At 40.8% G+C, this 144179-nt stretch overlaps 1 protein-coding gene across 4 annotated transcripts; it reads left to right on the forward strand.

The window, feature by feature from the left end:
- Positions 1-23978: 23978 nt before the first annotated feature.
- On the forward strand, positions 23979-94917 carry Gabrg2 (gamma-aminobutyric acid type A receptor subunit gamma2). 4 transcript variants are annotated; one of them, XM_042699564.1, is made up of 10 exons: positions 23979-24014; positions 41234-41385; positions 43082-43149; positions 46335-46555; positions 49907-49989; positions 52088-52225; positions 79822-79974; positions 90601-90806; positions 93178-93201; positions 94575-94917. In XM_042699564.1, exons 3-10 carry the CDS (start codon positions 43108-43110, stop codon positions 94848-94850), a joined length of 1143 nt encoding a protein of 380 aa, XP_042555498.1. In that variant the 5' UTR covers positions 23979-24014; positions 41234-41385; positions 43082-43107; the 3' UTR covers positions 94851-94917. The 4 variants fall into 4 exon arrangements, with proteins under 4 accessions (XP_042555498.1, XP_042555499.1, XP_042555500.1 ...); XM_042699565.1 differs by lacking the exon at positions 23979-24014 and adding an exon at positions 34504-34517 and having other exon boundaries at positions 94575-94850; XM_042699566.1 differs by lacking the exon at positions 23979-24014 and having other exon boundaries at positions 41232-41385; positions 79825-79974; positions 94575-94850.
- Positions 94918-144179: the final 49262 nt, after the last annotated feature.

The following is a 144179-nucleotide window of genomic DNA, read 5'->3' on the forward strand; positions in this document are numbered from 1 at the left end:
AATACTACGGTTTCCTGGTGGGGCTAGTATTAATTAGATGACAGTATTTTAAACAGGATGCACCAACACTGGTAAACTCTGGTTAAAATACTACATAGGAAACAAGAATTAAAATGTTCTGAGCGCTGAGAACAGGAGGTCCTGAGGCGGCCAAATCTGACTCACTCACATACCCCACTAACACTGGCTCCGGGCCTCATGTCACCTTGAGACCATTCAGCTTGCCCTCAAGTTTTCTCTACTGCAAGTGATAAATACTGAAAAACCACTAAGCACAAGTCCATAGCTAGTATAATTCGACTCTGATCATACTTATTCTAGACTGAGAGATTTTCATTTAAAATATTAACTTTTTCATCTTTAAAATGAAGGGGCCATAAGCCAAGCGTGGTGGCTTACACCTGTAATCACAGCTACTGAGGAGGCAGCTGTTGGAAGGATCGAGGGTCAATGCACTACAGAAGTCAGCAAGACTTGCTCTCAGCCAAGAGAGCTGGTGTTTCGTGCTTCTCCACTTAGCTATGTGAAGATGTAAATAAGAGGACTACAGTCTCAGCCTATACCTGACCCTTTTGGAAAAATAACTAAAATGAAAAGGGCTGGAGTACGCAACAGACAAACCAACTCTTTGAGCTTAAGAAATAAATGAAGGCTACCACAGCTGAAAGGCTGTGTCCCCTCTGGTCTTTTCTCATAGCTTGCAATAAATCAAAGCTCAGTCACACTGCTGACAACCCTTCTTCAATTTCTCGCCATTCAAGACTCCAGCTAGAACTTCCTCAAGTGTGACTCCGACATTTATTAGTGGCAGAATCTTTTTGGCAGTCTTATTTAATCCTTATAGCTCAAAGTTTCCTCAATGTAAAATTGGAGACATAATATTGTCAGATTCTTTACTGTGTAGACCGAGAAAATAGTTCATAAAACTATTGACACATGGTTGGTACAAGGTACATATATAACAAAAATGTTGAGTTATTCTTATCATAATCTTTAATAAAATTAGGATTACTGTCTAAATCCCTGCAACGGTCTACCTGTGGGAAAGGTTTCAACTGGGGACTTATGAGTCAACGAGCTGAGGGTTTGCAAGAAAATACCAAACTTAATTCAAAAATAACATTTCATAAAAGAAACATTAAACTGCAGTGCAAATATTGAATTATTTATATTATGGTACAATAACATTCTTAATATATTTTGTAACTTTTTGAAAATGCATTAATAATTGACTCCATTTTGGAAGGACAGATAAAAAGGTCTTCTAAAAGACAGTATTTATGTAAAGAAGGAAAATACAACCTTAAATAGCAGCACTGGGGATATATACAAGGGGCATAAAGAAGTCTTTAAGCACTTTAACCACCTGACCATGGAAGTGAAGAACAGTGGCATATTATGAAGATGAATGTTCAGGACATGACCCTATTTATAGTGCACCGTTCACACCTGTGAGTCACATTTTTTTGTCTTAACACATTTTCTGTGACAAGTAAATGTAATTACACTTAACCTCTCCCATGCTTATTTAGACTCACACTGAACAATAAGCTTAATCAGGAAAATGTCATTCATAGTTTGAGCCTAAATCAGAAACACTGAAAAATAACATTTTTAAAGTTTTCAAATGTAGAACATTGGAACCACTCAGGAAGTTATTATTACATAATCCAAACAAAACAGTGTCAGATCAAGTGAAAATGGGGTGGGAAAGCACAAATAGTTCAAGTACGTATGGTAGGAAAATATTTTCTGAAGAAAGTGGAGTGGAGAGTTATTAAGAAATACCATTAAAGTGTATTTATCAGCAATTTATATAAAAGCCTGTGTCGTTTTCATGGAAAATTGGCAGCACAGTAATTACAGTTAAGCTTTAATCGATTTATTTTTAGGATGGTGGGTAGAAAAATGTTGAAGAGAGTCATTTAGAAATGATAACCCTGAATTTTCAATGCTCCCTTTGGGTGTAACCTTTAAAGCTGGATAACTGCAGAGGACATCAATGATACGCACAAGTCTCGTGAAAAGCACCTTTACTCCAAAGCACGACTCTAAACAGCTCACTGACCACTGATCTCTGATGGTGGAAGGTCAAAGGGATGGTTAAGAAAAAGGCAATGGTGGTCGAATCCTTCGTATCTTCCTAGCTACTGTCTTCGTAAGTAGTCAAGTGCTAGCTATCAGTGCTAACGACATTAAAGCGTGAATGGTCTATAACAGATTTAGTCCACTCAAGCCTCAGTATCTTCCACACAAAAAATAGTTTAACACGATTTTCACAGAATCTTAAAGCATATATTAGTTAATACAGCTGTTGACAGAGAAGTCTCAGGCTCTTCACTGTGCAGGGCTGTTGACTCTGAGTCCAGTGTAAAAATCAAAGTATTAAGTGTAGTTAGCCTGAGCAATGTCATCAGTCTTTTATATAATACCCTGGCATTACTCCAAAGAAGGGGTTTCTGACCCTAAATTTTCTCTCTGCACCCAGACACATTTTGAATAATATTTTCTGGTACGTGAACATATATATTGGTTTGCCCAGATGATTCTCTCTCTAGATAGACATCACATATAACTTAAGATCTAAAGGCATTTTCTCATTTCTTCAAACTGAGTTAGCTGTAACATCAGAATATCTTCCCTTTGACAAAAATATATACATTTTTGAGCATACCTGAAGTCACACAATGGGATCAAACTCACTAGCTATTTTTTTTTTTGCACTGCAAAGAAATTCTGAGAAACAGTTGTGAGTCATTAAGAATTTTCTAGGGGCTGGGAAGTTGGCTCAGTGGTAGAGCGCTTGCCTTGCATGCTCGAGGCCCTGGGTTCGATTCCTCAGTACCACATATGCAAAAAGAAAAAAGCCGGAAGTGGCGCTGTGGCTCAAGTGGTAGAGCGCTAGCCTTGAGCTGAAGAGCTGAGGGACAGCGCCCAGGCCCAGAGTTCAGGCCCCACGACTGGACCCAAAAAAAAAAAAAAAGAATTTTCTAAACATTTTGCAGATGAAAGCGTAAGTCGATATGGGTGGGCTGTGTGGGGCCTAAACTTGATACAAGTACATCCCCTACATGACTTGAGTTTTCCAATGAAGCCATGTGTATTGTGTGTGTGTGTGTGTGTGTGTGTGTGTGTGTGTGTGTGTGTCTTTGGGGAGCATTGTGGGTAATAACAAGACGTGGACACAAGGAAAATGGCACAGATCCAAAGGCAAAAAAAAAAAAGAGTTTTTTATCTCAGCTTAAAAGTGCTCCAGAAATCCCAAGTTGAGTGAAGACAGCTGTGGAGATCTGAACTAGACATCAAGAAACAGGCAATGATTAGACATAGAAGCACAGAGCGTGAAGGTGGTTTAACCAAATGAGAAGGGGGAGGAGTTAAGTTTCAGGGATTGCAGTCAGAGGCTCAGGTAAGATGGCTTCATCCCCAGGCTCCCCAAGCAAGCAAGGTGGCTGCCAGCTTCTATCGAGATTTGTAGCTTAAAGCCCACCACGGACAGAATGTCTAGCCCTCAAACACCCAAGAGCTGATGAGAATTTCCCTCTGACAGGCCCTTGGGTTTGTCTGGAGACTCACAGAATGCTCTGCTGTGGTTGCCCTGTATTGAATCCTAAGCTGCCTTTAAGACAGGAGTGTTATCAGACCTCCATAAGGGAGAAGGCGTGTCGATAATGTACAAACACACCCACAAAACAAAACAAGACATTCAATATACACTTAATACATAGTCATATCATACTTAATATTTGTCTTCAGAAGTTTACAGGATATACTGGCATAATTAAAGAATAATTAAGCCTTTTTTGGAGTTTACTACTAAGGTTGTGGCTATGTTGGTTCCGGCCGCTAATATTTTATCTAATATTTGCTTCATCAAAGAGATGTTCAGATCTTGACATCTATATTACTTGGTAAAAGTTAAATATGATGTCAGAGGCTGGTATTAAATTTGAATTCTAATTGTTAAATGTGTGATTCAGAGCTCTTATTTACTCTTGTATGAATACAGAATCGTGATTCTTAAATTCAATCTTGTCAAAATGTACTAAGAGAGAATTTAAGAAATACCATTGGAAGCTTTACTCCTGGCTGTTGAAACAAGATAGAAAAGTAGTTTAAAATCACAAAATATTGGAAGGAAAATGAATGTCTACCAATATAGAACTGCATAAATAAATCATGAGACTTCATTTTAATGAAAAATCATATAGTCATTAAAAACTGAAAATCTCTACAAGATTGTCAGTGGAAATACTCTCAAAGTTATGTTAAAAGTCATAAGCAAACTGCACAATATAAATTGGGTCAAATACACAGAAATCAATAAAGTATTACACTCAAACACTTGTAGAGAAACAGAATATAAATGGATGGTAAAAGAATTTCTCCAGGAAGAAAAAATTGATAGCCGCGAAATGAAGAACTATTTTTCACCCTGCATAATTCCTAACTCTGCAGTAAACTATCTCACATTTGTATTTATGTCCTTTGGGGAGCTATAATACCCACTGGCAAGAATTATTTAAAATAAAATACCTAATAGCAAAATTTATTCTGAAAACATATTCAGAGCAAAATTTCCAGCTGCCTTTCCTAAACACCTTCTACCAAAAAAGAGCCAACATATAGAGACTGAATAACCTACAAATGAAAAGAAGATGAAGTTGTCAAACTAGAAATGCTAGACAGAAAATACGACAATATGGCAGCTGTCTTATTGATCCTTTGATCATTTCCATTGCACAGTTACCATAAGCAATGCATATTCGGCACCAGGGCGCCAAGGATGGAGCCCAAGAACTCCAATAAGCTGACAGGACTCAACTGAGCCAAGGTCACTCAACTCATCTGTGTTAAAATCTGAAATGAACTACAGCTCATAATGGAGTCCTCATTTTACTATACCACAGTGTCTTATCCAAATGGGTGGCATTCATCATGGTGACATTCTCCTTCAGCTAGATCGCTGTGCTGTGACAGCCTTACTAGAAGAAAAGCAGCAGAAGAGACAGAAAGAAAATCCACTCATCAAGGGGATTCTCTTCTACACATACTCCAAATTTACCAGTATATCTATTTTATCCCATAAGCCTGATCCTCAACCACAGGGGTACAGTGTTTGTGAGAAATCAGCACTCGACCTTCACGTGGGTCATAGACAAATTCTACCCTGATTGCTGCCCAAACTGGATTTCTGGTGGACTCTAGCAAGTATTAAAAAGACGTTTCATTTGTCCACTTCCTATTTTTTCTTCATCATAAATAATGACAGTTTTAACGACAGAAATACACAAAAGGTATTCAAATAGGATTTGTCTTCCAAATATGGCTCATGCTTTCACTTATAACATTACCAACAAAAATCAAATGCAAGTATATTACAATGGATGCCTATTGTATAGCACAGAATATTTAAATTAGTTTGAATAATAATGATATTTCTCAACACTTTTGGGAGGAAATAAAATAGTTATTTTTTTCTGGCCTTCAACTGTCATAAAAATGACTTCATCATTACTTTTCTTTGTAATAGATTATCTCTGCAATCATTTACCTTGAAGCTATAAAATCTGAACCATTTTTACAAGGAAATAAAAAATATTTTCCTTCATGACTATCTTCATACAGAGTAAGTTTAGGCAAGGTACAAACACACATGTATACACACACACACATACAAACACACACATACACAGAAGGAACCAAAGTTAATTCAATTAAATATTCAGCCACTCTTTTCTTTTTCAGCAGTAAGTACACATTCCAAGAGAGCTTGATGACAGGGCACGTGGCTAGTACACATGAGACCCTGACTTCAGTCTCTAGTACCTCACTCCACAAACTAGAGAATGAAGGCGCCAAATCATCCTAGGGTCTTCAGTGTTTGACACTATGACACATCAAATGGAAAACTTAATACCAGTAGCAATCTTTCCTCTATTTTGCAACATCAGAAAACCCCTTTTCTGATATTGTGACTCTAATATTGGTGATTGCTTTTCTCACTGATCTATTCTTCAAAAACTGAAAATTAGAAATACAGCATCCCTAATCTGTGTCCAGTCTCTCATCTAGCTACTCATTTAACAAATCTCTATATAATACTTATATATCAGGGACAAGTTAGACACTAACAATACACAAAATAAGTGAATAATTTCCCTATTCTGGAAGAACAGGTTTATTTCATAATTATTAAATGTGGTAAATAATTGCTTCAACTAATATTCATAATTTAATATTAGCAATATTAAATATGTACTGACCAATTTCCAGTGAATTATTATTCTCTCATAAATGTAAAAAGAAGCACATTAAGATAAATTCATTGCCATTTTGTGGACATTGTTGCTCTTTAATTATTCAGGGAGTATTTTTGATAAAGTTCCTGAGATGAGAAGATGGATCATGTCGGTTTTTGTACAAGTAGATGCTCCTCCCTTAAGAAGAAGCCCTAATTCTCTATTAGAACCAATCAGATAAGTCCTTTCCACATTGAAGTTGAGCTAACTATGTGGCTTAGGACTGTACACCTATTAATAGAGTGCCGCCGAGATATTATAGTGTTCTTCAGTTTCTGTGTGGAGGCAAACAGCTAATAGGATGATTTTGGGGGTGAGATGAGTCATTTGTTATCATATATAATGTGAATGACTGCTGCTTTTTTAAACATGTGCTTCTCTGTTCATCTGACAGGAGTGGCCATTTAAGAATATATCTGAGGGTTATAAATAACTTTTCTGTTGCATTTTCTCAAAGCTAATTTTAGAATATATTGCAAGATGATTCTCTCAACAAAAACATCTCATGAGCCAGAGAGTGAAATAATCCCTCTTCACACCATTTCACTCACAGGAAATAATATTGCGGCTATTTTTTGGAAAGGAAATAGTTCTTCTTGATTGAATTCCATGCCTTCCTCTGTAACAAGATAGCAAGTAAAGACAAGAAGGCTCTAGTAGACCTGAAGGAAGGAAAACTCTGAAGTTTTATTTTAAGCTTGCACTGAATTTAGCAGGACAGTCTCTCCTGGTGCAAATGGAATGTGAATACGTTTGAAATACAGATGTTTTCTGACTTTGCAAAAGGAATGTTTTATTTATCAACTGCTATGGGGGCGATGCCCACGAGTATCTTAGATGACATTCAATTATGTCAGCGGTGCCCCTATTGAAGAAGAAACTGTGTTTCTTCCATATCCAATGAGATAATAGGGAATTTTTTTCTGATAGTGAGAAGTGTAAATGTTTTCTCAAAAGTTACAGAAGGAATGACTAATTCGCTCTAAACCAACCCCACGGCTGGAAAAGGGAAGGAGGGTGGTGCTTGCTATTCACTGCTCCTCTGGACATGAAGAGAGTGCTGAGCCAGCGTCTGCCTGCCCCAGTTACCTCCATTAGGGGGAGCTCTGACAGTACTCGGCCTCACTGGGCTTTAAAACAAACCACACCGTGCTTAGCTTAGCGGGGACAGTGCTGGGCAGGTCCAGAACCGGGACTGGGGACAAGGTAGAACATGGCAGCCCTCAGGGAACCCAGTAAAGCAGCAGCAGGAGAAGCATTTGCTCCAAGACGGTTTCATCCCTCATGTCTTCTTTTCCATACAGAGCAGCGACAACTCATTTTGAATTCTCGTCATGTATTGAGACCGTTCTAATAGTTTAACATACTCATTTTGAAGCTTTTTTGTGTGTGGCATAACTAAAGCATATAAATAGTTTGCCTGGATCATATAGCTGATGAGCAGGGACATCTAGCTTCTATCCAGCGGTGGTGTTCATTATTCAGATGTATTCACCAGTCTTTTTTTTTCTGGGCTGTTTGCCTGGTTCAGATGGTAGAGGGCCTTCCTAGGAAGGGCACAGCCCTAATACAACCAAGAAGCACTTTACTCTCATTCTTTTAATGTCCCTATTCTAGTAAGTGATAAAATAAAGGAACAGCCAGAGGAATCGGCTTCTTCCTACTGCCTTGACATTTTTTTCCCCAATAAGTCCATAATACTGTCTTTTCACTGATACCAGAAACTGCACACAAGAAGAATTTTTTTTGTCCTTCGGGTGAGGTATTAAAACATTAAATGTTCCTGCCTTTGGAAAGGAGGTAGATCTTCTTGTATTTTCTTTGTAAAGAAATAATTTTCTTTCCTATTCATAAACACCTACCCGAATTAGAAATACAGATGATGTGTAGTCATAATCCTTTTATCCAGAGCTTATACTCACTGGACTAATTTTCTTCTGGCATTTGCTTTGTGCCCTATAAAGGTTTAAAATGATATTTTAAAAGCCTCCTTTAATCAGATTTTTCCATCCCCTTTTTCCTTACTAAATGTTGACTGGTTTAAATATACAATTAAAGAATTCATACCAAATTTTGTGATTTGGTGTTCTAAAAGATAAGTCAATTTATGAAAACAAGTTATAAAGATGACATATCACTTTCCTCTAATATTTTACCGTGATTTTTTTTATTTGGATTCTAAACATAATTTTCATTATAAATAATTGCTGTAGAGGAAACTGTAAAAATATATATTTACTGTAATTAATTATAAAAGTTTAATGCCAGCATGGTCTTTGTATCTTCTGATATAAAACTAGAAATATAAAATAAAATGTTCTATCAAAGCATAGCTAAAAATAAGTATATGTGATCTTTAAAAATCAAAAGGATTGTAGCATATTTTTAATTTATCTGTTTCAAAAGCAAACTGTACTTTAAGAAATTGAAAGAAAATAAAACTTAAGTGTAGAAGTCTATCTATATTAACATTTACATTTTCCCATCTGAATTATTTCAAAATGTTTTTGATTTCTGTAGAGTCATTGTATCCTACATTTAGACTTCAATGTCAAGTAGCTGAAATACATAGTCAAAAATAAATTACATTTCCGTAGGAAAAAACGGTTTACTGATGCATGATTACAGTAAACAAAATACTTGTAAACAGGAAGATCACAGAGGCATAAATTAAACCTCACCTGAGGGGGAGAAGTGATTGGTGAATTTGGATAATACTGTAGGCCTTTTGCAGTCACTGTATCTTCATTCAGACTCAAGCACCTGTGTATCCAATATCTATACTGGGAACATATTGCTTGTATACTGAATATACACAGGTACTTATTTCTTTTAACTAAGCAATAGAACAAAACAAGCTTTGTTTTGTTTCATTTTGTTTTCTCCTGGCCCTAGGGCTTGAACTCAGGGTCTGGGTGCTGTCCCTTAGTCTTTGTGCTAAAGGCTAGTGCTCTACCACTTGAAGCACAGCACCACTTCTGGCTTTTTCTGAGTAGTTTACTGGAGATAAGAAGTTCATGGATTTTCCTTTCTTTCCTGGGCTGGCTTCAAACTGCGATTCTCAGATCTCAGCCTCCTGAGTGCCTAGGATGGCAGGCGTGAGCCTGTAATAATAACTTACTATGGCCCCCATTTCATAGACACGCATGATTAAAGCCTTTTTTGATGTTTTATATTGGTGGCAGAAACCTAGGTCAAATTAGTATTTGGTTAAGTGGGGTTATGTCCTTTAGATTTATATTCATATTGTAAGGGAAGAAGTAAGAATACGTGAGATTTGTGCATGTCTACGGGGTAAGTCAGGTGAGAAGCAGGAAAGAAAACAACCCTACTTAACCTATTTTAAGGGCACCATTGGTACATTCTCCTGACTTATATAAGTTATGAGACATAAATTCCATTGCCTGTAAGAGTGAGAAAAGTAATACAAATTAAGGGGTAAGCAGGACAGCATTGAACAAACCTATACATATGTAAGTTACTGTCATCTCCAAAGGGCTGTTTAGACTCAGTACCAGGAAGTTCTTTGCTATACACTAAAAGCAGGCCCGATACACTAGGCATTCTGCAAAGAAATTCGATGTTTGAATTCTATGTAAAATAATCTCAGATTTATATTCTGGGAACCTAAGTTATTTAATAAACGCAACAGATATGTGAGGGACACACAACCATTTCCCACCCTGCCCATGCATGTTCTGCTTTTTAAAAAACTTTTTTTTGTGTGGCCATACGACTTGAATTCATGGCCAGGGCGCTGTCTCTGAGCCTCTTTGTGCTCAAGGCTAGTGTTCTACCACTTGAGCCACAACACTACTTCTCACTTTTTCTGAAAAGTTTATTGGCGATAGGAGTTTCACGGACTTATCTGCCCAAGCTGGCTTCGAACTGTTGATTCTCAGATCTCAGCCTCCTGAGTAGCTAGGATTATAGGCATAAGCCGCCAGCACCTGGCTATCTCAAATATTTTTATGAAAAAAATAAATACAGATGACAGAGGTGAATCTCAAACAACCCAGACACCACCACGGCTTCCAGCTACCAGGCTGGCTTTTCACCCAAACCTCCCAACGGGTTTCTCTCTGTGTCTTTCTCTCTCTTACTTTCCTCCTTCCACCCCTTCCTCTCTCTCTCCCTCTCTCTCTCCTCTCTCTCTCTCTCTCACACACACACACACACACACACCTGCATGCTGTGGGTATGTGTGTGAGGTATTACACAGTGAGACATGTAGGAGAGATACTACCTGGTTTTTTTTTGAAGATTATTGAACTATATTAATATTAAAAGTAAAATATTGGGCATGAAGACAAAAGTACAATGAACAAAAAAACATATTCATTGTATTCTTCTTTAAGTAACCACACTCCATTCTTCCAAACTTGCAACATGTACTTCAGAGAAAACTCTGCTATGAATATGGAGTATCTATCTCCCTGTGCCTATTTGAATGGGACGATTTTGCTATGATTTTGATAAAAATTCGCCTACATTTTCTCGCCTCTCTCATTTCTTTCAGTTATAATAGATTGTTCATTCTTGGCAAGGGCCAAGACCATTTTCCAATGGTCTTCCTGCTTCGTGGGAGTAAGCTTTTAAAACAAAATTTCGAGCTATCTCCCCCTCTTCAGACCCCAACGCCATTGTCCAGCACTACCTGATCTGAGATCAACCCCCACGCCCATCAAGTACTCTGTCTCCTAATACTCATAACACAACCATCTCTTCCACCTCAAGCTAGCTGTTTGTTGTCTAGTCTTCCATGTGGTCGGAAGCTCACTGACACTCTTGTTTTGTGGCTGTGGTACAGTGTGTCCACAGAGTGGCTGACACAGGGCAGGGGACAAGAGCTCTGACAGCCACCTGTGCTCCAGTCCAAGAGAGCATGAATCAGAGGGCCTCGTCTGAGGGAGCGGCCACGGGGCCCGGTGGGAACCTCGGGGGCTAGCTCTGTCACTCTGAAATGAGGCTGATTTTTCTCCTGGTCTCAGGTATACAAGACAGAGTTGCCCAGTTACAGAAGCACATCGCCCGCAGGGTGAGAGGACTCCTGGATTAGAATGAAAACAAAGAAGCCCCCTTACACACACACACACACACACACACACACACACACACACGCACACGCACACGCACTCCCTCTGGACAGTTCCTTCTTCCCAGTTTGGCCGATTAGACAAGGGGGCCTTGTGAAGAGGCAGGGAGAAGCCAGGAAGGGCACTGACGGATCCCCGTTACCATGGCAGAGAAAAGCGATGCCCGCTACACTTGATAACCATTCTTTGAATGAATTATCTCTACCCCTAACCCCCTATGACGAAAATGGAGATATAATGGGGGAGAAAGCAAGAGTTCCTCTGTTTAAAGCAGGTGCCCCATTCTCTAGTCTAGTCATTTCCAGTCGGCATTTGGAGCATGCTGGTGAGGGGTGAGGGCCACAGGAGCCGTGGGATGGCGTGTGCGTGTGTGTGTGTGCGTGTGTGTGTGTGCGTGTGCGTGTGTGTGTGTGTGCGTGTGTGTGTGTGCGTGTGTGCGTGTGTGTGCGTGTGTGTGTGTGTGCGTGTGTGTGTGTGCGTGTGTGTGTGTGTGCGTGTGCGTGTGTGTGTGCGTGTGTGTGTGTGCGTGTGTGTGTGTGTGTGGAAAGAGAGATTTGTTCTGAGACGGCACCAGTGCTCGCCAGGGAAGGCCTGTTTCCTCCACTCAGCAACTCTTCCCCCCCAAAATATAAAAGACAAACCATCGGCGGAAACTAATCTATCCTCATTCAATTAAACGGCAAAGCAATTGCCACCCCACCCCCAAAAATGTGCAATTAGTTCCTTTTGAGAATGTATCCCAGTTTTGAGAGAAAACCGGAGCCTCTGAGAATGTATGTTCAGGATTTCTGTTTCCATCCCCCAAATATTCTTTCATAGGCCTAGGTCATAGTAAAGGAGAATGTTTACAATGTGGCAGCACACCAACTGCACATTTAGGAAAGTCAGGGAAGAAAATGCACACGAATGTTAAGAGAGGCACAGTAAGGCGCACATTATATTAGAGGAGATGGAATTATAGGTGTCGTTTTATGTCATTTTCCTATTGTCTATACAGCTTTTTTAATAAGAAAGGACCTCTTACATCACTGAAAGAAAAGAGACATTTTCCTAGTTAGCTATCTACCCTTCTCTTCCATTCCATATCAGAATTTAGAAAAAAAAATATGAACATGTTGCTGCAGGGAATAAGTGTCTAAATTTTCCATCTGCTGTACACTTAGGTATGGCCATATGATCCACTTATTGCCAACTAAATGTAAGAGGAAATAGTCTAGAAACTTGGCTCATTTTGAGCTAAACTCAACTGACAAAACGTGTTTTTTTCCCCCTCCATCTCCCAGCTTCCCTTTCCTTGCAAAGAATTTCTAGAATCACCGGAGACATTTGAGAGCTTTGAGCGAGCTTCAAAATGGAAGCCACATATCAGATCAATGGAAAACACAGTAGGCGACCAGGGTTCTGAATCACAGCACAGAACCTTCCCTCCTGACTTGCCGCCTACTCAGCAAACAATGAGGTGTAGGCCTCTCAGTTATCTCTGCCTTGTGGACACCAGTCTCTGGGATAGGCCTTGCATTTTGGAGTATGCCTGATTTTTCTCTTCTGCCCTCATGAATAATATGTTGAAGAACTCATCTAATATCACATCTTACACTGAGATGGAAGACTTTGATTCCTTCTCCCTTCCTCTATCTCCCTGGTCTTCCTCATTTTCCATCTGTTCCTCTGTCCTATTATCTTTCTCCTTCTTCTAAATCTCCTTTTCTTTCTCTCCCTTTCCCTCTCTCTTCCTCCCTTCTTCACCTTGGCTCACCCTTCCTGAGAAAAGCTAGCTGCCATTCCTTTGCTTACTTGTTCAGAGAAAGCCATCGGCGGTACGATGAGTCTCCCTGTTAGAGAGGCCAATAGTGTGTGGCTAGCATCTCTGGCTTTTAGTTCAGCAGCAAACAAAGAAAAAAAAATCCAACTTGAAAATTACCTGACTGTGCTTGGACGTGGAGTTAAGTCTAATGAAGAGCTCCGGCTGCAGCTCATTTTCAGTCTTAGCAAAGACCTGCAGTCACGGAGGCACGCTGGTCTCCCTGTGGCCGGCCTCCCCGAGAACCCTTAGGGAGACAGTTGTGTCACCGAGAACACCCGAGACAAAACTCTCTCAACTTACTGGGTGCTGTTCCTTACTTTAGGGGGTACACAGAATTCTCTGTCTTTGTTTTCTTCCAAACGTATTTTTATGATGCGAATTTCTCTTTCCAGGCTTGCCCTGTTGCATTCTAAATTACAAACACACCAAGGCCTTTGCTTCCAAGGTTAAGTTCTCTCCAAGAAATTGGTTTCTTTGTGCTTTTGTTCTTATTTTATTTCTCAGCTTGTGATTCAACTCTGTGATTTTTTTTTTTTTGTAACACTGAGGTTTAAACTCAGAGCCTCCTGCTTGCTAGGCAAGTGCTCTACCACCAAGCCACATGTTCAACCTTTTTATAATCTAGTTTTATGAACAAAGGTAGTGATAGATATCCTTGAGCCATTATATCTAAATATGGCTCCAGCTCAAATTTGATTATTTGAAAGCAATGAAAAAAAAAACCCCAAAACACTCAAGTGTCCTATCCCCCATGAAACCAAGACCATGTTACTATGGCACCTCTGGTTTCATATGATTTACAACCAAATTGTAATTGAGTGTTGATTCTATTCTCATTCACATATTCTGAAAGCCACTCCAAACAGTTCTATTTGTAGCTACCTAGACAATGTTCTAATGCATCCTTTCAACTTGCAACTCAAAAGATACACAATCTTTTCCTCAACTCAGCCCAACACCCTCTTCCCCTTCTCCTATCCTCCCGTCCATCTAGATTTTTCTAACAACAGAAACATTTACTCTTAAAACGGGAGTGATACACTCTGCTATGTTGGGTTTTGGGGGGGAGCGGGGAGAGATACGGCAGTTAAGATGGTAATTCTCTTCAGGTCCAGGCAGAAGGCATGGCCTGGCATATTGGAGCTCTACCAATAGGTGCTGAGAGCTGTGAGCATGCAGGGAAGGAAGATCTCCAACTCTACCTGAGCATGGGAGGGAGAAGAATGAGCCCAGAACTCCCACCTGGAGGTAATGGTGGAAAATGAACAGTTGGTCACTCTCTTATCTCACCCTTCCTACGCATCCAGAGCTTCATGTAATCTGTGCTAGCTGGTGTGTGCATGATCTCTCCAATTATATATTTCTTTGGGGGTAGAGTTATATATCATACTTATTTTCCTGAGAACTCTATAGTGTAGCATGAATATATAATAGACCCTAACTTGACTCTTACCTGGAAAAGTCTCCTTTCTCCATTAATCTAATCCTCACCTTCAAATCACATGCGGTCACATGGGGCCTTCAAAATCTCCAGTCGATGGAAGGCAGGGCAACTGAGACTCACAAGACTCCAGTTAAGTACATGCAGCCTGGAATAGAAGTCTGGAGGAGGGAAATCCCACAAAAGATCACAGATGTATTATTTGCAGATTAGCCGGCATATGGCATGTTTAATTGCAGCTCTGAAACAACTGTAAGACTAAAACTGATGGTTCGTTTAGAAAGTTCCAAGCTATAGAGACTTGAAAACATCATTTGAAAATGTCAGTGCTGTGGCTGACTCAATCCAAATCACCTAGGGTGTTTTCCACAGTCGAAAAAGTAAATTGCCTCCTTGAATGGATCAAGAAAATGTGGTATATACACACAACGGAATTGTAGGCTTCCATCAGAAAGAATGAAATTGCCCATTCGTAAGGAAATGGAAAGGCTTGGGGAAAATCATATTAAGTGAAGTAAGCCAGACCCAAAGAAACGTAGGCTCCACGGTGTCTGTCATTGGTAATAATTGGTATATGTCTAGGATAGTTCTAGCAGAGGATCACAATAGCTCACTAGCTATGTACATATGACCATATAAAATGATGCTCATTGACATGAACTCTAAGATACGGAAACAAGAGGGTTTTTTTTCTTTAATATACTGTATGATTCTACCCTCCCCCCCCCCCCATGTATCTCTTGTCACTGTTTGATTTTGGTACCCTGTGTCTTGTATATATGTGTATTTGATTGGGGGAAGGGAAGGGGAAAGACAAAATGGTGAGACAAAGGATAAAGGATGAACCAATGCAACAGTGATACTCACAAGACACTATGTTGGTAATGAACTTTACAACCTGGTGGGGATGGGGGAGAAGGAAGGTAAAGTGGGAGAAAATGAAGGAGAGGGTAGCACTGTTCAACAAGAAATGTACCTTACTTTGCGATTGTAATCACTCTGTACCTCCCCTTTCCAATAAAATAAAAGTAAACTAAAAAAATAAAAATAAATAAAAATAAATGAGAAATTCTAAAGTAGTTCAGAGTTGGGAAAGGAAAACAAGTTTCAAAGTGTACTGATTTTTCATTCTATGGTTGAGTCATAAACTTCTTTGCCCCATTCTCTTTCTTCCTCTCTAGAAAGACCAGGTTATTTCTGCTGAAATGTTCATTAGTTAAACCACAAATCCATCCAAAATATAAATACGATAACGGTCCTATGCTTTTATAGTACTTAAAAATGAAGCACATTTCTCATAGATGAAGACAATTCTTTTAACCAAAAGTGGATGGTATACTTATTCAACAGGGGAAAATGATTATAGCTACATGTATCAAAAGAAAGGTTGAAGAAGAATATACACTATAACTATCTTCATGTTTATTCCAATGTTAATACAAACTTGTACAGCTAAAGAACTGCCCATCGCAGGGAAAATCAGGACTACCAGACCCAATATAAAGAGCACCGAATCCACTCGAAGAGGTTTGCTTCTCAAATTACATGCCATCCCGCAAACGGAGCATGCATTACTTCTTTCATATTCCTTGTCCTGTCAATGCTGGAGACTGCACAACCATCAGTCACCCACACTCCTACGAAGTCAATGCCGCCTAATACCTACTTCTAACTTGTTTCCACCGCCAAACAGATTTGATGGATACACTGTCAAAGGTAATAAGCTTATTTATTGCAAAAAATTTCAGAGGATGAAAAACCCTAAACTGAACTCTGATTCTCCTCTAAGTGGGAATGTTGCATGCATGGGTTCTCAAATCTATTTAATGCCTCCCCGCCCCCGGCCCATGAGCTGTCTCAGAGAGTAATGACACTGAGAAATGCTTCCAGTTATTGTATTCTGTCTTGCATCATTTCCTACAAAGACACAATGATTAGAGAGTTTGGGATTTATCCATAGGGTATCATGATCTATGATGAGGTGACGGAACAGAGAAGCGGCCATGGTCTCAGTGTCTTCCCAGAAATGCCTGTGCTGGAACCCATCCGCAGGGAGACAACGCTGGGAAGTGTGGCCGCATGGGAAGCGCTTACTTCCCACGGCTCTGCCCCTGGGGGAAGATTAATGCAGTGATCAAAGCGCAAGTTCATCATTATCCTCCTCTTGCCCTTCTTCATTCTGGATTAAGCAGCAATCCTTGGTACATGCCAGCTGTTTAATCCTGGACTCCCCAGGCTCCAGCTAGCTTTTTGAGCCACTAAATTTATGTTTATTATAAATTACTCAATCTGAATATTCTCTTGTAGTTACACAACATAAACTAGGAAACAATATGGTGTGGAACTCAACATGTACACAAAGCATAAAATGTTATAAAAGTTATTTTTAGGAGTATTCCTTTCCCTTTGACCTTTTCAGATGAGTTTCGTATCATCAATGTTTTGTTGTGTTTTCCATCCCCCAACATAGACCTTATAAAATGAATCTTGGATCTAAAGGTTAAAAATATATAGTATCCTTTGGATAATTTCACCTTCTCTTTAATTAGGCTAAAGAACTGTCACTTTAAATATAGAAGAGTGTCTCATCCAAGTATCTCTACAGATATCATGTGACTGCACCCTTCTTCCTGGCTTTAGAGTCTAAGGTTCCCAGGAAGGGTAAGACCCAGAGGTGAGAAAAGTCAGGTGAATGTTCTGAATGGAAAGTAATTAAAAATAATTTAGCACCCCATATGGAACGAAATTTCCTTAAGTGTGAAACGGGGAGAAAAATAACCTATAGTGTTGTTGTTGCCTTATGGGTTTTGGGAACTTTCAGTGTTAACTCACAAACAACCAACTCCCTCCATGACTTTAGCAAGGCTGTATATATAGGGGGCTGTTACTTTTATTTCTATACAATGATGAGAAATGTGTAAGACAGAGGACATTTAGAGAACAAATGGAAAATGACAGGGAAAGCCCACAAAATGAAAGCATGAGACTAGATGATCACAGCAGATTACAAATCTACCTGGTTCTACTCTGATCACAAGTTCTTTGGTCTCAACTTTCTTCCAGTAAGTTCAAGCAAGTATAAGCAGCACCGAACATACCATAGCATACCATCTTTAGTAAATTCTACCTCTTTGGGTCCAGTGTGGTACCAAGCCGTGATAGGCCTGCAGTCTACCGCTGTGACCTCTTACTCTATGGTAATGGCAGGTAGAATCTGCTGTTAGTATACAAAACAAAACAAAATGACAAGCAGATGTTGGACGGATTAAACAAATAAAACACATATGTAAAACAAGTCATGGAATTCCTGCTTTGATAATTTCTGGTCTACCAGTCACATCAAATTTATGACAGAACTTAAATTTATACAGAACTTAAAAATTGAAATACTGGGGCTGGGAAGGTGGCTCAGTGGTAGAGCGCTTGCCTTGCATGCCTGCGGCCCTGGGTTCGATTCCTCAGCACCACATAAGCAAAAAGAAAAAAAGCTGGAAGTGGCGCTGTGGCTCAAGTGGTAGAGCGCTGGCCTTGAACTGAAGAGCTGAGGGACAGCGCCCAGGCCCAGAGTTCAGGCCCCAAAACTGACACACAAAAAAAAGAAAAAAAAATTGAAATACAAAAATTTCCCTCAACTGGAAGGGAAAAAACAAATTGTTTAAACAGGGATACAGGTGGACCCATTGCAACAATGAGATATACAAGATGTTATGTCGAAAAACAAACTTTACAACTTTGGCAAGGGGGAGTGCGGCGAGTGAGGTGGGGAGGATGGGAAGGGCTGGGAAGGGGAAACAAAGGAGGAGACAACAATGCTCGATAAGAAATGTACTCATTATCTTGCCCATGTAATTGTAACCCCTCTGTACGGTATTTTCACAATCAAAAAAAATTTCCCTCAACTACACATCCACTATCAACAAAATAAAGGGTCAGCTTTCTGATAAACCCCAGCTGACACTGTGTTTCTTAGCTTCCACATGGATTGTTTAAAATGAGTGCACACCAGAAAAATCAGGTGTAAGATTAAAAAAAAATTCTGAGGGAATAATACGTTTTTATCCCTTACCTTGTGCCAAGACCAACTGAAAATTGGAAGCAAATCTACTGTTAAAATCTCTTGTGGTGAATTTCACCACAACAAAAATAAAGGACAATAAATGGCAATATTTTCATGTTTGTATGTTTCTTAAGCCTTTGAAACTGTGTTTCAACAAAACTATTATCTCCACTATTTAGTATAGGAATCCATAACTCAAATAGGGTAAGTAAACTAACCAGCATGGACAAGTGAAGAGATTCTACTTGGAGTATTTCTGACTCCAGCCCTCCATGTCCTGAAGTTACGCTATGACCCCCTCCCCACCCCAACGTGGAAAGCTGGTTCCGTGTTATTCCTGTTTTCATCTCACCTTTCTGAACACCAGGGAAAAATACAAATGAATGCTGCTGTGAGGTCTGGGACAAGCCACCTGCCCCTTCCACCACCGGGTTTCTCTATGCCTTAAGAAGAAGACCACAGATAATGATCTTTAAGATCACATTCTAATTAAACACTGTAAAACTCTACCACTATTTTCCCTGCATAAGAATGTGATTTTAGAACTGTTCAAATTTGTGGATAAGTAAGTACAAGAGCAAATAGTTGACATGCAAAAAGAAACTATTCCACTTATGAAGGATTACAGGTCCAGTTCATCTATCTTAAACATCACATCATGCCCCATAGTAAACTGTTTATCTAGCTATATGTCTATAAAGGGAGATTTCTATCATTTCCAGTTCTTTTTTTATTTTGCTTGTACATGTAACACTGCCACACATATATGGCATGGCAGACAAGTAGATTATATGTAAGTAATACGTACACACCCATATATAAAGGATATCATGTGCATACACATGCATGCATGCATGCTTTCTTTAAACTGGCTATATCGATAGAATAACCTAATGTTGGTGGATGGGTGAAAGGAAATTAACATTTTAATATATCTGGTTGTTTGCAGATTACCACTGAAAGCATAGTGTCAGGCTAGCATCAGGCCGCAAGTAACAGAACGGTCCTTTGGAACAAAGAAGCAAAGAGAAACAGTCTTGCATAATTGGAAGTTGAGGGTGAAGTGCTCTCAGCCTCTTCTCCCTCTGGACTCCTGCTCTCATACGGATTCCCAAGGTGACTGCAAGCTGACCTCTGCTACTCTTCTATGTGGCCACCTGAGACCTGAAACCGTCTGAAGATAAAAACAGGCTTCTTGACCTGTTCTTCAAGGAAGCACAAATCCTCTACAGAATTTTCGTGCATATTTCTCCTGCTTCATTGAACTGAAGTATGTCAGAAATCAATGCTCCCCTAACAACTGGAAAAGAGAATGACTCACCAAGATCCGACCCTGGACTTAGCTCTGTGCCCTGCATATTCTAGAGTTTTGAGAGACACGCCCACCCCCCATGAGTTACTTTCAAAAGAAAAAAAACAATGAAGTAGTTAAAAATGTAATCCCACTAACCTTTCAGTATTTGGGTTGAAAGTCAGGATGCAATACTTATTACTCTTGATTATCATTAGTACTGTATTAAAGTATTTGAACTGTTTTTGCTAATAGTTATCTTTCTACAGCCTATTTATAGAATTTCTGGCAAATACATAAACTACTAAAATATAATTATCACATTAAAAACCTCTGCTTGATCTTATTACTTCAACTTACATAAGCATTGACTAAACCAGACCTCCCTCTGTTTCCAATTGACCAGAGGGAGGTGTGGGGCCTGGAGCTTTTTTCAGAGTCTAGCACTCACCACAAAGTGTGGGGGAGGGCAGAGGGAGAGGACCCTACTATACTTGATGATGATCTGAAATAACTTCTTTCAGTGGCATGGAGTAGTGATTGAGGACACAGCCTTGGTCAAGAAGAGTTTGTTTCCAGGCCAGGCTCTACAATTTACAGTCTACGGTATCTGGGCCGTACAACCTAATGTCTCTAAATGTCATCTTTCAATGCGTCGGCTTGTTATTTTCCCTCAGATATGTGAAAAGCAGCAGCAACAACGAAAAACTAGAAAAAAATCACATTAAATGCACAGCCTAGAAAGGATTATTTTGTTTCAAGAGGTAGACATATTTTTTTTCTTTTTGGAAGACTAGGGATTGAACTCATGGTGTCTATCTTGCTAGGAAAGTACTGCATTACTTGAGCCGCATTCCTCAATCCTCTGCTTCACATCCCTAGTCAGGATTATAATTATTCTGCAAACTTTAGGGTGGAACTGGGAGTTTATCTCATTGGTAAGGTACTTGTCAAGTGTGCATGAGACCCAAGGTTCAATCACTAACACTGGAGAGAGTGAGAGAGAGAGAGAGACAGACAGACAGACAGAGACAGGCAAGAAGGCCTCAATAATTCATTAATCAGGTTAGAACTCCCTGAAGAAAACATAGCAAGCATTGATTTATTACTGAGAATTATTCTCAATTTTCAAAATTCTTCAACTTTTATATTTTATGATAGATTTTGGAGTGTATCCATTACAATGAACTTTCAGAAATTTTAAATTTGTTGCTGCTCATTATTTTACTCTTCTTCTAAATGTAGTGTTATACAAATATAAAAAAAGGACATCCTTTAATATCTCTTAAGTGTACTTGAAGGATTTTTCTGTCATATATTCTGTCATTTCTTCCATATATTTTGAGGCTGTATTATCAGTTATATAAACATATAAACTTGTATGTCTTCTTGGTGAGCTGATTCTTTTAACATTATAAAAATAAAACCTTTCAGCCAGGCACCGGTGGCTCACACTTGTCATCCTAGCTACTCAGGAGGCTGAGATCTAAGGATCACAGTTCAAACCCAGCCTGGGCAGGAAACTCGGTGAGACTCATCTCCATTAAACACTAGAAAACCAGAAGTGGTGCTGTGGCTCAAGAGGTAGAGTGCTAGCCTTGAGCTGAAGAGCTGAGGGACAGCGCCCAGGCCCAGAGTTCAAGCCCACAACTGACAAAACAAAAAAACAACAACAATCCTTTGATAATATTCTTTATTTATACACCTATTTTCAGCCACCATTTAGACATTTGCCATTTCTTGTCCCATAATTTTTCTTCCTTGTTGTGTATTTTCTGCTGGCTTTGCATTTATCATTTCTTAGTGTTAGATTTTAATGTGATATGACTTTGACATGTCTTTAAAATATTGTTTTAATTATGCTTTAAGGGTTACTATGTTCATCTTTCAGTAGTATCAATTACTCTAAAACCATTTCATAAGATGTGCAAGAAACCTGACCTCCGGAGAAGTGCAATTTCATTTAGTTCCAACTCTGGGAGGCTTTGTGCTCTTGTTTGCTGATAGATAATTTTATATCCATGTGTATGGTAAACTCCAAACTCAGATGCCAAAATGAAAAGGAATAAACATGTCAAATTGGAGACGTCAGCATCATAGACACCCAGTTTTATGCTTCCTCTGATAGTAACGATGATATTCTGGTTCATCTCTGTGGGTGACATTCTCTCAGCCTCCACTTTCTTTTGCTTTCTTTCCTCGAGGATTCTAGGGTTTTGGTGTGCATCTCACTTTGGCACGCCACGCGGCCACGGTTCGCGGGGCACACACGCACGCACACACGTTTTGGCCTAGTTCCTGTCCTCTTTTCCAGAAGCAGAGTCGCGGTGGTCTGGGTGGCGGTGGAGGCCCGGCCGGCCCGGCGCGGCCCGGGAGCTCCTTCCCGAGTCCTGGGTTGGCGCTGGGGTTGGGCCGTAGCCTCGGCCTCTACCCGGATCTCCCGGACTCCGCTCAGCTCGGTTGCTGGACGGCTGTCTTCTCACGGAGATCCCTAGCGATGGCTCCCAGGCGCTTTCCGGAAGGTCCGCGCGGGCGGTGGCTCTGCGGCCGCGGCCTTGGCTTCCTCGCTCCGGGGCGACGTCTTCTGGAGCGGAGCCGGCGCGGAACGGGCTGGCCCCGCGTGTGGCCCACGAGACGCGGGAGGCACGAGGGCGGCGGCCGGCCCCGCCGGGGCTTCTGGCCGACCCGAGCCGCGCAGCTGGGTGAAGGCGGCGGGGGCTCTCCCTCATCGGCCCCGCGGCCCGCGAGGCTTGGGGTCCGTGGGCCACGCAGGTGGAGGCCGGGCGAGGCCGGGCGGGGCGGGCCGGGCCGGGGCACGGGCCCGCGGTCTCCCAGGGACGGCTGGCTCCCGCACGTGGGCCTCCTGCGGCCCGCTGGGCGAGGGGCCGGCCCCGGGGCTCACGCAGGGACCCCGGCCGGTGGGCCCGAGCCGCCCGCCCGCCGTCGGTCCCTCACGTCTGCGGGCGCGGGTTGGGTCCCGACGCCCGGCGGGGCGCCGCGCTCGCCAGCGTCCCGGCGCAGCCGGCGCCCCTTCCCCTTTGACCTCGCGGACAACCCGCGCGACCCTCGATCGCGCAAGGCCTGTAGTGGTTTCTGATGCTCGCAAGTGCACGCGCGTGCGCACACACAGTCACCCCCCTCCCCCGACCCATCTGAGGGGGGGAGAGGGAGAGACAGAGACAGACAGACAGACAGACAGAGGGGAGGGAGGGAGGAGGTAAAGCAAATAAAGAGAGCGAGCCGTTTCTCCGCTCCCCCCTCTCCCTCCCCGGTGTGCGGCTCTCTCTCCCCGCTACCCCCGCCCTCCCTCCCCGGCGTGCGGCTCGCTCTCCCCCCCCACCCTCCCCGGTGGTTGTGCGGCTCTCTCTTTCTCTCTCCCCGCCCTCCCCCCCCCGCCTTCCCTCCCCGGTGCGCGGCGCTCTCCCCCCGCCCTCCCTCCCCGGTGTGCGGCGCGCTCTCCCCCCCCCCCCCGCCCTCCCTCCCCGGTGCGCGGCGCTCTCCCCCCGCCCTCCCTCCCCGGTGTGCGGAGCGTCCTCCCCGCTCCCCCTCCCTCCCCGGTGTGCGGAGCGTCCTCCCCGCCCTCCCTCCCCGGTGCGCGGCGCTCTCCCCCCGCCCTCCCTCCCCGGTGTGCGGAGCGTCCTCCCCGCCCTCCCTCCCCGGTGCGCGGCGCTCTCCCCCCGCCCTCCCTCCCCGGTGTGCGGAGCGTCCTCCCCGCGCCTCCCCCTGCCTCGCCTCGGTCCCCTCCGCCCCGCCGGCGCTCGGACGCGGTCGGCCGGCGTCGGCGGCTCCGGCTTCGCTCTGCCCCGGAATCAGTTCCCGAGGCCGCGGCGGCGGCGCCGGGACCGGGCGGGCGGGCGGGCGGCGGGGGGCGCCGAGTCGGAGGCGCGCGGAGCGCGGCCCGGGGATGGCCGGGAGCCCGCCGGGCGCGCGGGGCGCGGGCCGCTCCGCCCGCCCGCCCCCGACGCCGGGACTCGCGCGGAGAATGACGGCGTGGGCGCTGCTCCTGCTGACCCTCTACCCGGGGTAGGTCGCGCGGCGGCGGGCGCGGCCCCCGCTCGGGGTCCGCGGTTCGGGCCCCCGAGGCCGAGCCGTTCCCCGCTTCGCCCCGCTCTGGGTCGGGGCTGCGGCCGCGGCCTCCCCGCGAGGCCGTGCGGAAGGCGCCGGGTGGGGTGGGGGCCGCGGGGGGAGGAACGGCGCGGGGGCCCCGAGCCCCCGGGTGCCGCGGGGCGGCGCCTCCCGGCCCCACGCCGGAGCGCCCCGGGCCCGGCTGGGCCCGCGCCGCGGTTCAGCACCACGGACAGAGGCCGCGGCCGGGGCTTCCGCCCACCGCGACGCCGGGCCCGGGCTTCTGCAGGGGGGCTCGGAGCCCGCGCCGCGGCCGGGGCCCGCGTGGACGCGAGTCTGCGGGGCGCGGGGCGGCCTCGCTGCGGCGCCCAGGCCGAGGTCAGCCCGGAGACCCTGCAGCGGCCGGGCCACACGCGCTTACACACGCGCTTACACACGCGCTTACACACGCACAGCACCCACCGGGGACACGTGCGTCCCCCCCCCCCCCGCCTCTCCCCAAAGAAGACCAGGAGCCCCAGGGACGGCGGCTGGGCCTGGCTGGTGCGAGCTCCTGGCAAGGGAGGGCCGGGCGGCCCGCGGAGGGGCGTGTGAGTGTGCGCGCGTGTGAGCGCGTGTGAGCGTGAGTGTGTGAGTGCGTGAGTGTGTGCATGTGTGAGTGTACCTGTGTGTGTGCTCGCGCGCCCCTCCTCTGGGGCGACCTGGGAAGGTCCCACGCCCACCCCGACACCCCTGAGGCGGCGGCGCAGATCCGTTCTCGTTGGGTCGCCCTGTGGGAGAAGGGTCTGTGTCCTGTGGCAGCACGGCACGCTTTGGGAGGTCTTCTTCGGCATCTTTGTGAAATGCAAGTCTTAGAGGGCGGCCTGAGGGGGGGGGGGACCCGGCCTTCCCACCTGGGCCTGGGTAGGACAGGCCGAGGGGAGGGAAGCTGCGGGGAGGGCGCGGGGCCGGCGCTGGAAAGGAGTGACAGCCCCCCCCCCCCCCCGTGAAACTGGTCCCCGGGACCCTGCGGAGGGGTGAAGAGCGGTAGCAGAACCCCCCCCCCCCAAAAAAAAAACAAAAAACAGAAACGCTTAACTGACTTTTTGGTTTCAAAACTCCAGACACTGAGCTCTTCTCCCCTCCTTAGGCCGCGTCCACTCAAAGGGAGAAGACAGGAGGAAACGGGGATGAAGCATGGGAATGGCCTAGTGGCAGCTAATGCCTTCTGGATAGGGAATAATGAAGTGCAAAGCACTCAAGCTTTGCCATTTACAATGCCGTGTTAAGAATCACCTAGGAATTTACTCAAATGGAGTTTCCTAAACAATACACTAGCTGCTTCTACACCATTTTGTTTGGAAGGAAGCTGAAAAATATTCATAGACTTTGAAGAAAGGGGCCTATATTTGGCAGATTTCCAAAAGTGTACTCTCCACCCTATTCAATACTTAGACATACTTTGAGTTCTGCAAACTTATTGTTCAGCTAAACACAAGGAATCAATCTCACAGTCCTAAGCTTTTCACTTATATGCAAATTATTAAGTACATTTTATAAGCCATAAGGGCACAAAATATAAAGAATCTTAATATGCTTATATCATAAGTGAAAAGGTAGTGGCTAAACAATCAAATATATTTGTAAGAATGTATATGTGAAATATATTCACATGCATATATTGATAAGTAGAAGTTTTAAAATAAAATTTGAAATTTTATATACCTTTCTAACCTAGAATAATAATAATGCATTTCAGTGATAGAAAATTCTTTTTTCAAAAATAGACAAAAGTCATTGGGTTGAATTTTTGATAACCTACATCGTTCATAAGTACTAGTATTAACTTTTGAAGAATGTTGAATTAAAGACATATTCTCTCTTCTTAGGTATTAGTGATACAAACGCCTCAGATGATAACCTTTTTGAGACTAACGTTTATTTTTATCCCATAATTACACTATGTATAGATTCTAACATTTTCATGCTGTGTCCACCCATATACATAAAGGAAATATTGTATTTTTTCCAATGTAACTGTTTACAGAATTAAGTTCTACAGTAACTGTTACTCCCTGTCTTTCTAAATGCTTCACTTCATTTTATCCAGAGAAACAAAATTTGCTCAACATACAATTGTTTTAGATGTCTACATTCAAAATAGTTATACCTAAAACATCTGAAAAGAAAAAGAAAAAAAACAGATGTATGACCCCGGAATCTCCCAGAATTCAGTTGTCGAGCTGCCTGTTCTGTAGACAAAGTAAGTGGACAGTATGTAGAAACTTGAAAACCTACATTGGAATGAAACTAGGGTCTTGCACAGCTCTCTCCCCTGAGCTACCTTCCAGCCCCTGAGTCCTGGGGCCTCTGTGTAGCTCAGGCTGGCCTTAAACTCACTACCCTCTCTTGCTTCTGCTTTCTGAGTGCTGGGATAACAGACATGTGCCCAGCTACAAACTAGATTCTAATTTTAATAATCAGCTACACCAATAATTAGCTCCAGAAATGTCTCTGTGATATCTTAGATGTGTTAACTCATTTCAAAATCAATGATTCCCAGAAAAATGTACTTTAATGTCAAAAGTCCCTTCTATACATTTGAAAAACTGTTTCATGCCAAGTATTTCCAAGTCTTTTGGGACTTTGTCACAGTTGCACCCATTATTTCTGCTACAACTCACTAGTCTTTTGAAGATACTTTAGGTGTAAATGCTTTATAGATAATGTAGTCAAGTTACTACACTTATAAGAGGAGACTGATGATTTGATACTGAAGAACATGGAGGATAATTAGTGATAGATCAAACACAGCCAGTGATTATAAGTTGCATATTTGTACATATGCATTCTCATCCATTCATATGTATACACTGTACCACGTTTGCTTATCATTATGGATGCATAACTCTATCACTCTGCCAGCATATTTATTCTGTTATGTTACTGATGTTTATCTGTGGCCTTAAAGCAAGGAATTTAAATATTGCCTATAATACTGCTTTCCTACTCTGTATAATGTGGGTGACATAGTATCCTAGCAAACATTAAGCACATACTTATAAATTTAAAAAGTATTACACATGCAGAGGATTTTGTGTGTGTGCAAATGCTGGTGATGGAACACTGAATACTGAGCCTTGCAGATGCTAAGCAGGCACTAGAGTTACTGGCTATCCCCAGTCACATTTCTTCTTCTTTTCCTATCTATCTGAATACTACTTCACATTTAGAGAATGCATCCAAGTTGAGATCCTGAATGCTTAAAGCACTTACATTGTAGATAGCCATAGCAGATAAACTTCTTAACTGCTTCAATTATAAATTTTTTTCAATCTGTGACCAATTTGGCAGAAGTATTTTGGAAAGGCACAAGTTAAGTGTCATTCAGTAAAGCCTAGCTGTTCTAGATCAGTTTTATTTTTTATTTTTTTCTGGGCCAGTTTTATTATTTATAATCACTTGATTCTATATTCAAAAGACAAATTCTAGAAAAGACAACTTAGATCCAAATGGAGTATTGCATAAATGTTCAGTAGATGTTCTTCCAAGGATCTGAATAATAATGAGACTCTGGTAATTTAGAATTCTGAGAATGGTTTGAGATGTCCACTCTCCACCACCACCAACATTATTAAATGTCACTGTGTTATTGAAAAGATCTAGAAAGAAATGCTTAGAAATCATTTAGTATTCAAGTGTATTATGAATTTAAGGGCAAATTAAATGATATCATTTAGAACCTGAATCAGAATTATATTTAGAAAACACATTTTCAAAATAGTGTATCTACATGATAAAGTATACTTTAATTTTCAACCCACTCATTACCCAGGAACTTAACTACTGTGTATCAACCCATTTAGAAAAATAAATAAATAAAAACAGAGATCTTACCCTCTACGGAGGGAATTTGCTCAACGTTGTCCTTCAGCTTTCTGACAAAAACTCACAGAGAAGTGAAAGCAAAACTGAGCCAACTCTACTGAATGTTAAGGTATGAAACAGTATAATCACCTCAAAATCAGCTGTGTGTTCGCCCAACAGAGATATTACAGAGTGCTGTATCTATCATACAACATGTAGAGCGCAAAGGATGATATGCTTTCCATCACTTCCGTCCGAAAAATCGCTTGTTTAGTCTCTAAAATTATAGGACACTGAAGCACTAAAGGAAAAAGAAAAACTAATGTCCTAGCATTGATTGGTGTTCTGTATTTTCTATATTTTATAAGAGTATTTACATTGTGATTTCTGTTCTCGCATCTGGCTTGTGGGCTAAATGAAGAGACAGAGTCTCTTTCTGAGAATCATGTAGTCACATGTGGCCAGGTGTTGGGCACATATCTATCATCTCAGGTCAAGGGATGCTGAAGGTCTGAGCACAGTACACTCCGGTCTCCTACATTAAAAGGCTGTTTGGTTTTTTTCCCATTCAATCAATGAAAAACTTTTTAAAAAAACAGATGAAGACAAATAGAAAGAGATGTGAAAATGTAAAGCCCTCTTTGGGTATCGGCTGTGGGCATGATGATGGCCTTGTTGCCTTCCTTACACAGGTCACTCTGCAGGTATCCATATTTTTCATTTGTCCCACACCCTACTGAATAAATGTCATTAAAAAAGAAATAAGCTTATTTTAAAGTTACATATTAGAGACTTAGTATAAAAAAGACAACTCCAAATCATATTAATCCCTATAGTATTGTAATGTAAAAGCACAAATAGTTGTAATTTTATGCCATTAGAAAACTCACTGGGTAACTGCATAAAGTACCACGTAAATGGTAAATTAGCAGCACTGATGTAATCTCCACTCATTGGTAAAGAAAACCCCATGAACAGCAAATAGCACAACACTGGAGGAAAGCAAAACAAAACAAAACAAGTGATGTTTTTAAATCCTTGTAGTAATTGATATCCTGTCATGAAGTCAAGTTCACTTGTATACCCAAAGTCTGTGCAGGAAGAGAAATACCCAGTGAGTTCTACAATATATTTACGTATATTTCCATGAAGTGGCCAAGACAAATGACATATGCCATACTGTATATATTTAGGGCAGAAAAAAAAGTAATGTTAGATGCTTTCCCCCCAGGGAAAGTCTTATTTAATATTCTCTTCCATTGGCAATGCATTTCTCCGTGAACTTGCAAAAGATCCTTGAAGTAACGTCTTCCTGTGTCTTTGCTTACATAATGCCTTGACCGTAAGACCTTCAGATCATTCAGCGCCACGCTCACCTCTCTCTCAGCATCTGTGTGTGATATGTTTCCTCAGTACTTAGTTACTGACATCAGTCATTTTTACTACATGCTTTACTGGTTTCTCACTTTTACTTCTCATTTTTTCTCTTTTCAGCTAGAAACCAAGATCCATGAGAACAGAGATGCTATTTATTTCCACAGATAAAACTTGCGGTTTTAGAGAAATGCTTAGCATGTAATAGATGCTCAATAATTGTTTTTTAATTCAATAATAATTTTTAAATCAATAATAAAAACTACCACTTTCTCAGAAATTTGTCTTCTCCTTAAAAAGGAATAAAGAACAATCTGTTCATCTTTTCCTGTTATCTCCAGTTAATCCACACACGGCTGCCCTTCCCCTCTTTGGTCAAGCAGCAACTAGGCTCGGGGCAGTTGTTAAGGACAGAAGGTGGTAAGACTCACTTGATTCCTTTGCTGTAACTCAAAATGAATACCAGGAATATGGAACTTTTAGCATCAGGAAGATGGGGTAGGGTCAAGAGACAAGGTCTAGACGAATGGAAAGAGACAGGATGGTGAGTGTACTCATGTTTAATGGATATATGTGAAAAGGAAGATGAATGGATGGGAGGTTGGGAGAGATGGGGGGACGATGAAAGAGGTGACACTGGTCTAGATCCATTGCACTCATAATCTGATGGTGAACTGAAACTCCTTTGTACAACTACTTATAGATAATAATAACTTCAAACTCAAATTCTTAGCCTTCCTTAGTGACCACTACTACTTAGTGACTTTTAGTAAACTTGCATTCACTTTGCCCAAATCTCCACACACAAAATCTTAGTACTGTGGTTCTTTGCAAGTTTACTTTCAATAGTAATCTCTATATTGCATGCAGATGAACTGGAACATTTTGAGCATTCCTATTAGACGTGCTGACTGGTGTTTTGTTACTACATGAGACCTTAACTTACTCAGACTGTCACATTGCTCAAACATCATCTACTTCATCAGACAAAGTAGTCTCCCCATGCCTTTTTAATTCTTAATGTGAGGAGCCTGCAGAAGATGAATTTCTTAATTTTCTCATTAAATTTATTTTCCAACTTGTCAGACCCTTCTCCTAACATGTGTAAGATGAGCAAGTTGAGGAGATGTCTCTGTTTCTAGAGTGTCTATGTTGTTCATTATAAGAAAATCATTTCGGACCCAGGGCCAGTGGCTCATGCCTGTAATCCTAGCTACTCACCAAGTTGATATACGGTGGATCATAATTCAAAGCCAGCCTGGACATAAAAGTCCTGGAGATCCCATCTCCAATGAACCAGCATGAAACTGTGATGGAGACATGAGTCATGGTGGCATGCTGGCCATGAGCAAGAAGCTGATCAAGAGTGCGAAACAGGGAGTTCAAGTTGCAGTACCAGCAAAGGGGGGAAAGGGAATATCATTTCTGTAAATTTGACGGACGTTATTCACAGTGTGGATCAGGACGCAATGAGAAGATACCTGCCTCTGGGAAGTTATCTGTTGCCAAAAGCTTGTATGGAAGGGTGCCATTCAGTTGCTAAGCTAAGCTACTCAGCTTACTTTTGAAGGGAAACTTGGGTTGTGCACCTTAATGGCCAAGTCTGTCATGGCCAGCAGAAGTGAAAGCAGTGGCTGGAGACGGTCTGAGGAGTCCTGAGGACAGACAGCATCCAAGCTGATAATCTGCTGTTCTGACCATGGCCAACCCTGATTTTCTCCATGGCTCATGGATCTGTTCATAGAAAGCCATCATCTGTCATCTTGGTCACTAGGTCACTCCAAATTCCCTTCGGACTCCAGCTGTCTTATCTTCCACTCACTCACTACAAAATTGTTCCAATAAATGAAGATAGGATTTAGATTCTAAAATCTGCTCAGCATTGCAGGTACAGTGAGATGACTTTCTCCTTACTTTACCTTGGTGGCCTCTCTTCTGATTCCTCGCACCACAGATATTGTTTCCCTGTTTGTAAACCTCATATTGGTAACTACAGGGTGTGTGATCTCTCATGCTTAGTCATTGTCCCATATGTGTTTTTTTCTGGTCCCAGGACTTGAACTTGGGGCCACAGGCTCACTCTCATTTCTTGCTGGAGCTCTACTGCTTGTGCAAGCCTTCAGTCCAGCCTTTTTAACGTGGGTACTATCTTTAAGTTGTACGGAGGAGTTGCCACTTAACAAAGCAGTGTGTGAACACAATTTATGTTGATCAATGCCCTCCCTTGAACAGTCTCACCATCCCTCTCCTCCCCACGCCTTCCCTCACTCTTCTTAATCGTGTAGAATATACATTCCTATCTGCATTTGCTCCTCTTCTTCATCTAACCCTCTGCCCTCGACCCCATCCTGCCCATTTCAAGTACCTGCTTCCTGGAGCATTATTTGCTCATTTTGCCTTTCTTGAGGTCTCCCTTGACTCCACTATATTGCAGTTAATACATTTGCATACACTTGCATACCACCAGACATATTTACTTATTGGTTTGTAGGCTAGCTCTAGCTTCCACATATGCTGATAATTTTGGATAGAGGACATTTTTGATCAGGCTGGATTCTAACTCTGATCCTCCAACTCTCAGTCTCCCCAGTGACTAGAATTACAGGCCTAAGTCGCTAGGCACCTGGCTAACATAACATTAGTGAGCTAGAATTACATTATACATATAAATATTTATGTTATAAGGTCTATTTTATTGCTATGAATTTGATGCTGAGAGTTACAATAAAATTACTCTTTCTTCTTTGTGATTCTAGTTTAAGGCTAACTGGCCTAATCTGCTACAGACATATTATACAAGAGTTTCAATTTTTTTCTGATGAAATTGCTGTGAAATAAAATAGTTCTGTTTTTAACATTTTAATGAACTACCAAAAGAGTTTCCCAATCTATAATAAAGTTGCTCTAAATGCTTAAAGCTTTATGTATCCTTGTAATCACCAGTTATTCTAAAAGTAGCAGTTTAAAATAAACACTATTTCTGGTCAAGTTTCTGAGTAGCAGAGCAGTTAGCTTTTCTGGGTAACTGTGATTCAGGATTTCTCATTAAGTTATAGTCACGTTGTGGAACAGAGTTCTCCAGACACCTCAGCGTGCAAGAGTTAGCTTCCTACAGGATGACCTTGTAGCCATGCTAGAGAATGTGAACTGCATCCCAGGTTCAGGGCTTACATGGAAAGAAACACTTCACACACTCACACCATTTGTACTGCGGAGGACAAGTGTGCCTAGATGGTGGTAAGCTTTGAAGTTTACCCAGTTTTCAGTTGTGTAACAGTTACACAACATAATTGGTTTATAATTCTTGCAGAATCCCAGTGCTGTCTTACATCCAAGCAAAACCAAGAACTAGTTATTAATTCTATTATGTTAATGACGCAAAAGATTTTAAAAATGATTTGTGGTTGCTTTGAAATTTTTGCACTATATTTAACTAATATGTCTATATAAATGGAGTTTTGTCGAGCTTAATAATTTTCATCTATTAAATGGCAATGACTGTCTCTAATTTCCAAATAAATTAAAGCAATTTTGGCACTAACTGATTGGTTTGGAATTTTAAGGGATTCTCATGGAATCTCTGATACTTATTTCTTATCTATAAAATGCATTACTTTTTAATTTGTTTATACAATTACCAGGAAGAGCAATATACCACCTGAGAGCTGAAAACAAATATAAAACGATGCCAAATTAACAAGAAACCACAGTGCTGTTTCATAAATATCATTTTCCCTCTCCCCAAGAGAAGAGTGTTTCCTAGACAAAATAGAAGTTTATTTTGTTTGCGCATATACAACCAATACAGAATCACCAAGTGTTTGTATTTATCATAAACTTTTCAGTCGATTGGCTTTGACACTATTGATGATTATACAGCTGATTATATATTTTAAAAAAAGAAAAGTTAGAGCACTAGTCTTGAGCTGAAGAGCTGAGGGACAGTGCCCAGGCCCAGAGTTCAGGCCCCACGACCGGACCCCCTCCCCAAAAAAAAAAAAAAAAAAGAAGAGAGAAACTGTGGCTGACAATATGAGAAGGAGCAAGATGGTTCTACAGGAGCCATGTTTTACAATTTGTGCACTAGCATTTTGAGCTTGGGAAGGAAGGAAGGATATGCTATTCAAAACAAAAGTAGTAAAACAGTATGTCCCCTACGTATTCCATTGGTACTATGATTTCATAATGATTTAAAGCTTCCTTGCCTTATTATAAATTTGCAAGATGACTAATGATGTGGAAGCTTTGTTCTAATGTACAAATATTCCATTTGCCTATAAATCCAACAAGATGGATTAAAATATACTTAAACTTAGATAAAGTTAGAATTATTTGAAATTCCATTGGGATCTGTTTGTTTGTTCATTTTTTCACATTGTTCCAGAATTATTTTGTACTCTCCAAATACATTTGTAACGCATGAGTTGGTGGTCTTTCTTCATAGTAAACTTGAAACTATAATAAATCCAAGTGGTGCTCACAGGAAAAGTCTGTCAGTACCACAAATGGGAGAATGAACACAAAATACTATCTGAAATATTTGTAATTCCTGTGTGTGCAAATTTAGGTTATATAGAGATAAAAAGGTACTGTAAGTAATAGAGGCTTTGAAATTTAATCAGTGACCTGAATCAATTAACTCCATGCTTCCTTACATCTGATTACAAACAAAAAATTATTTCCCATTACTATGGAGAAGACAATTTGGCTATATGAATTTTCTATGAAACGTGAATGTGTTTGAACTTGATACGTTTGACTGATTATGTGTAGATACTCGCATGAAACGGAGTGGACCTTTGTTTCCATACACGTGCTCTTGGTGACCTGAAAACGACCCTAATGCTGCAACAGCTCAATCTTTCGTTCACGCATCACTTGAAAGCACACAGATGCTGTCCATCTGTGGCACTCCTGCAAATACGGGAAAACCTGCGCATGTTTACACGCGTGACCTTTTCTTTTTCCTAAAGAAAACCACAAAAGTTGTCTTAGTTCTCGAACATAGTTTTTGTTCTAGAAGAACATCCTCTTTTTTTCCTCAGACACTGAGCCTGGAGAAGTAACAGTGAAGCACACTGGTAGATGGGACTGCAATGTCAACGTAGAGATGCTGACAGACAGACATGAGTCATGTTCAGATGCAAGACAACGCATTGTTATTTGGGAGTTGCCTTTTTCTAGTTGTGCAGGCATTGTTTGTCTCCCTAGCTAGACAGGAGTTGTTCTGATATTAACACTGTGTGCTACACATTTTTTTTTCACCTATGATTGTGGCTTACACAATGGTCTCTGATACACACACGTCCTTCAGCGAACAGATTCCATAAGGCACTATTTCCCCAAATTCGGCAATGACATCTGCTCGTTTATTTACTGAGCATTTTGTCATGAAGCCAAGGATCTATCTTGGAATATAATTATATCTTGGAATATAATTTAACCTAAGACAGGTAATGAAAATAATAAAACCTGGAAATTTAGTGTCATTTTTCATAACAGAAGACAATGCAAATGCAATAAAACTAGAACCATGTTATCAAGTTCTTTTCTCTGACCTCCTTTGGTCTATCTGACACACTGAGTAGATTAGCAGTTTGGAGAGAATGGCTACAGACAAATTACAAATACAGGGAGATTTTTGTCCTTAATATAATTATACATGCTGAAAGAAAATTTAAAAAGAATAAAAACTTTCTAGTTGTATGCTTTAATGACTTTTAAGGCTCTGCCTATGTGACACTTGCAATTGTCTTGTGTCCTAGGATCTGATATGTAAACCGGTCTTATTAGGACAAGCAGGGTACTCTTTTTGTTTTTTGTTGGCCATGGGCTTGAACTCTGGGCCTGGACGCTGTCCCTCAGCTCTTCGGCTCAAGGCAAGCCTTCTACCACGTGAGCCACAGCACCACTTCTAGTTTTCTGATGGTTTACTGGAGATGAGAGTCTCATGGACTTTCCTGCCTGGGCTGGCTTTGAACTGTGATCCTCAGATCTCAGCCTCCTGAGTAGCTAAGACAGGTGTGAGCCACTGGAGCTCTGCAATCTTAATAGATGTAAATTTTGTGGACAAGCTGTTTTGAATTTCCAGTGTACCTTGAACAAAAGGCACTTTCTTGCTTAAGATCTGTTACCAAAGTAATGACTTATTCTAAGGAAAGAAAAGTCCAAGTAACTCTACTGCATTTTGGGGAAGTAGCTCTTCTTTCTGCCCTTTAGACTTAGTTGAATTCCAATATTTAGTCCCATCCTAGAGCAATGAAATTAGTCTCTTAAGAGGGTGATCTCCAGCACTGGCATTTTCACAGCCTGTGAGTAACTTCACAAGCAGCCAGGGGTAGGAATGAGTGGTCACTCCATTGTGAACACTCAACTGTGTGATTGGCATATGTGCATTTATTTTATTTTATTTTTTTTGGGGGGGGGTCTGGTCGTGGGCCTGAACTCTGGGCCTGGGCGCTGTCCCTCAGCTCTTCACCTGAAGGCTAGCACTCTACCACTTGAGCCACAGCGCCACTTCTGGCTTCTCCCCCCTCCCCCCCCCCCCCAGCTTATGTGGTGCTGAGGAATCGAACCCAGGGCCTCATGCATGCAAGGCAAGTGCTCTACCACTGAGCCACCTTCCCAGCTCCGTATGCGCATTTTTAATGCATGGTAGTTCATCTTCTAAATGAAGAAATACCAATTATTTCCTCTTTGAACTAATTCTTGGTGGCAAATAATTACAGCCTTGCCTGACAATATCTTCTATAGTCTGTGTATCTTCTATGGCTAAAACCATTCTTAGATTGCCACAGTCAGAACACACACACAAAAATACGGAGTCCATGTACATTTCCTGAGAGGGGGACTACGGCTGGCTTATTCTCATGTGGCCAGAAAAGACCAATTTCACATGGAGTTTGTAAAATCTGTTTAGTAATTGAGAAAACAGAACTGAGCATTCTCATGAACCTAGTCACATTATTATCCTTAAAAAATAAATCCATATGAGAGGGTAGTATGCAAAATGACTTGTCCCATTTACCACTCAAGTGAATATCATATTACATGGAAGAAAGTCCCCATAACTCTTATTTTATTGCAAGATGAGATTATTTTTTTATAAATAACCACACTGTAATTCTTTATAAAGAGAGTAATCATTATCCTTTGATGTTTCTTTCTAACTAGAATTTAGAATCCTCACCTATTCTAATAGTCATATTCTCATATATTATTTGTTCATTCCACTGTAGATTTGGGCTACTGCCATTTCAATCACCAAGACTTCAATGTGACCATGATTTTTCTTACACATATCATTTAGTAAACATTACATAGCATTTTAGGATAAATCTAGGAATGGAATTTCTGGGCTATAGGATATACAGATCCTCATTAGTAGTAAACAACAGCATAGTATTTCTCTTCCAACAGTGTGAGTCCTAGACTCTTCATCTCCTACTTTTTGAGAGCGTATAAACAAATCACAAAACTTATTATATGATCATATGCACATAACTGTTGAGTCTTTTTGGCCTGCTCCTATGCGTTTTCTCCTTTGCCCTCCTGATTGACTGACTGTCTAGAGACCTGTACAATTTCTTTTTTTGGGGGGGGGGGGAGGTCCGGTTGTGGGGCCTGAACTCTGGGCCTGGGCATTGTTCCTCAGCTCTTTAGCTCAAGGCTTGAGCCTTGAGCTCAAGGCTCTACCACTTGAGCCAGAGCGCCACTTCCAGCTTTTTTCTTTTTGTTCATGTGGTGCAGAGGAATTGAACCCAGGGCCTCACACATGCAAGGCAAGTGCTCTACCACTGAGCCACCTTCCCAGCGCCTACAAAAGACTCCACATAGAGCTCCCCTATGACCTAGCAATCCCACTTTTGGGCATTTACCCAAATGTTCACAAACAAGACCACACTAAAGCTACCAGTATGACTGTGTTTATTGCAGCATTATTTACTATAGCTAAGATATGGAACCAACCCAGATGCCCCTCAGTAGATGAATGGATCAAGAAAATGTGGTATATGTACACAATGGAATTCTATGCCTCCATCAGAAAGAATGACATTGCCCCATTTGTTAGAAAATGGAAAGCCTTGGAAAAAATTATATTGCATGAAGTGAGCCAGGCCCAAAGAAACATAGGTCCCATGGCTTCCCTTATTTGCAATATCTAGTATATGTCTGAGTCAAGCAGAAGAGGTCAGATAAGTTGATGTTAGGGAAATGAACCCTTAGATATGTATTCAAATGTTTTTTTTTCTTTCATGCGATTGTTTCTAGCACATTATAATAAGATTATTTCTTTGTTGCTTTGTATGTCCCTCCCCCACAGTATAACCCCTGTTTCACTGTATTTGATGTTGGTATAATTTGTGGAAGGGAAGGGGAAAAACAAATCGTTTAAATAGGGATATAGGTGGACCCATTGCAACAATGAGATGTACAAGTTGTTATGTCCAAAACGAACTTTACAACTTTGGTGAGGGCAGGGAGGGTTGGGTGGGGGAGCAGGGGGAGGATGGGAAGGGATGGTAAGGGGAAGCAAAGGAGGAGGCTACAATGCTTGATAAGAAATGTACTCATTATCTTGCCCATGCAATTGTAACCCCTCTGTACAGTATTTTCACAATAAAAAAAAAGATGATGTTAAGCGAAATGTACCCCAAGATAGGGACAAAAAGAAATAGCTTACCATAAGGAGGCTAACACAGAGAAAAGAAGCTAGAGCAATAATCTCAGAGCATAGCTTGCCATTGGTGTTATTTTTTTCTACCGACTTTCTGCTCTTGTGAAAGCCCCAGTTGCCTGCTCCACATTTCCCCTCAGCCTCTTCTCAACTACTCCAGTTGCTACTGGAGCCCACCCCATCTACTTTTTGGGAGGCTGATTCTGACTTTGGTAACAGTAGTAAGAGAAATAATCAATCAACATGTCCTCCTCCTCTAAATTATATATATATATATTCCTGCTCATGCTGGCTGGTGATCCACAAATCGAGGCTTTCTGGGGGTATTTTAGAAAAATGTACCTCTCATTCTTTTGGGGGAGGGTTTTGGTAGTTCAGCTGTATATGTTCATGAACGTAAACAAGGAGACATAGAGGTAAAGAATTGTGATGTGTGACCACATGGTCAAATGAAGTATGGGTGGATCTGATGAGAGAGTGCAGAGGAGGTGCCCCAGACAACCTAAGGCTTTGAATATGTAAGAAGCTGAGTTCAAGTATCCCGTCCTGCAGCCATCCAACTCAGTCTGCTGACAATGCTTCCCAATGCAGATTAACTTACATTTAACCTCATAATAAAATTCATTTTTCCTGATCAAACTCCACATTTATTTCATTAAATAGATCATCGGTAGGCATTATTAACCATCAATAATCTGCATTTTCACATAATGAAATATATATTTCTGATCAATGATTTGGTCAAATAGGCATGTTAACAGCTGTTAGTACGTATGAAAAAAAACAAAAAAAATCGAACTACTTGCAAACTAAGAAAGTCATTCTGAGTAAGACAAGTCACCCTCAGAATATTACTTGCCTGGCTTGCTTCTACCCTCACTGGGAATTCACACTCATGTGCTCACACTCAAGTAGAACACACCTTTCTCTAGGCCCCTGCACAGTTCACGTGGGCATCCTTGAGGAGTGGTACATAATGCCACAGACCATGTCCCACAGATAGGATTGGGGACAAGGACCTCCAGAGCCCTATGCAACAATGACAAAGTCCTCCAGTTCTAGCATGCAGAATGGAAACCCCACCCATGGTCCCATGCCAAGTTCCCTGAGCTCTCTGGAGACAGAAGTTCCCTCCACTTCCCTGCTTCTAAACTTGCACCAACGCCATCCTTCCTTCCTCAGAGGCTGGAGGGGCCTTGAAAAATGCAACAAGGTATGTACCTTGTTCCTGCCAGTGTGTTGCTTTCTAAACAGAGGCAGTGTTAAGTGAGGCAGCACATCACCTCAGTTAAGTTACATTGCAAGCTGTGTCTCATGCCTCACAGGAGCAAACACACCGAAGACATCTGCAGCGGTCAGCTTATGAAATTCCAATGCTGCTAACTTCATGTTGTAGGCGCCGTATCTTTTTATTGGTCTCAGTCATAAACTAATTTATGCTCCTAAGGGGAAAAGAAGCAGGAGTGATGGTTTCTTTTTATTGTTTGGTGAATGTGCAAGAGTAGCCTCTTTAGTCACAATTTCCTTCCAAATCCTTGCAGCAGGATGGTGATATATTTTTGTCTTTAGGAAATCCAAGTATATACTGGCAAGTATAACTGTGACCCCTTAACTGTGGAAAGAGGATAATTACAGGAATGTCAGTGTCTTAAAGATCAAATAGGATTAGTATTTAAGCTTTTAAAGTTACTTCCATAACATGATGAAGAAGAGTCTGTACAAATGATCAGTTACAGGTACAGTAGCCACCCTGTGTTGGTGCCACCCCAGATTCCTCTGGATGGGGTCAGATCCCCAAGCTTCATGATTATATTACAACAGGCTTATGTGTATCAAAATTTGAATAACTAAGAGAAAATAATTGAAGTAAAAAAATTGGCTTGAGAAATAGATATATATTTAGGATACGTAGCAATTTGGTAGTTAACAAGATTCATCGCATAACATCTGTTTAGGAAAATCAAATGGGGTAAAAAACTGTGTTGCAAATGTGTCATTTTAAATTTTTCATTCTAAGCCGGAAGCAGGTGGCTCACACCTGTAATCCTAGCTACATAGGAGGCTGAGATCTGAGGATCAAAGTTTGAAGCCAGCCTGGGCAGGAAAATCCTGGACATTCTTATCTCCAATTAACTACCAGTAAATCAGAAGTGGAGCTGTGGCTTGAAGTGGTAGAGCGCTAGCCTTGAGCAGAAGAGCTCAGGGACAGAGCTCAGGCCTGTTAGTTCAAGCCCCAGGAAGGGGAAAAAAATTTTCATTCTAAGTCACAGATTCACTGAACACAGATAAAAATGAAAATGGCAGCTCACTATCTCTAGATCTGAGAGGAGGGAGGACAGATTTGGAAGTTGAGGAAAGGTTGAAGAAAGTGGATGGATTTGGAAAGAAGATGGATTTTTGATCCATCTGCCAGCTGTCTAGCTTCCATCTCAGAAAGTTCTAACAGATGTAGGAACACAAGACTAAAGTACAGGACATCAGATGCCTCTCCAATGAGTCCAGTCAGTAACTAAATTACAGGAGATAATGTGAGTTTTCCATTGGACACAACAGGTAACTGACTTCTATGATTGTTGGCTATCAATCATCTGAGTTAAATTCCAGTGTAGGAACCTGTGCTGTAATAAAGGGTGACTTAAAGTCTGCAACTACATTTTTCTTCCCAGTACCAGGTTCCTAACAGCTAAAGATAAATGAACCGCCCTTTCCTGCAGTGCCAGTAAAGGGGGAAAAACACAAATACACACACCCTGGGGGAAACAAAGGCAGCAAGACTGAGCTCCACAGTTCCGTTGACGGGGGAGAGGCCTGCGTGGCAGTCTGTGGGAGTGAATCTAATTATCACTCTCTTACTTTCATTAATAGGTTGGAGCAGGCTAACTTTTATAAGGAAGAAGAGGGAGACATGCCTGAATTCTTAGGCTACGCTATGATAATTTAAGCAGCATGTTCACCAAAATAGCTTTTTTGTTAATAAGTTCTTCATGAGGCTGTGCAGGTGGGTGGACGAACGTCAAAAGCAGGAAAGGCAAAAATAAATGATAGCACATGGCATATTTATAGACTAAAGGGCAGAGCGTTCTGGAAAAGTGGAGGGAACTCTTTAATACATTCTGGTTTCCATTAGTTATTCTAACCACTAGGTGATGTTCTCAGTTTCTTTCATTCCTATAATCCTGCTTAGATTCTCTGCCTTTTCTACCAGTGTTTGTGGTGAAAGTCAACTTAGATATAATCTCTGTATTTCTTGACCAAGAGTTTCATTTGTTTATTTTCGTAGCTTTACTAGCCAAAAATCAGATGATGACTATGAAGATTATGCTTCTAATAAAACGTGGGTCTTGACTCCAAAGGTCCCTGAGGGAGATGTGACTGTCATTTTAAACAACCTGCTGGAAGGGTATGACAATAAACTTCGACCTGACATAGGAGGTACGTCAAAATCCTTCCTGGTAAGCCACAGAGAGGGCACATATTCTTAGAAGAAGACATTAGCATACTTCACAAACTAGGAAGGCATACGTTCTACTATGTGTTGTCAAAATAAATATACAAGGAGCACTCAAGACTAGGAGCACAAGAGCTATTAATAAACTTAACATGAAGAAATAAGTGTTAAGTAAAGCTAAAAATGCAAATTTTCCTACATATTACAATGGCTATTTAAAAAGGGACAATTTCTCATGAAGCATAATTTAAAATAAAATAGAAAGTAATAGTAGAGACTAGAGAGGCAATATTGATTACCTAGTGCTTTGTAACAGTCGCAGCATTGCTGTGCCAAGAACGTCAGAACTGGTCTAGCACTTCACAGGGGAAATAGGCTTGTCTACGCTGGGGTTGCTCTTTGAGCGTGAATACTCTTAAGTAGCTCTCATTCTACTTGTGGGAGCAGTCTACTGTCTAGGAGGATCTGTCTCATGGCAGAAAACAAGAATGAGAGAAAGTAAATACCCAGAGGCCTAGTGTCTAGGCTTAGAACTAGACAGTCACCTTTGTACATCATCAGCCAAAAATGTCTGACTATGCCCAGATGTTAAGAGACATCAGCAGAGCCTCACGGGGGAGGGTGTGGGTGTCAGCATTCTTGAAAAATTCCATCTGCCACAGTTCGGACATGCAACCTTCAAGGAAAAAGAATAAGGAGGAAAAAAAGGTTCTTTGTGCACTAAAGACCAGAATGACAGGAGGGATCTTTCATTAAGTGTTAAATTAACATGGAACACGTCCATTGGCTCTTGGATGGCACACTGCAGATTCTACCCAATAGAAAGGTGCATACCAGCCTCCACAGAGCTCACTCATGACCTGTGCGACTCAGCATCCAGGAAGTCATCATGGTAGATGGCACAGTTGGTGTATTTGGTGCTAGCCAGATGCCCCTGGAGGTAAAGTGTCCCTGCAGATGAGAAACAGGACGAATGTCTCCAAAGCAATGTATAGTTCACACTGCTCGTTATGTCTGTGTCAAATTTCTGATGCATAGATTTTTTGTCTGGGCCCTGAAGTAATTATTTTCTATGTGGGTCAAGTCAGGTTGCAAGGTACAAATAGATTCAAGAGCTTGCTGGGAAAGTAGTATAATTAAAGGGATCTGAGGAAAGAAGGAAGAAAAGCTCAGAGCACTGTCTTCTCATTTCTTCATTTTAATGTAAGTTAAAAAGGATAGATGGTTTGAAAGCTGTACTGTGCTTGTTTATTGCAATTGCCTGCTTAAAAGAATTGCTTCACAGGGCACTGGTGGCTCACAACATTTGTAATCCTAGTGACTCAGGAGGCTGAGGTCTGAGGATTGCAGTTCAAAGCTAACCCTGGGCAGAAAAGTCCTTGAGACTCTTACCTCCAGCTAACAATGAGAAAAACAGAAGTGGCAGTATGACTCAAAGTGGTAGAGTGCTAGCCTTGAGCAAAAGAGCTCAGGGACAGCGCTCAGGCCTGAGTTCAAGCCCCAAGACTGACCAAAAGAGTAGTTTCTTGGATACAAAATTATTATGCAAATATGGTGAATTAGTAAATTCATTTTGAATACTTCTAATTCAGCTAAATAGGATTGTCCTAGAAAATTAAGACAAAAACAGTAGAATTCAGTACTTCTCCAATGCATATATCTCTACAATTCTCTTTGCAGTGAAACCAACCTTAATCCACACAGACATGTATGTGAATAGCATTGGGCCAGTGAATGCAATCAATATGGTGAGTATCTTCATAAAACTATTTTTTGGCATATATAAAATGAGGAATATATAAAAAAATCATTTCAATTTTGGAAGGGAAAGATAAATCTTTTACCTCCATTTTCTCTTTTGCAATTTGAAGATAATTAAATTTTGAGGATTTTGAAATAAGAGCTGAATGTGATGGCACATAAAATAAAGCATGTGTAGTTATGATATATTGCCCCAATTCAGCAATTATTGTGCATTTTCCAAAGGATCATGGCCTAATGTGTTTCAAAGTAAGAAATGTTCCCAGGAAAAATAGTGCATTGGTGTTACAATATTTCATTTTTTCTGTACCATTTTCTATCCGAATCTGAGATGAGAAACTAGACTAAGTCCATAATACAAAAGAGTAAAGTGGAGTAAAAAGGAGCTGACTATGGTCAGCATACTATCACTATGATGTATCCTATATATGATAATGCATTGATGGTGCTGTTAACACTGTGATTTAAAGTGTTCACAAAACTAATAATAAAGACATTCTCCTAAGACAGAGAGAGAGATACAAGATAAAGATGTGTATCATTACCTGCATAATCATAATTGTTTGGCTTGTTTAAGTACTAACCACTCTAACATACTACATTCTTCGTATTCTGAAAAAAATGCCAATATAAAAAAAATACACTATAGACTGTAATGTAATTCTGTTCTTGCTGCTAGTTCATTCTTTATATTATTTGAATATCTGTATTATCTTTAAGTAGTTATACAAAGGAATTGCCATTCAACCAAGCAGTTTACAAATGCAGTGCATCTAGATCACAGTTAGAACTCTGTTTTAAGAGTATCAGTTCCCCAGAAATGTCACACGGTTTGGAAAATGCTGGTGTTCAGACATATATATATATATATATATATATATATATATATATATAATTTTTGTCAGTTGTGGGGCTTGAACTCTGGGCCTGGCCATTGTCCCTCAGCTCTTCAGCTCAAGGAGAGCACTCTACCACTTGAGCTACAGTGCCAATTTTGGTTTTCTGGTGGTTTATTGGAGATAGGAGTCTCATGGTCTCTCCTGCCTGGGCTGGCTTTGAACTGTGATCCTCAGATCTCAGCCTCCCAAGTGGCTAGGATTACAGGCATGAGCCACCGGCGCCTGGCTTAAATATTTTTTAATTGTGCTTGGTTTTGTTTTGGCCAAAATACATCTGAAATTATTTAATTAATTTTCTCCTGACCACCTTTGTTAACAACGATTTCACAATACATGTTTCCTTTCTGTATAATAAACTTCACACAAGAAACTGAATGATGAATGAGATGACGTAGCTTACCCTACTGGAAATGTACCCAGTTACAATGACACATGATAGTAAGTGGCTCTAGAAAGAATACAGAGCGTATTCAGGCAAGAGAAATAGTTCCCAAGTCTGTGAATTCTGGAGCAAATCAATACTCTCCTTGGTCCTTCGTATTTTTCAACATGAAATGGAGTTCAGGGTACTGGAATCAGAATGTGAATAACATTTGCTTGCAACTTTACAGAGAAGACTGGGTTATTATTATTATCATCATCCAATTTGTAGAGCTGACCAAAGCCAAATAAAATAAGGCACAATTAGGGATAGTTATTTGGAATCATTCAGATAGCAAATAATTTAACTTGCTGTTTATTATACTAGTTGATCCTTTCTATACTACTCAGATAGGTGATTTCTCTCTCTCTCTCTCTCTCTCTCTTTTCTTATGGGGCTTGAACTCTGGGCCTGGGCACTGTCCCTCAGCTCTTCGGCTCAAGGCTAGCACTCTACCTCTTGAGCCACAGCACCATTTCCAGTTTTCTAGTGGTTAATTGGAGATAAGAGGCTCACAGACTTTCTTGCCTGGGCTGGTTTTGAACCGTGATCCTCAGATCTCAGCTTCCTGATGACAGGATGACAGGCGTGAGCCACTGGTGCCCGGCTCACACAGGTGCTTTCTTAACTGAGATGATGCATGGAAAATGTTTGGCCAGAGGACCAGCTGAAAATAAGTATTTGTAAATAATACAAGAAAAATAAAATAATAATAGCTAGCCTTTTGATGAACTACTGTGATGATGATGATGATGATGATGATGATGGTGATGATGATGATAATGAAGCATTATATAAATCTGGAAGTAGCTAAGTATGTGTTTGGGTTCACTGTTTGTAGATAAAGAAAAGAAAAGTCCATAAAGGGTAGACACTTTCTCCAAGTCTATTTCCAAATAAGATAGTCACCCTGGAACCCTAGAGTCCTGACTCCACACCTTGTGGTCCAAAGTTCACCCTTCATTTGCTTTTCTATGACCAAAGTCAGCTGTTATCTAGTTTACTACTGAGGCTGGAGGGAAATCTTTGCGTTCATTGGTCATTATAAAGAGCATGCTTTGTGATAGAGATTAGTACAGCACTAGGAATTCTATTTTATTGGTTAATTTCATCCTAGTTAGAGAAAGAGCAACAGTAAATCACCTGAAAACCTGCAAAGTACTTTTTGCTGGGAGCTTGCTCTTTGCTGGATGTGGTGCAATTTATGTGTCTTCTCTTTTCTTTCTTCACCTGACCTAACCGGCTAAGTTCTTTAGAGACCCCATTTTATTGTGTGGAAACTGAATTTCTGCTCTCCAGCTTGCAGCTCTTCTGAGGATTCTGAGCTTCATACCTGACCCTGTAACAGGGGCTCTAGGCCTGGGAAACTGGCTTCCTTAGGAGACAGCGCTGTCTGAAAGCCATTTCAGGGGTCAGGCCCGCCAGAGGGTAGAGGAGAGGCAGGAGGGCTGTTACTTTAGCAAGTGGGAAGTAGGAATGAAGACTACTGCTAACCAGTCTGCAAGGACTGTGCTCTACAGCAAAAGAATGAGCCAGCCCACAGCATGCTAACGCACTGCAGTTCATCAGGCTGGGATGATGAAGGCGAAGGATCGCATCAGGGACACCATCTTTAGTCAGAAGCCATTTCAACATGTCTTAGTTTTCCATAAAACACCAAGCTGGTCGAGAAAAAAAGTGTTTAGAGATACAGCTTCATCAGTAAAATGTTGCTTCCTTTCAGATGATTCAGAGCCAAAATAGCTTCATCTCACCCTGGCAAATAAGCACAAGACTGAGATAGAAAACTACTCTACGGTGTACTATTATTGTATTAAAGACGCTCTGTCTTATCTTTTCCCTTTTAAAACAGGAATATACAATTGATATATTTTTTGCCCAAACATGGTACGACAGGCGCTTGAAATTTAACAGCACCATCAAAGTCCTCCGACTGAACAGCAACATGGTGGGGAAGATCTGGATCCCAGACACCTTCTTCCGAAACTCAAAAAAAGCCGATGCGCACTGGATCACCACTCCCAACAGGATGCTGAGGATCTGGAACGACGGCCGAGTGCTCTACACCCTGCGGTAATCCCCACCCGACACCCTCGGCCTGGGACTCGGGGCTCCCCAACTTGCTAGGCTGGTGCTGCTCTACCACCTGAGCTATGTCCTAAGTTCCTTTCCTTTAGTACTTACAAAACAAACAAACAATGGTGTCTCAGGTTTTTGTTTAGGCCAACCTGGGCCACAAGCTTCCTATTTCTACCTCGTGTGTAGAGGGCATCCTCTTGTATAAAGGGAGTGTGGACACATAATATCACACCCAGCTTACTGAGAGGTGGAATCTTGGTAGCAGCCTGGGCTGGTCTAGAACTGTGATCAACCCAATCTCTAATCTCTCAAATTGTTGGGATTACAGATGTGAAGCGCTATTCTTGATCTCTATCTTGTATCTTCTGAATTTATTATTACTGTTGTTATATTATTCCTATTACTATTATTGGTGCCAGTTCTGGTTCTTAAATTCAAGGTCCAGGCACTGTCCCTGGGCTTTTTTTGGTCAAGGCTGGAGCTTTTCCACTTGAGCCATAGCTCCACTTCTGGATTTTTTTTTTGCTAATAAGTTGGAAATAAAAGTTTCACAGACTTCCCTGCCCATGATGGCTTTTAACTATGATCCTCGAATCCCAGATTTCTGAGTAGCTAGGATTACAGGCATGAGCCACTGGAGCCTGGTGTTCTGAACCTAAATATTAAGTAACACTAGGAAGTTTTCTATTTAAATTAGTTGCTGTCATTATCTTGACCCACTTCACACTGGTACATTTTTACATCGAAGTTCATGCGAGAGTATGGTCAAGGAGCATTAGTCGATGGGGAACAGACAGATCCGGTTCGAGTTCTGTGCTGCCCATCTTACTGTCTATGTTCATGTACACTGTACATTGTTTATGTTCCGTGCTGTCTTACTGTCTGTATGAACTGGAGAAGCTCTCCAGAATATTTTCTTCTGCAGCAGGTTGAGAGAAGATGAATGACCCGGGCTGTGGTTCTCGGAGGTACTTCCCAGCTTCATTTATAGCATACACAATGTTCTTGCTTGGTTAATTTTATCGGATTAACTGAGAACTCATGGAAATTGCAGGGATAGAAGGCACGCCCTGCACTGTGATGCTTTTCTCCATTTCTCCCATTACAACTGCACAAGCCCTTGCTCTTCCAAACTGCACGAATGTGGGTCTTTCTTTACAGAGCTGATCTTTATGGCGTGGTAGATATTAATGTTACCTGGGCATGCGTTCATGATACGATTCCTCTAGATTTTAGCATCCTAGAACTTGATTTGTATAGTAGGCACTAGTGACCTATTTGATGTCTTAGGTAACATGTAAAATATAGTTCTTTAAAATGGCCCCCAGACTCTTATCAGAGTTAGGTCAGTTAATTGGAAAAATGGCTACAATTGCAAAAGAAATTCATTGCATTTATTTTATATCCACCATGGGTTTCTTATTAGAGATAAGGTAATGAATGGAATTAGAACAGGGCACCTAAGCCTATCTGATTATCAGAGCTTAGAGTGGCTTTAGAAATGTGAAGTCAATCACCCTATCATGTCCCTTTATTGTTCTCATAACATCGTAGTCAATTTTTATTTCTATTAATTTGAGAAATTGCTACAATATTTAATTATAGAAGCCACCTCAAAAACATCACTCATGATCATCAATTAAGGCCTGAGTCAGATCCAGTCTATAGATAGCCACAATTTCTTTTTGGAAGCTTATTTGTAGTGAGTGGGAAGTGTGTGTGTCTGTGTGTGTAGGCTTGTGTCTGTGCTTGTGTCTACAGTCAGTCCATATTATTGTCAACTTTAATAGCTCCAGTATAATTTGGAGAGATAATACAAATAAACTCAGATTTAATTATAATTTAATTTATGAGTGAAACTAGTTTTTCCTTTCGAAGGCATGTAAATACAGAGTAATGATGATTCAAACCTTCAGCTTTGGAGACTGAAAAACCCAGGTCTGAATCCCAACTGTGCCAGGCATTCTAGGATTTTGGGCAATTTCAAGTACAATAAAGCCATGAAAACATTACTAAATGAGGAAACAATTCACTTTATCCAGAACTTCACAAACAATGATATATTCCAAGATCAGTAATTGCTCTATTATATCACAGAACAATAATATATACCCAATTAAAAGGCATTCTAATTGGGAACTCTTTTAAATTAAATTTTCATAAAGCAGCATTTTATTACTTGAACAGTGATTTCTATTTTCCTTAAGAATCCACATGAAAGTTTTTAAAATGTCCAATTCATCACCATTAAAATTTAGAATTAAGCCTGGTGCTGGTGGCTCACGCCTATAATCCTAGCTACTCAGGAGGCTGAGATCTGAGGATCACAGTTCAAGGCCAACCTGGACAGGAGAGTCTGGGAGACTCTTATCTCCAATAAACCACCAGAAAACCAGAAGTGCTGCTGTAGCTCAAGTGGTAGAGAGCCAGCCTTGAGCTGAAGTACTCAGGGACAGTACCCAGGCCCACAGATCAAGCCCCATGACTGGACAAAAAAAAAAAAAAAGGAATTATATTCATACTTCTTTAAAAGTGGTCAAAATATCTGAACCCCTTTATATTTTCTCCTTCCTGGACTCAACACCTGTATTTTTAAGTAAACAGTTCCTACACAAACTGGGACTCACTAGCAAACATTTTTCTGGCCTCTCGGTGATGTGTTTTTAACATTTCTTGGGTGCCATTAGACATCTCTCTACTCCGTAGCATCCTAATAAATTATTTCACAGTGTTCCATTGAAAAATTACATAAAACTCTATTGTGCCATGTGGGTATTTTAAAATTTACCTAATGTAATTTAGAACTAACAACTTACAAGCATGAAGTTCTGCTCTAATTACCAGATGAGATGTGAGAATTGCTACCACTCATTTACAGACCCACAATAAATAAACTGAAGTTCCTAAGACAGTTTGTCCTGTTAAGTGAAAATGTATACTGAGCAATCTCAGGTAGGCAGTTAATTTTGCAAAGAATTCTAAAAGCAAGCCCTTAACTAATTACAAATTCTGAATAAACAGAGTTCACATGAATGAGATGCTACTACCTGGGGTATGAGAGTGAGTAATATTAGATTTAGTATTAAAATATTTGTCTGGGTTTTGTGGATCTTAGGGGAGCCTTATTCAGTACTATCAAGCCAAATATGAGATATGCTCAAGAAAACATGATGATGCTTATTTTAGAAATTTTACTTAAAACCGCCCTATTTATTTATTATTTATTTATTAGTAGTACTAGGTTTTGAACTCAGGGCCTTGTGCTTGCCAGGCAGATACCCTACCATTCGGCCATGCCTCCAGTCCTAAAATCATTCTATTTATATTGCATGCCTCTCCAATCAGGCTGACGATTGATGCTGAATGCCAGCTGCAGCTGCACAACTTTCCAATGGATGAACACTCCTGCCCCCTGGAGTTCTCCAGCTGTAAGTAATTTTCCACTGTTTATCACTGTCACCTATGATCTTTGGGATTTTATCTGTCCATCAGATGATCGATCTAGTGTATTAATAAATCAGATAACTGACGGGCACTTTAGGAAGTGGTATATGGCTATATGATTAACCTTAAAACTCGAGTCCCTTTCATCCTAATTCTAACTTGTAGCAGTAGGGTAACTCCTGCAGAAACAAACAGGTATGTTTCGTCAGGAATTACAAATAGTTTTCATTCACCTGGGGCAGCTCCCTCGATGCAGATGGGTTGTAGAGACTGACCCGGACTCAGCAGAAAGGGTAGAAAGACTGACACAATTGCTCAATAAAAGCATGAGTTCTAATTAATCACTGTCAAATAATAAAATATACCAATACGATACATTGAATTTTAATACAAATTGAGTTCTAGTAATCTAAAGGGCATCTAGGAACAGATACCAGAACCCAAAGAACCTAGCCTCATTTCCCCAAATGTTTGCCTTACTGTTTGTTTACCATCCATGTTAGGTAACTTATTTCCTCCTAAGTTTGGCCTGACAATTGTATTAGGCAGACTGAAAAATTGACCATAGATTTAAACTTGTATGTTAGAAACCTAATTTCCTAGTAAGGGAATCAGGGAGATCCTTAAGATCACAACCATAATAAATTAAAAAGCATTGAGCAGACTTACAAATGTGATCCCTTTATACAACTCCCTCATAATAACAAAATTCAAAAAGAAATCACGGATCCAGGGAAGCTGTCATTGTTCATTACTGCATCAATACTAAGATGTAAAAACATACATATATTTAGAAACATTTCCATTATAAATCTTATTTCATGGCTGTCCCATCCAGAAATGCATTTAAATGGCAAATGTAATGATTCTTTGATATTTAGAAATATTAACCTTCATGAAGTCTTTGAACTTTTCCCAAGTGAGACTACTATCCTGAGTTAGCAAAGACTCACACTGATAATATCTGGGCCACTAGGTTGCTACTAATTGCTATTTTAAAGAAAAGAAGTCAATTACCAGTCCATTATTTAAACTTTAAATAAAGTTCTGTGATACCATTTTTATTTCCCTAAGTTTTCAAAGAACCCTGCCAGAATCTTCAATAGTTTTCTCTGTATAATCTTTCATTTTTCTATCATTAATTAACAAGTATATAATAGATATTGTTGGACAACCGATTAAATAAAAGAAAGGAAGAAACACACAGAATTTTATTCTAAGTAGTCAATTACACTTCCTCACTAGGGCTATCTTTTCATAACATTAATAATAGACAAATACTTGAGGCAATTCTAAGTTTTGTAGTGCTGAGGATTGAACCCAGGGACTTGTGCATGCTAAGCAATTATGCCACCACTGAACTACATTCCAAGTTCTACTTTCTAATTTTAATGTTCTTGATAAGGTTAATTAATTAAGGTTAGCTTAATAATAATGTGTATCCATTCAAGTAATAGACATTGAGCATCAATTATATGAGATAAGCACTATATTAATCAACATAAGTCAATAACTTACAGGGATTTTTTTTTCTCCTAAGGTATTACGGCTAGGAAAATTGTACTTATAACCATTACATAGTCCTGCCTCTGAGTATATTTCCTTTGTCATGAAAATTTTCTATTTTCCTGATATGAAACCCACTGGTAGCTTCTTAACATTTTATTTATTGCTTTTATCTACTCACGTCTATGTATGAGAAAATGGATTCCATACAAATCGATATGCAAACACGAGAACAGCTGTTTTCTTTTAGCTGCCCGAGTGACTATTCTTCACCATGAAACATAAATCTGGAATGCTTATTATATACTGATCACTCTCATGCCTTACATCAGATGATGGAAGGTCTGGACAGAGCATACAGGAAGTCATTTGTAGTTTGTCTTTCCTGCAATTTCAAGGGTAATTCTCACCTTTGCCAGTAGGTTGAACTATCGTTGCATCTATTCTCCCTTCTACAACTGTCTTGCGGTTTAGGGTGATTATCTACCGCATACCGAGGCCTGTGTGTTAACATTGTTGTCTTGCTCATGTCGGGTGACTTGAGGACATTTCTAATGTGAGTTTATCTCACGGTAGATGGCTACCCACGTGAAGAGATTGTCTATCAATGGAAGCGCAGTTCTGTGGAAGTGGGTGACACAAGATCCTGGAGACTTTACCAATTTTCATTTGTTGGGCTGAGAAACACCACGGAAGTGGTGAAGACAACTTCTGGTAAGATACACTGGAAAAGACTTTTAAATGGCCCTTCCTTCTAAAGTTAAAACTCTGCAATACATGATTTGGCAGGTTTTGCAGCATCTGTTTACAAATACTATTTCAGGAAATTAATGAAGTCTTTTACTATCCACAGAGAAAATCATAATTGGGATTCTGGTGGCATAAATATAAATGAATTCTATCAATCTGAAGCAAATTGGATTGAAACTGGATTAGTAAATCATTTACTAATTTCTTTTAGCAAACATTAAATGGCAATTAATTTTAAACGTGAAATATTTATTGCGAATAAGTTTATTGTTTCTTTTAGAGAATAGAAATGCTAACATATTGAACCAGTATTTGAAGCGATCACGTAGAGGCAACGTGAATTCCATGAGTAAATGAAAATGACAGTAGCAGGTCTGGACTCTCTCTCCTTCCAATGGCTGAATGTGGCTAAGAGAGCAGGCTTTGGGTATTGGAAAGGGCTGGGTTCAAACTCTGATTCCATCAGCTATCAGATACTGAGTCTAAGAGGATCAGCTTCCCAAATACCTAATGTGAATAAAAAGCAATCCCAGGGATTGGGCATATGTGCTTTAACACACAAAGAGTAATTTTTTAAAGTGATACTCATACTTAGCAAACAATGAACAGTGCACACTGATGATAATCTTCAGGACTGTATAAGTCTTACCGTGGTCAGGATATCAGCTTTTCAAGAGAAGCTGAAAGGTAATACTTTTATATGTGAAATCGCATGAGTTTTAGAGATTCTTATTTACTTAACACCTCAAGGGGGAAAGCTAGACATATTTCTAGACCAAGCTTGCTCACATGTGCCCAATTTTAACCTTTATAAACCTGAGTACTCCTTCTAAAATTATATAGACCAAAATGAGTCCCAATTTCAAAGATCTGTTAAGATATTTGCTAAATATAAATACATTTCATATAAATATCTATTGATATAAGCATATTTCAAATGATGTATCTACTAAGACATTACATTTGAAATACATTTCTATGAGATTAGTTTAATCACACATACCTGATATTTTTAGAAATTATTTCTCTACTGTATTTTTGTTTGCGATAATTTGGACTATGCCTTGATTTTGTTGTTGTTGTTGTTGGTCATGGGGCTTGTACTCTGGGCCTGATTGCTGTCTCTGAGCTCTTCAGCTCAAGACTAGGACTCTCACCTTTATCTTCTGTACAGAAAGAAAATTAAGGACCTTCACAAAGATGACAATTTAAGAATCTGCCTTCACAAACATCATTCTCTAAATCATATCTGATAACTAATATTATTTTCAGCATTTCAAGTTTCCCTTATTTTTTGAGACTCCCCTATTTGCAAAAAGAAACAGAAAGAAGGTCAAAGGAATACTTGAGTATGTTTTTTTTAAAGATTGCCTTCGTTCCTTTATTCACAGGAAATCCTAATCATCTAGAACAGTTTTTCATTTAGTTCACAGGGGAAAAAAAAAATCAAAGTTCAGGATTGCCTTATCACTAAAACCTTCCATTTGCAAAAGGAAGAAGATGGGTAAAAATAATCTCCGGTTCTGTATGTCTCCAGAGGGGGAAGCTGGGCATGAAGTTCTGCTGTATGTTCACAGTTCTATAATTATTCTGCTCCCCTAAAAAGGAAACCACAAACTCATGACTGGCAGAATTTCTGGTTAGTCATTGGGAGCCTAGAGTGGTATAAAGACCCAGTGTTGGCAGCAGAAGGATAGACATCGCATATTAGGGACAGATGGCACCTCAGCTTTGTCCCCCTCTACATGTGGTTATGGTTGACACTTCTTCTGACTATTGGGAAGGGCGAGACTTCCAGGAGAAAATGATCCCTTACATTAAGCAAGGCAAGGACAATTATCAAGGTCATATAGGGCAAATCATCAAATTACAGCAAAAATTATTTTCAGCACAAGTATCTTGTCAGGTTCTAGACTTCAAACAGATTAGCTTCATTTGGTTGAACCATCAACTGCTTTGTGAATTTTGATGTTGTGTCTGGCTTAGCATTCAGCCTTTCTTTTCACTCCTTGTTTTGTTGGTTAGCCTTTGAAAGTGTTCAATACTATTCCAGTGGCCTCTATGAGAAGAAAGGTGGAACTGAAAACTGGCAACAATACTGACAGTCTAATTATTGGGTTGATGGATTTTATCTTTTAAGGTTTCTGTTTCTGACCTGGTGATCTTTGAGGCAGAGCTCAGTAAGACTTCAATTTATATTAGATACATTTCTTGTGCAATTAGCAGAAGGTCAAATCATTATCCCATTGAATCTTAGTCATTATATTATGGTTAAGTTAGACATAACGCAGACTGTGTACTAGACAGGACTATTGGGCATAATGTGACAAAGATGCAGCCAGAGTTCACTTCCCTCATGTGGTCAGGCTTTAATCAATCAAAGAGGGGACTCTCTTTCCAGGTCCATCTTGCTCACAAAAATCTAGGGTGACTGAACTGACTGTAATGTGCCAAGAAACCAAAGAAAGTGCTAGAAGGATCTAGAATGACAGAGGGATATGTATTAGGGATTTGACGATAAAAGCTTGGTCAAGAGCCATGGCAGAGTTCACAGCTCCCCACAGTCTGAGTCTGAGGAAAGGTTTTATAGGATGGTCAGGACAAGCTGATTTTATATAAGCTAGAATGCACCCAGTTTATTGTAAGCGGGTGTGAAGAATGTCAGGGTAGTCCTGGAGTTGATGGCACCTGGTCCAGTAGTACTGCTTCTCTCATGTACCATTCAAATAAGGTTGTTTATTTAGAATATGCTAGAAAACTGTGCAGGGAAAGCAGGTCAGGATTATGCGGCGGCAGCCACACAGTTGGCGCTACGGTGGCTTTGGTCATGGGGAAAGCATCACTCAGGGTCGAGCTGGGTCCCTGCACTCAGTATTTTTATTTGTGTTTAAGCTGATTTACTGCTTTCAAGAAAATGAAATTTCTTTCTTTGCTTTTTTAGAATTAAGACCATAAGTATATAAAATAATTAGGAACGTAAGAACAAATGACCAGATGTTGATATAAATTATGATAAAAAACAAAATAACAAGTGTTCTTACCCCCTACTATAGATGTTGGTATTTCCCTGAATCTGAGTGTGTTACAAAGAGAAAAGAGAGATCAGAGATGAGAGCACCGTACGGGAAGCATCCACCTAGAATATTCTCTCCAATGCAAACAGGCAGGAGGCACGTACTCCTGAGGCGGCCAGTCAGTGCTCATCGGCCGGCCTTCCTTCATTGCCTGAATCATCTCCATTACCACCTTCTCTGTGCCACATGTGAGACTAAGTAGATTGCGAGGACTTGAGGACCGCCCTTAACTCAGAATCAATACATTACAACAAGTTCTGGAATCTTGATTTCTAAACTATTCTCCTATTCTCTCTCTCTCTCTCTCTCTCTTTCTTCTCATCTCTCCCTTCCCCTCCTCTTTCCTTCTCCCCCTCCTCTCACCCTTTCTCTCTGTGTCTGTGTCTGTGTTCTGTATCTGGCAGAAACGCCACCATTGCTCCTTTGAGCCAGGCGTGAACCTCAGAGTCATGCCTCTGCCTCCCACATCTAATGAATCATGAAGGCACTTATGCCTCTGAAAAATCTTGTGTAACTGTCCTCTTTCCAGTTGCCTTTGCCACTGTCCTAGTTCACCAACGTGTCTGTTCTTATCTGAGCGATGTGGGTAGCTTGGGAAGCAATGTCCCTGCTGTTAGTCTCCCTCTCTCCCACGATCCATGCCTTACACATGAGTCACAAAAGCTAACACTTACTGGGCTCTAGTACATGCAACGTAAAACACTTCGTGCAAAGGGCTTACATTAATTCTCCAAACCACCGTCATACCTAGAAATGTCCGCACCAATGGCTTCGTGCTCATGAGGAAGCGGAAGTAAGCACAAGGCCATCAGGTCAGGCGGTCCGCACCCAGGCCCAGACCCTGACCCACTGAATTCACTCCTGAACAACCGAGTTCCTGGTGTGCAGCTTTCATCATGGGTCAAGAAGCCAACAGGTTTGGTTAAGTGCAAATTGTTATTTCTACTGTGTCAGAATCTGATTTTATCAATGACAGCTCCCCCAGCCATGGCTTTTAAGCATAAAGAGTTGAGTCTTTCTGTTCATACTACATAGCCAATTCATCAAATTCTCTCTCTCATATTCTGTATCGAGCAGAGCTATGTGTTCTCCCAAGTTGTCACCCTGAGATGTGGGCTAGAAAAGTGAGCAAGTGAATTTCCCAAAGGTGGTTGCACGATTGGGATCCAAAGCCATCACAAAGGAACTAGAAGAAGCATGTCATGTTCCTTCCATAATGGCGTGCCTGTAAAACTTCCATCGGGCATTTGAGCCTGCAGCTAACCCCTCTGTGTCTCCTGGCACCAGACTTTTGTCACAGGCGTGCACATCGGCATCATTTACTGCCTTAGTTGTGTTGTCCTATCTTTTTGCTTAGATTTCACATGCTAGTTTTAACTTTCCAAAGGCTAAGTGAGACACGGATATAAGAATAAAATATCTGTCCCACTTAAATTCTTATTCCTTCCTCCCTGTGATACATAGACTACAATTTAGAAACATTGGCTGTGGCTGAGGTTCATGTTTATTGACTGCTTTCTAAAATATCCACTGTCTAGTCTTGATTTTCAGATAGCTTTGCCCTCTTCCCATGACACTAGTCCCTTTCCTGAAATTTCCTAAGTAGCCTGTCCCTACTTCAGCCGTTCTGCTTATTCTGACTTCATTATTTAATACCAAGCACAAGCCCAACCTTCTGGGCCAACACCCAACTTCTATTTACAAGTGTGATAATACTCTCAACAGAGAATAGTTCCCACTTTTTACACTGTTTTAAGTGTTTTGAAACTAAGGAGATATTCATGAAGCTACTTATTGAGATGAGCTGTTTTGAGGGGAGAAATCAAATACAAAAATTAAGCCAGTGGATTTTTTTTTTATTGAAGAAGTTGAAAGATGAGAAAACTAAGATCTAACAGGTATAATATCTGTTGTATAGTCTTGTTATTTGTGAGTTTCACTGAGCTGTGTGAGCCTACTTTAATCGATACTGAAATTTTCCTTGATTTAATATCTTAAAATAAAGCATTGAGTGAGTGTACAATTATAGTTTTTAACCTTATCGTTTAAGCTTCCAATTAGGGAAGTTCATTTTGGTTGCAGGAGAGGAAAATACAGAACTTATTTAAGCAATTCTGTAGCAAGAGGCATTCATTTTTGTTATTTCTGAGTTTCCTGAGTTGTGAGGCTACTTTTATCAATACTAAAATTTTCCTTGACTTAATATCTTAAAATAGATGAGTGGGTGAGTGTACCATAATAGATTTTAATTTTATCTTTTAAGCTTCAAGTTAGGGAAGCTCATTTGGTTGTAGGAGAGGAAAATACAGGAATTAAGTAATTCTGCAGCCGGAGGCATTGCTGGCAAAGTCGTGCTCCCTGTCTGGATGGGACCCCTTATCTAGAAAGGGAATGCGTTTGGTTAGGTGCTCTTTAAACACCTTACATTCGGTGTATTCTTATAACCTGTGATAGAATCAAGGTCACGCTGTAGCTATGCCAAGAAAAGAGCTAGCGCCTACTGAATGAATGTTTCGCTTTCATAAAATGTTCAAAAAAGTTTTCCAAGCAAGACAAATACAAAAGCCAACACCTTGATATTTAGGTTATTCAATATGGGAAATAGCAAACTATTGTCATCTGTTTTTATTCTGGTGATATGTAATTATAATTATTTTTAGGAAAAATAAAATGCAACTATTTCTTTCAGTTGCATTTCTGAAGTATTCAAATGTCATTGTTCCTATATTACCTACTAGGAAGTAGGAAGAGATTATATATAAAAGTCATCTGAAATCCAAGGAAGTGTGGTTTCAAGGTGACCGGTGTCATTTCTGCCCACGGTCTCTTGAGGAGTTGTTGGGGTTTCCATGGAGACAGTGGGGCTCAAAACTGTAGCTTAGTTGTATGCCAGGAAGACAGTGGGCTTTATGCAGTTCTAGAATCTGTGCAATGTGCACGTTCGTATTTCTACAAAATGCCTCTAGCAAAGGTCTTACTTTTTCACTTGGGTCTATGAAAAAACTAAAGTTTAAACAGGCTAAATATTTTGTTGAAGGATATTCAATAGAATGAGATAATTTACCAAGATCTAGAATTTTTACTCCCCTGCGTCTCATAAACATGTTACCCAAAAAGATAGATTAATGATACGAAAACTCATCGATAATAGCTAGCTTCACAGACATGCAGCACGTAACAGGACAAAGCATCGGTGTATCATTAACACATTCACTTGTTATTCACGATGTTGAGATAACCGTCATGTTTCCTTGTAGCAGAAATTTCATCCCAGTGATGTTACCATGGCCTTCATTTATAGCTTAGGGGTTGTTATTATTTACTAAGTGGACCTTTGGATAATCATTCATATCTGACCTTAATTAAGTTGAATGCAGATGTTTGTATAAATTTGTTCCTTGAAGAACACTATCATTTGAATAAAAATATGCAAGACAGAATAAATTAGTTTCTGTTTTTGATAGCCTATCAACATCAACCAGGGAAAAAAGGATTAACTGTCTTCAAATGGTTGTTTTTTACAAATCTGTTGAAAATCCTACTCTGAGAGTTGCATTGGTGTGATCATCTGTAAGTAGTACATCCCTCTTGTCTAGTCAAATAAAAGCCCACATAAATGTAAAACATTGGTTTTGGGGGAGGGGCAGTGCTGAAGTTTGAACTGTGTGTTGAGCTGGTTCACTGGCATTTACCACCAGAACCACACCTCCAATCCAGCTTATTGCTGATTATTTTGGAGCATGGGAAAGAACAGACTCTCCTCTCCTGGTGGCTGGGAAGTAAGAAAGAGATGTTGTGGCTGGAGTCCTAAAATCACCTCCAGTGATCTAATTTCCTCCCCTGGGCTCCATCTCCTAAATGTCTGACCCCCCTCCCCATAGCCCCGCTGGCTGCTTGTCAGAGTTTTAACACATGGGCCTTTCAGAGACACTTACCATTCAAACCATACCAGTATTGCCCTGCTAAACACACACCGCTTTCGCATTTAAGATAGAGACTGCAGTATAATTGTCCACTTTTTCACATTGCTTTGTCTTTCCATTCATCCACTTCAGAATTATCTGCTCTTCCTAATGTACTCTCTTTCAGAGGAAAAAAAGGATACTCTAAAGTAACATTCTCTCACAGTTGCCGTTTGTTTCCTATGCCCAACACATACCTAATATTTGCCTAATGTCATACATCACTGCCAACTCCACAAGGGACTTTTTAGAGGAATATTGAGGTACAAAAAATGACAATGGTAAAGATGGTAATCAGACAACTGAGCTTACTGTAATCGTTTCCTAACATGATTTCTAGTTTGCCAACACTCACCGGAGGAAGAGATCATGTATCTATTGTATCCTATTGTTCTCTGCCAACTGGTGGTGAAGTATGCAATGTAAAGACAAGATGGAATTCATGAGCTGTGTAATAGCTCCCTTTTAAAGAGATAATGCAATCACGAACACCAGTTGTAACCATGTAATGATCATATTTCCTTACTTGGAGATTTCTTCTTACCATACCAGTGAGTAAGAATGAAATGGGATTTCACTAAAGTGAATTTTAAAGATCCATGGCAATCTTAATTCCCAGGGAATTCCTCTAGCATGCTCAGTGGAAGGTGATAAATTAGTACACAGCTGTCCAAGCCTACCTACAGCATCGGCTCTAGGCTTGGGCAGGATCTGCCCAGTCACCACAAGGCACCAGCAGTGTGGAATATACTTACTTCAGTCAGCATGAAACAACTGAGAGACCTTGTAGAAAAAGAAAACGTCTACTTTTTAAACATGAGTCCTAGTCCCATAAGAAAAGAACTATGAACCAAGTTACCAGTTCTTTCCACATGCGGGACATACAATTTCCAGTTTGCCAAAGTGCCTAACAATTCCAGTTCCATTTTCCAGGCTGTGTCCTTGCAGTACTAGTGTCTTATTTTAGAAAACCATACGCATGATTGCCCTTATCAAAAAAATAATAAATGGGAGGGATTCAAGGTAATTACTCCCCAAACTGCAGTGCAAATGCATCTGTAGAAATGAGGAAATTCTTGCACCTTTTAGAAGCAATTTCAGCCACAGAGCAATGCTCTCGGAAATGAATGTGAGATCCCTGACTCACCCAAGGGTTACCTGCACACAGATGGTCAGCAGGTTGCAAAGACATTCCAGAACCTTTCTGATCTAGGCCTCGACTTACCTATCCTAAATATGTCACAAGCAAAGAAAATGGATTTCAGGCTCATTCACTTTGTCTTTACTATGTACTTTTCCGGAAGACAGAATCAGAATCACAATAAAACCCTGAATCTGTACATGTGCACATCTGCGCTACATTCCTTGTGTTTCCTTTTCAACTCACACTGGAGCAGCTGAAAACTTCCTTGCCACTCTCGTGCACTTGGCTGATCAGCAGTCTTGCCTTGCCAATTAGCACTTTGTCCTTTTGTCGTTTTCTGAAGTTCGACAGAGCTATTGTTCTGCATCAAGATCCTATTCTTCATTTTCCAGAATGAAATGAGACAGCTGGGTACAGGGCCAATCACTGTAATTCCTGTTTAAGCTGCTGTGTTGGTCCCGAGTGACCTTAGGCAATTCCTTTTCTATTCTGGCTCACACTTTCCTCACCTCAAAAACCAAATCAGACTACATGAGTTTAGAAGGTCTATTGGACCCTTAAAATATTGCTCCCCATTTCCTAATTGTTAGCATCTCTGTTATAAAGCGAACGTCTGGTAGATACGTGTTTTCTACGCTCCAAGAGCTTCCAATGGAAGTTTCCTTATGTTTATTTATTACAGAATGCTCAGCAAAGATGTCTCTCTATGTCATGTGTCAAGTTTCTAGGTGGCACTCAGGTTGGAGGCTAGGGAATTGCCTTAGAGACCGCTGATGAGACAGCTGAAGGCCGCTAACATGAAATTTGGCCTGGAGATCTCCCTTTTGAGTGTCATCATGGCCTGGCAAGTCACTGACATGGAAAAAGGCAATGCTAGTAATAATAATAATAATAAATGAGTAAAAGTCCTTACCTGGTAGATGAGGAGTAAAGTCTTTGCTGGTAATTGATGCGTTTCTCTTTCTGTTGGTCTTCAGAGCTCAAGGTCATACAAGGATAGTTAGTCCTGGAAAAACAAAAAGACAACTCTCAAAAAAAAATACAGAGCCCAGGAGTAAAATATCCCTCTCCCTGAGAATTACCCTTTTGCAAAGAGACTGTTTTAGGGTCAAGCCTGGTTTATTTCGACAGTGGCCTATTGCCTTTTTCTTCAGATGAAATTGGTTTCAGAAGGGACAGGTAAGCATGCATGGCATTAACAGGAGAATGGTGAGAGGAGGCTGGGCACTGTCATGTGTTCTAAAGACGGACAGTGTCCCCCTGTGGAACTGCTGTGACAGCTTCATTAATTACAGCAACAAAAAGCGGGTCCGTACGTATCATACTGTAGTAAATTCAATTTTACAGACATTAGTGTGCTTAGTAACTTCTAAGAAACAATAAACCACAGCGATCTTGTCGGGAGGAGAAAATAATTGGACATAACTTAATAAAGAAAAGTCTTGAAATAATGAAAAGGTCAGCCAGCCTTGATTGTTGTTACGTTTGCATGAGAAAAAAAAATCCTGAATGTTTCCAAGCATCCTGTGTAAAAGCAGAATCTGCTTCAGTATAGTGCTTCAAGAAAAATGCTTTATGATTAAGTATAATAGTTTCAAGCAAAATTAAATGGCTTCTTGTACTTAATCTTAATGATGAATTACATTTAAAATTTTCGCCTCTGTGAAACCCTTTTAAAATGAATTCTGTTCCTCTGTTTGTAGGTAAAATGCTTCTAATAGTTTTAAGCATACTCATATGACTAGCTTGTAGTAGGGCTGGGGACTACCAACCAAGTGTTCCAGCCCCTAAGCACCTGACCCCTGGGCTCTAGGTTACTTACATTATTCTATGACCACACAGCCAGGGGTGGGTGATGAGCTCTATCTGAGAGCAGGCAATAGCCTTCTGTAGGTAGTCATGATGTATTGTCATTGTTTTATGAAGGAAAAAAGATGATTAGCATGAGTTGGGATTCTTATGGTGCTTTGAGAGAGTGAGAGAGAGAGAGAGAGACAGAAAGAAAGAGAGAGAGAGAAAGAGAGAGAAAGAGAGAAATGGATATGTGTTTTCATCCCATCATACCCCGAGTAAGTTTTTAAGGATGTCAACTCAACTCTCCAGTAGAATTCTGATGAACTGTAACCCAGAATGTCTTTGACTTCAGACAGAAATAACAAGAAGGTTGTGCAGGAATGCCAAGAATGGCTAAACTTCTTTACCATGGCTGAAATTATTTTGTCTACCACTCAAGACAAAATTCTGATATGGCTAATGTGTTAGCAAAATAAAACTTCTGGCAAAAGTTATAATACAAAACCACCAGGCCAGAGTGAAGGAAAACGGATCTTAGTCTTAGCTGAACTTACTAGTACTGTGCATATCAAGGAAATTCTCTTAGCTTCTCAGATCTCTCTTTGCCTAGCCATAAAATGGAGGAATTGCAAGCACACTGCCAAAGTTTCTGAGAGTTAACTGGGCCGAGTTCCTTTCAATGTACAGGAAATGCAGAAATGGTTAATTTTCCTTGATATGAAAACATTTCCATATGAAAATACCTGGAAAATCCCAGTATATTTAATAGCTGTATAAAAAGAAAAGTGATTTGCTTTGTAGCTTCTGGAAAGTTCCTAGAAGCTAATGGTGAGTGTGATGGTCCACTCCTACCAGCTCTGCAGCCTTTCATTTAGACAGCTGGAAGACAAGGTATGTGCTAGGGTGTGTGCAAATAGCAGTTTCAGAAGGAGGTTCTGGAAGAGAAATACCTGAGAACTTGGAAGAGGGCTTTCAGCTTCCATTTGTTGGAAGGTAGGCACACTGACTGCTTTATGAGGAATATTACAAATGGCCTGGACTTTCACACAGTGTTTATAATCATTAAATATTCACTAAATGATCATGGATTATTGAGAAACAATAAAACCCTAAAGCAAGGGCCCCTAATCCTAGACTTGGATCCAGACCGGGTTCGCCTGTAGCCCATCCCATCCCCTCCACAAGATTCCTTTATGCCTTCATGCTGAGGTTTCTCTTTGGGAAGCTGTGCCTAGAGTAGGAGATTCCTGTTTCAGACAGGTGAAGAGGCTTCCGAACACACTAAGAAAACAGCATGTTATCACTGCTTAATGATTATCTGTATGACTCACAGTCTGGGGTTCTTCAATCATGTTCTTCAAAGTATATACATATTTTGTGCCAGTAAGGATACTGAAATAATGAAGTCATGAGTCATTTTTTGTGCTACCCCGGAAGGAGAGAAGCTATCGTGGCTCAAGCAGCTGCTTCTTACTCCCGTGTTCCTGCGATCCTGTCAGCAGGACTTAGATACAAGCAATAACCACCACACGTATTATTAAAGCAAGATAGGAGGAGGCAGTATTCTGATTTTCTCAGTAACTTTTGGGGAAACTAGCTGCTATAAACCCCGAGTACATTTGGAAGGAAAGGATGAAGGAAGTTACTTGCAGAGAAAGACGAGAAGATGAAACTTGAAGGTCTTCACATGAATGGAAATGGCAATTAATTGCATTAATTGCTCATAAACCTAATTAGGAACCTGTAGCCTTGAACAGTTTTAAAACTCCTTGGAGTGTAAGAAAGAGCTGCACCAGGTTCAACACATCCTTAAAAGTTTCAGATGAGCAATGAAGGATGGACTGCAGTTTGAAATTAGACTGAATCTAGAGATTTTTGCAAAATATTTAATGAGTGTGAAAGTGGGATGTAGGAAAATCATAAAGCTGTACTAGCGATAGTATATTCTGTTGGAGAGTAACATAATACTTAGTTCTTCTTGAAGATGGATAGCCTCTTTGAACATTTGTCAGGATAATTATGCATGTCTAGACTTCATAGTTACCCAGAGTTACAATAACGAGTAGTATTTCTTGAACGAATACCATCTGCAGCACACTACACAAGGTAATTTGTATGAAGTATTTCAGTCCTTAAAAAAAAAAAGTACTTATGATTACTGCCTTCTTTTCAGAGATAAGCAAATAGTAACTCTAGGAAAATTACGTAAGTAGTCCAAGCAATTCCTTCCTGCCAAAAAGGGAGTTTGCAACTCAGTTGCATATGCACAGATTTTAAGATAAGGAATTTTTTTACACTGTAGGATTTCTTATGACGATGGCTCTGGTGAAAGTGTAGACAGAAGAGTAAGAGCGAAGGAGGAGGGGGAAATCTGCAGTTATAAAGTACTTTCTGCAGCGACCACTGTAAGCTCAGATCGGCACGGCCAGAGGTACTTGCCAAACTGCTGCTAGAGTTTGCCAAAGGCAGTTCAACAGGAAATCTCACACTCCTTTTCCTGCACCATGTGTTTCCCCAGGAAAAGAAAACCTTTAAAGGTCAGTTGACAAATACCTGGTGCGTCAGCTTTCTTAGCTCTTGGAGTCTTACTTACTGTGAAATTTCACCCACTCTACGAAGTACAGTCAGGGACTCAGGAAGGATTCATTAGAAAGGATTCATTCATTCAGGAAGGATTCATTAGTGGGCGAACCCACTGGAAAAATGGCACTCTTCTTTGTTCATTGCTTTTAACTGCCACAGGATGGTTATTGCCCTAAAGAAAATTTTCTTCATTTATGAAGAAGTACACTCTTGAAAAAAATTTAAAAATCTCACTTTTTCCCTGGGGCATTTTGGTTGTTTTGTACTGTTATTTTTAAAATTTTGCCCAGTACTGATACTTAAACTCAGGGCCTGGTGCTATTTTGCTCAAGGCTGGCACTCTATCACTTGAGTCATGCTTCTACTTCTAGCTTTTTGCTGGTTAACTGGACGTAAGAGTCTCATGGCTGGCTTTGAACCACAGTCCTCAGCATCTCACACCCGAGTAGCTCCAAATGTGAGCCACTGACTCCTGGGTTTTAATTTAGCCGTTCTATAAATGGACAAAATGAGATTGGGGGCGGGAATGATGATTCAAGGTCACATGGCTAGTGAAGGCAAGAACTTCAAGCGCAGCGCTCGCTCATCCACATGGCAGAGTGCTGGGGAATGCCACTCCGCCTGTCTGGAACTCATGGCCGCTCCATCCGTTAATTATTCAGGGCCTCCTATGTTCCAAGCATCATAGGGCTCATGAAGATACATCGCCCTTGAACAGACCACAGTCCAGTGGAATAATAATGAGCCAGATCTGACTGAATTTTAAATTCTGTTACATGAATCTGTATGTGATAAGCTTATTAAGGACTCACCATACACAAAGCTACATATATTATTCATTACACCAGAGCAACATCAATTGACACCCACCACGGTAGTGTGTCATCCCCATTTTTACCTTTCTGAATGAAGAAGTCATTACCCTAAAAATATCCCAAGGTCTCAAAATACCTTAATATCTGTTTGAGGTGTAATTTGAAGGTATCAGAACAGTCATTATCCTGTTGAAGAACTACTGTAGGGCTTCATTGTCACTGCTCCACCCACCCCCTCTTCTCGACAGCCTTGGTGCTCAGCTCCTACCAGACAGAGGCTGGCGGGAGAAGGGGTAAGAGGGCCCCGCTGGTAGCTGGAGATGGTTTGGGAGGACCTGGGAACACACCACACGGGCAGTGGCAGCGTTTCTATAGCACAGCTAGGCCAGGGCTGAGTTAGCAGTTGTGTGGTTTCTGCTAGCCTCTCCTGTCCTTCCTTCCAATTCTTGGACTGTGGAAAGCCAAACAAATCTGTTCTGCCTGTTGCTGTAGGTAAGATAGTTGCCTGACATTTCCAAACCCTTCTAGCCACTCAGTCCTTTCTCACGCTTGGAAGAATGTAATGGATATGGGCAAAGGAATACTGAAGCTCTGGGGGAGATCTTTAGCTTTGTAACATTATGCCCAAGCATGAGATTGGAGTCTGCAGGTAGTAAAGTTATTAGGAAGCTGATGCTGCTTAGTACTATAGATTTTTTTTTTTCTGTCTCTGAGCTCTTTTTTTTCAAGGCTAGTACTCTACCACTCTGGACCATAGCACACTTCCGGTTTTCTCGTGGCTAATTGGAAATACGAGTCTCAGGATAACTTTGCGGCCTGGGCTGGCTTTGAACTGGGGTCCTCAGATCTCAGCCTCTTGAGTAGCTAAGATTACATGCATCAGCCACCAGCTTCCAGCTGTATTGTAGATTTTGTTTGAACAATCCCTCAGTGTAGAGCTCCAGTCCTGAATACAGTTTGAGAACAGGCATTCCTGAATTATCTCTGCACGCTGTATGAACTTGGGCAAGCTTTTCGCTTACACTTACCAGGCTTGCACATAAGAACTGAAATCTTGTTTAACAATCCAACAGGATCTTTAGAATGATCAAATGAGTTTAAAATATATGGAAATTGCTAAAATTACAAAGAACTAATAATTTTATGGCTGCATTTGTCTGGCTGCATGAGCAAAATAGTGCTCTCAGCAGCTCAGCAATGTTTTGGTTCAGAAAAGTTTCGTTTTAAATTATGTAAAGAAGGATAAAGAAGTTTGTGGGAATGGTGTTTAACATACATAAAATCTTTTTTCCTCTAGATGGACTTTAATATATTGATGACAATATCAAGTACATACACAGAGAAAGACATACACATATATGCAAGTTGATGTAGATGATTATTTTAAAATCTGAAGAACATATTTACATGAAAAATCAATTTTAAATTCTTCACGGGTAAAAAAAGAAGGTTCCATTGGCCAAATATTAAGAAGATAACTGAACATTTAAATGCAATTTGTAGATTTTTCTAACCCCAAAGGGTTAGACCTCTGGTGTCATGTTGTTCCTCTAAGAACCAGGTCAAGAAGCACATGCCTGCAATCCAAGCTACTCTGGAGACTGAGGTAGGGGAAGAAAGCATGAGATTAAAACCAAGCTAAAGAGAACCAAAGGCCTGGAGGTGGGGGTCTAGAGTTAAGACTGAGCTCAATCTACAGTCCTGCTAAAATCAATAAAAAGAAACAAGACAAAATGGTAACACGCGAAGACCCCACAACTTGGTCCTTCGCTGTACTTACCATAATTAAATGTCATTAACATTATTTTGTACTTGTAAAAAGTTGTTTAAAACAAATCTCTGGGTGAGTCACAGTACAACTCGATGCTGAAGAGACTCTGGAACATCCAACCTGGATGTTTGGGTGCTTAGGTTATTACCACTGAAAGCTTGGGGTGCGACAGTAATGAAATCGCATAGAACGCTTAAGCCTTCAGTCGAGACTATAAAAAAGGAGACTGATGCAAATCTGCCCTGGGCACAGAGTCCAAGCTTACTTTTAAAAAAGTAATAATACTCACTTTTATAAAAAACTATTAAAACGGAAAGTCAAATCCATTGGCATTTAAAATTATCCTGCCACCACCCGCTGTTACATAATACATCTAGGAAAGAGTACTTATTTATGCTTTTTCTCTTGTGCTCTTCTTGTGGTGGTTACATAAGGTGAGGATCAGGCAATTATAAACTACGGCCCACCTCAGCTCCCGGTGTTCAGAAATCCTCTCTCTAAGCCCATTGCGAGCCGGCACTTCCCTGCGAACATTCCCCGTGCAAATCACTGGGTGAGCCTTTTAGAGCGGGAGAGCAGCCAGAAGCCAGCAAGCTCACAACGACTACTGTCAACTTCCTGCAGGCCTGGCATTGTGTCAGGTGCTGGGTATAGGATTTTAGTTTGTCCTCAGTATACTATTTCTCAAAGCCATCTTTTTCTAATGTTAAAGGTGAAGGAAGCAAAGCTCACAGACTGGAACTGCTTCACTCAAAGACCGGCTGGCAGACAGGCACGCTGACTAGTCAGACTATAGTGATATATACTCAGTGCCCTGCACAGTGTTGCTCCAAACTCTTCTCATTCTTAAGAAAGAGAAGTGTTCTACCATGGTAATAAAAATACCACATAATCTCATTTCATTACTTCCCAGAATAGTTGACTGGTGTTATGCACTCCTGTACTTCTTGGCAATGTTTGTGAGAATTCCCTCATTCCTTTCTTGACGATGATGGATGGCACGTTCATCCTGGACGAAGCTAGACCAGGCCTATGGCTGTTACATAGCGCTGTCCACCCTAACCCAACGGTATTAGGAATATGGTATTCAGACTCTATGATCATCTGCAGGTGTGGTGACTATTTTCATCATTTCAAATAAGATTTAAGTTGTATCTATATTGAAGGAAGTACTCCGTAATCCATCACTAACTTATGTCGACCCAGCAGCTATGATGGGTCTGCAATATTTGAACTTGTTACATTTAATTTGAAAATTAAAGTTTTAGTTTGTTATCATATAAATATCATAGATGGATCTGAACTCACTGTTAGAGACGAGATCTAGAGTGACACAGGGCTTCTAACTGTGTTGTGAATATTCATACAGCTCCCTACAGAACCATGACTGCGTTTTATATGTTCCAGCCCCTCTGAGGTATTAGTAACAATGGCATATGCACAGTGCATTCCACATAGATCTTTAAAACATAGCTTGACAATATAGTTATCCCCAGGAGGAGAATAAAGGACTTCATTATTTAAATCCCTGCCATTGACCCAAATGACTGACATCGACACTCATATCAGTCATTAAAGTAGCTTATTGAGACAACTGATTCTCTACTGAGCTGTGTGTGTGTGTGTGTGTGTGTGTGTGTGTGTGTGTGTTGCTGGTAATGTAGATATACATATCTCTATACCAGAATACTGACTTTTGTGCAACAGAAGGAGACAATCAGAGAAATGAGAAACATGCTATGTAAATTCAGCCTTTGTCACAATCATAGCCAGAAAAGGGAGAAACCTGCTTTGCGTGTGTATGTGTGTGCATGTATGTATGTGTATGCATGTGCGTATATGTGTGTGTATGTGTGTGTGCGCTTTCCCGACTGGCCTCCCTGGACTGGGAATCACAGAGTACGGCTGATGCTAAGCCAAGTTAAGTGTCTCTTGTGATTAGCTCCTCCACACACACACACACACACACACACACACACACTCTCTTCTTTGGCTGAGGTTCAGTGAGAGTGAGTGTATCGATTTCATCTCAGAAGCTCATTTCATCTCAGGACCTCATTCAAGCCACACTCAGCAAGTGCCCTTCTCTAACTCCTGGAATCAGAGATGCTGTCAAGCATTCCCGGAGGACAGCGGGCTAAGTGCGGTGAGACTGCTGGCATGTCTTCCGTTGTTGGGGTTTGTTTTACATAATCACATGCCACAGCGCCTCAAGGAAGGAAGCTAGACGCTGCCCTGTCCCTTCTGCTCACACCTAGGAAACATGAGTGCCCGCGGATGCTGCTGGCTGCCGCTATCAGCAGGTGATAGGCCGTATTCCCCTGTGCCGAGCCCCTTTCCTCTTCTCTCCCTCTTCAGCCATAGTGCCCCCGGGACCTGGCACAGAGGGACACGGAGCTACTGCCTCTCATCCTCGAGAGGGAGGATGGACAAGGCCTCCATCGTTGCTTACGTGGTTGTAACTGCAACTCAACATCATGGATCAGTCCCGTGATTTTCATGTTTTTATTGTTGTTTGTGGGGTTTTTCTTGTTTTTGTTTTTTTTTTTGTGCCAGTCTTGGGGCTTGAATTCTGAGGCTAGGTGCTGTCCTGGCTCCTTTAGCTCCAGGCTAGCGCTCTACCACATGACGTGATGCTGCTATTCAAAAAGAAATGTACTCAGTACCTGACTTATGCCGGGTGTGGTGGCTCACGCCTATCATCCTAGCTACTCAGGAGGCTGAGATCTGAGAATCGTGGTTCAAAGCCAGCCCAGGAAGGAAAGGCCGTGAGGCTCTTATCTCCAATAAACCACCAGAAAACTGGAAGTGGTGCTGTGGCTCAAGTGGTAGAGTAGTAGCCTTGAGCTGAAGAGCTGAGGGACAGCGCCCAGGCCTAGAGATCAAGCCCCATGACTGACCAAAAAAAAAAAAAAAGAGCCTGTCTTACGTAACTGCAACCCCTCTGTACATCACCTGTACAAATAAAAAATTTAAAAACAGACACAGAGCTACATACTTTGAACAAAAGTGTACAACTGATAAAGACTGCATGACTTTGCCCTCCCTCCTTAGTGAAAGCTATAGAGGGAAAGTAAGGAAACTTTGTGCTCAGAATTGAAATGCAAGACACCAGGCAGGCTAAAATACATTAATGCCAAAGTCAAATCCTCCTTGAAAAACTCTCTTGAGCAGCAGACTTAGGAGTGCTGTTGTCCCAACAGTGAGAGCACAGTAGTTCCTTAGTAAATAATGTACCACTTGAAACCAAGGGTTATTACACTTTCCCTTTGCCTTTGCAAGTCTTAAGAGCAATTATTCTACATCAGTGATTGGTTGACACTGAAGTTAATTAAAAATGTAGGTATGAGAAAGAAAAGACAGTATTAAATATTTGATACATGGGCTATAGTTGAGTCTCACAACTTCAAGTGTATTTATTTAAACGACTGTTGATAGGAAAAAGCAGGGAAGGGTGAATTTCGAGGCGTGGCTTCAGGTACAGGGTCTACAGTGCGGACGGTGACCTTCGCAGACCTCCGTGTCTCTCGGGGCTCCTCTCTCTAACGTGTCACATGCAGGACATCGCCTCATCTCTTAAGTTTCCTTCCAGTTCTCACACTGCAGGATCACACGCACACTTGGATTCAGCGGTGGAAGCACTGAATCTCTATTTGCTAATGTCAGAACCAATTTCACGTCGGTGAGCTGAGCATTAGGCCACTGTTCCTGGACACAGAACTCAATGTGAGAAAAAAAAATTAAGTGCCAACTCTTAAGCAATAGAAAGTGGGGCTTTGAGTGAGAACGGCAAAAATCAAGAACTCTAACAACAACAGATGCTGGAGGGGATGTGGACAGAAAGGAACCTTAATTCATTGTTGGTGGGAATGTAAACTTGTTCAACCACTTTGGAAAGCAGTATGGAGGTTCCTCAAAAGACTCCACATAGAGCTCCCCTATGACCCAGCAATCCCACTTTTGGGCATTTACCCTAATGTTTACAAACAAGACCACACTAAAGCTACCAGCACAACTATGTTTATTGCAGCATTATTTACCATAGCTAAGATATGGAACCAACCCAGATGCCCCTCAGTAGATGAATGGATCAAGAAAATGTGGTATATATACACAATGGAATTCTATGCCTCCATCAGAAAGAATGACATTGCCCCATTTGTTAGGAAATGGAAAAACTTGGGAAAAATTATATTAAGTGAAGTAAGCCAGGCCCAAAGAAACGTAGGTCCCATGGTTTCCCTTATTTGTAATATCTAGTATATGTATGAGTCAAGCGGAAAAGGTCAGATAATGTGATGTCAGGAAAATGAACCCTTAGATGTGTATTTTAATGTTTTTTTCTTTCATGCATGTGTTTCTAACACATTTATAAGATTATCTCTTTGTTGCTTTGTATGTCCCTCCCCCACAGTATAACCCTTGCTTTCACTATATTTGATGTCAGTATAACTTGTGGAAGAGATGGGGAAAAACCAGTTGTTTAAGGATACAGGTGGACCTGTTGCAACAATGAGAAGTACAAGTTGTCATGTCCAAAACGAACTTTACAATGTTGGTGGGGGGGGGGGGCTGGGGGGAGGGAGGAAGGAGAAGGATTGGGATTAGGGGGGGAGGGGGGAGGCTGGGAAGGGATGTGAAGGATAAACAAAGGAGGAGGCTGCAATGCTTGGTAAGAAATGTACACATTATCCTGCCCATGTAACTGTAACTCCTCTGTACAGTATGTTCACAAATAAAATTAAATTAAATTAAAAAAAAAAAAAAAAAAAAGAAAGTGGGGCTTTGACAATCCCTGTGGGAATCCTGGGACCACAGAAGCCAGCAACAGGAACGCATGAGTACAGACCATGCTCCGTCTGATGCTTTTCTCTGCGCTCTGGTACCCAGAGATCCCTTCGGGTTTTCATTTCACATCGACTGTCTTAGTTCTTCATTTTTAAAAATTAAAATTTAGAACTCTTATTGGTGAAATTTGACATGCTTTTCAACTAAGCTGACTTAACTAACAAGTAATTATAAATATTATAATCATTTTTAACATTCAGACAGATTTTCCACTACATCCATTATCCATTTATAGAAATAAAGAAACAGAGAACCAGAAAGGAGAAGGGATTTACAAAGCATCACACAGGATCAGAGGGAAGTGGGAATAAGACCCTCGTTCTAACTCTGAGTCGAGCACATTTCCCACTGAAACATGGTTTTCTTATTGAGAAAAGCTGGCTTTTCAGAAACAATTGTGGGAAGCAGTTTATAATTTCCAGAATTTTTAAATCCATTAGATCAGCTCTGATTATTCAGCAGCTATCTTAAAAATGTCCTTGACCCAACATGGAGGTGCAGGGATCAATACAAAAATGGAGAGGAAAAAGTGAATTGAGATTTTCTCAGTAGCTGCTGTTTATTTGAATAAAATATAATTGTATTAAAAACATCCTTTATTACCAAAACCCACAAAATTTCTTTGGTGACAGGATTCCACAGGGGAGGGGGAGGAGTATTTTAAATTCGATACTTAGCAGTAAAGACCCAGTAAGGCCAAGTATTTAAGACTATAATTTTGCAAAGTTATCCCCAGGAATGATCCGACATCTTGAAAGAACATTTCTTTATTTGACCTTTTGCAACCATTGCTTGCAACTGCCTGAATTTGAACATAATTTTCCTCCCGCTAGCTGCTTTCAAAGCTGCTTCAGAAAGCTTGGTATTCTGCTAACATCACAATCTATAACCTCTATGCAGCCATTTATTTAAGAAAATGTCAGTGTCTGGGTTTGATTAATCAGGTCTGACACCAAATGCAAAGTTACACAAAAGGGTAAGAAAAAGGCAAGAAAAATAAAGACATACTACTAACATTCTTTCTTCTCCAGAAAATGACATTTCTCCCTAATGACTTGCCTCCAGAGTTTGGAAATATTTGTGTCATTAAGACAGAGATCATTCAGAAGTCATCATCATTAGTAATAGTGTTGTTTGGTAGAATTAATTTGGAATTAACTTAGATTCCTACTATTTATCCTCTAAGCTTGGTCTTGGTATTAGCCAAGCCTAGGACAAGGTGGGTGAGCAAGTTCTACATACTTACTTAAAAGAAATAGCTCACTGTTACTTGTTGAGTACCCCAAATTGGAATAGACTCATGCCAGTAGATTAGTATCATAACATGAGCCTTGATACAAGTTTTGCAAATGGAAGGAAGACACTAAAAGTTACTAGATATACACAGTAAGGACAAATCTAAGTACCCAAGTATTTCTGATTCACCTATTACATATGTACAATGAATAAAGTAGGAGGAGATAAGAGGAATTAGAGAGGAATCTTTTCTTTCCAATATTTCTGAAAGAGTGAACAGTCTTCTTTAGTTGTTCAGGGAAATAGTAGAGAGGTAAAGGAAGATAGCAATTGTGAAGAGCAGTGTCTGCCACAGCACGTCCTGGTAAACAGATTTATTGAGTTCTCTACAAATTTGGTCTGCAATAACAGATTTTGGGAAATGCCAAATGAAAAGCAGACACCTTCTCATCCTGCAGAAACAGAGCCTGTGCCTCTGTGAATCTGTAGATACCCCAGGCTGTGTTACACAAGCCCATGTTCTTGACACAAGAAACCATTGCTTCTCATGTATTATACAACACTCAATGAAGTTGAGACATGTTCTAAGACTCTTCCTAACTAAACTCTTCTGTCTCCTTGATCACATTCTTCCATTTCTTTTGAAATATTTTAATTTCTGGTTGGCCTCACATATTGTCAGAAATATTTTGAAATGTCTGAAACAGAAGCTGAAAAAGGAAAATCTATAACAGCTAAAATATTATAGTGAAGAGTATTTATGAAAGTTAAGTTTACATAGAATTTCAATTCTTTGAAAATGTCTATTCTCAAACACAATAGGCAGTATATATCTAACTATATATCTAACTATCACTACAATCCATAAGTCACAATTTCAATATTCCTGATCTTTATACTTCCTTTTAAAATTGATAGCATTTTTCCTTTATACAGCTAGGGGAAAGTTTGAGGTAAGTTGTAAATTTAGTCACGACTAAGTTGAAACCTAGTGAGATGTTTCCTCCAATATTACTGCTTCAGGAAGCTCTCAGAAATTTAACATATTTACATATTAACCACTAAAATAAGACTAACATTTATTTTTGGCGGCATTCAGTATTAAAGTTTTAGATATAGAGGAACTCAAAAACAGTGACAATTACAAGAAGAGATGATTTTTTCCACTTACTTGTTCCATGAAGTAGAGTCTATTCATTGTGCATCAGCACGGCATAAACCCCTTTATGTTCTTGGGATTATAATTCTAACAAAGTTAACTGCTGTCTCTAATTCAACAGAGCACAGCCTTTCCTGTACCGCCACTTACCACCACTTACCTAACTGCCTATACTCTGTCTCAGATCTCCACAGATCCTCACTGGTACTGCCCTCCACCCAGTTCTTGACCACAGACTAACGTCTTTATCACACATTAATACAAGCAACTGAACTGTCACCCATGCGCCTGATTTGTTTCTCTCTTCTGAACCGCTAATAGCGGAACAGGAACTCCTATTTAAAATGTTTTCCTGAAATGGTGCTTCACAAAGAGTTAATTGGATCTGTTAATGCCACATAATAATCTAAACAAAGACTCACATTAAAGAATATTTTGTCACATTTGACTACCAAACCATGTTACTGTGCAATTGGTCTGGACATCAGAATGTGGATTAAACAAAAGACCCTAACTTTCCTGGCACACATCTCCCAGGTTTTTAGGGTGGGTGCTGGAAATTCATAAACAAGAATATGATGTTTTTCTGTTATTCCTAAAAGTTAAAGATAGTATGTTAATGAGGACTAAAAAATGCTTATCACTCAACAAAAACTATCAATGTCACAGAAGTCATTTCGCAAAACAACTGTCCACAGTGAGCTACATAGCACCTCCTCTATATATTGTCATTTAGAGATCACAAATCACCTTCCTGACATCAGCAAATGAGTTTCTCATTATAGTCTTAAAAATGATGTGCATTTCATTTTTGCTAGAAAAATTTAAGGTACTTAGCAAAGTTCTAGTATTTTGTTATCCTGTTGCTTATTACCATTATTGCTATCCTAAAACCTGGGTCTAGGTTTGCCACCAGGAGCTGCTCTGCATTACATGGAACTTGTTTTAATATCTCATCAGGTGTTTGATTATGCTGGGAAATTGCATTCCCTTTTAATAAATGACAGAGGCAAATATATTCATTTGTAGCTATAGTTTCAGATTTCTGAACCAGAGAGCTATTTTATTTAAACACATGCAGAGGTGAATTCACTGACTGAATTTTTGGTTGAGCTTCGATAGCTGATGGTGGACCCAAAGTCATCAATTATAGCATCTATGGTTTTGTGGGGGGTTTTGTTTGTTTTGCTATGTTTTGTTGGTCGTGGGTTTGAACTCTGGGCCTGGGCACTGTCCCTGAGCTCTTCAGTTCAAGGCAAGCGCTCTGCCACTTGAGTCACAGTGCCACTTCTGGTTTTCTAGTGTTAAATTAGAGATAAGAGTCTCATGGACTTTCCTGCCTGGGCTGGCTTTGAACCATGATCCTCAAATCTCAGCTTCCTTAGTAGCTAGGATGACAGGCGTGAGCCACCGGTGCCCAGCTGGTGGGTTTTTGTTTTTGTGGGTTTTTTTTTTGAGAGTAAGAAAAAAAGTTATGGCAGTTAATAGAGAATTGTCAACTAGAGTCATACAGAAAACTGGTGTTAGCAAATTCCTCACTGGGTGAACCTACAAGAAGCGGGGGGAAGGAGGGGAAGGAGAAGGATTGGTATTGGGGTGGGAGGGGGGAGGCTGGGAAGGGATGGGAAGGGCAAACAAAGGAGGAGGCTGCAATGCTTGGTAAGAAATGTACGCATTATCCTGCCCATGTAATTGTAACCCCTCTGTACAGTATGTTCACAAATAAAATAAAATTAAACTAAAAAAAAAAAAGAAGCCACCACAATTTGGAATACCTTGAGCACTGTGCTTGCTTTCATCTAACACTATTCTCTAAGAGAAACACTGCTATTGTTATTCTAGTCAGGCAATCTGGTATTCCAACTTCCTGAGGTAGTGTGTGCATTGCATAAGGTTTAAAGGCAGAAGCAGAGAGTTTTTGTTAGAGGTTAGGGGCCCCAGATACCTGCACTGAACAGGTGCTCTGCTTCTCGCTCTTTCCCCCTCTTCATCTGCACGGTGCAAAATGCACAGGCTGTGTTCTGAGGAAGCAGGGATCTTGGAAGTACCTCTAGGGAATGTGGGTCAAATACCCTTGTTTCATAGGCCTTTCCCTCTGAAGTCTTTTCCCCTGAAGGCTGGTACTCTACCCCTTTCACTGTTCATTTTTAAGGAGATGGAACTGGGCTGGGAAGATGCTCAGTGGTAGAGTGCTTGCCTAGCATACATGAAGCTCTGGGTTCAATTCCTTAGTACCATATAAAGAGAAAAAAAGCGGAAGTGGCACTGTGGTTCAAGTGGTAGAATGCTAGCCTTGAGCAAAAACAGCTCAGGAACAGTGCCCAGGCCCTGAGTTCAAGCCCCAGGACTGGCAAAAAATAAAAATAAAAGGAAGAAAGAAAAAAGAAGGTGTTAAGGCGTTCTTACTTGGTATGGACAAAGACGATGACATTTTTCCTGACCTCATGATGGGTCAAAATGGTGTTTAACTGTCTTAGATGACCCTACTTTGTAATAGCTGACATCCTTGTCTCTATAGCCCCACACTCCTGTCTTCGTAGGACTGGAATGGAGGCTTCTAAAGGATAGACTCAACTTGGAAAAACTACGTTGGTTGCGATTTTTATTTTTCACTGTATCTGCTTCAATTGCCTTTCTGTCCTTCTTCTTCGACATTTGAAACTGAACAGCAAACAATATGCAGCAGTGATTTTTGAGGAGTGAAAGCACTCCCCTGGACGGGAGGAGGAGGCCGGAGGACGGCCGCACAGCCCAGGCCTGGCCTCTCCGTACTGCACATCAGGCCATGCAGAGAAGCCCAATCGCCCATGCGCCTCGCTCAGCCAAGTGCAGGGCCGCGTGGCTGATTCCCCTTCCTTCTTTTCTTCTTGGCCAAAAGCTAATATTGCTAACAACACACGTTAGTGACCTTATATCCACAACTCAGGGGATTCAGTTCAGCAAGAAAAATCTAGAGAAACTACCTCCAAATGCATTAATTTTTCAAGTAAAAGTTTTAATGTTTTAAGAGATCATTGTGATCTCTTTCTTGGCCTTGAAGATTTTTTGGTGCATAGTTTATCCAGGCTTGTCTTGTTGACATTCTGAACTATAAACCATGTATTCATTTAACAAGTAATTTTTGAGTACATTCTATGTAATACCCAATTGCTGAATGCTATGAATAAAATAAAAAATAAAACCTCATGCCCGTGGCTCATGTCTGCAATCCTAGCTACTCAGGAGACTGAGATATGAAAATCAGAGATTGAAGCCAGACCCAGAAAACAAATCAAAGAGACTCATCTTCACAAAATGCCAGAAGTGGAGGTGTAGCTCAAGTGATAGAGGATCAGCTTTGAGCAAAAATGCTTAGGAAGACCTCGAGGACCTGAGTTCAAGCCTGAGGACCAACACACACACACACACACACACACACACACACACACACACACACACACACACACACACACACACACACACACACACACACACACACACACACACACACACACACAGCAAATGAAATGGGTGCAGCTATATCTCTCCCACAAACCACAGATTACTTATAATCCAGGGTACAATCCAAATACATACCAACTATATACTCTCTGTTACTACTTTACTACTATCTTACTATAAGATCTTATTCTGCCTTTTACAAAACTAGTTAGAATACTCTTTAAAAATTTGTATTTTTGGACTTGTGAGAGAGGCACTGTACCACTTGAGCCACATTTCCAGTTCTTTTATCTTATTTTTCAGATAGATTTTCACAGTTTTACACAGTAAACCTACAGCTTTTTTCTTTATGTTTTGTTGTATTTCCTTTGGTGTACCTCTACATGCCAAGTATAAGCAGTACAAAACTAATTGATGAAGTGCTATGACTTTAAAACGCGTATGTTAGGATAAATCAAGAAGAATGAATTTGAAGTGGCTGAAATAACCACCGTGGACGTGGTTGGCACTTAAGCCTTTTGGGCTTGGAGAATCACTGATGCAGTACTTTATGGGGATTTCATTTTATAGGCTTCTCAGTCCAAGAGTTTTTAAGCATACAAAAAGTGACTTGGCCTGGGCGATAAGGCAGACATTCAGCTGTCAGTGAAGCCGCTTTGCTTTTAAACGGCTTGTTCCCAAGTTTGAATCTGTAATCCACAGGCAGAAAAGCTTTAGATTTGCAGGCAGAGATGCAAGATGCTCCGAAGCTATTACCTTATAATAGAAACTGATAATAAGCAGACTATGGAAGTCCAGACCCTGACCTAAAGGGAAATGGAGAATTGAATTGAGATGATTATCTCCTTACTGTTGGCCCAAATTAAGGTTCACCTTTAAAGACTCAGATCAGTCATTCAAAAGTACGGACTGTCACTCACTTATATGATAAGAGGGAAGTTCTCAAAACTGGGAGGCTTTATTTGAAATTTTATAGTTTGTATATTTCAATTTAAATACTTTCAGGATGTAGAGAAAATCCAAGTATTTAGAAAGAAAGGAGGAAAACGACTTCTGAATATTTTCATTTCCAAAGAAATCCTTTTTTCTTTTTTTCCTATGTGAATAAACGACAGCATTTGTCTCTGGTATTCTGATCAAGAAAATGAGCAAGTAAAGGATGGGCATTAAGAGAGGTTATCTTCAATAAAAATGTTGTTACTTCTCCCTCATCGCTTGGGTCTACTATGTTTGAAGTGAGGGTGAATGAGCAGATCAATCTAATTTCTGAAATGCCACGATTGAGCCCCATATTTGCCCTCCACGTAATGGGGTTTTTAAAAAAATAAAAACCTTCAGAAGTACTTGTCCTCCTGTTTTAAAATTCAAACATTTTCTTTCTGAAACGAGAGCCGTTGCAGGGGAGATAGGCACAGAATAGAAACACCGCGCTTCCTCTTGACCGTCAAACAGCAAATGCACCTGCTGCGTGTTAAGTATGAAGATTGAACAAGGCCGAGATTTGTCTGACAAATGAACATAGGATCAACATGATCAAAGAGGAATGGTTGGGGGGAGGTTGGTTTTGCATTTCTTTCTGTTTTGAATGAACGTAGAAAGTAGGAAGTTTTGAGCGTAGTCTCATGTAACTCTAGTTAAAGGTGGCTATTCATGGGAGTTAAAACATGTTTGTTTTCAAACGCTCTCCAGTTTCTGATGAGGGCTGGCACGGTGCCATCTCTGTTCTCTTCCAGGAGACTACGTGGTCATGTGTGTCTACTTTGACCTAAGCAGAAGAATGGGCTACTTCACCATCCAGACCTATATCCCCTGTACGCTCATTGTTGTCCTGTCCTGGGTGTCTTTCTGGATCAATAAGGATGCAGTGCCAGCCAGAACATCTTTAGGTAAGACATATTTCTTTGTGCTATGCCGATACCATCAACCTTGCTTTCCCATTCTAAGGTGATTTGCTCCAAGTTCAGCAACAGTGATTTATATGGGAAGTATTTGCTTTAAGGAAAATAAGGACTTAAATAATTATAGTAACATTTACTAGTTCTGCTGTTCTGCTTTCCTGAATTACTTCAATAACTTTTATCATATGTTTATAACCAAATTACATAAAAAGAAACCATTTACTTTCAGTGGAATTGTGTGCAAACATACTGATTCTATTTATCCTTTTCTAATTCTATGCTTCCCCATGTCTCATAAGTAGTTAAAAATCAGCCAGGGTGAAGTATTAACACCATGGGAAGGCAAACACTGGAGATCAGGGCTTCTGTTTCCTGGAGTTGATTAGTGCACATTTCCCAGGACACCATTTGCTGTTGGTTAATTTCAACATGTGTAATTCTTTTGATGATATTCGAAGTAATTGATGCTATACAGAAGAGCCATCAAAAAGACTATTTTTGGTAGGGTACATTTGCCTGCGAAATGTTGGGAACAAAATGGCCTTTAGGATTATTTGCAATTGACTCAACCTATCCCATATGATAGCATTTGTCTTACATTTTTACCCTATTTTGCTGTATCAATGGAAGAACATACACCCTTGAGACATTAGACTCTAAAGCCATGAATGAAATGTTTATTCTACATAAGAGCTTTTGAAGATTTAAGTAAAAATGTAGGAAAGATTAATTATAAAACCCAGTCCCCTTTCATCAGTTATGGGGAGCCCGGAAATGTGTTCCTTACTGACTCCTGGCTAATAGTTTAGAACCTGGGTTTTCAACTCTGGATTTCCAGCCACACATCCAATATGACCTTGGGATGTCCTTTAATCTCTAAATCTCAGCTTTCTCACACATAAAACTTATCATATTTCCTATAATTAACATTCAAAGTTCCACTAGGGTTTAAGTAAGGGATCCTATGCAAACTACGTTGAGCATAGACACTGGAATGATTTCCTGACAAAATGATCTGTGCTAGGTTATTAAACAGAGGGCAGAAGTGATTACTGCAAAAAGTAATTTGCGGGGGGAGTTCTCAAGATGGCGACGGGGCAGTAGGGAAACGCCACAGCTCTCTCCAACCAAAAAGAGAGTTCGAGTTCCAACCTTTAATCTCCCCAAGAGACCGACAACAACAAAAAGACGAACACTCAGAGAAAAACCAGAGGTGGAAAATAACAAAAAAAGAAAGAGAGGAAAAGAAGAATTTCAGAACAGAGAAGAGCGAAGACCCCTCCCCCAACCTTTACTGGCCGCGCGGCAGTGCGCCAAGCCGCCGGCCAGCCGGCGCGGCAGGGGCTGCCGGAGCCACAGAGACACAGGGGGCTGCTTGCAGATCACCAGGTACCGGATTGCAGAACGGCGGATCGCCAGAAACAGAGAAACCTACCAGCCGGGAGTCTCCAGGAGGATCCCACCCCACCCATCACTCTCCACCGGAGCGGAGAGGCTCCATCCCGCCAAAGCCGCCCGGCACCAGCAGCGCCACAAAGGGACCTGTCCGCAGACCACCCGCCCAATCGCGATCGCAACGACCCGGCGGGGGGCCGCCCAACCCAGCCCGCAACCACCCCAACTGAACTCGGACTGCAACAACAACTGACGGACTGCAACAACAACTGACGACCTACAGGGTGAGTACCCATCAGGGGACAGGGAATCCATCAAGGGAGACCAGAGCTGGAGGGAATCCCCAGACCCTGACCTAGACTCCCTACCCCAACACCCGGACCACAGGACCCACTAAAACTGGGAACTGTTCGAGAGCCCCACCAGCCGGTGGAGCACACTCTGCTGGCCAGGCCAGAGCAAGAGCGCCCCGGGAAGGGAGCTTAAATGCTCAAGCCAGGAACAGTGCCCCTGGGTCAAGACTACCAACAGTAGAAGAAATTTGAACTGTGTCCTCCAGGCTGCATAACCAAGGTGGTATACACATTAGCACAGGCCTAACAAGCGCGCTCCAGGCTGGGGCCGGAACCAGGCCAGGGGACCGACGCCTGAACAAAGCAAAAAGGGTCAGAAGTGGGGCTGTGGCTCAAATGGTAGGGTGCCAGCCCTGAGCTGAAGAGCTGAGGGACAGCACCCAAACCTAGAGTTCAAGCCCACAACCAGCCCAAAACAAACAAACAAAAACACATCAGGAGCCCATAGCAGACTCCAGTATTTGGGAGAGTGCATCCAGAGCATCTGATCTTCCCAAGAGCACCCGCAGGAGCAAACACAAGCAGTCTAGGCTGCTCAACCCTTCCAAAGGCGGGAATTGCTACAGCAGAGAGCTGAGAATCCTAAGTGAATAGCAGCTGGAAATAGGCTCCCAACAGAATCCAGATCAGGCACAGACTCTCTCTACCAATAGAGAATCAGCAACCAAGCAAAGACAGACACACCAAAACAAGATTGAAGAGCAGTCTCCTGAACCCCCATGCGAAAATCACAGAGAAAAATCACAAGGTTTACCACTACCCAGGACAGCAAGCTCACCTCAAAAGCCAGCAGCCACGCAGGGGAGAGCCCCAGTGGGAGCAAAGCAGGAATGGAAGACAAAAACTACATCCAAGGGTTGCTGGAGGCAATGACTCAAGAAATAAAGCGAGAAATGGATCAGAAATTGAAAGAGCACAAGGATGAACTATCAAAAGATATACAGGATATCAAACAAAAATTGGATGCAAAAATAGAAGCTGCACAAACCTCAGTAAGAAGTGAGATAAACGCCAAATTAGAGGTAATGCATACTGATATCACCTCATTGAGAGGTGAGATCAGTACTCTGAGAACCAACATTGAATCCATAAAGGGATCCATTTCCACCATGCAAACCACAATAGAAGCCACGGTCAACAGAGTGAATGAAATGGAAGGTAGAGTGTCAGATACAGAAGACAGAATACACCAACTGGACCAAAAAGTGACAGATATGGAAAAATCACTCAAATTAAACCAAAGGGAAATTCAAGAGCAAGCAGATAATGCTAAAAAATTTAACCTTCGCATAATCGGAGTGGACGAAGGTGAGGAATTCCAGAGCAAGGGAATGCAACACCTATTTAACAAGATAGTCAATGAAAATTTTCCCCACCTCAAAAACGACCATCTTAACTACATCACAAAAGCTTATCGAACACCCAACAAGCAAGATCCCAGGAGAAACACTTCTAGGCACATAATAGTAACAATGATGGATCTGAATAATAAGGAAACAATCCTGCATGCAGCAAAAATGAAGAAGGAGCTATACTACAACGGGAAAAAAATTAGAATCACTGCAGATCTCTCCACACAAACAATGAATGCAAGAAAAGCCTGGGAAAGCACCATACGAGCCCTGAGAGCCAATAACTGCCAACCCAGACTGATATACCCGGCAAAGCTAGCATTCACATTCGATGGAGAACTGAAAACTTTTAATAGCAAAGAAAAACTAAATGAATACATAAACATTAAGCCAGCATTACAAAGAATTCTAAGAGGGGGGACACAACCTGAAGAAAGCAACCAGGAACTGGGACCTGCCCCAAACAGGCATTACTCAAAGTCTAACTGAGCAAGCACAGGAGGAAAGGAAAGAAGAAAAACTTAGGAAAACGGAATGGCAGGGACAACAATGCATCTCTCTATACTTTCTCTTAATATAAATGGGCTGAATTCGCCAATTAAAAGAAAACGAACTGAGGACTGGATCAGAAAACAAGACCCATCCATCTGTTGCCTTCAGGAGACCCACCTCTCAGCCAAACATACAAACAAACTCAGAGTGAAGGGGTGGAAAAGGATCTACCAATCAAATTCCCCCAATAAGAAAGCAGGTGTAGCTATCCTGATATCTGACAAAATAAACTTTTCATTAAAATCAGTACAGAAAGACAAGGACGGACACTACATATTAATAAAGGGAACAATCCAAGAGGAGGATATAACCATCATCAACTTATATGCCCCAAATATCGGTGCACCCAGATATGTTAAACAAATGCTCTCAAACTTACAGAATAAAATAGATCCCAATACGATAATACTAGGAGACTTTAACACGCCACTCTCACCAAAGGACAGGTCTACCAACCAGAGGATTGGCAAAGAAGCTACCGAATTAAGTGAGGCCATACTTCAAGCGGAATTAACTGACATCTACCGAGTATTTCACCCTAAAACAACACAGTACACATTCTTCTCAGCAGCTCATGGAACTTTCTCCAAAATAGACCATATCATAGTTCATTCAAGGAACTTAAGCAAATACAAAGGGATCGACATAATCCCCTGTATCCTATCTGACCACAGTGGAATCAAGCTAGCTCTCAATAACAAAGCATACCGCAGAAATTTCTCTAATACATGGAAATTGAACAGCACACTCCTTAACAAGGCCTGGGTAACAGAAGAGATCAGAGAAGAAATAAAGCATTTCCTAGAACTCAATGAAAATGAAAACACCTCACAAAGAAACTTGTGGGACACAGCAAAAGCAGTCCTGAGGGGCAAATTTATTGCCCTCAGTGCCCACATCAAGAGAATGGAGACAGACCAAGTAAATAATCTCATGTTGCAACTAAAACAGCTAGAAAAACAAGAAAAAATGGGACCTAAAGCTACTAGACGAAGCCAGATAACCAAATTGAGAGCAGAGATTAACCAATTAGAAAATCAGAAAACCATAACCAAAATAAACCAAACAAAAAGCTGGTTCTTTGAAAAAATAAACAAAATTGATGGCCCGTTGGCAAGATTAATTAAAAAAAGAAGAGAGGAAACCCATATTAATAGGATTAGGGATGCCACGGGAAACATCACAACACGTACCCAAGATATCCAAACAATTCTAACAGACTACTTTCAAAAGCTATACTCTCTAAAGGAAGAAAATCTGGCGGAAATGGATGCATTTTTAGAGAAATACAAGTTACCCAAACTGAGCAAAGAAGAAGTTAACCAATTAAATAAGCCAATATCCTATAATGAGATACAGGAAGCTATCAAAAGTCTTCCAACAAAAAAAAGCCCAGGACCAGATGGATTCACAGCAGAATTCTATAAGACCTTTAAAGAAGAACTAATACCCATACTCCTCAAGCTCTTCAGAGAAACAGAGAAGGAGGGAGCTATCCCAAACTCATTCTACGAAGCCAATATCACACTCATCCCCAAACCAGGCAAAGACCCAACCAAAAAGGAGAATTACAGGCCAATCTCCTTGATGAACACAGATGCAAAGATCCTTAACAAGATTCTAGCTAACAGAATCCAGAAACACATAAAAAAAATAATACACTATGATCAGGTAGGCTTCATCCCAGAGACACAGGGATGGTTTAACATACGTAAGTCAATAAATGTAATCCAGCATATCAACAGAGCCAAGGTCAAGAATCACATGATTATCGCCACAGATGCAGAAAAGGCCTTTGATAAAATTCAACATTCATTCATGCTAAAAGCTCTGGAGAAAATAGGAATAGAAGGAACATTTCTAAAAACAATAAAAGCCATTTATGACAGACCAATAGCCAATATTATACTTAATGGGGAAAAGCTACAACCAATCCTCCTAAAAACAGGAACAAGGCAAGGATGTCCACTGTCTCCACTCCTCTTCAACATAGTCCTAGAACCCTTAGCCAGGGCAATAAGGCAAGAAAAAGACATTAAAGGGATCCGCATAGGGAAAGAAGAAGTGAAACTATCCCTTTTTGCAGACGACATGATACTATACCTCCACGATCCCAAAAACTCCATCCCCAAACTTTTAGAAATCATAAGTCACTTCGGCAAAATAGCAGGATACAAAATAAACCCACAAAAATCAGTTGCCTTCCTATACACTGATAACGCACAGGAAGAGAGGGAAATAAAGGGAGCAACCCCATTCACAATAACCTCCCAAAAAATAAAATATTTAGGAATTAACCTAACCAAAGATGTAAAAGAACTATTTAATGAGAACTATAAAAAGTTAAAGAAAGAAATTGCAGAAGACACTAGGAAATGGAAAGACCTCCCATGCTCCTGGATAGGCCGACTTAATATAGTAAAGATGGTGATACTTCCAAAATTAATATACAAATTCAATGCAATTCCTATTAAAATCCCAATGACGTACATCACTGAAATACAGAAAACAGTCCAAAAATTTATATGGAACAACAAAAGACCTAGAATAGCCAAAACAATTCTAGGGGATAAAGACAATATGGGAGGGCTATCCATGCCGAACTTCAAACTCTACTACAGAGCTATAATCACAAAGACAGCATGGTACTGGCACAAAAACAGACCCGAAGACCAATGGAACAGAATAGAAGATCCAGATATAAATCCACAGGCCTACAGCCAGCTGATATTCGACAAAGGAGCCAAAGACATACAATGGAAGAAACACAGCCTCTTCAACCGCTGGTGCTGGGAAAACTGGGCAGCCACATGCAGAAAACTAAAAGTGGACCCCAGCCTATCACCATGCACCAACATCAACTCAAAATGGATTAAAGACCTTAACATTAAACCTGAATCTCTGAAACTACTGCAGGACAGAGTAGGAGAGACACTTGAACTAATAGGCACAGGAAGGAACTTCCTGAACAGAGTCCCAGGGTCACAACAAGTTGGAGAGAGACTCGACAAATGGGACTACCTTAAAATAAAAAGCTTCTGCACAGCTAAATCTATCGCAACTAAGCTAGAAAGACAACCAACTAATTGGGAAAAAATATTTACCAGCAATATATCAGACAAGGGGTTAACATCCTGTATATACAGGGAACTCAAGAAACTAATCCCTCCCAAACCTAACAAACCAATTACTAAATGGGCAAGGGAACTAAAGAGGGACTTCTCAAATGAAGAAATAAAAATGGCAAAGAAACACATGAGGAAATGTTCATCATCCCTGGTGGTGAAGGAAATGCAAATAAAGACAACCCTGAGATACCACCTTACCCCAGTCAGAATGTCCCACATCCACAAATCAGCCAACGACAAATGCTGGAGGGGATGTGGAGAAAGAGGAACCCTATTACACTGCTGGTGGGAATGTACACTTATACAACCACTTTGGAAAGCAGTCTGGAGGGTCCTTAGAAAGCTAAAGATTGACCTCCCTTACGACCCAGTCATACCACTTCTAGGCATCTACCCTGAACAACAGGAACCAATATACAAGGACACGTGCACCTCCATGTTTATTGCAGCACTGTTCGCAATAGCTAGGATATGGAAACAACCTAGGTGCCCCACCACAGATGAAAGGATCCAAAAATTGTGGTATCTATACACAATGGAATATTATGCAGCCATTAGAAATGACAAAATAATGGCATTTGCAGGGAAATGGATGGAGCTAGAAGGAATCATGTTGAGCGAGGTAAGCCAAGAACGAAGAGACAAACGGTACATGGTCTCCCTCATAAGTGGATGCTAAATCCAAAAGGTTAGTGATACGACAAAACTAACAGGACTTAAGAAACAAAGAACTCCCGCTCATCTGGTTGAACCACTACTAAATATCCTCATGCTGCTGATCACAAATATGGTATATAACATGTGAACACTGTTATATATTACAGACTGTGGTAGACAATTTGCTCCAGGGAAGTTAGAATGAACTTGTGACTTTGAAATTATGTAATCATTTAATCACAATCAAAAAAAAAAAAAAAAAAAAGAACCTCGGGGAAGGGAGGGAGGGGATGGTAGGGGGAAAACAATGGAGGGGGTAACAATGTTCAAGAGGAAGTGTACTCATAACCTCACTCATGTAACTGTAACCCTCTGTATAGTAGCTTTACAATAAAAAAATAAAATAAAATAAAAAAAAAAAATGGAAAAGAAAAAAAAAAAAAAAAAAAAAAAAAAAAAAAAGTAATTTGCGTATCTGTCCTCTTCCAAACTTAATTTAGTTTCCCATCTGTTTCAAAATGAAGTCATTTTGATTTTTCCTGTTTTATGCAGTACTGTGTGTTACAGTCCTATTCAACAATTTGAATATCTAGTCTAATGGTACAAGCTGAAATTAACTCAGCATATCGTGAGCCTAATATTTTAGGACTAGAACTTGCCACTGTTAGTCCAAGTCCCATCTCTCCAATCGGAGTAATGCAAATCTCCTTTTCATCTCCGTGGTAGTGCCTGGAACATAAGCCACTACCTGGATGGTGATTCAAATGCTGTATGTAGTTATGAATGGCTAGAGTAAATGCAGTGACATATTCCAGCCTACCCTGTTCCATAAGAATATGTGAAGGAAAATATTTAAATTGTTCTTCTTGTTGAAGTCTGGGCTTTTGCTCACATGTCCCATTTAAGTCTGCGTAGGTAGCTCGCTTAGTGAGTGGTATTTAATGTTTAATACTTACTAAATAAATGTTACTTGGAAAGTGAATATGTTGGAAAAAGGACAAAAGTGAGCGAGTAAAGGAATGAGGAAGAGGCTTCTGAGGAATGAACAGGTGGCTGACCCTACCTCCTCATCATTTACCTGTCAGGCCAGCTCCCCATGGCTTGTCGGACTTTTCTATACTTGGCAGAAAAGACACACAGAAGTGCTAATAACACAAATGATTATCGCATGCTTTCAAACTGAGCTGAGGAAATGGAGGTGCTGCAAGTTTAAACAACTTACATGAGGTCACTCCACTGTCAGGAACTCGGCCTTCACCTGCCTGGTGTGCACAGACAGTGTGACTCAGCGCGGGTGTGAGGACTCCTGAGGCCGGTGGTGGGAAAGGCGAAAACCCACACAGCCGGCAGCAGTGACTATTTTAACTTTGTTGTCTCACTTCTCCACATCACTACTCCCTAAACGTAACTGCACATTTGTGTCATGAGGAGCAATCTGAAAAGAACGGATGATGAGCTGGGCACTAGTGGCTCACATCTGTAATCTTAGCTACTTAGGAGGCTGAAATCTAGGGAGGGCTATTCAAAGCTAGCCTAGAAAGGACAGTCTGTGAGACTCTTATCTCCAAATAGCTACCACCAAAAAAACAAAAAATGCCAGAAGTGGAGTTGTAGATCAAGTGGTAGAGTGCTAGCCTTGAGCAAAAAAAGCTTCAGGACAGCATTCAGGCCCTTAGTTCAAGCCCCAAGATTAACACAAGTAAGTAAATGAATAGATAGATAGATAGATAGATAGATAGATAGATAGATAGATAGATAGATAGATAGATTGATTGATTATAAATAAAAGTAAGATGACTTAGTCCAACCCTAAGAAGTATTTATGTCATTTATCAAGAGAAATCAGTTTGCTTGACAATTGTACAATTAGGAAAAGAAGAGTTTTTTAATTGCATACTTAATTCCTGCATCCAAATTCTCCCTCTGTTGATTTCCTAACGATGGGCCAATGACAGAGCCTAATGCAAAAAATAATTTCAGCAAATATTATGTCTTATTTTACTTTGGAGATAATTATTTTCATCCTATAAAAAATCATCTACCAAATCATGGGAATGTATGCAATGTATGCATAACTTCTACTTCACCAATGCAACATTGATTTCCCTGCCTGTCGTCAGATGCCGTGCACTCTAAACAGCCATAAAGAAACAAGATTTCCTTTCCTCCAAACCTTCTTTTAATTTTGTAATAGTCACAAAGTTGGTTACTTCTTATATTTAAGCTTCACATCTTAACCACCAGCCCCCCACAGGGAGCTTCCTTCCACCCAAGGAGTTTCCCATCATGCCTGTCACCTCCCACAGCACACACCGTACGTGAAGTTGTAAGATCCATCCAGTAAATCCAGTTGACGAGAGACAGAGAATCCATCACTTACAAGGCCAAATTACAAATCCTTCTTGGAGAGCTGGAGGGCCGCTGGTGGATTCTCATGTCAAAGCCCAGCAGCCCCATGAATACACTTGACACGGTCAGAAAACTCAGCCATGAGAGCCAGAAAGGAAAGGAAAGCAGAAAAACAATACCAACAAACCAGATCAGCTCCAATGGGGAGCTGAAGTGGGGCACTGTGGTGACCAGAGAAGAGACAGGACACAAATGCAGAGACATGTGGCACTGAGTAATGGCGCCTGAGCTAGCTTGGGCCTAAATAGGGCTAGGTTAGGGGCAGTGTCACAGGGAGCTTGAGAGACTGGCAGGCTCAGGAACCTAGAGTCCAAGTCCCCGCCTCTGCCTCTAGCAATTCAGGCACCCGGTCCATTACCTGGGAAGTGGGACTTCCCAGTCTCCACCATGAAGAGAAGATGGCACTAGTTAAACCCAATACCCTATCGTCCACCATGTGGCCAAGATGGCGCCAGCCAGATCCAGTATCCCTACTTCAAAGTGAAGATTTTCATTACATGCCTGACTCATAGTTCTCTGGTTCCTAGGGGTCTCTTACTAAAATATAAAGCACCTAGTGCCAGGACCAGCCTCTAGGTTCCAGCATATACTCAGTGCTCACCACAATAACATATACAGCAGACAAGCAATAGTATCTGCGAGATGGAGAAATTAATTAGTTGTGACTCCTCCCCCATTGTTGAGGATGGGGATCAGAAATGAAGAGTGACTCATTGTTCACTTGGCCACATGCTGTCACATGATCTGTTCTGTCTTGCCTGTCTCCAGGTATCACCACAGTCCTGACGATGACCACTCTCAGCACCATCGCCCGGAAATCTCTCCCCAAGGTCTCCTACGTCACAGCCATGGACCTCTTTGTATCTGTTTGCTTTATCTTTGTCTTCTCTGCTTTGGTGGAGTATGGGACCCTGCATTATTTTGTGAGCAATCGGAAACCAAGCAAGGACAAGGACAAAAAGAAGAAAAATCCTGTATGTATCATTTCCCACTGGGAACACTGAAGTTTGTTTGTTTTTTAATGTATAAAGACCACAAGGTTTTTGCTTAGTTTGGTTTTGGTATCCTAGCTGAAGGTGAAGGCTCAGAATTTGGGCTTCAAGATAAAAACAGTTTGGTATGAGTTTGAGCCAGACCATAAAGATCCACTAAATGGTCATTAGTTCCTTGAGAGATTCCTGGGTTCTAAGTCAGAATCCTTATGCAAATACAACATCTTGCATCTTTATGTTATAGGTTAAAACTGATGTCGAGGAATATAGCCATGTGCTATCCGCTGTTGTTCTAAGTCTCACTGATTTTCATCTTTCTGCCCCAGTTACTATCAAGTTTTAAATTTTTTAGTGTTATAAATGAAAACTTTCATTTAAGTCATTCCACTGCTCAGCTGCAGGTGCTTAAAGTTCTGAGGATTATCACACTTTTCCAAATGATTTAGTGTGTTGTTGGGTGGGCATACACAGGTATATCATCACCTGATGACTTCTGTTGGATCCATATATAATATTATCTTTGTGTGTGTGTGTGTGTGTGTGTGTGTGTGTGTGTGTGTGTGTGTATACATGCATGCACGCTAGTAGCAGGGTTTAAATTAAGGGCTTCATGATCTTGCTCAAAATTCTCACCTACAGTTGGTACTCTACCACGTCAGTCACACCGCCAATCTTGCCTTTTGGCTGGTTAATTGGAGAGTGTCTTGAACTTTTCTGCTTAGGCTACCTTTGAACTGTGATCCTCACATCTTAGCCTCCTGTGTAGCTAAGATTATACATGCAAGTCACTAGTACCTGGCTCTTTTTCCTTTGAAAACAAATACTTTACTAAGTTCAGGTAAGTTACTAGTCTCCCCATGTCTTTCTCGTATAGAAAATTAATGTGTTATGGCAATGCTGGGAGAAATGAATCTGGTGAGGGAGGTAAACTCAAAGAGAGTCCTTGTCCTTTGTAGTTGATGATATGGTTTGGTAACAGTGATGGTTGATGGCTGGTGGTTGATTATCATAAATAAATTCATGATTTATACTAACAAGAATCTCTTTCAGCATCTGTGTGATTTGGACACAGGTAGGATGACTTTTGATTGCTCTGAGGTTTAATCAGAGAAGATCAGGCACAAAGATAAGTGCCCACAGTGATTGGCTTTTATTGTGGCTTTAAGGAAAACAGGTAACTACCCACAAGTCCACAGAGCAGACTCTGGCTTTTAGAGCCACAAATGAGAGTTAAGGTCCATTCCGGCAAGGGTAACGGCCCCGCCTCCCTGATTTCCAGCCTTTCCTGGCTTTGTGGTCTAAGAGTCACAAGGGCTATGACAGTGGCTACCTATGTGGCCCAGGGAAATCTAGCTGGTTCTAAGTTATATCCTGACACATCTCCCAGAAACTCCAGAAAAAGTCTGCAAATAGCACATTTACTGAAGCAAGTAAAGGATCCTGTTGATTACAAAAGGAAATGCTTCTTGTTTATTTCCTCCAGTATTTATGATGCCCTGTGCAACCTTTGCTCTCTCTGTTTTGCCTTTCTCTGCCTTTCCATTGTTTTCTTTTCCTTGTGCTGGGTGTTTTTGTTTGCTCCCTCTCCTCCTTCCATTTCATCCTCTCCTGAGAAGATGACCCCTGCTATTGTACCTGCCAGCTATAACAAGGGCATGAGGTTAGGCTGTCAGACCACTTTTGAAAAATCCTTTAGAAAAGAGTCCTTTGGTTATCAGCTATATCACGGCAGGGCAGAGAGGAACACAGTTGAATTCCTCAATCTAGAGTCATAGAAATAGCAGGGGGGGGGGGGGGGAATGAGAAGGGAGAGGAGAAAAGGAATCAAAGAAAATGAGAAAATAAAATTTCCAGAGCATTTCATACGTTTTCCCTTCAACCTGCTAATTTATCAAAACTGCTACAGTGTGGAAGGAGACGCTGATATTTCCTTTTCCTGTCTACCTGCCCTCTTCTCACGTGCCAAGTCTCAGCAGTGATGGTCTCCCTGATGACTGTTAGAAAATAAATTGACACTATTTCTATACAGGGAAAATAGACAACAGGAAGACTCACAATTGGACAACACTGGCTTTTGCAGTGAGATAAATGTGGACTCTTTTACTGAAGATTTAACTAAAATGCACCAGATTCTGTTGTAGCAATTGAGCATATACTTTATCCCAGTTCAGAACTCTCCTTCTGTGTTTATAATTTCAGTTCATTTTACTTGCTGTGTTTTCAAAATGTATTTTTAATTTATCTTATTTTGTTTCTCTTTCTTATTTTTTCCTACCCTTTCCTTCTTTTTTTTTTTTTTTTATTAAAAAACCCCCCAAACCTGCGATTCTCTTTTCTGTCTACAAACCCAAAGCTTCTCCGGATGTTTTCCTTCAAGGTATAATGTTCTTGGAATGAAAATCCACTGCATGCAATTGCTAAATTTAACTATTAACGCTTCACACTGTGTTTTTATTTAATTCATTTTTTTTGAGTAGAGATTTAAGCATTCTACTAGAGATAACATACTCAAGGTTGGGGAAAATTCTGTAGTTTCCAGAGTTGATGAAGTAACTATTCAGCATTTCACCACAGGCTTTAATCTTACTCAAAAGCTCACAATTGTAAGGCCTGTGAAATGTCACAGGTAATCAAGGCTCTTTTAAACATCAAAGCCAAAAATGACCTTCTCTCTTCAGAATGGGAGAAAATGGGATCCAATTTCACTTGTTTATACCTGAATTCTTTTAAAACAAAATTTAACTCTATAAACCCTAAAACCCAGGTTTTAAATTTTCTCCATAAAATTTATCTCTTTTGTCTAAGCGAAAATGTGAATCTCATAAGAACAATACTGTCTTTTAAAGACTTTAAATTAAAACACCTGTACTTTTCTTCTGATGTGCTCGCCAGGTTTGATGGTTCTATAAAATGTTAACATGAGATTTCTACTCAATTCTCATAGATTCAGATTTGTGTTTATGCTGAGTTACTTAAGTAACCCAGCAAAATCAACATTACATACACTCAAATTTTATTAGTAGTTTGGTAGCAAGATTAGATTTGCATGTAGTTAACTGGTATGAACTTACTAACTGGTATTAACTAATTAATAGTTTCTCCTCAAATGCTAAAACAATTAACATGTAGATTAATTCACACATATATGAATACTGCTGACTTCTTAATTTCAAATTGGTGAGTGCTACTAAATACTCTCTGAAAACATAAGGTATACTACCTTAGTGGTATAAAATCAGAAATCTTCTAAATTATGAATTTTAGCATTTTTCTATCAACATCATTTAATATATTTGCTCAGTGTAATGGGGTTTCCTATCTGCCCATAACTAAGCATGACAGAATTTGATTTCAAAATCAATGCATTTTTATTTCTCTGTATCACTCACAAGCAGTCTCATCAAATGGCTTCATGTAACCAATTTCACATCTAGTAATTAATAGAATACGATTCCATGTAGTTTGATTTGAATCTTTAAACTTTGCGTTTTTTTTTGGTGTTCTATATTCTTGCGTTAGCAATTAGCTTGACATTATTTTCAGCTGCACTGCTTAAGCTCAGTATTTGAAATCCGCAAATGTGCTACCTCTTTCTAAGTTAAATCTTCCCATCCTAGATCGCAATGCCATAGCAATTTTCTGAGTACTCATTTTCAGACTCATCATCCCATTGGTGGCATTGTGGAGAAAGCCTAAGGTTGCTCAAGCATCCCTAACTTGGAGCTCTCTCCTTCCCCACCTTTGTCCCAGGCTCCGACCATTGATATCCGCCCACGATCAGCAACCATTCAAATGAACAATGCCACACACCTACAAGAGAGGGATGAAGAATATGGGTATGAGTGTCTGGATGGCAAGGACTGTGCCAGTTTTTTCTGCTGCTTTGAAGACTGTCGAACCGGAGCCTGGAGACATGGGAGGATACATATCCGCATTGCCAAAATGGACTCCTATGCTAGAATCTTCTTTCCCACTGCCTTCTGCTTGTTCAATCTGGTGTACTGGGTCTCGTATCTTTACCTGTGAGGAGCTTTGGGTCTTTCTGATATGGGTCTTACTTGCTGAATCTCACGGAAAGGTGTCCTTTCTGAGTGTAGTTGGTAATGATCCGAGTTCATTTCTACGTCCTGATCTGGTAAACTGTATGACGTCATGTTGTTTGTGCCCAACTCTCCTTTGGTTAGTGTAATTTGAACTTCAATGGTGTGTCATGTTTCAAACCTGCAAGGCAAAAGTCAAATTAGAACAAGAACTCTGAAGCCAAGCAAGACAGTTATTTTTCAGCTACAACAACTGAAATTGTGAGAGCATGACTCTTTATAGAGGTGGTATCTTTACTTGGTTCATAATACAGTTCCACCCAAAAGGTCCCAAACCGTATCCTATGTTCGCTTGGGGTCAAGTTGTGGTAAACTCAAACAAAATAGAATACCTCCCTTATTTGTGAAGAATCACAACTCACTTTAAATATAAAAGCCTAGAGTAGAAATCTACTAAGCCTTTATCCCAAGACAAGAACAAAATTTCCTGCACATCACCTGTACAATGATGTAAATATTTCAATAATGTAGAATGCTTCCAGTTTAATGCATGCATCTCTTTAGAGCCAAAATAAATGGATTGAAGTTATCATCCTAAAGTATTGTCTTTTATTTTGTGTCTTTGGGCTATATAACAGAAAACATGAATGCAATTTTAAGGATTTGGGTTTGGAATTGGAGGGAGGAATTTTCACTGCCCTCCCCCTCATGCATGAAGACTTAGTTGATTTACTTGCTTTTGTATGACAGATGACACTACTTGAAGTAAAGTATAGGCTGAATAATGGACATTTGCTAACTCTTAAATATGCCCAGTTTTCTAAGTAGAGTATGAAGTAATTGTATGTGCTTGCTGCTATTTTTCCTTCCTTTTAGGATGGTAGTTCTTAACAGAACGAAACCTCCATCTTATTATCTGCTTCCAGTGATGGTGATTGCCTTGTAGGCAGAATCATTGCCATTTCTTTGGGTCTCTATACCTTGTGCCTGGCACATAGTCAGTGCTTAGAAAATATAGTCTGAGATAAATCACCTGCCCAAATCCCTGATGATGAATCTTCCTCTTATGACCTGGAAGTTGAGATTCATCTTTTTCACTCCGGCATTGTCAAGCGATGTTTGATCTTGTAGAAACAACCAAAGGATCCAGGGAACTCTGGCTATTATGTTCCTCTTTAAAAACATTGTTTTGGCAGTCTGTACTTCTTTTAAAATAGTATCCATGTCTCATGTTTGTGCACAAATGACTGCGTGGGCCTATACTTTATTACTTCTCCAGGTTTGGGTGTAAGTCTGCTTGGGAATTTATGACAGGGATGGACAAGACTTTCATATGTGACTGGAATTCAGAACGTAGTACTTTATTATACAGGAAAAACTTTACTGAATATTAAAATAAAAAGGGAGCAAACAAATGAATAGTTTATGCAGAGGTCAATGTGCCGGTGACTATAGCCTCGTAAGACTTTGTAGTAACCAAATATGATGGCCGCACAGTTCAAACATTATGGGGTGAGCTGTATCTTCCTTTGCTCATCCCAAATACACATATAGTTTTTAAACACACCCTCTTCCAGTTCTTCTTTAAGGCAATTATTTCATGGAGTCAGAATTTAACTATTGGTAGTATAACTCTATACATAATCTAAAAAGTATAGAAAAGAGAGAACAACTTGGGTAATATAAAATCATGTAAAGTGATATCAACTCATCTGGATGAATCTTGAAATACATTTAGTGACCAATTTTAATCTATCAATGCTTTAGTACTTAGCTTCCAACAAATGTAAATAGAACAACAATATTTTCTTGTTTTGAATTGTTGAGATATTTAATGTTTATTCTTTAGGAGAGTTGTTGGCAAATTTCAATGGCAAGAAACATGTTATCATTGTCAACTTGAAATGTGTTCTGTAATGGGGACACTAAACAAAGCTAGCTTTCCAATATGTGCATAATATGGGCAATATGAATATATTATATAGAATCTAATTCTTAATTGTCAGCTGCTCCTTGTTTATGTATTTGAAAACCTTTTCACAAAGGTAACTGCCTAAAGTGGACTTTTCCAATAAAAATGCTGAGTTCGGAGTCGCAGTGCCACCGCACTGGTCTAATTGGGTTATTTTTCCTAAACAGTTTGAGCTTCTTTCCTGTCTCCTTCCTCCAACCCCCTTTCCCTGAGCCTTGGGGAACTAAACCTTTTTCACACAGCATTCTCTCCACTTTTAAAGAACTAAGATGTGTGTTTAAGGCAGGAACGAAGAAGGAAGGCAGAAACATTGTTGAAGTTTATACTAAAACATCAAACTTTCTCTATCTCAACACATTAGAGATTTGGTTAAAAAACCAGACTGTTAGATGTAGACTGGGCATCAGTGCTAACACCTGTAACCCTAGCTACTCAGGAGGCTGAGCTCTGAGATCACAGTTCAAAGCCAGCCCAGACAGAAAAGTCCGAGAGACCCTTTTCTCCAATGAACCACCGGAGAACTGAGTGTGGGGCACTCTACCCAAAGTGGTAGAGTGCTAGCCTTGAGCATGAAAGCTCAGAGTCAGTGCCTAGGCCCTGAGTTCAAATCTTGTGAACTGACAAAAAGTAAATAAGGTAGACCATTGGCACATGAAGTTGGGATCACTGACCATGTACTACTGTACTTTTTTTTTTTTGTCTTTTGCCAAGTCAGTATTTAGCAGCCTCTTTTTACCAACTATGAATATTCATGTACCTCAAGTACTGACATTCAATGAATGGCAGAAAGCTCTCTCCCTCATTTCCAACATCTCCTATGCAATGTTGCTCCATATACCCCAAGTAGATTAGCTCTCCTAGAGAAGTCCGATAATAGTCATGGTGGTTCATCTTAAAGGAGCATTTGTCTTGCAATTCTTCTTTTAAAATATAAGTTGGAAATTCAAGTCCCTTGTTGGGGAAAAGACTTACATCGGTTGCTTTCAAGGCCCAGTTAACACCAAAGAATTACAGTGAAAAACATAAAAGCATCAGGACTGGATTAGTCTTGTTCCAGAGTCAGTGTCATATTTTCTTGAGCTTCTTTTAAACTCTCCAGAGCATAAATCAGTATCTTTCACAAGCGTAGCCGCCCTCGCCTTTCCCTGCCTGCGTGCTCTTGGCCCCTTGTGGCCTCCTGTATTCAGCTTAAACATCTATTTCTTACCTTCCAGACGTGTATTTTCAGTTCGATCTCATCTGCTGTCTGGCTCAATGCCCTATCTCTAGCTGAGTGCGCAGTCATTGCATGGCCTGTGTCCCACTTTTCTGGCTTCAGGGTTATGCTGACTACTCGCCGAAATGTAATAAAAAGTCAAAATAAAGTAAGCAAATGATGTGATCTTTGGGGATTCTAGCAAAGATGGCCATCTCTCTTCTTTGTCACTATGAATACTTGTTGAGGGCATAAGAGGGGCGTGTACAGAAGAACCATGGCTCTGTAGTATTTCCAGTGTCCCATGAATGGTCACAGGCCACACAGCTGGTGAAAAGTAAACTGAAAAGAGCTGGCCAATCACTACCATTTCCAGTGTACTTAACAGTGCTTCAGGATTTGGAAGTACAATTCTGGAGTGCTTTTTCTGTTTATTGTTTAGGGTCTTTCAGACTTGTAATTTTTATCTGCCTCAGTTTCCTTATCTGAAAAAATAGGGATAATACTGGCAGATATTGCATGCTTTTGTTTTAGGGAATAACTAGACACCACAAAATGATTACTTGTCATTTTCTTTAGCACAGATATGAAATTTCAGAAAAGAAAGAATTCAGGCCCATGTCAATGTGGCTTAAGAGTAATTATTGTCATTTATGAAGATTCCCTTTTCTCATTCAGAGTTGAGATAGAAAGGGTCCCTGGATCACGCACCAAGGCCCTATTATGGCAGGCCCTCTGTTCTCATGGGTAAATGAGGAGAGGAGACCCCTCCTTCTCTGGCAGGGCTTCAGTCTGCCTCTTCTGTGCTGTTAATTATGGTCCTGTGAGAGTGAGTACCATCTAACGTTCAGTTCTATTATGCAGTGCCTCATCTTCTCACAGCTGCTTTGTATCACTGTTCTAGTTCTTCCAGCATCTTCTATAACAATGTGCCCTACTCGTAGAGTTTTTTTCCTCTGCTTAACAGACTTTACAGTCTAATTAAATAGTCTACCCAATCCATGAAGTCTTTCCAGCTTTAATAAAGCAAAATACAGTATTTTCCTTTTCTCTCTTTCCATGTTTGGTGTGATTTTAGAGTAGTCTAGTCCTGCTGTTTACCTCACCTAAGTACTTAGGATTGGATCCACCCAATCCTCTTAGCAAACAAATTTAAATGAGTAATGCTGTGACAAGAATATGATATAAATAATTCACTAGCCATCTGCATCTTAAATCAGGCATTTTATCTTCTTGTCTATTCCCCCAAATACATTTGGCTTATAGCTTTTTGTTACTTGTATGTTTTATGGCTCTAGAATGAAGTCTTTTATCGAAGAAATTTTGATTAAACACCTATAAAGTTAACTCAATGGAAGAGCTCTCAGTAAACACAGAACCACAGGCCTCTGGGAAGGCAGTAGGAAGATAAGGAAGAGAGAAATTTTAGGAATTCTTTGCCTTGAAATGTCCATAATATGTTAGAGACAAAGAGCAACACAAGAAACTATAACAGAGCTGCACACCGTGGAGGTAGAGGAAGCCAGTACGTGACCTGGGAGGAGGGAGTTTCACACCCAACGCAAGTGCCCTTCCGCATGGGAGGAGGCCTATCACGGCCAGAAATTTCACACACGACACAAGTGCCCTGCCTCATGTGAGGGGAGCCTATCACGGCCAGAAAGCTTCCTTTCTGGTAATAATGGGAATTTGTGGAAAATCTGCAAAATGTGAAAAGTACAAAACTTCCTCATTCACTAGATAATGACGCATACACATGAGTATACATAACATTTGTTGGATATCATTATTAGTATTATATAGTTTTACCATAATTAGTCTACCTACTTTCTTACTTTGGAAAACTGAATATTTCTTCCTTTTGTTTTGTAAATCACGCTACAGTAAATCTGTTTGCCAGGCACCGTGTGTATGTTCGACAGGTCTTCATCCATAGCATATGTCTCTACACATCGGCTTTGTTTATAATCACTTTTGTGGTCCTGGCAGGAAAAGGATGGATGTGTTCCAAAGCATCATCAAAGGGTAAGCAAGCAGAGGAGGACTCACAAAGCTGCAGAACACACCAGTGAAAGAATGGTGTGATACCATGGGTCTGCCGACTGTGGGAAAGTATGATCACCTGAATTAATTTCCTACTGCGACTGTTTCAAATGACCATGAACACAATGTCTCAGACCAACACAGTAATAACTCTGAAGCCTAGAAGTTTTGTTGAGAAAGTCAAGGTACAAGAACAGCATTCCCTCTAGGGGCTCCACCTTGTTTCTTCCCTGTTCTAGAAGTCTCTTTTCCTTGGTTAGAAGCCCTCTTCCAATTCCAACAACTGCATCCACCATGTTTCCTTCACTGTGTTTCTTTCTGGGATTTCCTACTCTCTGCTTATAGGGATCCTTATAATTTTTTTGAGCCCACACAGATAATCCGGGATAAATTTATTTAAACGTTCTTGTGCACATTTGCCAAGTTACTTTTATCACATAAATTATCCTATATTCCATCTGCATGTTTAGAAAGTACACACTTGTGAAAGGTCATTAATGTTGCCGACCTCACCACCCTAAGTCATGAAAGCACAAGAGAAAAAATTAGTCGTGGGACCTGTGAACGGAGTGGAAACAGAAGCTACCCAAGAGAAGCTTCGACTTTAGATAAATACAACTATTTTCAAAGAATTGCCAGTCTGGGAGGAAGCACAGGAAGAAGTACATAGGATTCCCTCCTCTCTTCTCTATGACAGGCCCAATTGGCCAGGCCAGATGGAAATGAGAGGACATGGGAGCCCAGAAGGTCATGCTGTGGGCAAGAGAGTGGAGAACAGGCACAGGCAGATGGCAGTGCCCCAGAAACCTCTCCAAATAGGAATTACATGCAGCACAAAAGGAATCACTTTATTTGCACTCCGGCCATAGAAAGGTCTCATAGCTTTATAAAGATAATGGAAGAAGTATGGCTTTTCAGTTGTGTTTTTATTATGTGTGAGGGAAGGTAGTCCTTACAAAATGTTCGATAAGAATATGAGAGACTCAGGCTGGGAAGGTGGCTCAGTGGTAGAATGCTTGCCTAGCACGCATGAAGCTCTGGGTTCAATTCCGCAGAACCACATAAGCAGAAAAAGGCAGAAGTGGTGCTGTGGCTCAAGTGGTAGAGTGCTAGCCTTGAGCAAAAAGCAGCTCAGGGACAGTGGCCAGACCCTGAGTTCAAGCCCCAGGACTGGCAAAAAAGAAAGAATCTAAGAGACTCATGTATTTTATTCTGGGTAATCTATTTGATGTGAAAATGTTTCTGGTTGGTTTCATCATTGTCAGGCTAAGTCCTTCATTAGTGTGTTCTAGGAGTTCATGTGGGTCAGGAGGAATGGGTCTCTGGTTAGTCCCACGGCAAAAGTGCCAAGTGGGTCGGTGATCTGCCGGCCAAAGCAGCCTCAAGCTTTTCCACAGAGTGGGACTTCTGACGCCGTCCACGTCATCATTGCTGCAGAGCTAGAAAGAGACGGGGGCCTCTGAGTCACTGGGAGCCCCCGGCGAAGAGTCTATCCTGGGTTCAAGGCTAAAAATAGAAAGGCGTCAGTCTATTTCTGTAAACACAATGACTACAAGGACAATCAGAATGTAACTGGCACAACCTACAGTGCCAATGGCTGAACCATCTCTGTCTGTGTCTTCCATTAATGTTTCCAGACCAAGACTGATTGTGAGCAACCATAACCCAGGTAGACGCCTGTGGTACACACCCCATGCACACCCTGGAATTTGCAAAACATGCATGTGATGCTTTCCTATAAAGGTACAAGGGGGACAGGGTTACAGATTTCCCTCTGAATCCTGACTGCCTAGCTCAGTGTTTCACCTAGAACAGGCATGTGAGGGACAAATTTTCCAAAATAAAACCTTTAAAGCTGATGCCTTTGTACTGTTATTTGTGAAAATTTAATTATAAATTTACACACACACACACACACACACACACTGAAATCCCAGACCAGCCTGGGTAGAAATGTCCATTAACTCTCATCTCAACAGAAGCAGCTGGGTGTTGTGGCAAGCGACTCTTCTCCTAGCTACAGCAGAAATCATAAAACAGGAGGATCATAATCCAGACATGGGCCTCGGCAATCAGTGAGACTCATCCCAAAATAACTTGTGTGGACGGGGGCTGGCTCAGTAATAGAACACCTGCCTAGTAAGACAGAAACCATGAGTTCAAATCCCAGTACTGGAACCAAATGAAACAAAACAAAAAACAGTTGTCTATGACCAGCATTTGCTATTTTCTTTACTCATAGTTTTGGAACCCGTAAGCCTGACTCCCAGTGCCCAGTGCCCGTGCCCACGGCCCTCTGGTGATGTTTCAATGCTAGCTGCTTTTTTTTTTTCTTTTGGTCAGTGCTGGGACCTGAACTCTGGGCCTGGGCGCCGTCCCTCAGCTCTTCAGCTCAAGGCTAGCGCTCTACCACTTGAGCCACAGCACCACTTTTCCGGCTTTTTCTGCTTATGTGGTGCTGAGGAATTGAATCCAGGGCCTCAACATGCAAGGCAAGCGCTCTACCACTGAGCCACCTTCCCAGCCCTGCTAGCCGATTTTAAATAAAGCTCGGACAGAAAGTTCTCCAAGGAGAATCACCAGTCCTCTGCCATCCATCTGAGCACTAGCTATGGAAAAGCACCCATGTCCAAAGCAAAGCTTAAGCAGCCTTTTTTTAGATTGTACAGGTGATGTACGGAGGGGTTACAGTTACATAAGCTATGTAATGAACAGTGTCACCCCTCTCTCCTTTCCTCCCAGTGTTTTCCCTCCTGATTAAGTAACTTCTCTGAGAATGTCAACATGAGTCTCTGGAACTAACAGCGGAGGAAAAAAATCTACTTTTTTAAAAATCTATTTTATTGTAAAGATGATGTGCAGAGGGGTTGCCATTTCATGAGTAAGATAATAAGTACATTTCTTGTTGAGCATTGATACCCCCTGCTTTGTCGTTCTCCTGCTATGTCTTCCCTCCCCCACCTCCCACATTCTTTCCGCCTCCCCCCAACGTTGTGAGCTCATTTCCAATATAGTGTCTTGTGGTCATCATTGTTGCAATATTTTAAATCTGAATGTCATAAAGATAACTTCCAAGTTTGGTAGCTAGGGAAACAATAGACATAGACAGAAGGAAAAATGCTAATAATGTTTATGCTGCATAGTGCATTAGAGATTATTAACGTTTTGTTTTGTTTTTTTTTAACTCCTGTCAGGCATGTTGGGGTCAGGTCTATAATTCCCCAACCACTAGGAAAAAGAGATGGAGGATGAAGCCAGACCGGGCAAAGGCTGAGACCTACCTGGAAAAAAATAAATTAAGAAAGCAAAACAACTGTAAGCATAGCTCATGTGACAAAACAGTTCATACCAGTGATGAGGCCCTGAGTTCAAACCCCAGTACTGCCTAAATGAAAACAACCAAAACACCTCCCTCTGAGTTTTCTAAAATCCTCAGTTGGATTTTAAATTTCGTAAAAATGGTTTTATATTCAGTAAAAAACTATGCTATTAGATTAGAATTTTCTGTGATTTTTTTTTTAAATCTGGATTTTAAAGTATTTTGTATATGGTCCGTATACGAAAGAATTTTCTTAAAGAAAAACACATTCTACTCTCTTGCCCCACCCCACCTCCCAAAAAAAATCACTATGAGCAAAGTAGACCCTGGTGTTACCTATACAATTCACATACAAAACAAAGGCTCTTTTAAAAAATGTCAAATGTACGAAAAGCACAAGCTGAATGCAGCTACTTCCTGCTGTTGTTTAGACAGAGTCCTTTGTCCTTTCCCCCAAGCCCTTCCTGTTCCAGATGGCATTTCAGGGAGCTATTTGGAGACTCAGCCTCTCCCACACCCACACCTCCACTTTAGTTCCTTTTCCTTTTGCAAAGAGTAATGGCCCTGGAGACTGGAGCTGTCTTTCCATTTCCGATATGAGGAGAGCTCAAGTGGCAACAGTTAATCTGTGTTCTACCTCCCCACAAGGTGGTTTTAAATGTTCCTGAAGCAGCCAGGCCCCCAAACTGGGTCATGCAGCCCTCCTCCCATTAGTCATGAGCCTCTGCTTGAGGCAGAGCAGAGGAGGCTGCTCCCTTCCTCTCCCCTAACGTGCACTATTACAAATGATTAAATAGTGTGCAGTGCTCTGTACAGCACCCATGCAGAGATAATGAAGGGACATGTCTAACAAGGACACTCTGAAGGGGCTTATGACATGGGGTGTGTGTGTGGGGTGTGTGTGTGTGTGTGTGTGTGTGTGTGTGGTGTGTGTGTGTGTGTGTGTGTGTGTGTGTGTGGTGTGTGTGTGTGTGGTGTGTGTGTGTGTGGTGTGTGTGTGTGTGTGTGTGTGTGTGTCACTTCTGTCTTTGTGAAGCCTTTAATCACTTATTCATTCAAAATATCTATTAAGGACTAAGTACTAGAAATGCTGCAGTGTGAAGATAGAGCCACATGAAGTCTGGCCTTTCCTTTCCTGTCTTTCAGATAGTCACACACTTAGCAGGTCTTGAGCATCTCTGAGTGTGAACTGCAAATACTGTCGAGGCTCATGTCCAAATCCCAACTTCAACCACCTGTTTTTGTGTACCTTCATGTGGAGTTCTTGCGGTTCACTGCACCATCTACATAGAGGAGACAAGTGTCATGGAGAGGACAGTCACCCTCCACTCCACAGTGAGCTGCCCTGCCCTTCAGTGCCTTCAGCCATGAAGTCTGATGGGATGGTATAGTCGGGAGAGTTGGTCAAGCAAGTAAGCCCGTGAGAAGGTGACCCATGCCCAGGCAGGGGTTCCTCTGAGGTACAGAGCTTACACTGGCACCCGGAGAGTATCAGCATCATGAGCTTCCGACGTGTGGGTGTCTTTCTCTCTATCTCTCTGGTCTCCCTTACGTTCACCAGGGTTTCCTAGGACCATCTTCAAAACCATTTGAATTCAAATCATTCTCTTGGACTTTGTTTCTTGGAAAATGAAGCTAAGAGAAAGCTAGAATTTTTACCCTTGAAGGGTCATAACGTGCGGTGACAGTGTCCGGCCAGAAAGAGTCTAATTAGGGGATAGTACGCTGAGCTCTTCAGCCAGGCTAATGCCTGCGTTCTCTGGGAAGACGGGGGGGGGGGGGGGTGTGCTGGTGGGTGAGAGAAGGCATCAGGAGGAAGCTACATCTAAGGTCAAGTGTGCAGGACGAGATACAGCCATACTGAATAAGGGAAGGGGAAAGGAACCTTCAAGTCTGAGAAATGCATACAGCAGCATGCGGAAGCCCCTGCAAAAGTGTCCTTTGGTGGAGCTCGGCTGAAGTGGCATGTTTCTGGAGACGCAGCCATGGCTTTTTGCAGATGCTGGGTCTCGAATGACCCTGCAGCTCTCTTAAGGAGGAGAGCTCTGTCCTCCAGGCAGTGGAGTGACATTGACGGGCTTTAAGTAAGCCAGAAAGTGACGTGATCAGATTTGACTTCAGGAAATCATTCACACTGCATTGTGAAAAGTGGATTGGAAAGGCCATGACCTGGCATGGGAACAGCAGTTAGGGAGCTGCTGCAGGGCTTGGAGGAGGGTTACTGCTGTTTGGAACAGGAGGACAGGATGGGAGATGCAATTGTAAGGTGGGAAGAGAACAGAACCTACCATACTTTGGGGTTTATTACAGAGGATGTGTTAGACGAAATGTTCAGTTTCTTGAGTTAGTAAATAGATTAAGAACTGGAATATCACTGCATAGTAAATCAGAAAGATGGTTTCACAGTAGGATCTGTTGGGATTGAATTTCTGTTGCCAAGCCCTGGCATATTTATCATGAGAGGAATGTGATAAAAGAGTTGACAGTGTGAAATTGGGAATCTGAATACTTCTGGTTAGACATCTTTGTCATGTATTACATACCAGTAAACCTCGATCTTTAAATGGATTTGTGAGAACCTACCTTCTGACCTTGAAAGAATTCATGAAATGCATTTATCAGAAAACCGGAACTATGGCTAGCTTTCATTTTAAAAAGCATGTTATTAGGATCAATTAGTGGCAGAAAGGTGTTCCGTTTTCACATATCCATCTACACATAGCAGATACCCTGACCACACGTGGGCCCTGGCCTTCTCTCTGCTCCCCCTCCCCCTCCCCCTCCCCAAACCAATTCCAGCAAGCTTTACTGTTCCTTTTCATACATGGATCCAGTATTTTGCTAGTGACTCTTGTTTCTTAATACTAGCATGACCACACATATTGTGATAGTCAATAGATATGTGGAGACATGCAGTGAATCTAAAGAGAAAGATTTGGACAGAAAATACAGTCTACCTTATTAGATTATAAAACGGTGCCTTAAGACCAAAGGATGAACAGATCACTGAGGAAAAGTATTTCAAATGAGAAAATAAATTCCCATAAGGAGGGTCAGAAGACATATAAAGGATCCTAGGGTACCCACAAAGCCTCCTCAAGTACAAGCTGGGTAAGAAGAGACTGATGGACAGCCAAATTCTGCACAAACTCAACCACAACTAGAACTGAGCTGTCTCTGCTAAACCTGAAAGCCGTACTTTCATACTGTGGGTTTCCTCAAAAGTTTTTCCTCATTTATTTAAATAAAAGAGCAATATAATTTGCGCTCTTCTGTATTTGTTTACTTTACTTTCATATCTACTGTTCTACCATCACATTTTTCTTTTCTTCCTCTTTCTTTCTTTTCTGTCTCTTTCCTTTCTTTTTTCCTTCCTTCCTCTGTCTCATTTGCTTTTAGCCCTTCCTTCTTTTTTATTCTTTCTCCTTATTTACTAATTTCCAGGCTGGTCTAGAACTCTCATATTTCTCTGTCTCAGACTCCTGTGTGCTGAAATTGCGGGTACATTCCCAGACATCATTCTCTTAACTCAGCCCACATTTATAAGAAAAAACATGTATGTGGTGAAACCCACAAATCTTAAGCCTGTCTTTGTATGACCATTGCATGTTACTGTGCGATGCAAGCTAACTTTTCAATAGAATACCATCCTTGTCCCCACTGAGGTTCCTCCTGCATCTTCCCAAGAACTCCGCATTGCCATCCTCCAATGGACAATCACTGCCGTACTTTAAGGTACCAGATGGGGGTCACCTCTTCTAGAATTTCATGTAAATGGGCTGTGCATGTCCTCTCTGTCAGTTATTCTACAAGGAATAATGTTTTGAGACTCATCAATATTATTGCATCTATTGGGAAAATGCCCTTTATATTTCTGATTAGTATGCCACTAGATAAGCCATGTTTACCTATATTTCCATAACAGAAAATTAACTATTTTTCCATTTGTAACAGTAACAAATAAAACTGTTGCAATCTTTTTTCAAATGACTCTTGGGAATACTGTTTCTTGCATCCTGGAAAAATATCTAGTAAACGGATCTAGGCCATGAGATAGACATAAGTTTATAATAAACCACCAGGGCTTTTGCCAAATACATTTCAATAATTTACAGTCCCACTAACAATGTGTGATAAACTTCATGAAATATTGGCTGTGGTCATGTTTGTTCGCTTTGGGCATCGGATGCATGTCTTTCACCATACGTTGTTCATTTCTCTCTCTGAAACGACTTAAATGAAATAGAAACTTATGAGAAGGTAGAACATGAGTACTTGGAGATTTGGGGTACAACCTGCTTGGACCACATCATTCGGGAAGCTGAGGCTTCGCATGAGAAGTACAGCATCAAAGGTTAAGTTTCTGGATCACAGTGCATTCACTTCAGCACTAAGAATGCCACACCAGATGGCCCAAGCTTTCACACTGATTAAACGTAATTCCACTGAAGAAAGCAATTTCAGAGAAGAGTTCAAGAAAGCAAATTATACTTTGATTGCTTGAATCACAGTTAATGTTATCAATTTTTAATTTGACCATTTGCACACATGTTTGTCTCTTACAAATAAACAGTGTATAAACACTATTAGATGAACGATCATGAGGATACTATATTTCTTCTTTTAATACTTTTTACTGTAAAGAGACTTACACAGGGGTTACAGTTACATGGAGAATATTGGATTTCTTAAGCTAGCTCCTCTGCTGACTTGACTCTTTTCTTACTTTTTAGACTTATAAGCAGCATAAAACGATATTACAATACCTGGTGTTATTATGGGCAATAACAGGATGCTGCATGAGACTTGTAAGCAAGTCTCCTTGTAAAATCATTATTACATGCTATTTTTAAAATGTAGTGCTGTGAATTTGCTCACGTTCCTGTCTTGTACCGTTAGTAAACGATGTCCAAAGAGATGGCTATTTAAACACATTGTATACATTTCTGGAAGGTGTTTATAAAGAGGTTTAAACATAATTCTGTAGCTCTGTAGCAAAAGATTTCATCATTCTTTTCCCTTGATTTCACTCTAGTACCCTATTTTTAAAAATCCATTTCATGTAGATTCTTAATCAATGTAAAAACAGAATAATGAATGCATAATTTCCATTTAACAAGAGGAAAAATTGAAGGAGTATAGTTTAAAAATTAGTTCTGTGGATATGCAAACACAATTTGGAAAGCCCCTTGCTATTCCTACTGCTCTTCAGTTCCATCATATTCAAGTAGAAATAGTCAAATTGGTCCTATTCTGTGATCTTCATTTCCTCATATTCACCTTTTTTTCTGAATATTCAATGGACATTTTGGATGTCTTAAGAAATTGATTTCATAGCAGCATCACTTGGAGACTCAGGGACCTTTGACATGCCACATCCTTTGGCCATGAAAAATGTGAATGCCTCTGTTTCTTATTAAATTTCCAGAGAAGTTATTATGGATACGTTACAGGGGAAATACACAAAGTGTTTTGTTTTGGCTATCCGACACAGGTAGGCAGGATCTGCCACTGGAAATGTTACTTGGACGTCCAGATTGACAGGCACCCGACGAGAGCCTGCAGATCTTTATTAGTGAGTGTCATTATGCAAAGAGGAGTAGGTGCTCAAGTTGGTTTTGAGGGAGCAGGGAACATCTGGGTTTCAGTGGTGAGTCTGGGTGGTGAGGTCCAAAGCGCAGGCCAAGGATAGCCTGGTTTGAACTTCCTGATGGCCCCCAAGGAGAAGCCCAGCTTTCTTGGGCTCTGACTCCGGTATAGAAGAAACAGGGCAAGGGGCTGTCAGGGAACCACAGCTGTCAGTCATCATGGTGAAAAGCTCGAGTCAGCTCTTTATGACAAGGAACTTGCAAGCTCTACCCGTCCTGTGTACACTGCACAGGGAGCCGCAGACATGGCGGGTGCTGGGGCACGTGACTAACTAGTGGGGTGTTAAAAATCTTAAAATAAGAATCAAGGGCCACCGAAAATTACTATGTTAGGCGGCGGATGTTCAGGATACTCTTGTGGTATCTGGCTGAATCCTCACTCTCAGGACTATGCAGCAGGACAAATGGAGTCAGGAAGCTAATCTCATCATGGTGTTCTCCTTCCTCAGAGTGACTCAATGGCTGGCAAAGACTCAGCTCTTCATGGTCTTACATGGCAGAGTGGGCAAAACGTCACGCTCTCAAGTCACAGGCACAGAGCAGTCGTGTGCAGAAAGGATGTGGCTGCCACTCTAAGTCTCCCACACTCAGCAAAAGGAGATCAGGATTTATGAGTCTTTATAGCATTCACTTTATGGATTTCAGATCTTCAGGGAGCCCTGTTCTTTATCTAACTTCTTCATTTACCAAACAAGAAAGATGCTTCTGCCTCTTGTCTAACCCAGAAAGCTCCAGCAAACAGGAGAGCTTAATATCTGCATAGTACATATGAGCTCAGAGATCTGCGGTGCCTGTAAATCTGGTGGCAGTATTTTCTAGAAACCTGGGTAGATCCACTAACAATGTTTTAATCCACTAAGAAAGGGGGTTAAACACAGCTGTTATCCCAGCTATCTGGGGGCTGGGAAGCATCGTATGAGGATCTTAACCTGAGGTTGGGTCTGAATGCCAGGCCCTAGCTGAGAAATGACTAAATGCTACAAATGGTTGGGAGTGGCTCCCATGTACTAGGTTCTGAATTCAAACCTCACAACTACCAAAGAGAAAAGGAAAACAGTGAGCTGTTTCTTACATATTCATAGCTACCATACATTGTGGTATTAATGCTAGAATTTTAAAATATAATTTTTGTGCTGTGCTTGGCAAAGTGCCTGGAATTCAGCAAATACGCGGGCTGCGGCTGCTGGTACAGCCACTGCCAACTGCTACGATTATTGGAATACTACTAGGCATAGTCTGTTTAAGTTTGAAATAAAATTTAAGCCCCATGGTTATTTGGAAAACTATGGATTAAAACCCACACAGACCCTCCCAGCTTCGAAACTGTATCAACAACTATCAGAATGATAACATGCAATCCACGATAAACATCCAAAACACTGATATTTCATTAAGTAAATGCTGACTTCCTGACTTAAGTGATAAAAAACAGTATTTTCAATAAGCTGTTTCTGCTATAATTTCGAAAACACCATCTACCACAAACTATGTTTAAGCAATAATAAAGTAGGGACAGGCTTTGGGCCTGGTAGATTGAGTTGCTTCATTATGCATTCAGGAACCTGGCCACATTCCCTCTTGTTCTCCTGCTTTCCTGACGTGGGTGCCATCACTGGGCTGACCGCCACAGGACATGGGGTCCAGGCATGATATTGGCTGGATCTGAGAGAGCAATGCCTCTCCACTTCAACACCACCATTTGGGGCTGGACTAGTTTTCATTGTGGGTGCTGACCTGTTTATGGAAGGATGTTTAGCGGTAATACTCAACACATTTACCTTTCGGCTATGGCACATGAAGCACCTCTAAACACTGACAAATGGCATGAGGCACTTCAGCTCTCTTTACCTATGGAGGGATAGGCTAATTGAAACTGTAAAAATTCTGCAAGCATATGCTCATCTGCATCGTTTCCTTGTCTGTATTCTATAGTTTAATAAGGCAATTCACGCATCTACCTTCCAAAAATAGTGACAGATGTGGCTGTATTTCAGTAGAGTACATTCATAGATAATAATCTCTCTGGGATGAACCTTCTTTAAAACCCTTTGAAAGGGAGGCTCAGCTGCTCTGAGTTGTGTGCTCCACTTCTGAAAATTGAAGATGACTTATCATTTCTTGCAGGCAAGGGTTATATGAAATACCCTATAAAAGCAAGTGGGATATTAAGACAGTGTCCTCGTGTGTCATTAATTAAAACAGATTAGTTAGATGGGACAAGAAGATGGAGCTTACAGGTCATTATTCATATTGCATTTAAAACTGCATTGTAGGGAGATCTGTAAATGGCAACAAAACTGAGCGAAGGGAATCCATTTCTTTGGAAATATAGGATCCAAACAGAAACTAAAAATAAATAGAATTCCATTCTTTATAGGTTCTGTATCTTTTATTTCTACTTTCCATTCTTCCTAACAATAAATTGTGTTTGTTTCGGTCCTGTGGGGATTTTTGTCACACAATCCCTTGAGAACTGGAGAAAAAAAAAACAATTGTTTTCAGTACAGGCTTTTTTTTGTTGTTGTTCTCTAGAAATTGGGCTGAGGGAAGGTAAAAATCTATCAGAGTTGCTGAAAGAGAAATGCTGGGTGACAAATTATCTATCTGAGCACGTACAATGAACGCACAGATACTTTGAAACTGTCAGACCCAATGTAAGCATGATTAGAATAAAGTTGCTCAATGTCAAGGCCTCGCTTAAATAAAAGTGACAAGTTCTGACAGAATTTCTTCCCAGTGTGGATGGATGACTACACAAGCAGCATCGAGATGGTTTCTGGAATTGCCTTTTGTCAAGGAAACATGAAAGAGTCGAGCTTTGCCACTATGCTCCATCTGTAGACAACATCCGAGCAGGGAGAAGCAGAATTGTTTCCAGAATCAACACATGTGTGGGCTCCACGGTGGGGTCTTGCTCCTGCTGCCTATCAACAGGCTGAACCCAGCACGTGACCACTATCAATAAAAGGACGCTGTGACTTTTAATACTGGGCTCAGGGGCAACTTCAGTTTGGTTGCTCCCTCTACCAATGCCTTCCCGTGGGCAGCCATACTTCCTAGGGAGACATGTGTCTCCTTATGAAGAATGTTGGGCTGGGGTTATTTTGGCCTAGATCCCAAGAACTAAGGATATGACTTGAATAAGCTGTCTGTTTTCTCTCTGAATTATTTTACCCCACAGAAAATAGAAATCACGTGTTTTCAATACCTTAGTAGACCCTTGCTGTATGTTAGGGACTCTGATAAGCAACTTGGAAAGACATAAAAGTTGCTGTCTGCAAAGTCTTCATAGTTCCTCTGTTTAGTGAGTAATGGGAAATAATTTAAGACAGTATCTAACATTAAAGGCACTACATTGATGCAAAGATTCTCCAAAATACCTTATAACGAATTGATATGTGTGTCTCTTAAGAAAAACATTCTGCTTAAGAAAAAAAGTCTCAACAAAAAGCAAGGCTGGAAAATTTAAATCTTTCAGTAGTCATTTTTTACAAACAGTGAAAATAAAAAAGTTAGAAGCATTTCCAGTTTAGACACAAACAAGTACCCCAGGGGTGCCCTGCGTCTCTTAATGCACTGTCTCCCAGTCACCCCAAAGCTTTTACAGCAAATAGTCATTTACTTGTGCAAGAAACATTCTATTATCTTTTTCTGTGCAGCAAACTTCCTTAAGCTTCACAGCTAAATGCAGGCAGGTTGAAATCCCACACAGCCCCTAGAAGTCAGGCTAGGGGTAGCTTATGTAGGTATTTCTGGCTCATCATTCCTGAGAAAATTGAGATAGGGTGGTACTCATCTCATATGTAAACTTGTTGCTTACCAGAAACTTCAATTTATTAGCATGAGAACCCTTTCTCTACCACACAGATTAATTGTCCAGAGAAAGAAACAGACAGAAAGCCAGGCTCTTATGGCTCACACCTGTAATCCTAGCTGCTCAGGAGGCTGGGATCTGAGGATCGTGGTTCAAAGCCAGCCCAGGCAGGAGAGTCTCTGTAATTCTTAACTCCAATTGATCACCAGAAAACTAGATGTGTAGCTGTGGCTCAAGGTGGAAGAGCATTAGGTTTGAGCAAAAAATCTCAGGGACAACACCGGGCCTTAAGTTCAAGCCTCATGACTGACTAAATAAATAAATAAATGTAATAAAAATAGAGACACATACTGGGGAGGGGGAGGGAGAGAAAGACCACAAAATAAATCCCAACACTTCTATAGAACATTCTAAAGTGACACTCCCTCAACTCTGCTTTATTCTAGTTAATACAAATGAAACAGTAATTACAGCCTAGATCAAGGAGGAATAGCAATGAATTAGTTGGCATATTTGGAAATCACAAATGGACTCAGTTTGGGGAGGCATTCGCTTTGACCTCTGGTGGGTACCACATCTCTCCTACCAGAGACGGGATCTACTCTAATGGGATCCGTTGGTGGTGAAGAGCTGTTATTTGTGGTCCTCCCAGGACCTGGGGAGCCCTGAGGTAGATTGAAGACCCCAGAGAGACCAGTTTCCATTTTTACGGATGGTTTCACCAACACTAAAGCAACTCAAAACATGTAACAGGACGGCTTTACAGCCGCTCGCACCCTTGCTGTCCCCCGAGAAAATGGGCACATTGCAAGGAAGAAACTGGAACCACAGTAACTCTGTTCCAGGTTAAATGCTTGTTAAAACTGTGTCTCCTGCTTTCATAGCCAGAGGGAAAACCAGATATATTACATAAGAAATGCCTACGTTTCAGTGATGTACAATTCTCTCTCCCTCTCTCTCTTTCACTTTTCCCATATGTGAAAACATTCATGCTGAAAACTATTAGTTTAATAAGGCTGCCTTATAAAAATTACCCATGAATTAATCAAGTACAAACTGTTTGGTGGAATGTGAAAATCAGTCTAGATGAGAACTATGCTATCACAATTGTGATCCTATAATAATCCACAGTTTATAACTAACTCTGCCCATGTGTGATTTTATTTCTTCTTTACAGAGAACCCTGAGGGAGAGGTAAAATAAGTTTTAATCCCTCCAATGTGTGTGTGAATGAAAGACACACAGAGAGATTTTGTGTTTTAAAGTGATACAATTAAGCATCTCAGAGATGTTTTAAAATATGTCCAGAGGGAGAGGAGAGACAGAGAGAGAGAGACAGAGAGAGAGACAGACAGACAGACAGACAGACAGAGAGACAGAGAGAGACAGAGACAGAGACAGAGAGACAGAGACAGAGAGAGAGAGAAAGAGATTAAAACCAAATGAACCATGAGGTATTCTATCACATAACTGGCACCTAAGGAATACAACTCAGAACCCTAGCTTTCAAGGCTACACTGCCAACTCTAAAGTTAATGCAATACAAAGGAGGACCAAATTGTGATTTTTTAAAAAGTTTGGTGAGTCTCAGTACTGTGGGAAAGTTTGAACCTTAAAACTTGCTTTCTACAATTTCTTCTGCATTTGCCAAGTCACCATTTCTCAACTACAGTGGAAAGCAATGTAAAATAAAACAAATCAAAGCAGGCAGGAAAGAGAGAGGAAGGAATGGAGGGAGGGAGGGAGGGAGGGAAGGAGGGAGGGAGGGAAGGAGGGAGGGAGGGAAGGAGGGAGGGAGGACGGGAAAGAGTCATAAACCCTTATCCTGAGTCAGGCTACAAATTCCCTGAGTAATTTTCAACTTGAGAAAACAAGAAACTACCTGAAGCTCTGTTAAAATGGAGTGCAGCCTCATACCTTATGTAACGAATCATTCTGGGGTGGAACTAGTAATGTACATTTCTAACAAGCTCCTCAGTGGCATGGGTGGGCAGCGGCCTCTCAGAGGGCCCCGGATGACTGCCCTTAGCCTGGTGTTAAAGCCTCTCGCTGCCTTAATGTCTAGCTTGTGTGCACTGACCCCTGGTGGCTTCAGCCCTGGCCGTACTCAGGGTGACCTTCTATGCTGTCTAGTCTGGGACGTTGTAAGAGGGAAGGTGACAGCAGTAATAGCTACAGAGTGACTGTCCATTTAATTAGGAACGCACCGCGACACCATGATATCACTGATCTGAGTCAGTTCTCCTTAGGTGTACTTTATTATAAATACTTATGATAAAATAATTGCATTGAGTTTGTAGAGGAAGATGCCTAATTTTATTTACATGGGAATCCCTGGCACATCATGCTTGCTTCTTTGCGGAGCATCTGGAAGATTAAAATGGGCGTCTTCCCTCCTCTAGTGGGTAAAGCAAGCTAACAGTGTTTACAGGCCTCTTTGGAGACGGCCTCAGCTGAAGCAGGCTACCTCTCCAAGGCAGGTCTTCTAAGATCGGCCTGATTCAGGGACTGATCGACACAGGATAGAAAGCCTTACAAACTGAGCCCGTCCTGGGGCTCCTCCAAAGGGCCCACGCCAACTCCAGTCAAGGTCCTAGGGCTGGTGGGGGTGTACATAATCTCCCTCTACAACAATTGCTTTCTTCCCTTTCGTGGCCTCGGTGCCAACAGATGCCCTGCACTCTATCTCCAGCTCACGGACACTGTTTTCCAGAAACCCAACCTGTGGCTATTTAGAGTCCCTAAAATGAGCTGTTGTGTGACCACTAGGATAACTACATTCATTTCCCATGATAGAGGCATAGAAGTAGATGACATCCTACTAGTTGGATCTATGGTAATGACAGAAACAGCTACTGTAAATCCTACCAACAAACTGCTAGCTTTCATAGAGTTCATGCAATAACCTTCCACTTTGCAAAAAGTGATTAATGTTGCATCTGAAGTTTAATTAAGCCTGCCCTCCTTAGGAGGTGCCTACATTATATCAATCACTGTATGGATCCAGGGTTGTACCATTGTGTGATACCAGAAGTGCATTTATACATCGCTCACTACTACTCATTATGGTGAGTATGATTATTCTGCCCAGGGGGTGTTCTGGATGCTGTGATCACTGTGTTGGACTGCAGAACCTGTGTGCATGTCTGACAGCTCTCTGACACCGTGATGAGATCTGGTGTGGTGTAGCTCCCAGTGAATGGAGGCGACAGACTGAAAGCCTTCTCAGTCCAGATTCTGCGTGGATGAGCCGCTGGAGTAATGTGGGTTTCCCTGAGAGCTGCCGCTGAGCACAGGGGTGACCTTTCTAAGAAAGAACAAACGCTAATTTACTGTTGGTTAACAGTAAATCTATTTGGTGAGGAAGAGTCATTTACATTGCTTTGGGTATTCAGGACCAAGCTCACAAAGGTGCTGGATTACTCAATCATTGGCAGAAGTGAAGCTACCATTTGGATGCAACTTAATGTCATTTTTTTTGCCACCAGTTTTTGCCAGTTTCACATAGCTTGAGACTGAATAAAGGTTTGGCCCCATAAGTATCTCCTCCTTTAACATGTTCCCTGGTATATTTTTAGCAAAAGAGGGGAATAGGTCATTCTTTCTATCTCGTCTTAAGAAAACCGATTCTCAAATCTTACTTTTATATGAATGTATTTCTATTTCTAAGAGCTTCTGGAAAAAGCCCTGAGCACTTTTCAAAAACTCAATTAAGACTCTTCCTGGAGAGTTTGCACGGAGAGGAGAGAAGGGAATCTGGGAACGAGGGCAAAAAGACAAGTGGAGAGTAGGAGTGAGCACCGTCAGAGCAAGGTGTTCTAGCCTTGGCACAGATACACTAAATATTTGCTCATGGGGCTGTTCTGGGAATTGCAATACCCTCCCTTCTGCTTCTGGTTTATGACTGCCAGAATACCTTATTACAAGGGCAACACTGTTCTAGACTGGAAAACATCGCTAATGTGAGGTACACGTGATAATAAAATGTTACCATTAACTAAATGATCACTTCACCAACGACCTAATTATCTATCCTAAGCAGCACCCCTGGTGCCAGAAACCTGCCCACCTGGATCTACCTATCTCCTCATTCAGCATCTGTTTATTGAAAGAATACTGCAGTTTCTACATGGTTCTAAGTCTTCAAGGAACCTTTGATGGTACGAGGAAGGATTCTAAAACCAGACAAGTAAATGCGGTCTCTTGTTACATAGATGGTTTAAGACTGTCTGGCCTTATGATTAGAGGCAAGCTGTACACATCTGTTAGAAACCACACTTCACACTTTCAGCTGTGATCCCCATTCAGGTCCTGCCATGTGCTGCGGGACAGCAGCTCATGTTGCTACACGGCTGCCACAGCCCAGCACTCCATGAGGAAAAACAATGGACACTCGGCAGTGTGCTGGCTTGCAAAGTTTTTACGGTCAAGGGGCCAGGTCTATTACATGGATTTTTTAGTTTTATTTCCAATGTACGATGTATTGATGGGGCCCTATCCCTATTGGAGGGAGAAAAGAATCTGTAAATACATCCAAACCAAGCCAACCTTATGAAAGACAGGAGAGAGAAGTAGCAGCGTCAGTCCTAAAGCAACAGTCACAGGAAGGCTCCCCAAGGTGCAATGTTCTGCCCAATATCTCAAACCTAATAAAAGCGAGGCAGAAAGATTTAGCTCTGCTTTCCCATCTGAGCTACAACATGCCCTGAACTGCCCTGTCCGGAAGTCATTCTAACCTTTCCTTCTTCTCTTCTTTTCTTACTTGCTTCTCATGTGGCATAAGTTTGAGGGCATGAGAGAATAAAGATTTGCCATACAAATCCACTCTGAATATGGCGCCGTGGAGGAGCGAAAGCAGCATCTATACTGTTTATTAAAACCACCCTGGCTCATAGCTCCCTCCTGCCCTCCCTACCTCCTTTCCTCCTATCCTCCCTTTCTTCTTTCCTCCTCCCTCCCTCTCTCCTTCTTTCCTCCAGCCCTCCTTTTTTCCTTCCTTCCCTCCCTCCCTCCTTCCTTCCTCTCTTGCTCCCCTCTTTTTCATCAAGAGGGCATGCTTTCTTTTAATATTATGAAATATTAATATTCTTTGTAAAATCAAATAAAGTCAAATCTCGCATGAAATCTGTCTTTCAAATCACATTCATCCTCCTTGTTTGAATAAAATTCTAGTGGCAGATTTCCTCTTCAAAGATTCTGGCAGTGAACAATGAAGCGTGGAGGGTCTTCTACTCCCCCCACTATCCACACTGGGTAACACAAAGGTAGAAGTGGGAGCCACCTCTCCTTAGAAAGAATGAAAAAAATTACAACACCAAACAAACACAAACAATAACAACACCAAAACCAAACAACGTCAAGACAAACAATACCAAAATCCCTTCCTTACTATCCTTGCCACAGGAAGAGATGCCAGCTTGATGCACAGGGTGAAACATTAAGCTAGTAAATGCCCATTGCGGCAGCAAGTCATGTAAGTGATTAGAGCGTATTCGTCAGCACAAAAGGACCCTGGAATTTCAAGTCCAAACAGCAATGAGACAAGCCTCACAACCTGAGGATGGACACTGTCAAAACGATGAACCAGGACAGAAGCTGGGCTAGAGGGGCCTGGTGCACTGCCAGGGGACATGCTACGGCCATCAGGGAGAACATTACGAGATTCCTCAGAAGGTTAGAAACACAACTTCCACAGGGTATAGCAATCTCACTTCTGGGTTTGTACCCAAAGGCTACTAAACCAGTGTGGCACAAAGACATCTTCCCTCTCACGTTCATTTCAACACTGTTTAAAGTATGATAGCACATGTTTGCATGTAAAATTCAAGCCTTGAAAATGTGTCAGTTGGTAGACTCAGACACAGAAAGAGCAGCCATCAACCATGTTGTGGCCACGGACTGCAGGGCAGACGCTGCTGAGAGGCAATGAAGCGGTTGCAGTGGAGGATGGATCAGCTCTGCGGACCTGCTACACAGCACAATGCAGACGCGTCACCCCTGTGACGTAGCAACGCTTGCAATCTGAAGGGGAGTAGGAACAATATTCGTACCTTATACACAAAACTGGTGACTGTGAGCTGGTGGATATATTAACTGGTGTGATTATGATCATCACTTTACAATGTATACATGTATCAAAAAATCGCCATGGACACCAGGCCTACATAACACTTTGGTCAATGATACTTCATAAAGCTGGAGATAGAAAAAACATAAAATAGGTGGAGAATAGGACTCATTTGAGAGAGTTCTTCCTCTGTAGGCACTGTGGGCACCCTGTAAGGAAGGCTCAGGCACAGCCCAGCATTCTCCCCTGAGAGAGCAGGACAAAGGCAGAGATCAATGTATTGACAGCGAAAATACACAGCCCTCGCTCCTCTGCCTCCAGATAATTCTCAAGAACTACCAAGCATGTGGTCTTGGGAAAACATGTAGAAAGCAAAATCCAAGTCCTTTGGTCCTTGTCCTTTACCAACAGACAGCAAAACTGACCATAATGGCCAAAGATATGCCAAGTTAAAAGACTCACGTTTGTGCTCATTCCAGGCGCCTTGCTTCGGAAGGAGAATGTGAGTAGCATAATAATGTGACACAGTACTGTGGGTTAACAAGAATGTTCTCTCACAGAAACATGGCCAGAGGCCTCTTCTAAACTAAAGCTTAAGACAGCAGGGACTTCCTGAAGCTCTTTCTACAGAAAATAAATGAGCAGATGTTCTTGTCACTCAGATTTCGCTTAGTATTTGCTAGGTGACTGCTAAGCATTTTCTTAATAAAAAAAAATAGTTTTGCTATGTAAGAAAGCTACTTTTTCCCCTTAAAACTCCAATGTTGCCTGTGGTTATCTCAGAATGCTTCTTTAAACAACAGGACAGGATAGCAGGCCCAGCAGGAGTGCTCTGGCATTTGGGGGGCCCACAGCGCTGAGCAGGGTGGGAGGTTGCGGGGCGTTGGAAGACCTGAAACAAGCCCCACATATTTGGGATCTAGGAGAAGGGAACCCAACATTGCCTCCTGAAAGTGAAATGCCCTGTCTGAACAGCAGAGATGGCACAGAAGACCAGTGCTCAGGGCTACTGCTTCTTAATTACACCTTGAAATTCTAATTAGGAGAAAGTAATGAGGATCATTTCTATTCATGTTCTAAGAACTTTTTAAAGCATCATTGGAAAACAGTAAGTTACTGGACACTCATAGTTTTGTGGGGGGTTCGTTTGTTTGTTTGTTTGTTTACAGGGCACCGGAATAGTGTTTTTCCATGAACTATGGTTAATGTTCAAGACGGATCCATCAGGGCGGGCTTGTTATTGGAGTGGGTCGATGAGGAAGCTGCTATTAATGAAGTGACACAGAGCCTGTGCTGATGGGAAATCAGGCCATTCTGCACACAATGGCACTTAGCTGAAATCAGCACAGGGCCAAAGGTACAGCTGTCTTTATTTGCAGTAGTTAGATTGTATAAAGTCATTGTAAACCCTGAGTTAGCAGACACTGGCTGCTGGGGGAAGGAGATGAGGAGGTCTTTCCAACTGTGGTTCTAGGGCAAGGAGGAGGGCATTTTTTTTTCTGGGATTCTTAACAGAGACCAGGGACTTAACCCACTCTTGTTTAAATTGCCTTAATTTAAGCAGACAGGTGCACATTCTGATTCATGTGAACTGAGAGTATGTACGCAGGGAGGAACATCCCCAAATAGAAATGGAGGTAATTTCTAGAAGCTTCTGTATAGTTCATTACAACCAAATTGCTTGCAATTCCTCTCAGGGGAAAAAAGGAGAATTAAAGGAAAATAGAGAGAGGGACAGAGGAAGAAAAAGGGAGAATTCACAGATTTTTTGTTTTTTAAAGAACTAGCCCAAGGCTTTGTAAACACTTTCTGATATCATGCGGATCTTTTTTTCCAGGATGAAACCCAGAACCTCACAAGCACTCCACCACCAAGGTATATTCCTAGCCCAAACTCGAATATTTCTACCATCACAACCTGAAACACATAGAGGTTCATTTAGATAACACTGGAGTCCCACAGGTCAGATCAATCAACCCACCAAGAAAAATACACATGAACTTGCTGCCCATGGAGAAAACAGTCCTAATGAGAGCGCATGCTAACGGAAAGGAAAGAAGTGTATGTACCTTAAAAATATTTTTGATTAGGCCGAGACTGACTCATTACACTTTTTTTTATTATAAATGGTGGAAATGTCAGGCAGTAGCATTCCTATTCATCTTTTTCCTCCTAAATGTAAATATGACTCAGAAATTAATAGCATTGATAGAACCAGAGGATTGTTCAATTTGTAATGAAAAATAAATCAACAAACCATCAGGACTACATGTTGAGTCTCAAAACCAAATAGAGTTTTTGGGTTGTTTCTCCTTTCACATTATTTACTTGAGGTAATCTTGATAACGGAGCCACATTTCCTGAATTGACACTATTGAAATAAGTAAGTTTAAAATGCCACATCAAAAAGTAATTATTTTCTGTGGATAGGTTGATATACAAATATAAAAATGGCACATTCACACATACACAAATTTAAAGAAACTAGATGGTAGATAACTGAAGAGAAAATACACTAAACATTTTGAGCAAATGGTTCCTTTTTTCCCATCTATCCCTGGCTGTTGCAAGACAATATGGAAAACACAACTAGTGTAAGTAGAAATAAATAAATATTTTTAAAGTAACATACATTTTAAGTAAAAACATTCTATTTTTCTTAACATATATTAAATAAAAATTAAAACCACAAGGTAACATTTTCAACCACCTGAATGATTAAAATGAGGTTTAGTAAATCTCTACCTCTTTTAGAATATGGGGTAAGAGCCACATTCAACTTCACCAGAAGTGTAATAACTTCTTTCAGTATTCTTAAAAACAATCTTTAACAACATATAATGCTATCATTCCCAGAGGTTTACCCAAAATATATTATCACTGGTATCGATATAAAATCAGGAATGTAATCAAAGCATCTTAGTTGAAGCTAAACTTTGGAAATTGTGGCTACAATAAGCATCAGACAGTTCTCTCTCTCCCTTCCTCTCGTTCTCTCCCCTTCTTCCCTCCCGCTGTGTGCCCTCTTCTCCCTGTGTTAGGTGCTTGCTTGCATGGCTAGCTACCTTAGTGCTCCCCTCAGTGCCTATTGCTCTGGAACACAGGAGTATAATCAAACTCATTTTCCTGAGTCTATGTGATAAAGCTCTGCAAATGAGAAGGAACAAATATATTCAAAATACGTGGCTTATTGTTGTAACTGACCCCTTTCACGGGGGCGTCTTTGTTAAGGTGCTGTGCTGTCAGGCAGGGGTAGGATGCATGGATGGTAGGATGGTCTTTTCTTCTCAGCCCACTTCCCCTCACAGTCCTTCATTTCACAAATGCTTTCATGTTTCAATGGAACAATATTACAGGCTCTGTCATCTCATTGAATACCACCAAGCTGACGAATGCGCTAACATTGTTTAAAGCTGGGGATCTTCAGAGGCTATGATGTTATCAGAATTTAGAGAACAGCAGACTCCAAACACGTGTGAACATCCTTGAGACAGAGCATTCCCACGTCTCTCCTATCTGTCGCTGGATGACCTACAGGATACCATATAGTTTAAAACTGTCATCTATAAACTTCATTTATACATCCAATCATTCTACAATACATTTTATTTCACCAGACTGCTCTATCCCTGAATTTATACACGGTTATGTTAGAAGGATTTATAAGTTAATTTCAAGGTCCAAATTATTGTAAGCCATTTATAAAAACGAATCATTTAAACATAAAATACTATTATTCTTCATACATGCAGTCGTTTGCAGTTTTCTACACTGTTTTAAACAGTTAAAATGTTTTACAAGTATATTCCTGAATGAACTGGCAGTAGGGATTAAATGCATGGCATCTCCTGTTGGAAATTCCAGTAAAAATGTTGGTATAGCTAGAAGTCCTTGTTTAATTTATAGTATAATAGCAATAGATTAACAGCACATTAAAAATATTCCATCTTTATTCCTTCCTCTTGCTTCATCAACAGCTCAATGAACTATTTATTCCTGCTACTAGCATTGAACCCTCAATACAAGGCATCCTGCTGCGCACTAGATCGTCATTATAGAAATCACAGGGATTCTGGCATTTTATTTCATGGAGAGTTTGTGTGTGCTTTCACCCCCAGGTGTCCTCTGCAAGCTACCGAGCTAGTTTGGGCTGTAGGTATAAGACCAAGTGTCCACAAACGAACTGTGTTACACTCAAAGCTCTATTCCCTAGTGATGAGCCAGGCACAGGGGTAGGTGGAATGCACAGAAGTCTTGCCTTCGGGTTTACAAAGAGAAAGAGATAGCCATTAAATACACAACTTAAAAATATTTAAAAGGGTATGTGGGGGGAGTAGGAGAAAATGAGGGAAGGGGGAACAAGTTTGATAGAAATGTACTTATTACCTCACTTATGTAACTGTAACCCCTCTCCTTGACAATAATTTTTAAAAAAAATTTTAAATGCACAATTGATTGGAGTAAGCATAAGATGTTAAGGAAACATAGACTGTGCAAGCCTGAATACTGTGCCATTCTGAATCAGAAAAGTAAGGTAAGGTAGAGAGAGACACTAAAAAGTAAATTCTGAAAAAAGGAAGAGATAGAGAAGTTCATTTTTGTGGTTTGGTGTTTGGAACCTGTAGATGTGTGAAAAGGCACCAAAGGGAGCTACTCTGTTCACATTTTCATTTCAAAAAGAACTTATCAATTAAAGCACATTCTGAAATTTTAAGTGCAATTTGTAAGCAGCTGTTCAGGTCTTTTCGATGGATTAAAGCTGCACTAAAACTTAATATTTTTCTTGTCCATCTCATCCTTTCTCATGTCTGACCAAATGGAGAATGTGTTTCATTTATTTGGTGCAGCAATGATCTCAAACAGAGCTGCCTATCTGCTTTTCCACACTAGAACACAGGGAACATGGTGATTGTATTGGACTGGATCAATCCAAAAGCCTGGGATGTTGTTCTGCTCCACTAGCTGTGGATTATGAAATGGAAGGAACTTCTTGCAGTTGGCTTCTGAGACTATCCAAACCCCACTATTCAATCATCAGAAGCTAGGTGGTGTTACTCATTTTTGAGGTCTGATCATGTGTATATTACTCAGGGTGCCAGCAGGAAACAGATGGTACATTCAAATGAGGATAACTCTAGGGAGTTTAATGAAAGGGCTGTTTACAGAGATGTGGCAGGGTGAACTCCAGGACTGTTTGCACCCCTGAAGGGGTGAGTGGACAGAGCAATTACAGAAATTCTTCAAGAGAGTCATGTGGAGACAGCCACCTGGAGAGAAGATTTGACCTTTGGTTGAGGGATGCGGCCAGGCCAAGGAGAAACCACAATGCTAGGAGAACAAATGTTCTGAAGTCAGCATCTCTCTCTCTCTCTCTCTCTCTCTCTCTCTCTCTCTCTCTCATTAACAACCTCCTAATAGAAGTCAAGGGATCTATAAAGCCTTTGATAGGGGAAAATGATATAGAGGGTATCAGAAAACTAGCCCAGTGTAATTCACAAATCAAAAAGGTTAATAATTCATTTATATCCACTTAAGTATCTTCTTGATTTTCAATTCATAAGATTCAATACTTTCAAAGTTTTATGGCCAGGAGTGGTTAGGTCAGGCCTGTAATCTCAGCTAGTTAAGAGACTGAGAACAGGAGAATCATGGTTCAAAGCCAGACCCAACAACACCAAAACCAGACACACTTAACCCAACAACACAAAATGCCAAGTGTGACCGCAAACAATAGTCATCTCAACTATGCAGGAAGTGTAATAGAAGACCCTATCTTAAAAAGAGCCCAAAGGTAAATATCTAAATGTGTGTGGTCCAAGTAGTAGAGAATCACAAGGCCTTGAGTTCAACCTCCAATGCCATCAGCCAAAAATATATAAATAAATGAAGCTTTATGGAAGAAAAACTTGGTCTGGCATGCCTATAATCACAGTTATTCAGAAGGTGGAGGTCAGGAGGATCATAGTTCAAGGCCAGCTCAGACAATCAATGTTAGGAAGACCCATGTCAATCAGTAAGTCTGACATGGTGGTTCATGACCATAATCATAGTTAGGAGAATTGTGATCAGAAGTCAGTCTCAGGTAAAGCCACAAGACCCTCTCTGAAGAATAACTCAAGCGAAAAGGGCAAAATGTGTTAGAGTGCTTGCCTCCCAAGGAAACAGTCTATGGAAGAATTTTCATTTATTAAAAGCTATCTGTGTTTGGTAGCATAGAGGAGCATCGGTTCTATTACTCTATTAGACCTTTCTGAATATCCTCAGCTACATACTGTGGCCATCTTAGCTGTCAATGTAGCTGCCACCAGAGAGATATGAGAGGAGCGGGGTTTCTTTTAATTTCCTGTCCTGTAGGATTATCATGTTAGAGCCAAAATACTATAGACCTCACTAAACAATCAAATTAACCAGCAGGGAATGATTTACAGCTCTTTAAAACTCATCCAGTACAGCTTGTATGATTGTTGGATATTACATATTCACAATCTGTGAAGACTAAAGCCAGGCACTTTCAAATGACTTTCAGTGGTTAAAGCATTATCGATGCCAACATAAATGCTAGGCCTGGAGCCAGGAGCACTACTCTGTTGGCTAACTCTGAGATCTTAAATTTGATCCTGGTCCATATGCTCTTAGCCAGAATTCAAGGTGCATACTGCCAGTCATCTTAGATGGCTGGTTTTAAAAAATAGGCCTGATGCTTCCTCTTGGTTCTAGGAAATACAAACGGTATGAACCAATCTGAAATCTATTTATGGCATCGAAAGAGAAGGTGGCCAAGACTAATGCCAGGAATTTCATTCTGTTCGAGACCATGAACAGACTTCAGGGCTTTGCCCCAGATGTGTGATCCCTATAAAATAAATGTTTATTCTGCACAGTAAGTTTTCATTTTCCTATTCATACGTATAAATAATCTAAGTGGTACTGTATATTTCTGAAGCAAGTCAGTATAACTATTTACATAGAATTTGCATCCTATTATGTATGATTTAAAGTATCCCTTTATCTTTTATTCTTGCTTTTTCCTGTGACTTGTGAGCTTTCTACCATGAAAAATATAAGAAAAGCTTATCCTAGGGCAGAAATGCTCTTATTTTTTTTCCTTGAGCAGCCAATATTTCATTCAGTAGATTCAAATCAAATCAGGCCGCATTTAGCTACCTCTTTCTACTACTAAGATATTTTGATTTATTTTATTTTATGTAGGGTTCATGAAAAAGTTACATTGATGAACAAATTATTAAAAAGTCCTTAAGAGTGGAAAAAATTGGTCCAAGATTTTGAAACCTAGATCACTTCTTATCTTGTTATAGGTAATTTCAGTTGTACATGTATAGGATTAGAGTTTCACTGCATCTATTAAAATGTAAAGACAGGCTTGGCTTTGCAGTCTATTGTCGGTTCTCTGGTATTTCCATCTGAACTACTGGCTTGTGGGTGTGTTCTATAGTACTGATGAAGGTCTCCGGTTTCTCAATGGGCACAACCAGCCCCAGTCCTCAAGCCCACAGACAAGTTTTTCATGGCCATGTCTGTAATGTGTTTCTGGAGGAATGACTGGTTTTAGGGCAAGTTATCTCCGTGTTGTTGTTCCTGGTCAGACAGGGGAGGCGTGTGCAATATGGCCTGATGAAAGACTAAGTTACATGGGTCCATTCTTACCATGACATTCAGACTGCTACGGATCAACCACTTGGTAAGTGTAGAACATTTAGGACCACTTAGTATGTATGTACCATATAGTAGGTAGAATCTGCCCTTTATACCCATGGCCTGTTTATTTATTAGTTCACTAAACCATGGACTAAATAAATATACTCAAAATAAAAATGTGGCTGTTTCAAATATGCATAGCCTCTTTTTTGTTTGTTTTTGTTGGTCATGGGGCTTGAAATCTGGGCCTGGGTGCTGTCCCTCAGCTCTTCAGCTCAAGTCACAGCACCACTACTGGTTTTCTGGTGGTTTATTGGAGATAAGAGTCTCATGGACTTTCCTACCTGGGCTGGCTTGGAACCATGATCCTCAGATCTCAGCCTCCTGGGTACCTAGGATCACAAGCCTGAGCCCAGCGGTAGCCTTTTTTTGCAATCAGTTTTTAAAGGGATAAAGTCTAACAACTAGTCAGAGAATATTTCCGTGGATTAGGAGAGATCCAGAGATGATTTTAAAGCACACAGGGTGATGCGCCCAGGTTATATGCAAGTCCTGTGCTGTTTCTGTTAGGAGCTCCTGCATGTGCAGGCTCTGGGATCTGTGGGAGCCCCGGGGGACAACTCTCCCTGGACACCATGGGAGAGCAGTGATGGTTTATGGTTAACATAGCACAGCGGGATCCTGACTTGCAGTGTAAGAATTTAAAGGAAGAACACATCACGTGGAAACAAAACAAGACAGAAAAGCATGAACAGGAAGACTAGTCATGAAAAGACACTGCACACAGTTTTGTTTGTGTTGTGTTTTCTTCCTTTTGATTCTGGATAATCGTTGCCAGCAATGACTATGGTTTTTCAACCAGCTTGTGCTTTTTTTTTTTTTTTTTTTTTGCTATAGTAAACCTTGAACTCAGGACCACCCCCTTGCTCAGCTGACACTCTTCTACCTAAGCCATGAATACAGGCCTAATTTTTTTTATGTTTAGTTTGCAAATGGAGAATCACAGACTTTTCTGCCAGGGCCTTGATCTGGGATTCTCCAGACCTCAGCCTCCTGGACAGCCAGAATTACAGGTGTAAGTCACCAATGCCCAGCTAGCTTCTGCTTTTGTCTAAATCAATCTAAAAGTGATAGCTTAAACCTAAAGACCTGAAGACAGTCATAATTTTCCATTCTGTCAGTAGACATCTTTGGATACAAGATCAAATCTCCATGACAGATAGACATTAAACCAAGTTTTATTAAAACACAGATTATCTAAGAGACATATACATGAAGTTATTATCTACTAAAATGCAGGGCATACATGTTTATTCATTCTGTAAGTGTCTTTTTGTCCTCATCATGATGATCTCACTGTCCTTACTCTTTGCCTTATGACCAACAGGCCTCAAGTGAGTTGACTGTGGTATCTGCCTACATAACTGGCCCAAGCTCCACGGGGTTACCCCACCACACTCAAAAGGCCAGGTCAGTGCCCATCCCCCATAACCTGAGCACATCACTTAAAAGACTTTGCTTTCACTAAGAATAAGCAAACTATTTGTCACCTAGAAGTTAAGTGCTCTATGATGCAAAGGGGAGGGAGAGCATCCTGGCATGGATGTCATATTTCACATTAGTGTGATATCTATTAAGAAATAAAATACTAATAATTGTAGAGTTGGGTGAATTCTTTAAAACTCCAAAGTATATTCTTGATCATGCTGATTTTCCTTGAACATGGGTTTCTATTAAGTAGTGCTTTATTAAATGCAGTAGTGCAATTAGTATCTATGACTAGCTGGGCAAAGTGAAAAAGGAAGCCCTACTTCTTGACATAATTGTATTGGTACTAAGTCAAGATAAACCATTTATTTTTCAGCTTTTTTTTTTTTTTTGCTATTTTAGTAACACTATTGTGAAGACAGAAAAATTGGTCTTTCTAGTAATTTTTTTAGTAGATCCACTGTTGTATAGAAAATGGCATTCATCTTTTGTTCACTTAGCTTTAAACCTGCAAATATATACATATATATTGCCTTTTCTTTTTTATTGTTATTGTACCTGCCAATATATTTTAAGTGAGTGTCAAGAACCTAATTTACTCAGTGCTGAAATATATAAGTCAACATTTTTGCTCCCTGAAGGTAAAATGAAGAAAAAGAAAAATGGGGAAAGATATGAAAACCAGCTCTTTGGGAGCAGGTCCTATGCTGAATGCAAAGTGTATTATGAAAATAACACAGAGATAAGAAAGGCTAGAAAAGGAAAGGAAAGGTAGTATAGATGCAGCCCCCACCCATCATAGCACTGGAGAGTAGTGGAGATTAAGATAAGATCCAAGGTAAGAGGACGGCCTCCTGACTCCATGGGAGGTCAGGTGATTGCTAACTCATCATTCTACATGCATCTCAAACTGAGACACAAGAGAATGCCAACAGGTTTCTGGGATGAAGACCCAATGGGATGGCTTCCTAAGGAACTGGCACGGCCCCTGAGAGATGGCTGCAGTTTGATTCTAGAGGGAAGAACAGTCAGACCCCAGAGAAGCGTGCTGAGGTACAGTCATGTGATCAGCCTCTGAGCGTGTAGCTCTCAAAGGCTGAAGAGCAACCACATTATTTTCCAAGGAGATCACTGTTGTTCAGGTATAATTAAATCTAACAGAAGCCACGAATGCAATGGGAAAGCGGTAGCTTTCTACTTTTCTATGAAACTTTCAAAGGAGAGTCTCAGCGGATCCTCTGAAACCAACAAGATTAATTACATGACATGAAATGTAATCATTTGTCTGATTCCGTTTTTTTTTAGTGCATGCTTTTCAGAAAAACATGATTAGCATGCTGCTAAATAAGATACAACTTTATGGGAAGTAGTGTGCAGGCTCCTCAAATAGCTGAGTGCAGGACCTTCATGATCCTTCAATCACACTAACGGGCTTAACAGCTACAGCAAATGAAATCAGTATGTCAAGAGAGCTATACACCCATTATTCACAATAGCCAGACTGTACAACAATGAATCGATTTTAAAAATTGTAATACACACGTGGGAATAATAGTCATCTTTAAAAATGGAAGGGATTCAGTCATTTTTAACAAGACACATCATCTGGAAGACAGCTTGTTAGATGAAATAAAGCCAAACTTATAAAAGTGTAGCATTTGCCCCCTGTATCCACAATTTCAGTGTCTAGAATTTCATTTATTTGTGGCCTACAGATATTAAGTGAACAATTCCATAAACGATTCATAAGTTTCAACTGTGCAACATTCTGATGAAATCTCACTCCAACCAGGGTGTGAATCCCCGTGTGTCCTGTAGACATAAGCTAAACTATCCAGTCACTAGTAACGGTTTGGGTCACCAAAGTGACTGCCATACTATAGCATTGCTTAGGCTCAATTGTACTTAATTTGCCCTGAGTTTATTCAATAATGGTCCCAAAGCCGAAGACTGGTGAGACTAGCAACTCAGTTCTGAGAAAAAGAAGCCTTAAAATACTTTAAATGGAAAGGCAAAAGCATGGTAAATGCAAGCTCTTATGGCACCCAGTTTATAAGTGAAGCTTTAATACGGGTAAGTATGTATAGAAAAAAAACCAACACATATAAGTTTCAGTACCATCAATTATTTCAGACAGGTCTTGTCCTGAGACATAACGTTCATTAGCTCTGCTGAGTTTATACAGATATACAAATATGATATTGTACATAATGAGTACATATTTTCATGGGTAAAAATAACTCAAAAAGTTGTGGAGATAGCATTGAAAATTGAATAAGATATTTTGGGTTTGGGGCAAGCATAAACTAGTAATAAATTAAACATATGTGCCTATAACAATGAAATCTACTCTCACCCCCATATAACTAATGATGTAAGCTAATAAAAAATTTAAGATATAGGCACTTTGACCAATGGTAATTGCCATTACTTTCCCAATACAACTCTCTCTCTCTCTCTCTCTCTCTCTCTCTCTCTCTCTCTCTCTTCTCCCTCCCCCCCACCCCCATTGTCTCTTGTTCCACATCAAAAGGCAATTTCAGAAGCCTTGAAGTAATTGCTTTCTCAGGACTCTGAAATTAGTGTACTGCTCCCTATTTATTTAGCTCTTTGGAAACAACAAGAAGCTTCTTTACACAGCCAAAGAAGATTGAAATCGCATAGATTTCCATAGCCTAGAATAGTGTTTTCATGAATATGAAACATTTGGAAAGTTACTGCAAGTGAATAGTCTCTCCCTTCAACTCCTCAAAAGAGAGATCTCCTCTCTAGACCCTATGTCTCAGGAAGGTTTAAGAGGGCTCCATTATCTTGTATATACATTTTTCTAATTTGGGGAGGGGAAAGGAAATAACAAAATGCTGAAATAAGGATACAGGATGGCCCATTGTAACAACGAGATATACAGGATGCCCCATTGTAACAACCAGATGTACACGACAGTATGTTGAAAACGAACTTTACAACTATGGGGGGAGGGCGTTGAGAGGAAAGGGAGAAGTTAGGGAGGTGAGGAGGAAAGGGATAGTAGGGGAAAAATGAAGGAGGGTGTAACAATGCTAGATGGGAAATTGACTCATTACTTTGCTCATATAACTGTAACCCTTCTGTACAGTATCTTTACAATAAAAAATATATACTAAGAAAAAAGAAGGCTCCATTATTTTAGTGAATAAATTAAAATTATTTGACAAACATGGCTTATTCTATTTTTCACTTTTTTTTATTGTGAAAATAACATATAGAGGGGTTACAATTACATGAGCAAGGTAATGAGTACATTTCTTATCAAGCATTGTTGCCTACTCCTTTGTTTCCCCTTACCACCCCTTCCCATCCTCCCCCACATGTCCCCTCCCCCATGCCAAAGTTGTAAAGTTCATTTTTTCAACATAACGTCTTGTACATCTCATTGTTGCAATGGGTCCACATGTATTCCTATTGAAACAATTTTTTTTTCCCTTCCCCCCTCCACAAATTATACCAACATCAAATACAGTGAAAACAGGGGTTATACCATGGGAGAGGGACATACAAAGCAACAAAGAAATATCTTACAAGTATGTTAGAAACAATAGCAAGCAAGAAAAAACATTTGAGTCCTTATCTTGGGGTTCATTTCACCTAACATCAACTTATCTGACATTTTCTGCTTGTCTCAGACATATACTAGTATTGCAAATAAGGGAAACCATGGGACCTATGTTTCTTTTCTTTTCTTTTTTTGTTCGGTTGTGGGGTTTGAACTCTGAGCTTGGGCACTGTCCTTGCGCTCTTCAGCTCAAGGCAATCGCTCTACCACTTGAGCCACAGCGTCACTTCCGGGACCTATGTTTCTTTGGGCCTGACTTACTTCACTTAATATAAGTTTTTCCAAGTCTTTCCATTTCCTAACAAATGGGGCAATGCCATTCTTTCTGATGGAGGCATAGAATTCCATTGTGTTCATATACCACATTTTCTTGATCCATTCATCTACTGAGGGGCATCTGGGTTGGTTCCATATCTTAGCTATGGTAAATAATGCTGCAATAAACATAGTTGTGCTGGTAGCTTTAGTATGGTCTTGTTTGTGATCATTTGGGTAAATACCCAAAAGTGGGATTGCTGGGTCATAGAGGAGCTCTGTGTGGTCTTTTGAGGAACCTCCATACTACTTTCCAAAGTGGTTGAACAAGTTTACACTCCCACCAACAATGCAGTAGGATTCCCTTCTGTCCACATCCCCTCCAGCATCTGTTGTTATTAGAGTTCTTGATTATAGCCATTCTAACTGGGGTGAGGTGGTATCTCAGTGTTGTTTTGATTTGCATTTCTTTTATGGCTAGGGAGGTTGAGCATTTCTTCATATGTCTATTGGCCATCCTTCTTTCCTCTTCAGAGAAGTTTCTCTTTAGGTCTTTAGCCACTTATTTATCAGACAGTTGTTTCTTTGAAGATTTGTTGTTGGGGATTTAATTTTTTGAGTTCCAGGTATATTTTAGATATGAGACCCTTGTCGGTTGTATGGCTAATGAAGATCTTCTCCCAATCCTTGGGCTTTCTATTGATCTTGCTAGCTATGTCCTTTGCCATGCAGAAGGTCTGCAATTTCATGCAATCCCATTTATTTAACCTTTCTTTGATTTATTGTGCTTCTGGATCTTTATTAAGAAAATATGGGCCTGTGCCAAGGAGACCTAGGGTTTCTCATTTTCCTTCCTATAATGTTTTCAGGATGTCTGCTTTGACTGCAAGGTCTTTGATCCATTTGGAGTTGATTCTGGTGCAGGGTGATATATAAGGATCTAGCTTTAGTTTTCTACAGGTTATTAACCAATTTTGCCAGCACCATTTACTGAAGAGGCTGTCTTTCTTCCATTCTGTGGTCTGTTCTTGTGCCAGTACCAAGCTGTTTTGATTACTATGGTATTGATATTCCTCTAGCACCGTTCTTTCTGTTAAGGATCGTTTTTGCTATTCAGGGTCTTTTATTGTTCCATATGAATTTTTGGATTGCCTCTTGTATTTCCTTGAAGAATGAGGTTGGAATATTGATAGGTATCGCATTGAATTTGTAGATAGCCTTGGGAAGTATTGCCATTTTCATGATGCTGATCTTTCCAATCCAGAAGCATGGAAGGTTTTTCCACTTTCTAAGTTCTGTTTTGATTTCCTTTTTCAGGTTTTTAAAGTTTTCATCATAGAGGTCTTCACTTCCTTGGTTAATTCCTAGGTATTTTATTTTTTGTAGGGCTATTACAAATGGAGTTGCTTTCCTGATTTCAGCCATGCTTTTCTCATTGTTGGCATACAGAAAAGCCATTAATTTTTGAGGGTTAATTTTATACCCTGCTAATTTGCCAAAGTTTTGAATCAGCTTGAGTAATTTAGGAGTGGAGCCTATGGGATTCTTTAAATACAAGATCAAAACATGGTTTATTCTTTTTTTTTCCCCATGTAAACAGCAAAAGAGTCGTTTATTTGCAAGCTCAAGCTTGGTCCTCTGCACACTCAGTGTGCAGTGTGACGCTAAGAGGCCTCGAGCACATAATCAGCACAGCTTTTATAGTATTCAACAAACAAATTTAGGGGCTATCCACACAGCCAGTAAGTTTAGAGGATTTCCGCACAAGCAGTAACATGATTTGTTAACATTTATAAAGATTGCATAGAGCCGGGTGCTGGTGGCTCACGCCTGTAATCCTAGCTACTCAGGAGGCTGAGATCTGAGGATCGCGGTTCAAAGCCAGCCCGGGCAGGAGAGACCGTGAGACTCCTATCTCCAATAAACCACCAGAATACCGGAAGTGGTGCTGTAGCTCAAGTGGTAGAGTGCTCGCCCTGAGCTGAAGAGCTAAAGGACAGCACCCAGGCCCAGAGTTCAAGCCCCACGACCGACAAAAAAAAAAAAAAAGATTGCATAGTCATTTTTATTGGCCTATATGCCAAGGTTTGAGTCCACCCTAACTGCACTGCCCTTTTTCTGAACTACCGGTCCACGTTTGATGGTTGATGGTCGCAAAACTGTTACAAAGCATGGCTTATTCTTAACACTGGAAGTGAAATGGAAAAAAGTTCGACACAATGCACTTATGATCTTAGGAGAGGAGCACTGTATCAACTGGTTAAGGGAGTTTAGATTAAATATTCCCCATTTCTAGCTTGTCTGCTTATGAGAGTATATCATTACGGAAGAAAATCCAAGTGTAAAGTAGAATGCTGCTTCCTCAGTGAGGAACGATGCTGTCTAAGCCACAATGCATGGCACAGGTAACACTGATGCTAGAAGCTGACATAAGGCTTCCTCCTCCACTTCCCCTCTGAATTTACATGTAGAGAAGATGCAATTAGCTTGCTTGCTTGCTTGTTTCTTAACAGTGCACTGATTAACTATCTTCATGGAATGTAGTCAATTATTTTAGATTGCCATTAACCTTAAGAATTTTAAAATTCAGGGGCTGGGAAGGTAGCTCAGTGGTAGAGCAATTGCCTTGCATGCCTGAGGCCCTGGGTTCGATTCCTCAGCACCACATAAGCAGAAAAAAAAAGCCGGAAGTGGCGTTGTGGCTCAAGTGGTAGAGCGCTAGCCTTGAGCTGAAGAGCTGAGGGACAGCGCCCAGGCCCAGAGTTCAGGCCCACGACCGGACCCAAAACAAACAAACAAACAAAAAAAAAAAGAATTTTAAAATTCATTTCTTAGCTCTGTATGTATGTGTTTTCAGCATGAAGGATCTAGCCATACTTAGCTCTGCATGTGAGTGTCTTCAGCATGAAGGATCTAGCCATACTTTTGGTTTGCTCACCCCTAGGATTCCCGTGATCTTGTCCTCCATCTCCACTGCAGGCTCCCTTTGCGATTCCCATGATTCCCATTACTCATGGCTTCCATCTATCAACAGAATACCATAAACTTCATAGTATGCTCTTAATTTTACACATGAAAAATCTGATCTTCAAAGCTGATTAAAAAGCCTTTAAATCTTAAAAATAGTAAGTGGAGGCTATATAACAGCTCTAAGATTAATCAATATCAAAGGCTGCTTCCTCTCTGCTACATCATAATAAATATTTAGCACTTCAATAACCATATTACATCTCCCTTTCAAACTGGACAGTTTAAATTCTCTTCTATTATTTTAGCCTATTTCATGTGCTTTAGGGAAATTTCGTCCCAGTGGTATCAGTCTTGTTTGCTGCCTATCAAGAGGGTAGGTGGTTTTTGTCTATGTCTAGATAGTCAGGTACATCTGACTTGAAGCTGTTTACAATTGATCTGAAATTCCACTGAACAAATAACGCACCAATTCATAAAGCATAGAGCACCATCACAGGTGCTCACAAGTAGGACTGAGTGAACATTAGCAACAGCATAAAGAAATTAATAAAAAGGCAGAATCAACCCCCATCCCACTATTTTTCATCTCTAGAAGCTGGCAGCATACTAAATGAATTGATTTAGTAATTGCTGCTTTCCCTACTGAAATATAAAGGTGTGTACACACATACACACATTCTATTTTGCCTTTAGGTTGGACTTTATCAATGGAAGATAATTGCAGAAGATTTTCATGTAATAATCTGCAACAATTCCAGCAGCACCAGACACAGAGCAGCAGCTAGGATAGGATACTGCAGCTACTCCAATCTAGTCATTAGAAACATGCTATTGAGGGAACAATTCCCCTTCCCTGAGAAAAATGGTAAAAAGTAAATATATACATACACATAAGACCCTTCCTACCCAGAAGTAGAAAAGGCTCCTCTACTGAATCCTTGGTGAGTGTGTGTATCTATCCAATTGGCCATTTTTTTAGATAAGTGAGAGCTATAGGATTTGGGTTTTCAGTTTATCTAAGCTCTGTTAGATTTTTAAAAAAATATAATGCTAGTGTTGAAAGATCTATTTTTCCACAATAATATGTAGTCCTCTAGACATGAAATAAATGGATAAGTTTATACTGAATTTTCTCAAGGAGAGCCCAGTCTGATCTACTACTGTAGTTTCTCAAAGGAAAGGTGTCATGCCAACGGGACTATAGGGACCCATCAGGAATGCTAGAAAGAATCTGATCCATAAGTGCGGAACTGGCAAAACTGGTTAATTTCCACAGAGAGTAATCAACTGAATCTCCACTAAAGACAATCTGTATTATCTCCCGGACAAGACTCCACAATGGAATCAAATTTTCTATGATGTTCATGGTTACAAAACAGCTCAGAGGCTGGGTGGCTCACACCTGAAATCCCAACTACTGAGGAGGCTAAGATCTAAGGATCATTGTTTGAAGCAACCCAGGCAGGAAAAGCCAAACCAACTGCATATCCAATTAACCAGGAAAATGGTGTAAGTAGAGGTATGGCTCATGTGGGAGAGAATCAGCCAGCCCAGAGTCAAATGCTAAGGACGAGCATGAGGCCCTGAGCGCAAGCCTAAGGTTCTGGTGTACACACACACACTCTCGCATGCCTGTGTGCGCACACACCCACACACACACAAGTTCAAAGGCAATATAATATATTTTGGTCTTTCACAATATTTTTGGTATTTTTAATACCTTTTTGTAACTGAAACTTATAGCTTCATGGAAATGACATAATGTGTACATGTAAAAATAATATAACTTAAAAAGTATTCCTTTAGTAGAAATATTTCTTAGGAAGAAAGGAATAATGGCTCAAACTTTATCTATGTGACTTTTCTAAAAGAATTGAATTCAAATATAGATTTATGTTGAACAAATTATTTCTTGAGTATAGGTTGCAAAACAGTGTTTTATAGTAATAGAAACAGATTCTGTTTCTGTTTAGACTGGGAAAATAACTTTATTCAATATTATTTCTCAGCTTGTCAGAGAAGATTCTAGATATAGCAGAAAGATATATTGGATTTAACTTCCAATGTTTCTAAAGGTCTGCTGTAGCTCTCAAACTCACTGCTATGGCGATTTCATAGTGCTTCCTGCTTCCTGAAGGCAAAACTAACACTTTCCCTAAATTCTTGATATTCCTTGAGGCAACGATACCTCTGAAATACTTTTTTTCTTGCCAAAGAAGCTCTTTAATCATACGTAAGGTGTAAGAGAAAAAAAAAATTAACCACATTTTATAAAGAAAGAATCCTCAGGAAGCTTGCTACCAAAAGTAAAGCGGTGAAGAGAAAATGATGTATTTTATATCCTCCATCAAAAATATCAGGACATCTAACTTTTGTGAGCCTTTCCTTAGACTTATTTATAGTGTGCCAGAATTCTAATATGGTCCCTTTGCTGTGGGAACTGTTTTCCCCATTGTACCTTAAGGGGTTCCAGACCTAACATCATCAAGTATGCTCTTTGTATAGTGACTATGTCTAGACAAAATCACCTGAGAGATAACAACTGAATGAAGGGCCTTTTCATTACCTAAGATTTCCCATGAGAAAGGAACTTACCCTTCCCAGGGAGAAGAGAATGTCCCGATGGCCAGTCACTGGAAAGGATGCTAAACAGGTGTGAATAAACAAATTAACTAAATAACTTTGCCTTCCTAACCTTTCTCTGGCTACTCATTCCCTCCACCTCCCTTAATGGAGCTCCCATAATCCACTGCTCCTAGCTCAAACCCTTTGGTCTTGTCAGTTCTTCACCAGTTTATCACTCATTTCTTTCTTCTGTGGAGCTACTGATGTATTCTTTTTTGTTGTTGTTGTTTTTTGTTTTTTTGTTTTTTATTGTAAAGATACTATACAGAGGGTTACAGTTACGTGAGTGAGGTAATGAGTACACTTCCTCTTGAACATTGTTACCCCCTCCATTGTTTTCCCCCTACCATCCCCTCCTTCCCTCCCTCCCTTCCCCGAGGTTCTTCTTTTTTTTTTTTTTGATTGTGATTAAGTGATTACATAATTTCCGGAAATTCACAGTATTGTGGAATAATGATGCTCATTTGAAGTCACAAGTTCATTCTAACTTTCCTGGAGCAGATTGTCTATCACAGTCTGTAATATATAACGGTGTTCACATGTTATATACCATATATGTGATCAGCAGCATGGGGATATTTAGTAGTGGTTCAACCAGATGAGTGGGAGTTCTTTGTTTCTTAAGTCCTGTTAGTTTTGTCATATCACCTAACATTTTGGATTTAGCATCCACTTATCAGGGAGACCATGTACCGTTTGTCTCTTCGTTCTTGGCTAACCTTGCTCAACATGATTCCTTCTAGCTCCATCCATTTCCCTGCAAATGCCATTATTTTGTCATTTCTAATGGCTGCATAATATTCCATTGTGTATAGATACCACAATTTTTGGATCCATTCATCTGTGGTGGGGCATCTGGGTTGTTTCCATATCCTAGCTATTGCGAACAGTGCTGCAATAAACATGGAGGTGCACGTGTCCTTGTGTATTGGTTCCTGTTGTTCAGGGTAGATGCCTAGAAGTGGTATGACTGGGTCGTAAGGGAGGTCAATCTTTAGCTTTCTAAGGACCCTCCAGACTGCTTTCCAAAGTGGTTGTATAAGTGTACATTCCCACCAGCAGTGTAATAGGGTTCCTTTTTCTCCACATCCCCTCCAGCATTTGTCGTTGGCTGATTTGTGGATGTGGGACATTCTGACTGGGGTAAGGTGGTATTTCAGGGTTGTCTTTATTTGCATTTCCTTCACCACCAGGGATGATGAACATTTCCTCATGTGTTTCTTTGCCATTTTTATTTCTTCATTTGAGAAGTCCCTCTTTAGTTCCCTTGCCCATTTAGTAATTGGTTTGTTAGGTTTGGGAGGGATTAGTTTCTTGAGTTCCCTGTATACACAGGATGTTAACCCCTTGTCTGCTATATTGCTGGTAAATATTTTTTCCCAATTCATTGGTTGTCTTTCTAGCTTAGTTGCGATAGATTTAGCTGTGCAGAAGCTTTTTATTTTAAGGTAGTCCCATTTGTTGAGTCTCTCTCCAACTTGTTGTGACCCTGGGACTCTGTTCAGGAAGTTCCTTCCTGTGCCTATTAGTTCAAGTGTCTCTCCTACTCTGTCCTGCAGTAGTTTCAGAGATTCAGGTTTAATGTTAAGGTCTTTAATCCATTTTGAGTTGATGTTGGTGCATGGTGATAGGCTGGGGTCCACTTTTAGTTTTCTGCATGTGGCTGCCCAGTTTTCCCAGCACCAGCGGTTGAAGAGGCTGTGTTTCTTCCATTGTATGTCTTTGGCTCCTTTGTCGAATATCAGCCTGTGGATTTATTTCTGGATCTTCTATTCTGTTCCATTGGTCTTCGGGTCTGTTTTTGTGCCAGTACCATGCTGTCTTTGTTATTATAGCTCTGTAGTAGAGTTTGAAGTTCGGCATGGATAGCCTTCCCATATTGTCTTTATCCCCTAGAATTGTTTTGGCTATTCTAGGTCTTTTGTTGTTCCATATGAATTTTTGGACTGTTTTCTGTATTTCAGTGATGTACGTCATTGGGATTTTAATAGGAATTGCATTGAATTTGTATATTAGTTTTGGAAGTATTACCATCTTTACTATATTAAGTCGGCCTATCCAGGAGCATGGGAGGCCTTTCCATTTCCTAGTGTCTTCTGCAATTTCTTTCTTTAACTTTTTATAGTTCTCATTAAATAGTTCTTTTACATCTTTGGTTAGGTTAATTCCTAAATATTTTATTTTTTGGGAGGTTATTGTGAATGGGGTTGCTCCCTTTATTTCCCTCTCTTCCTGTACATTATCAGTGTATAGGAAGGCAACTGATTTTTGTGGGTTTATTTTGTATCCTGCTATTTTGCCGAAGTGATTTATGATTTCTAAGAGTTTGGGGATGGAGTTTTTGGGATCGTGGAGGTATAGTATCATGTCGTCTGCAAAAAGGGATAGTTTAACTTCTTCTTTCCCTATGCGGATCCCTTTAATGTCTTTTTCTTGCCTTATTGCCCTGGCTAAGGGTTCTAAGACTATACTGAAGAGGAGTGGAAACAATGGGCATCCTTGCCTTGTTCCTGATTTTAGGAGAATTGGTTGTAGCTTTTCCCCACTAAGTATAATATTGGCTATTGGTCTGTCATAAATGGCTTTTATTGTTTTTAGAAATGTTCCTTCTATTCCTATTTTCTCCAGAGCTTTTAGCATGAATGAATGTTGAATTTTATCAAAGGCCTTTTCTGCATCTGTGGTGATAATCATGTGATTCTTGACCTTGGCTCTGTTGATATGTTGGATTACATTTATTGACTTAACGTATGTTAAACCATCCCTGTGTCTCTGGGATGAAGCCTACCTGGTCATAGTGTATTATTTTTTTTATGTGTTTCTGGATTCTGTTAGCTAGGATCTTGTTAAGGATCTTTGCATCTGTGTTCATCAAGGAAATTGGCCTGTAATTCTCCTTTTTGGTTGGGTCTTTGCCTGGTTTGGGGATGAGTGTGATATTGGCTTCATAGAATGAGTTTGGGATAGCTCCCTCCTTCTCTGTTTCTCTGAAGAGCTTAAGGAGTATGGGTATTAGTTCTTCTTTAAAGGTCTTATAGAATTCTGCTGTGAATCCATCTGGTCCTGGGCTTTTTTTTGTTGGAAGACTTTTGATAGCTTCCTGTATTTCATTATAGGATATTGGCTTATTTAATTGGTTAACTTCTTCTTTGCTCAGTTTGGGCAACTTGTATTTCTCTAAAAATGCATTTCTGCCAGATTTTCTTCCTTTAGAGAGTATAGCTTTTGAAAGTAGTCTGTTAGAATTGTTTGGATATCTTGGGTACGTGTTGTGATGTTTCCCGTGGCATCCCTAATCCTATTAATATGGGTTTCCTCTCTTCTTTTTTTAATTAATCTTGCCAACGGGCCATCAATTTTGTTTATTTTTTCAAAGAACCAGCTTTTTGTTTGGTTTATTTTGGTTATGGTTTTCTGATTTTCTAATTGGTTAATCTCTGCTCTTAATTTGGTTATCTGGCTTCGTCTAGTAGCTTTAGGTCCCATTTTTTCTTGTTTTTCTAGCTGTTTTAATTGTAACATGAGATTATTTATTTGGTCTGTCTCCATTCTCTTGATGTGGGCACTCAGGGCAATAAATTTGCCCCTCAGGACTGCTTTTGCTGTGTCCCACAAGTTTCTTTGTGAGGTGTTTTCATTTTCATTGAGTTGTAGGAAATGCTTTATTTCTTCTCTGATCTCTTCTGTTACCCAGGCATTGTTAAGTGATGTATTCTTTTACCAGTTTAATTCTTAGGTCTAGGTGGAAACACTAAAAGGACCCAGGAGAATTTCTCTCCCCTCTCCCCTCTCCAGCCCATTGTATCTAATTAGGATGCATATCTGTATTTAAGCAATCAAGCTTAGTAAGATAGACTTTGTGCAATCCAACTATGTATTCATTCACATTTAAGATTAGATTTTAAAATGCAGCTTTCCACCAAATAAAATATGCCAATAAAATTTCAATATAAAATAATAACGATCCACCTAGAGATGGGATACTGCAGAACGGGAGCTTGAGCCTGGAAGGTGGTTCACCTGTGCAAGCAAGGAAGCATTCAGTTCAGAAGCACCGCAGGGGTTCCTAACTTCCTTTAGGGCCAATAGGGCAGGTCTATAGCAACAGCGTGTGAGAACCAAGCCTTGCTCCGCAGTTTAACAGATCCCTCTTGAGTGAAATGATCAGCTCCTTAAGTCCCTCCAGGGGCAGCCAGGCCTCAAATGACAGATGATGAAAACAGAAGACAAGGAAAATACACTCCTATGTTTATGTATCTGCAACAGCATAAGTTGGGGGAGATGAATAATGAAGAAAAGAAGGAATAATGCCAGTAATAATAAAAAAAACAATGAAAAACTGAGACTTTTTGAATTTTTTTTGTAGCTATGACAGAAATAAGACAGACAGGATGAGCCAGTTCTGAGTCCAGGGGAAATAATAATGAACCATAGCTGCTATTTTGAGTTTGATTATCAGGAGCCAGGCTCTGTTAGTGTTTTCCCGGTGTAGTGGGGTGGGGCAGTGAGACCACACAGTCCCCAGTGAAAATGTAAAAGATTTTATTGAGCGAAAAGTGCTGACGCACCAGGACCGCACCTGAACCTGGGATCCCAGGAAACAGCTCCAGGGCCAGCCCATATGGGCTTTTAAGCATTTGGCCTAGCCCATGGAAAGGGGGAGGCTGGGTGTTGGTGTTAGCCAATGATTGTTACAAGAAATGCACACCTTAAGTTTAAATTTCCTGCCAAGGTTTTGCTGGTGGGAAGCAGGGGAACAGAACAAAGGGTGGTGATGATTCCACTGGGTTAGGGCTTCTTGCATTGCTCAGAAAACAGCAGAAGCAGAGTTACAGAGTGACAGGGTTACGGAGTTACAGAATTACAATTACAGTTACTAGGAAAATAGTTACCAGGGAAGGCTTATCCACAGCACACTTACATTTATATGTTAAAATCATTCATTATCCATTTTACACAATCCAAGTCAAATAGCATATTCCATCTTTACATCCTCCACCATATCACCGGGGCAGTTAATTTATTTTAATTTATTTGATCCTTCTAGTAACACTGAGGGCCTTAACAAAATGAAGCTTAGAAAGCTTAAAATAAGTTTACATGTCAAGAAATTATACAGAGAATGGTAGAATTCTAGAGAACAAACTAGTAATTACACCAAACATATATGCATTTAAATATATGTACTATATATTACATAACTGTTATAGTTAAGGGAAGAGGAAAGACTTTCATCTTTTCTACAATGCTTAAGACACACTATACAAATCAATGAATTTCACAAAGATACCTTTCAACTTACAGAAGTAAGACAAACGTTCTGGTATGATTGGGAAATGGAGTGTAAGTATTAGATTATATGAGTATTAAAGAGATAATCAGAAATGTCTTCCAATAATTATGATTAAAATTTCATAAACCATACTGCCTTACCATAATGAAAAATAGGAGAAACCAAGCCTTCTCATGAAAAGCTGATGAAGGACTGGACATTCTTAATACTACATCCTACAGGATGGAAAGAGGCCAAATGCAATCTGCATCTAATGTTCACACAGCTGGTGTTTCTGATTACAGCCTAATATGTACCCTAAAAATTCGCATCTCCACAGGCAGTTTCATGAGGAAGAGGTGGGGCTTCTCAGCCATCCTGGAATCAGGATTTACTCCAAGTAAACAAAAATTCCCACCGCAAGGACAGGCTACTATGCTCAAGAGCTGGAGAATCACCTTGCACTACTGGCTCACAGCTGGACTATGAGTGGTGTTGAGGAGAAACATTACCAAGTGTTGGTGAACATACTGGGCAGTGACTGCAGCCAGTGCTGAGCCTGACTGCATTCCAAGACCGATTCTCATCTGGTTTGATACTTTGAGTGAAAACACACTGGCCGAAGGGTCTGGCTGTGTTCTGGGTTTTCACGTCACTTCCACAGGAGGTGGAGCCTTGCAATGGAGAGACCAGTGCAGAGGGGCAACAAGACATCACTTAGACTTTTTTTTTCTTTGGTTGGCCGTGGGACTTGAACTCAGGGCCTGGGCGCTGTCCCTCAGCTCTTCAGCTCAAGGCGAGTGCTCTACCACTTGAGCCACAGCGCCTCTTCTGGCTTTTTCGGCTTATGTGGTGCTGAGGAATGGAACCCAGGGCCTCATGCATGCAAGCCAAGCGCTCTACCACTGAGCCACCTTCCCAGCACCGCTCTTTGTACATTTGTTTTCAATTCTTTTTTTTTTTTGGGGGGGTCCGGTCGTGGGGCCTGAACTCTGGGCTTGAGCGCTGTCCCTCAGCTCTTCAGCTCAAAGCTAGCGCTCTACCACTTGAGCCACAGCACCACTTCCGGCTTTTTTCTTTTTGCTTATGTGGTGCTGAGGAATCGAACCCAGGGCCTCAGGCATGCAAGGCAAGCGCTCTACCACTGAGCCAACTTCCTAGCCCTGTTTTCAATTCTTGAAGGGGTTTTCTAGCCTTTTATTTTACATTCTTTTAGCTTTATAAACGGATCCAGAAAGCTTAAGTCACCTCCTCTTGTTACAGACATGTTTCTGACTCCAGAGCCTGTGGTTTGCTTTTCCTAGTGGCCTTCTGCAAATCTGCCCAGCATTTCCCCTTAGGAGTGGTAGAGTGGTGAGGTGATGTGCCCCCAGCCATCCCCCCTCAGCAGGCTGCCAAG

Source organism: Dipodomys spectabilis, unplaced genomic scaffold, assembly GCF_019054845.1.
Source record: "Dipodomys spectabilis isolate Male_0828 unplaced genomic scaffold, ASM1905484v1 ptg000258l, whole genome shotgun sequence".
Lineage (NCBI taxonomy): Eukaryota > Metazoa > Chordata > Mammalia > Rodentia > Heteromyidae > Dipodomys > Dipodomys spectabilis.

Excerpts from the sequence above, each read along its gene's own strand:
- Gabrg2 (XM_042699564.1), top strand. The coding sequence starts at position 43,108 with ATGTATGTGAATAGCATTGGGCCAGTGAATGCAATCAATATG. Across the intron at positions 46,556-49,906 it reads CGAGTGCTCTACACCCTGCG|GCTGACGATTGATGCTGAAT; the intron begins GTAATCCCCACC and ends CTCTCCAATCAG. Across the intron at positions 79,975-90,600 it reads GCCAGCCAGAACATCTTTAG|GTATCACCACAGTCCTGACG; the intron begins GTAAGACATATT and ends GCCTGTCTCCAG.